The 121,896-nt window shown below is 31.7% G+C and overlaps 2 protein-coding genes across 3 annotated transcripts; both read left to right on the top strand.

Annotated features, from left to right (window-relative positions):
- The first annotated feature begins 18,489 nt into the window (after positions 1-18,489).
- On the top strand, positions 18,490-19,514 carry LOC136985160 (sphingosine 1-phosphate receptor 5-like). The gene has a single exon (XM_067282369.1). It carries the CDS (start codon positions 18,490-18,492, stop codon positions 19,486-19,488), a length of 999 nt encoding a protein of 332 aa, XP_067138470.1. The 3' UTR covers positions 19,489-19,514.
- Positions 19,515-33,251: 13,737 nt separating this feature from the next.
- LOC136985182 (kinesin heavy chain-like) lies at positions 33,252-117,582 on the top strand. 2 transcript variants are annotated; one of them, XM_067282394.1, is made up of 26 exons: positions 33,252-33,622; positions 63,044-63,131; positions 70,390-70,463; positions 72,080-72,184; positions 74,451-74,499; positions 74,855-74,910; positions 76,206-76,293; positions 81,047-81,171; positions 81,729-81,833; positions 86,118-86,266; positions 86,455-86,603; positions 86,713-86,972; positions 88,350-88,556; positions 88,634-88,783; positions 92,540-92,647; positions 92,724-92,819; positions 92,902-93,019; positions 95,270-95,444; positions 96,858-96,959; positions 97,035-97,095; positions 97,183-97,362; positions 109,098-109,234; positions 109,317-109,396; positions 115,246-115,333; positions 116,378-116,397; positions 116,515-117,582. In XM_067282394.1, the coding sequence occupies exons 1-25, from the start codon at positions 33,491-33,493 to the stop codon at positions 116,382-116,384; spliced, it is 2,889 nt and encodes a 962-aa protein (XP_067138495.1). In that variant the 5' UTR covers positions 33,252-33,490; the 3' UTR covers positions 116,385-116,397; positions 116,515-117,582. The 2 variants fall into 2 exon arrangements, with proteins under 2 accessions (XP_067138495.1, XP_067138494.1); XM_067282393.1 differs by having other exon boundaries at positions 116,378-117,582.
- Positions 117,583-121,896: the final 4,314 nt, after the last annotated feature.

Here is a 121,896-nt window from a genome sequence, read left to right on the forward strand (position 1 = left end):
AGAGGATACGGTTCTGGTATTTCTGGTAGGCGATGCATGCAGTGGGGGGCATTTCCTATTAGGTCTACTAGGCCTGGGCCTAATAAAAATGCGTTAGAGACGCAAGAGTTTGGGGGGGTTCAAAAATTCAAAATAACAGTACAGTAAAACTTTGATTTAACGGGCGAAATTTTCGGTCCTTATGTCATACGTGAAAAATAATACCATGCTAATTTTAAAATGCTTTTTATATATAATTAAATTATCAGGAGTCACCGCTCTTAACTATCATCCGAAGACAAATGAATAGGAATTTTCTTTTTCGTGTTTTTGTTAGATTAAAATTTTGTTTTTATTTTAAAAGTATAATTGATTTGTTTAGTTAAGTACAATTAAAGTATATTTTCCAAAAACATATGTTTATTCCAGTGCCGTAACTAGGGCGGTGCCAGCGGTGCCCAGGCGCAGGGCGTAGATCTTACTGGGGCGCAGAAATGGCCTGGACCAAGTTTTGGATCATAATTTTGGGGCTTAGTTACAGATGCTCGCACCGGGCGCATAAAAGGCTAGTTACGGAGCTGGTTTATTCATTTCAATTTAGATCAGCGTTTCTCAAAGTGGGCGATAACGCCTCCTTGTGGGCGGTGAGTAAATCTAGGGGGCGCTGGAGGCAGCGTACTGAACGGTGACCGAAGGCAAAAGTTGGGGTCGCTGACAGCCGTTCCCTTTCCTCTGTTAAACGGATAAGAGAAACCATTGCGTTTAATGGTTTCCAGATGTTGAGAACAACGTGCGGTAAAGGCACAAAGTGTGAGATTCATAGAAAAGTTTTCCTAAGAATATTTCCAATCCTTTCTCTCACAAGAGAAAATGGGCTAGGGGGCGTTGGGTATAACTTTATGGAACAAAGGGGGCGGTGGATCAAAAAAGTTTGGGAATCACTGATTTAGATCGTATACTTGTTTATTATGATCTCAAAGCTACGGTGAGATCATAATAAACAAGTATAAGAAATAATAAACATAAGAAAACTTTTTCTGTGAAATTAAATTTCACATACATACTTAATTACACAAACGCATCTACATAAATAAAAACAAATACACTAAATAATTTGTCAATTTTAACACACACTTTCGGAAACCAACTTTATTAAATAACGGACTTTCGGCTTTAACAGACATTTCCTCTCCCGAATTAGTCTGTTAAATCGAGGTTTTACTATAGGCTAATAATGATGATAATAATAATGAAAAAATAACTTTATATAGCAGGGATGGCGAACCTTTTTGAGTCCACGTGCCATATTGTAAGCATACTTAGCTTTAAAGATGTTAATGCCTGCCAAAGTCTTAGACTTCGAATAATGATATTAAAAGAAATTAAATGAATACGCTTTAATTCAAATAAATGTAAAAAATCTGATTGAAAAAGGGATTATCAGGTGATAAACAGAAAGGATGATTGAAAAAGACAGAAATCATGTGATAGATTACGTACCAGATGATTTCTCTTACGTGCCACTTTAGGCACGCGTGCCATAGGTTCGCAACCCCTGTTAAACAGTAAATTGGTGCAAATTAAAAGCTTAAAACAAAACAAAACACTCAAGTTGAGTAATATTAATGTATTGTGGCTGTACAGAAGCTACTGGAATGGTGCTTTCTGGTACAGTACATGATAACAGTTGTAAATTCTACTGTAGTATAAATACCACGATCCTGGTACCTCTAACATTACTACCGGGTCCCCAGAGCGGCAAAGTTATGACTTTATTACATCAGCTTATATTGAGATTTACTGTACTAACCGTAATATGTGCTATAAGTATAATGGTATGCTTATACCTCATAGTTAGATTTATTTCATATAATTTGCAAATTTGTAATATTAGCGAATATTTTTTCAGCGCATTTTATCTTATATAAGCTGACAATACGTATCATTTTTTCTCTATTCAGGTCGTCGTCGTTTTAGTAAAACTTTCACTTTGGTCCTGATTTTTGAAGATCAAAAAACAGCTTTTTCAGTTTGTATATTACGAGTAATATTATAAAGATTTGTATATTGTATTCTGTGATTTGTTAGAAAATGTTGAAAAGAGTTAGTTATAAATTTGAATGTATACAGCTAACAAAATAATATATTTTTTGTCTTAAAATTTTTAAGTGTTTGTATTTTGATGCTGTGAATGTTTGGCGCAGCTATGTCTATGAAGTATGTAATTTTGTTTTGTTTGCCAATGAACATGATGTCCGGTTTGTAATGATGAATTGTGTCTTAGAAAGTAACACACAAAAATATATCAATATAACTATCTGTTGTATGGTAGCTGCGTCCGTAATAATTGTATTTATATGCAAGTATTTTTCGTGTATTATGCTTGTTATTTGTTTATGTCGATTCAAGTAATCTGTATTTGCTAAAATCTTGCAACCCGATGTTGATATGTTGTATAGTTTCGGGCATGTAATGTTTCCTACAAGTGTCGTCCGTAAATGTGTTTTTTAAATACTCTTCCTGTAGTGTTTGTATTTATGGTTTGGTTTTGTATGGCAATCGTGAATTCTTCTACGTTTCCATGCAGGCATTCCGAGTCAGCCAGCAATCTAATATAGAATTGCCAACATCATTCTGGCTGAGATCGTTACGATGTCTACTGACTACCGTGGATAACTACTTTATGGCGTCTGTATCTTTTATGTACTGTAATATATACAGATCAATGTTGTTTAGGTTTAACGGTGAACTATTTTTGTCTGTAAATTTAAGCCTGTTTGTAATTGTATCTTTTTTATATTTTTATAGGAATGCTCTCGCACTGTGGCATTTGCATGTAGTAAAGATTTATATCTACGAGGTCTCATCCTTCCTCTTTTTGAAGAGAGTCGACCTTTCTATGGAGGTTATACGATGGCGTTTGTCATGTTTTGTTAACGTTGTTCGTATTTCATCTATAGTTTCTCTAGTTATGAGTGTTGTGTTTAATATATAACTCCAAATGACTATGTGAATATTGGGGCGGTGCGTATTTATTGCTTTAAATACATTTTACATTCAGCTTTGTTGTTATTAACCAGTTTAATCGATAGTCGAATTTCTTTGTTATTCTGTTTTAATTAGGTGTTTCGTGATGTACTGGAATAGTAAATATATGATGGTTTCACCCTCACCAAGGATTCGATGATGTCCCATTTCTGAGTGTAAAACCATCCTTCTTCAGAATTTCTTTTTCTATGTGAAGTATTGTATTTTACACTTGTCTAGGATCTAGTCAATATTCTATTTGTATGTCAATAATGTAAGTGTGCGTAATTTTTAATAGGCGTTTTAGCAGTTCTTGGGTGAATGCGTAGAGTTTATGTCGTCAACGATTATGAAGTGAGATATTATGTATAGTGTTGTTTTGTTGTTTAATGCATCGGTATTTTATATTGTTTAACCTATTGAAAATTAAGTTATTTTAACTAGTAGCAGAACCAGAGTGGACTTGCTAAATCTTCTTAGAAAATCCTTGCTATATATGTCGCAGTGGCGTAGCGTGGGTGTCAGCCGCCCGGGGCGGAGGAAAATTTCGCCACCCCTTAAAATTTCGCCCCCTCTTAAATAAAATACAGGGAATTCCTACAAGTCAGTACAGACGGTGTTGTCAGTCGCTACAATGAGCAAGTTGTCATTATTATACATACATTTAAAGAAAGTGGATTCCCCAGTTTCGTCACAGAATAAGTAATGAAAAATTCCGTGCTCATTTCAATCGGTCCGAATCGTAGGTGCGATAAAAATATGAAATGAAATGGTTCAAATTTTTACAAGATATTATTATTATTTATTGTGAAAAAATGCCGTTCCCTAAAAGTGCCGCCCGGGGCGAGCCGCCCCTGCCGCCCCCACTACGCTACGCCACTGCTATAATGTATTAATCTTCGCTATCGTTACCTTTTGCCTGAGCAACGCCGGGCTTATCTGCTAGTTATTTATTAATTTTAATCGCTGTTCAATCGTAATCGTTAGACATGCACATTGTACACTGCGTCGTTAGGTGATATAATTTGATATAAAATAACTGCGTTAGGGTTGTGGATCATGGTTTAAATGATAATATTGATGTTGCGGCTGCATAAAAAAATATCTACTGTACATATTCGATACAAATGGTAAATTCTACCAACATTCTTTTCATAGCTGTTTTTTCGTGAGCCGAATAAAATACGAGGGGTGTTCAAAAAGTATCGGACCTTTCTTTTTTCCGCGTAAACCAATGACGCGCGGGAGGCCTCCTTCAGTGGAGATGTGTAGGAGACAGTTATGCGCAGTCCTGAACTTGTTCTTGTTCTTGTTCTTGTTCGTGGGTTTATGTTGGAAGGTATGGCCGTGGTCGGCTTTTCTTCCGATGCTCCTGAACTTTTTCCCGCCCGCAAGGAAGCGTCAGTCGCTGGCAGTCGGCCTATGAGTGAGGACGTGTAGTGAGCGCTCGTCGGATTCCTTTAAATTGGAAAATGACTGAACAACATGAGCAGCGATATTGCATCAAATTTTGCCAAAAGTTTGGCAATACCCAAGCGGAAATCATTCACAAGATTCAACAGGCTTTCGGGAGACGATGCCATGACCAACACGGGGATAAAGGAATGGTACAACCGCTTCAAAGATGGCCGCACATTAGTGGACAGCAAACCGTGTTCAGGAGGTTCTCTGTCCACTGATGTGCTCCTGTCTCGTTCGCAAGTTCTCTGACTGTGATACGACGTCCACCATGACCAAAGTCCGCACTTACTTAATGACAGTCTAATTTCGGCTTCTTGAGGGTCTGCCTACTCTAGAGACAGACCCTTGGCTTGTCTCTAGAGCAGTGGTGTCCAACCGAAATTGTTTACTGGGCCAAAACCAAAAATAAAAATACACTGTGGGTTACACATATTTATTTACAACAAACCATTTACAATTATACAGTATTTTGTATGTATTTTAATGTTAAACTTGTTTTTCAATTTTTTTCATTTAATTTTTTAATATCAACAGGTATTTTCAACGTTGCACAACGTATTTGGTTTTTTAAATTTTCATCGGTTAATGATCCAGAGATGGGCAACGTTTTTCTATGTAAGGACCACATTTCAAAAGAAAAAAATGCCAGTAAATCATATTTATTCACGTATAATTATAAATTATCATAAATATACTTAATTTAGCTTCTGAAACTAGTGTAAACGTAATATATCGGAAATATTTGGTTAAATGTTAGTCACTGCTAGCTTTAAAAAAGATATTATACATTTCTGTAGATATGTGGATGACATTTTTATTTTATGGGGGAAATAATAACAGGATACAGGAGTTTTTAAATAGAATCAATGATAACAAGGATGGTCTTAAGTTAAAATTGGAACAAAAAAGTTCCTTGAATGTGCACTTCTTAGACATTAATATCAAGTTCATGGGAGATCATTTGTCCACCAGTCTGTATATTAAACTTACTTACACCCCACTATATATACCCGCACAGTCAATGGATCCATATCGGTATAAAATGGCCGCTTTTCAAACTTTGATAAGAAGAGCTTATTTGTATTGTGATAGAATCGATGACAGAAATAAAGAAATTAATAGGATGATGCAAGTAGTCCAGACTTTAGGTTACAAGAAAAGCACTATTGTTGGATTACTCAAGAAGAGAAAAAAGGCTTAAATACCGTTTCCACTAGGCGCTTGAAGTTTACATATAATAGTAATTTGAATAGTATTATGAAAGAATCGTATTGCTAATCGAAAACAAGCAAGAATGATTTTAAAAAGAACCCTCAATTTATATAAGATATTGAGGAACGATAAAGATAGAATAAGAACAGAAGAAAATCCAGGTGTCTATAAAGTACCTTATGAGAACATTCAACTAAATGTTAAGAAAGACTATATAGGCATCACCAACAGAAGCTTGGGAGTAAGACTAAAAGAGCATAGATATAACGTAAAAAAAGGATCCAATGCTACAATTTTGTCGCAAATCCGAGGTTCGGTGGTAAAATGGAATGAGGCAACAATTATAAAACGTATATCTTCCCCCACTTTATCAATGACGGCGGGTAGATGGAAATATAGGCTATAGAAGTAGGCTACATGAAAGATGTTTAAATGAGTGAGATGCTGAGAGCCTGCCGTCTAATCTCCATATCGAACTGTGAAAGAAGAAGAAGAAAAAGAAGAAAAGCCTGCCGTCAGCCAGCGTGGAAGTGCTGTACACGATTAAAAAGTTCACTAAAAACTCGGACTAGAATTAGTTTATTGGAAAATTTATGTTATTTTTTATTTTAATTCGTGTTAATCTTATATGTTCTTCCGTTTATTTTGGATATTTTTGTTCTAAATTTTGATTTAAATACATGGAACGTATCTGTTCCATTTTCGTTTCTTTTTTTAACCTGATGATGGCCTGTTAACCAGGCTGAAAACGTTTGTTTCAAATATATTCTTCTCAGCAACAAATTAAGGTGTTTTATTTCTATGTGTTTATTTGCTGAGCACTTTTAATGTTACACCAAACGATCGCCTAAATATCGGGCTATAATATGGCTAATTAAAGATGTGATAAGTATGAGTTTATTAAACATTAACTAAATATCTGGTCAAAAATATGCTTCTTCCGAAATTCGTTAAAATTTTATTTAAAAAAATTAGTTTATTTTCACTTAAAATTTATTACTTTAAATAAATAAATTATTAGTTCTTGGAAATAAGTCTTATTAATATATAAGTCACTTTAATTAACGTTTACGTAACTAAACTATAACGCGCATATTTCATACAACCAACGTCCGATGACGTCAGGTAACCGCTTTTAAAATGACGTCGGATAAACGAAATATTACGAAATTTAGCAAAAATTGCGCTGTCGGTCAATCGGAGAATACTGGACGAACGAGGGGAACGATTTGTTCTAGTTTCGGGGGTGGCGAGGTAACGATGACGTTCGATTATAGAAAATCTTGCTTCTAACCCCTTGTGGAAAATGGAAACGGAAGGCGGAGGGTGATAGGGAGTCTCTCGATCCCAATCCGTCGTCATTCGGAGGATAGAAACGTAAATAATGCAAATATTTAGCCTTAAAATTCAAAAAGAATCCATTACGTCAATCGCATTCGAATTCGTTAAGCGCTTTCTAATCTCCATAGAAACGGCAACAATTGCCGTTTTTATGTTTCTATGGAAACGCGTATTGTTGCAACACGATTTTGCGTCACTTTGCACGTTTTTCGCTTGCCGGACGGACGTGTGCGCTCTTTGCTCCTGTTTTCGGTGTGTTTTTTGCCTTTTCTCAGTGTTTTTTGCTACCCGAAGTGGTTTTAAGAAGACTTTTGGACTCCGACAGTACACAAAGTAAGATTTTAATTAGAATTTAGCTAGCTGTAAGATTTTATTTTCGTTTCGTTTAATCCAACTTACGGAGACGGCATCGGCCGGCGTATCTGCGTTTAAATCTGCCGTCGCTTGTGAATTAGGACTTTTAAACGAGCCGCCACATTGGAAAGCGACCGAAGCGCCGAAAACGGATTAAGTATTTGCTCATTGGTTTATTTTCGTAATTAATTCATTTATATTTTATAAACACTGTCAAAGAATAAGGATTATTTATAGAAATTCAATTAAAAATTATTTAATACTAACTTTAAATACGAATTCCATCGTAATTTTAACTGAAATATACTCTGGTAACATTGATGGACGGAGACGGCATTCTGAAGCATGGGATGTTCCTTCGACAGGTCAAAAATTTCGCCCTTTGACCTCCGACTTCTCCATGCAATTTATGTATTAGTTATAACGCTTTTCAATGGCTTATTTTGCCAGAATTAAATTGTCTGCAAACACGTCTAATACTAATACACTTGACAGTTATCTATACAGGCTGGACACAAAGAATTCTTTTCCTTAGGCTCTTTGTGTCTTTCCACGAGGTGGTCTTTTCTGAGTGCAGTCGATCTTCCATACTTACGTAACCCTCTGCCAATGCTTTGTGCCACTTAAACGTACGTGTCCCGAATGGCGAGTTGGGCTGTGGGCACGTTTCGCTTCTTCGTACGTTTGTCTTGTGTTTTGGACGACTCGTTGGCAATTTCTTTGCACGAAAATTTTAAATGCCGTCGTTGCGTTTATGCGACATACACGTTAGGGTAAATTGCTCTGTAACGAAACACTTGTTACGACTCGGGCTCGAGTGCCTTTTCCTCATGGCTACGTGCGGCGTGTCTTTAATTTACTGTCGTACAAATACAAATTACACGTAAGAGAGTTTCTTCGTTCCGGGTCGGTCGTCTCTACTGCAATACAGTAGGAACGTTCTAGCAATTTCCGGTAGGATCTAACGCGAGCTATTCGAATTCCGATTCGTCGTGAGTATAATCTTAAACTTTTTCTGCGTTAATCGGTCCCAGAAGACATCTCGTCACGTCGTTCGATGGTCGGATTCGAATCTTATAGATTTAAAAAGGCAGCTGCGGTGAGCATTCTGCTTATTCTCGGAAGAATTTAGACATTAATTTAAGCTTTTGTTTTAATCGACTAATTGCAATTTTTTTTTTTTTTTTTTTTTTTTACAGGATGGCGACGTTGGTGCGGCTTTGGAGGCGGTTCCGGCGGAGGCAGACGGTGGCGCCGGAGGGAGGAGGTTCCTCGGACGTGGAGGAGCGGGGGCTGGACGAGCGAGAGGCAGCGGGTAAAGAAGACCTTCCCGAAGTGCGCGTGGCGTGGCATCCTCCCGGAGTCGGGATGATGCGACGCTACACCCTGGGTCCAGTGCACTTGGCCAAGGTCTTCGGGAGTCATCCGGCCACAGACCTTGCTGTGCAGGATGTCGAAAGTGACAGCTCGTCCGAGGTGACACTTTCTGCTCGGTCGCGTTCTTCTTGTTCGTCCGCCGCGGCGACGCCACTGCCTTGCGGAAGTCGGAACGGGGAGGAATCGGAGGAGAGAGCCGCCGAAGTTGAGGGACCGTGCTGTCCGTGTCCGTTTTGTCGCTGCGGACAGCTGCGGATCCCTTGGCTTAGGCGGCGATCCTCTTCGATTTCCTCTTCTCCACCCGGATGCGACATTTTCACCGGATTCGACACTTTTCACCCGGACTCGACACCTTTTCCCGGACGTGACCCACGGACTTGTCTCCCGAACGTGACACTCGGTCGACGACAACGGATTTGACTCCCGATTGTGACCACCCGGACGTGACACGTTTCTTCACTGGAATCGACATTCGGCTTACCTTTCTTCCCAAACAGCTGTTATGAGGATTGAGCTTCCGGTTAGGTTAGGTTAGGCTAGGTCAGGTCCTTCTCTCTCCTCATGACACTGTTCGGGAAGAAAGACTATCTGATAAAGGTAATAATTTTGACCTTAGATAATAAATGAATCAACTTCTCCTTTTCTCACTGTCTTTGTGTTTTGTAGGAACATTTGGGAGGGAGAAGAATCTCCCTCCTCAACTTTACCAAGAAGAGGACCAATTTGCCATTTATCGTACAAGTGAATATTTGCCGAAATTTCCGATGGTAAGAACTCTTTCGTTTCATTTTCAACACATCTTATTCTCGTATCGTAATTTACTGTTTTTCTATTTACAGGCATGCCGAATACGTTTTTTGATCACACACACACACGGACACAACATCACTGTACACGAAGATATACACCGTTTAACCTTTACTCGAATTCTCGCACTCACGCACTTACACGTCAAGCGCCACGTTCTGTGTAATTCGACACAATGAAACAACCCGAACACTCGCTTCCCACAAATCCAACCCCTGGGTCCTCGTCCCGGGAAGTGGAAACGCCAATTTTAAAGATTAAAACACTTTAAATTGGCGGCCGAAGGGGCTCTGGTATCACACATGGATTAAATAGAATTTCAGACATTAGCATCAATAATCGCTTTGTGATAAATTTTTCTGTTAAATTTAGTGTGGTAAGAAATTATCTGCGCACAAATGTCGCTCGTATTTTAGTATTGCTAACTCTTACCTAAGATCATTAATTAAAGATCTTCGTGCTCATCGTATATTTCATCACACTTGCAACATGGCAGCTGGTGATTCTTTGTTTTATAGAGGGCCTTTTAATCTTACCCATCGTCGGTTTCTGAAGATCCACAATTTAGGCTGCTGGACTGTCTTGACACATCAGGTACAGATAGCCCTGGGTTTTTCAACAGCCCGAAATCGATCTCAGAGCGGTAGACTGAAGTCTTAATCGCTCAAACATCCGGCCGTCACCTTGTTATACTAGGTGTTGAAAGTAGCGAAAGTATGGGACCAGATAGAAATATCGAAGAAAATCAGGGAGGTACTAGAAAAAGGCCCTAACTTTGTCCCAGATGTTGTAAATAGTTGGGAAACCTCCATACAGGAGATTGAAAGATGGGTAGTTGGTATGGATCCCTTGGATAAAGAATTCTTTAGATGGAAGACGGTCATCAGTAGCCGCCCAAAGAAAAAAGCAACTAGTATTAAGAATAGAGACATATGGCTTACGAAAGAGTGGTTAAGAACGAATGACTTAGTGATGACCAAAGCAGACAAAACTGGGCATTTAGTTGTCGTGAAGAGGCATACTTTTGACAAGGAATTACATGCTTACATCAAGAAGACCGAGTGTGACATTGTTGATGACAAGATTACAGGTATACCTCGAGTTACGTCGCTCTCGAGTTACGTCGTTCCCGATTATACGTCGTTTGTCAAAAAAGTATATGGAAAAATAAAAATCAAGTTTAAGTCAGTTTATTCGACTTTAAATCCGTCCGCCATAAACATTGAAGACGTAAAATCACTAGAAAAGCGTTGAAAGTACATAAAATCATATTAAAATATGTACATTTACAGTAAATGTTAATATAATCATCATAAATCCTAAAAAACGAACCATGAAAACATCTGTGTTTCTGTGTTTGTCTTATTTAGCGGTCTTTAAGTGCTCATTATTGGCGTTTCCTCCATTATTGGCGTTTAGTTACGACATAAGTCGAAACTACGACTTACGTCGTAACTACACAAGTAAATTCGACTTACGTCGCCTCTCCTGGAACCAATTACCGACGTAAGACGAGGCATACCTGTATTGGGTCTTTGGACAGAAGGGTCAAGAGGTTAGAACGCTCAAGTCTTGCTGCCGTTTTACCTTTTCTGAAAAAATGTCACAATCCAAACGCAGCAGCTCCAAGATTGTTTGCGTTTGCTAAGACGCACAAAGCCGGAAACGAATTAAGACCAGTGGTAGAGAAATGTAGGGGGCCACCTTTGTCTTAGAAAAAAGATTACATGAATATTTATCCTCACAACTTGAAGATGATAGGCTGGTGGCAAAAGATCCTCTTGTCGTAGTCAATGAAGTACAAAATATTTCTTTAATGGAAGATGAAGTAGCGACTGTTTCGGATTATGAAAGCATGTATCCTTCAGTAATGATTGAATCTTGTGTGGAGACATTATTGAATTTCATGTACAACAACAAACCACAGTTGCTTAATTACACCCAAGACCTAGAAGAGCTAGCTAGCCTTGTATGCCATCAATCTTGTTTTATTTTTTGTGGTCAAATGTACAGGCAGAAAAGAGGGGTTTTGATGGGAAGTCCTCTCTCTGGAATTCTTTGCGAGTTAGTAGTTAGAAGATTAGAAAGAAGAGTCCTGCGTGATTTTAAATTAGTTTTGATGTGTCTGTTAGCCGGTTTCTTGTTTTAATTTTTACTAAATTCATTGAGGAAAAACTATTCGCGTCAGTGGCGTAGCGTGGGTGTCAGCCGCCCGGGGCGGAGGAAAATTTCGCCGTTCCCTTATTTAGGTATTTTTACAAGATATTATTTATTGTGAAATTTTGCCGCCCCCTATAAGTGCCGCCCGGGGCGGGGCGCCCCTGCCGCCCCCACTACGCTACGCCACTGATATGTCGTGAAATTTGACATGTAGTGACATAATTACAGAAATATTACGAGTTTTGGATGTATTTTTGTATATACTATTTGTAGTATGCATAACAAAACATAAAAGTGTCATGCTGTCGAATTCCTTTCTGTCTCTAATAAAGTGTCTTACTTCAAAGTTTTTGTGTTTGTGACAGAATAACTGGATCTATAAATCCCATGTCGTTTCTATTATTGTTGTTCTGTATGCTGGTATATTATATGTGTGTTGCGTAAAATAGATGTTTTTAGAAAGCAGGAGACTGCCTGTATCATTTAGCATCTTTAGAGTAGTGTTGTCCTTTTTGGATTTCATGTACCGTGATACCCTGCAAGATGATTCCCGACTTAGTTCTTCCAATAAATAAAACTGCTTTTTGCTTATCACTTGTATAGACAAACAGCATCAAAATACCATAGATGATGTTTAGACCTTTCAATGATGTTTAGATCCAAACTATTATCTAGCCAGTCTAAAAGTAGTCTTTGCTTCAAATTACATTTCTGATTGCCTTGATCATGAATGGCTTTACCTTGCTGATTATCTGCTGTAAAACTAATTAACTAATATATCCATTTAGTTGATAAATCTGCTGTAATATTATATTAATAATATTTCCAAGTTAACTTCGAGAATCTCTGGATACGTTTGTAAATTCATACGATATGAAAGGAATGCTAAATTAATCTGTCCTTTAGTACTAAATGCACCGAAACCATTTCATCTAAATGCTTTATGAGAGGTATTTAACTTCCTATCTTAGATTATGTCAGTAATATCTAAGTGTAGGCCTAAATGTCGTGCAAATAGCTTTTTCTTTTTGATCTATAAAAATAATTTTTTTTTTCAATTCCGAATCTCAAATTTGCCTTCCCTTGGCCTTTTCTCAACACTTATCAATATGCTATTGTTTAAGTTTGGACTGAATCTTGTATTTTGCATATCTAATATTTTTTCTTGCTAAGGTCTTTAAGTACAGTACAGTCCTTCTACGCTCTAAGAGTTCTTAAGTTTATATTCCTCGAGGACGCTGTTTTCATTTGGAGGTAAAAAATCTTTGGTGTTAAGTGTGGTTTTAATTTCTGTCTTTGTTCCATTCTTTTTCCAATCTCACTCCAAACCCGTTGTATGAACTTTGCAATGTAATCCTATTATGACCTATTCACCTTCTCATAAATTTGATATTTTTTTCTTACGCTAAGTCATAATTTGGTCGTTTTTCAAACTGGTGAAATCTTTTTTTCTTTTCCTATTTCATTAAAATGAATAATATAGCATGAAAGAACATTAAAGTTACAATCACGCACTAACTAGTTAATATACAAATTCAGACACATGATTTACTTTTAACTTTAAACTTACGATTGTAATAAATTGTTTAGCTGAAATTAAACAAAGTATATTTTCAATAAAGGAGCAATTTTTATCTCAAGCTGTATGTGCTCAGCGCGGTGCTTAGAATTTTCTATGAGATTTACGGCAAATCTGTTTATACAGAGTAAGAAATATTTCCTAAGTCTAGAGCAGATATTTATTCTACATAAAAAAAAACAAAGCATTTTTGAGTTCAAGTTGAATACAGCATTTTTGACAAATGATAAACTCCTCTAAAACAGAAACGGCACATCAAAAAGTTCACGTATACTACATTTTTTATTTTTGAAAATTGCAAGTCGTTTAGTTTTAACCAAAGATGAATATATTCTTCTTAACATGTCTTATAAATTTGATCGCGCTCTTCGTGTGCACTCAAATTAATTTTAAAGAACCCAAGTAATGTATTCAAAAGCAGAGAAATAAGGATATAGCAAAGGTTCCTGCGATGGTAGCTTTCCTGTAAGTGTTCAGGACACAACAGTGGAACTGATAATCGTGTGTTAAGGTAAATTATAGTTATCTTAATATGCGATTGGCAGTTTCATTGTTGTGTTTTAATATCTCAGATCGACAGGAAGAGCCTAAAAAATTGTTTACGTCGAAACGTTTTCCGGATACGTCATCGTTTTTTTTGAATGTGTATTTGTTCCGTACACAAAACAGCATAAAATTCAGTTGCTATAGAAACGTATTCAGAATTCAGAGGTTCGACAGTTATATATTAAATATTCGAGATAACAATTAAATTTAAAATTTGTTTTTAAATTAAGTAAACATATTTGATCGTTTTTATTTTCTGGAAAATAATTAGCAGTAATTAAAATTGAATTGGAAAAATATTTTTATTTTCATTATTTATCCTTTAAAAAATTTAATTATTATCACTTTACGCTATTCATTAGGCATTTTACATTAGCTTTTAAAAATATTTTTAGTTATTAAAATATTTTAATTATTATTCTTCAATACATAACAACGTTTCTATAAGAACTTAGTCTTACATCTCAAGATATCTTAATAAGATCTAACGAAATATATAATAATAATAATAATAAATTAATCTTGATTATATTAAAAAATACATAAAAAAGGAATAAACTAAAACTGCATGGAGACATATGGCAGAAGAATATAGCATGAAGAATATGGCAGAAGAAGAAAAATATGGCCGTCACTGATCTATTTCTACCCTAGCCTTGCGATAAAAGGAGTAAAAAGATAAATATGTTTAGTTAATCTAATAAAATATATGTTTACGAATTGCATTTCCGTTTGTCTCTGCCAAATTGTTGTTCGAAACTGAAATTATCTCCGATTCCTGGAACAGCGACGGAATAACAGTGATTGCTATTGGTTACCATCGATCTACTCGGTTCGGAAAAATTATAAAAATCATCGGTTAAAATACGACGAACTATATTTTCCGTATCACATCCGCAGAGATCTTAACTGCTAGAGTGACTCTAGTGTCACCTAACTTCCAGACTGACTCGAACGTTGTGGCGCTAGAACAGACACTAAATTAAGTGTCAATATCATGGTTATTATTTTAGTTATCATGATTAAAACTTGTATAGCTCTGAACTACAATATATATATTTATCTCTCTCTTGTGTGTGTGTGTGTGTGTGTCAAGAAAAACAAGAAAAATGGATATCTTTTCACGGAAAAGCTTCTTATTTCGATTGTCAAGGTCATAAGGTCACGGTTGTCTCCTTACATTGCCGCCCATGTGCCCTGCCTCAATGCTTTATAAATTTCTAGTGTTTAAATAAATCGTGTTACGCTCTATGATTTATTCAATAACCTAAAAGAATTTTGAATATGAATTTGGCAGAATTTTGTTCGTTAATATGGCATGAAGTATTTAAAAAGAAAAAAAAAGGATCAGTTTGAAACTTTGGTGAACATTTTTTTTCGAAAGACAAAATCCCAAAGTTTTTGGGGGAAAAAAAAGACTTGTAGTTCGAAAAAGTATAAAAGTTTTATTTAAAAGTATACTTTTTAATGCTTAAAAAACATACTTAATCCTTTATAAATGTAATTTAGGTTTTATAAATTATATCAGTGTTTATATTTATAGTGTCATTATTAAGATTTAAAAAAAAATCAGATTATTTGAGATAACATTTTTGTAAGGTAATCTTAGACTACTTTTATAAATTAATCATTGGAATTTTATTTTCGCAGATTTCCGTAAGATATATGCATACATAAAGCCTGGGCTAAGACGACAAAACCAGGTGTTTGAATGGATTTCCTTCAGAATATTTGTATCGTTGTTTAAATAATTTTACTCTAAATGATTTTGGAGTTTTTCGAGTGACTAAAAGACTAGGAGATGCTATATCAACAATATTTGATTTTATTAAGTATATAGGCCTAACTTAAGCAATAAAGAAAATTACCAACTAACCGATTTATATTATGAATCATCTGTTGCTGGTCAGACATTTAATATTTCAGAATATTCATATTTTAATAAAGATTAAATTATTTCATTCAAAAGAAAATTATGAGTTTCATAATTGTGTATTTATGTTGATCGAAGTTTGGTACAGTATATTAATTACTTTTTAAATAATATATAGATAATAATCTCGATATAGTTCTCTTCTGACTAGCACCACCCTCGTAAAGCGCCAATAAATACTTGTGAATTACTAAACGTACGATTTTCTAATGTAGAGGTATTGCATTATCATCACTAAATCAAACTGAAACTTGTGTTTAGATATTTATTTATGTAATCTTTATTGTGCGAGGTCCATTGGTTTAGCGGCAACTTCAGAAGCTGACAAATTGTGACAGTAAATCGAAGTTTTTAAATATTTTTAATAATTTATATTGCATATTTTTAATATGTATTTTACACGAAGAAATCACAAGTAATGAGCTATAAAGGATTAAAAAGAATGAAAAGTAAAACATTAATTTAAATTATTTTTTCATAATTTGAGACAAATACTGTATAAAATCAGTTATTTGAGCGAGAGTTTTAAACAGTTCTCAGATATTTTAAAAATAAAACTGCGAATAATAGCAATCTATTACCTTGAATTTAACTACCTAATTTAGTTTAATTAACTAATATAATTATTATATAAATAAATTAATTAATATTAATAATTTGACTAATTTTTTAGGAAAAAACGAAGTTATACATCTACGATTTATTTATTTTATGATCTAATTGCAGAAGCATACTTATTTCCATAGCATGCTAAAAAACTATAAACAAAGTTAGCGATTTATAAAATTCTACATTTATGACTTTCCTGCGCCCGGGATCTTCGAGAGCTAGTGCAGGACCCAGATAAAGGGGTCCATTTTCCATGTTTTTTGAACAAATGAAACATATAGAATCTTAATTAACGAAAAGCAGTCTTAAAAACTCTTAATTTTATAGAGGTAGGAACCACTACAGCCTCTAAGTTTTCTCTGAATCCAGGGAAAAATCCCCACCTTCCTCCTCTCGACGGTCCTGTGTACTATCATTATTTCTTACTTCGTTCTTAGACGTATATAATCTCACTTTTCATTTATAGTTCTCTACAAAACGGCGAAGAGAACTGCAGAAATGTAATGTTGCATTTTTTTTTTTTTTTTTTTTTTTTTCTTATTGGAAGAAATTGACTATAATTTTAAAGTCAAATATGTCGATGGAAGAACAAATAAGACGTCTATAAGTTGAAATCAGCAAAGTGAATATTTTATTTTATTAATAATAGTAATAATAACATTTAATGCTACTGTTCATTATTTACTAAGACGGATAGTGGATGTGTAACTAGTTTTACACATCCAAGAGAACTTACCTCTTGATCTTCCAAAATAACAGTAAACAATATTTATTTTTAGAAAATATTTATTGAAATATTGTTTTATTTATAAATAATAGATTTTATATTCATTTTGTTTCTGGAAATTTTAGTTTTTGTACTCTTAACAATGCTGCAAATACCCATTTACTTCACCCTTAAGTATGCTACTGATGTATCATTTATCATTTTAAAAGCAAACAAAATAATAAACAAGTCGATATAATGCCCTAAACAATTATTCAAAGTTGCAATAAGTAATGTACTACAAAAGGATAGGTCTATTTAAAATTTTAGTAAGAAAATATTAAGAAATTAACAAGAACAAGAAGAATTAATTGCATTCCATTAAATCAACAATTATCCCTAATTTATTTGGATATACAGTGGACGAATTTATTTTAAACGATTTTATTTCCGTTTCCGGATTTAATAGTTACAAATAATTTATTTTCAGTCTATATCTGCATTCAAATAATCTAATCGATAACGAAATTGGTATAATATTTTAAGGCAATCTCATTCTAAAATGTAAAATTGCATTCTGACAGAAACTAGCACAATTCGCAACTAATCAAACAAGAGCACTTCAGGAATTCGGCGTGTACTCGTTTCTGGATTCAACCCTAAATATCCGAGTAAACTAAAAGTTTTCGTTTGTTCTACATCGATTTTATACGAGTTGCACGCAAATATTCTTCCTTATATTCGGTTAAAATTATATATTAAGTTTCGAATTGAAAAAATGCTTTCAAGTTCACGCATTACGATACAACCTTAATTTCGAACGTTCCGTTCGAAATTAAGGTTTGCGCAAAACAAATAGAAGCGTAGTCACAATGGCCCACTGTTGTATTTGCTAATTGAGCTGAAAAATGGATAATTCGAGAACCATCAACTTTCTGACCCAGTTGTCTATTGTTGTTACTTTCAAATTATACAGCTGCCATTGTATTACGGGCAGGTGAGTCGCAGTAACTCTCTTCTAAAAGTAGACGCGAGGTGATTCACCACGTTATCGATTTTACTTTTGTATGCAATACGTGCGGTAGTCCAGTGAACCCTCTCCGTTAGTGAGGGTTTTATGCCTATATTTTCTGTCCACTGCAGTAAGGTAAGTCGTATATCTATCTTTTAAACTGCCACAGTTCTCTTAATATTTATAACAAACCTCTAAATACTAAATTCCGCTCGAAACAACTTTCTATTTTGTTTTCGGGAGTAACCTATTATCGATCTTGGCCAATGACCTTAGGCTACTATATTTTCGTCACTATCAATTTGATAGCATCGATAAAAATGTCAAAATTATGACATTTTCGTTATCCCCGACTTAATAAGATTTTATATATTTCAGACTACACGATGTTCTTATGGAACTGCACCATCGCACTGAATTTGGATCTAGAAAACAGAGATCATCAACGATTATTCGTGTTGATATCCGTTGCGATAGCAACTATGGCATTTCTCTTAAATCTCATCCATTTCCTAGCAATTATACAACAATCTTTACTAAAACAAGCTAAAAATATAATCATTATGAGTTTCTGCATCTGTGGGCAATTATCCTCTGTGGTGGTGGCTTGGTACGTTTACAGAATCACAGCCGCAGAAAACTCCGAAATCCTTTCAGATTACAACATATGCTACTTTGTGCCTTCCGGATTTCTACTGGTCACGCTCTTCACTTCTACTTCGTTGATAACGCTGCAAGTACTTCAACTTCACTTCGAAATATCCTGTAAATCTAAAACGGAACAGAGATGCAGAGCTATTATTTTAGCTATGGTTGTAATGGCATGGTTCGAAGGCGTAGTTGTTTCGGTTATACCTATAGTGGGATGGAACAACTGGCAAGGATATTGCACGATTCCTCACATCTGGTCTAATGCCTATTCCATGACGCTCTGTTTGCTTTATTATTTTCATTTATCGATAATCATCGCCCTCCTGTTTAATGTCATCTGCGCTAACTGCAAGAAACGCAACTCGGTCTTGCCCGAATGCAACGAAATCGCAACCATTACCGATCAACCTTTGGTAATTCCGTTTGTCACTAGCCAGGCAGTTAAGTTGAAAAATGTATTAGCATCTTTCACGCTGTATGTATTTGGTACTCTGCCCATAATAAGTTACATGTCTTACATCGTTCTAGGAGAAAAGACTCATCAATGTCACATGCTAATTCTTTCGACTAATTACGAAGTGGGAAGCATTCTCTTAATAGTACTTTCGGCTGCCATCTCGCCTCTCTTTTACATATTTACCGAAGACGATTTGGCAGCTGCAACTGCCCAATTTATACACATCTTCTTTTGTCCTTGTACCAAAAAGAAAGAAATCTCCAGAGTATGCGGTTAGCTTTTAGGAATTTCAACGATTATAACCAACTGTTAAAAGTCGCAAAGTTTCAACATTACAAAAATGATTTACATATCGACAATCGAGTAATAATCCTGCATCAAATTTCGAAAATGTTAATGGTTCGTTTATATTTTAATTACTCTCTGATAAAATTTATACTGTATGCACCATAACTTTTATAAAAATATTTTACAGAATTTATACATGGTCAATTTAATAAAGTTTTGTATAACGTTAACTAACAGAATCTTAATTATTTATATATTAAAATAAATTACTATATCGTCAATTTTCGTGATTTATTTATTATTTTGGCTCTTTCTTCCCTATGGGCACTAAGACCGAGACTCCGCTAGCGTATTTTTTTTAATCGCGTGACCTATTTGCGTTTACGGTGGAGGTCCGGCTGCACTAGCGAAGATTTTACTTCGACGTTACGGTTGTATAGGCCTACGTGATGTATCGATATAAAGACAAAAAACCATAGAATATAATCATTTTGTACTATAATTACAAATGTAGTAAAAATAATATCTTTGCTTTCATATAGCCCCCTATTAACTTTTATTATCATATTATTATTTTAATCATGTCATAGTATATTATTAAGGTACTATATTGTACTTAAACGCTTAGCGTTTTATATACTCATTTAAATTAAAAGATTTTCTATGGCCGTCCATATCGCTTGTTTTAGGCATGCATTTTTATAATCGGAATGCCTGTTGTCATATATACACGGATACTTTCGGATGTTTTCGATACATCTTTCCGGATTTATACTAAGTAGCCATGAGAGAAAGTAAATAAAAGCTCGTTTCCGCCAATTTTCGCACGTCGTCACAATGACGTAGATTCTACTGGTCGATGTTACCGTTTTACGGACGTATTCGCGTCGAAAGTTGAATCACAGATTAACACCCGTGTTAATCTGTCTTGAACACTGTTCAACTCGGTTTACGCCCTGCTCCGACGTAAAATATGGTCACGCGATTAAAAATAATTGCGGCGAAGCAGTGGCGTAGCTACAGCTTCGCCGCAATTATGCTCCATGGCGCTGAATGTGGCGAAGCTGTAGCTACGCTACAGCTTCGCCACATTCAGCGCCATGGAGCAAGTAGAATCGGTGCGCCCCTTTGTTCCCCAGAAGTCTCGCGAAATTTATTTTGAACGTTTACTTTAAAAACATATATCTAATTATTTCGATTTAAAACCTTACTTAATAACAATTTAAGATTCAAGGCATTTCAACAATGATATAATTGAATAATAATAATAAAACAAAATATAATTCTTTAAGTATGGAGTACCTAATAATATTTACTATAGTATATAAACTATATTGACAAAATGTATGCAAGTTTAATTTTATAACAAATATTATATAATCGAGATGGGTTGATAATGATGATAATAGTAAGCGCATAACCCAAACGGTTAGCAGTTGAAAGTTAAAATTTGGTACACGGTTAGTGTACATTCTCGTGACTTACCCTAAGAAGGGGTTTTTCGAAATTCCTCCGCGGGGAGAGGAGGAGGATTAAGGCTTATCCTAAAAAACTCATCTTCTACTGTACTAGCTTAGTTGTGATTTTTTTATTTTAACTGCGTTTAATAGTGTACTCCATGAGAATGCACTTAAGAAGGGATTTTTTAAAATTCCCCTTACGGGGAGAGGGTTAAGGATTGCCCTGAAGAACTGTACTATTTTAGACACTCTGATAACACAGTGCGATTTAAAATTCGTCCGCACTGGGCATGGAAACGACAGGCGCTTCCAGGAACGAAATAATGACTTGGCGCGTCCAAAGACACAAAGTAAATCATGACATCGGCAAATCAGCCCAGCCACTTAGGGACGAAGACCCTTTATCATCGCACTATATAATCCATACCTAGCTAACGTGGCAGATTGCCTATTCAGAATAAAACTAAAATGCGCGGTTAGTAGAATCGCAATTGCCGAAACACAGTCTAAAACAAGTGGGGGATAGAAGAATCAATATATAAGCTATATTAACATATCGAAAACTTTTATAAACTATAGGAAAGTTTAAAATATCCTAAAACTGTTTGAGAAGCGAAGCAACTGAAGATTTTGCAACCAGGCATTTTGCTTTTCAACTCTTTTCGAATAGCTTTATAGACTTTCCATTTTCTTTAACGGTAGCATGTTAATGAAAAATGCCTTGTAATATTTCGGTGTAAATGATAATTGAATTAGAAATGCCTTGTGTGCTATGCGAAAAATGTATATACGAATTTTGAGTCTACACTGCTATATAAAGGAATTTATATATTAGTACTTAGATGTAACGAATAGAATAAGGTTTGAGAGAATTAAGTGGACGATAATCATTTTTGCATAATTTGGTCACGTAAAATGAAAAAATACACACATTTATGCCGAATGGAAAATTTAATACGGTTTTTTTTTCTATTGTCGTTAAGCAATTGTTATCGTTATTACGAAATACATTGTCGTTTGCATTGTTGAAGGCTAAATGACGAATTTTACATAAAAAATGGTAATTTTAGGGGGGTTAGAAAGGGATTACATAGTTGTGGAGCAGAAAAACTGATTGGGAAGTGCAGGAAGTGTGCGATTGTGTGTGTGTGTGTGTGTGTGTGTGTGTGTGTGCGATTGTGTGTGTGTGTGTGCGATTGTGTGTGTGTGTGTGTGTGTGTGTGTGTGTGTGTGTGTGTGTGTGTGTGTGTGTGTGTAAAAATAAATGAATGGACGCGCGTGACGAACTAGAACACGGTCCGGTGCATCGTTCATATTTATATTATTTCTATTTTTGATTTTTTGGTGATCCAAGGGGGTTCTTCCAACGGACAGTGGGCTCCAGGGCCGCCGATTAAGCGAAAATCCCAAAGGGAGCCCAAAGGGCGGCTCAAGAACGGGATAAGCCCGGAGAGCGGCCCAGCCACAAAAGGGGCCCGCGGGGCGGAATCGAATCTGTATCTTAATCCGGATGTAATCGACCAACTGCGAATTCCTCGCAGGGCGCCGTATCCGCCCAACAAGCAGGCAGTTGTCCCGGGGAACCCCCGCCCAGCAAAGGAGCTGGGATGGCTGTTTATTTATCTCTTTTTTTTGTTTGTTTTCGTTTATAAAGAAAAGGAGCGTCGGTGAATCGTACCCAGCGCCTACAAGCTCAGGACAACACAAATGATGAAGCGTAGCGCACTGAGACAATCGCCAGAGCTCCTTGCTCCTTGTTGCGTTACCGATTGTAAGCAACTGGCAACACTAACTAAATTGCTACACGTATTTATTAGCAATTCTGCGCGTTTATTGCTGGTGTTTCACAAGTCTAAGCCATTTATTTATAACTAGCGGATGGGCCCGGCGTCGCTCAGGCAAAATTAACGATAGTGAAAATTAAGATTATTACATTATAGTCAACCTTACCCGTTTTCACAGAATGCAAGAATTGGGTCTCCCTGTTTCCAAACTAATTAGAGAATTTTTAGATGGGTCTAAAAATATGTTCGATTTCCCGCAAAAACGAAAGAAACTGCATCTGCGTCTTGCACGTCGCTTTCTCTTAACAATTCCATTGTTACGTAACACTTTTATTGTTGACACTTCAATTGTTGATGGAAGTGTTAAGTCTTATTCCTGTCCCTCTCCCCCGTGGGGAAGAATTTCGAAAAATCCCTTCTTAGTGTGCGTTCTTGTGACGTACCCTAACTGTGTACCAAATTTCAACTTTCAACTCCTACCTGTTTGTGCTCTGCGCTGATTATTATTATTATCAACTCGTCTCGATCATATATATAGAAACGGCTTCTCAAATTTTAAAAGTTTTATTTGAATTCCATCTGAAACGCAGTGGCGTGCTGTGACATTTCATAATAGGGAAGCTGTGTTTCTGTAAGAAGCCGACTTCCAGGGGCAATCAGTTAATTGCGCGTCAGTAATGGTCTAGGATCCATTCGTACATGGGTGGTGGCTGTAGAGGCAAAGACGACAAGTAATTGACAAAAACCATTTATTTCAACATAAAATAAACATATACTATGTACAAAATAGTTTGCTTTAGGACAAACAGCCGGACAATCCCTTGGGGTGCATATACTTTTGGAATCAAACTGATCCGAGATCACTTCGATCGTTCAAATCGTGTATACAAAGGAACTACTGCAATCCGATCAATCTCTATTTGCGTATACAAACGCCATCTAGGATCAACTGGATCGCGATCAAACTAATCCTAGCGGAGGGTAGGATCGTTTGGATCGGATAAAATAGATTAAAGATGGCGGCCTCCATGGTAGAAGTTAAGCTTGTGGTAAATAACGAGGAAATACGTGTAATTGTTGACAGAGAAACGTATTTAAAACTTATAAATGGCAAGTAAAAACATTATTATTAAAATATCCGATAAACTTAATACGATTTAAAAATTCGTATGAATGAGCACAAACAATTTTGTCAAATAAACGATAATTCATAACAGCGTATGTCGTTTAGTACCAACTACTGTTTTAATATCGAGGAATAAAATGGATTACTTTAATTTAATTAATTGATCCTTGTTAGTTAATATATACAGAGTTTTAAAGATATTATACGTATAATATTTTTAAAAATCAGCTATTATACGTATAATAATTTTAAAAAAAGCAGAGACTATTATTAACTAACAAATGTTTGTCGCCATCTTCGATCCTACTTGTATATTTTCTGCTATGACAGAAGCTATCTGTATCACGTGACAAGGGCTGATCCGATTTTACAGATCGATCCATACAAAACTAAAAGTATATGCACCCCTGGAGAGTGAGAAAAGTCAAAATCGAAGACGAATTCGATCTTCCACCGATCATAGGACGACTTTCTTCCGCGATTTATGGTTTCTGCTCGGCAGTTTGATATAAACAATGGGTGTCCGACTACAAACGACTTTTACCTATGTTTTTTTAAACTAATGAATTTTTTTCTAAATTAACCGTTTTTTCGCGTCTTTCGTGACGAGTCAGACCTGTCTGGTACATGACATTTCCGTAAAAGTTTTAAACAAATACTGGAAATGACAAAAATAAACAATTTATGTATTTTAGTTCTAAAATACAAATAATGCATACATAATACAAATTGATATGATACAAACAATGATAGAAAAACTTGTTTTTTTAATTTTTTATAAACTAACTCTATTCGCCGATTTTCCCGCAAAGTCGTTAATTACTTTATCATAAAAGTCGCTGGTCGTCGACTCCATCGACGTATTTAAAAGCTCTTTTTCTATCGAAAGCAACGCTGGCGACGACAATTTTTCCACCGACCGGGTGTTCCTGGCCAATGCGTGAATTCGCTCCGTAGTCGAAAAACTGCTCTCAACTGACCCACTGGTAGATGGTACCGTAAAAATTAATGATATTAAATCATATAATTCTTTTAGTACGTCTTTGTTCGGATCGACATTAATTATAATATGTTTTATGTTTAAGAGTTACTCGTCAATATAGTCCGGACACGAATATAAATATTGCGATTCGCTACGTAATTTAGATAAATCAAAAAATTTTCCGTAAAATTTACTTAATTTAAAGAATTAAAACACGCTTGGAAAAATTGTTAATAATTTTAATATTATGAAAAACATCTAAAAGTGATAAAAATTCTAAAGATTTTATGTCTGAAAATCCGCCAATATAATTATAATTTTCTTTTAATTATACTGTAATTAAATATAACTTTGCAAAAAACGTACATAAAAATAACATTGAATACTCTTTACTTTTTAAATCTTAAAGAATTCACTTAGTCAGATAGCTCTGTAAAGCGCATGCGCCAATGCCCTCTGGCTGCTTTACACCATTCAGTTATTCTCACCGTGAAAGCTGTCTCGGAAGCGCTTCCGTTCCCCCACTGACATTCGAATATACAGTAGCAATCTTATTGTTTTTTTCACATATGGTATAGCAGTGGCGTGCCGTCATTGGAAGCGGTGGAAGCGCCGCTTCCACCTTCCAATGACCTTCCCTTGTATTTTCTAAAATATAAATTTTCATATTCTAACGTACTTTGAATTAATTAAAATTAATATTTTATTATAACCGCATTATGTATCTTATTAAAAAATACTATACTATATGTGAAAAAAACGATAAGATTGCTATTGTATATTCGAATGTCAGTGGCGGAATGGAAGCGCTTACGAGACAGCTTTCACGGCCAGAATAACTGAATGGTGTAAAGTAGCCAGAGGGCATTGGCGCATGCGCTTTACAGAGCACCAACTTCGGCCGGTTTAGCTGGTGGAAACTACACACGTGTAACGCTTCCAACGGTTCTATTCCGTAGCCACTGTGTAGGGAGTTATCTGACTAAGTGAATTGTTTAAGATTTAAAAAGTAAAGAGTATTCAATGTTATTTCTATGTACGTTTTTTTGCAAAGTTATATTTAATTACAGTATAGTTAAAAGAAAATTATAATTATATTAACAGGTTTTCAGACATAAAATCTTTAGAATTTTTATTACTTTTAGATGTTTTTCATAATGTTAAAATTATTAACAATGTTTCCAAGCGTGTTTTTAATTCTTTAAATTAAGTAAATTTTACGGAAAATTTTTTGATTTATCTAAATTACGTAGCGAATCGCAATATTTATATTTGTGTCAGGACTATATTGACGAGTAACTCTTAAACATAAAACATATTATAATTAATGTCGATCCGAACAAAGACGTACTAAAAGAACTATATGATTTAATATCGTTAATTTTTGTGGTACCATCTACCAGTGGGTCTTATGAGTGCAGTTTTTCGACTACGGAGCGAATTCATACATTGGCCAGGAACACTCGGTCGGAGGAAAGATTGTCGTCGCTAGCGTTGCTTGATAGAAAAAGTTCTTTTAAATACGTTGATGGAGTCGACGACCAGCGACTTTTATGATAAAGTAATTAACGACTTTGCGGAAAAATCGCCTAATAGAATTAGTTTATAAAAAATTAAAAAAACAAGTTTTTCTATCATTGTTTGTATCGTATCAATTTGTATTATGTATGTATTATTTGTATTTTAGATTTAAAATACATAAATTGTTTATTTTTGTCATTTCCAGTATTTGTTTAAAACTTTTATGGAAATGTCACGTACCGGACGGGTCTGACCCGCCACGAAAGACTCGAAAAAACGGTTAATTTAGAGAAAAATATATTAGTTTAAAAAAACATAGGTAAAAGTCGTTTATAGTCGGACACCCATTGTTTATATCAAACTGCCAGGCAGAAACCATAAATCGTGGAAGGAATCCTAGGATCGGTGGAAGATCGAATTCGTCTTCGATTCTGATTTTTCTCACTCTCCAGGTAAGATTCTCGTTACGTTTAGTAACGAGGGATCAACCACTCGGGAAGCGTGATTGAGGGAAAACGACCAATCAAAATGGATGAAATAAAGAACGGAGATTGATATAATCTCCGACAATCGAGGATACCTGGCACTCGGTTAACGTTCCGAATAACCAAAACGACGCGCAAAAAAACAGTTCCTCGTCTATTGTGCCAACCTGTAACCCGTGCCACTTCGGACTTAGACCGCGTCCCCGACGCCAACGGACGAAGTCTCCCCGTACCTTACGGACTTGTCAACGCCACTGTCCCGGGGCCACCTTCGATCGACCATCGAAGAACCACATCGACTCTCAGGACGTCTGAACGGCTGATTGTTCTAAAGCAAACTATTTTGTACATAGTATATGTTTATTTTATGTTAAAATAAACGGTTTTTGTCAGATACTTGTCGTCTTTGTCTCTACAGCCACCACCCATGTACGAATGGACCCTAGACCATTACTGACGCGCAGTTAACTGATTGCCCCTGGAAGTCGGCTTCTTACAGAAACACAGCTTCCCTATTATCAAATGTCACGGCACGCCACTGTGGTATAGAATTTTTTAATAAGATACATAATGCAGTTATAATAAAATATTAATTTTAATTAATTCAAAGTATACGTTAAAATATGAAAATTTATATTTTAGAAAATACAAGGGAAGGTCATTGGAAGGTGGATGCGGCGCTTCCACCGCTTCCAATGACGGCACGCCACTGCTGAAACGTCTTACTCCTACGAATTTCTTAAAAGTGCATCGTTTCCTCCATAAATCGTCTAAAATTTCCTTTCGAAGTTGCGTTTCGTCGTTATCTGGCCGTTAGGTGCCGTTAGGAACGTAACGAAAGTAAAAGGAACATGGCGACTTTAGGTGTAAGGACGATATTACTTCACGAGCAATTGGAGATAGAGAAAATTAACATTGGACGTCACGGATCTTGGTTATACGTCTTCGAGATAATGCTTTTCGGCTGAACGATACACGCTTTAAGGAATGATAGAATTGTTTACCAATGTACAGTACATATACTCCCTCGGGCTTCATTTAGTCTTGAAAAGGGGTCAAGCGCGTATGGACAGTCTACGAAAGTATATGTGCATTTGTACACAATTCTATCATCCTTTAAAGACGCAAAAATGAAGCAACCCAAGGGCCAACTCTAGTTGCGTCGAATATATGTACGAAGTGGGTTCTTGGTATTTAGTACGATTACAAACGACTAGATGTCGGTATTTTAAATTTCTATTTTATATAGCGTTATATTGTTTTGTAATATTTTGTGCCACGTCGCAGGTTGCCCATCTACAATCAACGCCATCGTGGGTGCATGGCAAACTAAAAATTAGTTAGCCGAACCTAAAAAATAGATTATTTTTAATTAAATCGTTTGGAATATAGAGAAATTATTATTGAATAACATTTTTACTTACCTAAAATAAAGGAAATGATATAATTGTCCATTAAATCTGTTATGACTACATGGAAAACTAATAACTCGTGTTTCCAAAGTTTAGCATTAATTTAAGATTCATAGGAGTGGTGAATAGTTTCTAGCAACGTAAACAAATGACCAATATTGTCTGTTATGATTATTAAATTCCTACTATTAGTTCAAACTCTGCCTATATATATTTATTTATATATCTTGATCAAATTTTCAATCGTTAATAAAATACTTTTTATTCATCCACTCAAGTTTAAATACATTTTTAAAACTTGTAATGGATGACACTTGATGTTAATACAGTTTTTTCAAATATTAATTCATTAATTAAATTTAAATTGTGGCGCCCGTCAGCAATATGCCGATTCCGACCGATAGAGGGCGCGAGGAGAAAAAAGCGAACTTTGAACTACTCATTCACTTTTCGGACGTTAGAACAAGTGGTCAGCACAAGCAACCTCCGACCTTCGATCGATGTCGGGTAGTAAACATATTGTATTGTATATTACTGTATATACTTGTGAAGAACCCTTTATTTATTTATAAAAGTTTTTTGTTTAATTTTATTCCTAAAAGCTCTGAGAGATCCAACACCCAAATCATAACTACTCCGTAAGATTTAATACTACAACACTTCGGATTCATTATTATTATTATTATCATTTCCTTGAGAAACGAAGGAGATGCATAAATCACAGGAAAAAGTAAAAGTAACAAGTAATATATAAAAAAAAATTTCTCTTATATAATATAAGATATTTATGTATATGTTACAGTCAAAACCCGTTTTTAGTTATAACGAGTTTTAACTAGTTGAAACTAGTTTATACTGGACGTCTTTGTTAAAACCCGTTTTAACTCAAATTCATTTTGACTAGCAGTAAATTCTAGTTTTAACTAGACAAAACCCGTTTGTCTAGTTAATTTACTGCTGTACATGTTTTGATTTTAGATAAAACTAGTTTTAACTTTTAACATTAATTAAAACTAATTTTAGCTACATAAATATGTTTGGGGGAAATAAATAAAGTTATGTGTAGTGATTCGGGGGAAGATGCCTAACCTTTTGCTTACGGAGGAAATTATAACGATAATTTGGGTTTTGGAGGCCTCTAACGAAAGTATCATATTCTTAAGCATGTTTTTCAAATAAAACTTTGGAGTATATGAAAAAGAATTATATAGTGTGTTTGCAATGACGACTTTTACTGTCTGGCATTTTAGGCATGTCACCCCAAGTATCCGGGTGAGATGCCAAATGCCATTAGGGTAAGATAACAAATATAATTGCATAAAATTAATTTTCGAATATCTTAAACAAATTTAATTTATTGCATATGTAGTACAAAGTGCTTCATAGTAAGTATAACAGCGCAGTATAAGTATTGTTAAGTTTCCGCCCGTTCTAACGTGCTCTATAGCTAACTGAAAGCTTTTTTCAGTGCAAAAACCTTTTTGAAAAGTCCTTATATAATTTCTATGCATATCCTGCAATAAAACGAGAAAACAAAAATTTATTAAAAATAGGCATATTGGAATTCAATTAACAAAAAATAGGCATGTTACCCCAAGAAAAATGTGGCATCTTTTCCATTTGTCGGGGTAAGATGCCTAGTGGAGTCACGTGTTCTAGCATGTCTGATCGGGATCGGCGGTAGCTCACAATGGAAACTTTAGAACCTTAACTACATCACACATTAATTGTTTTTCGCAATTTTTAATAAATTCCATTTTAACTTTTAGTTTTAAAATGATTCTAGAAACATTTCACAGCAAAAACTTCGTTCTTATCTTGCTTTTATTCTTCTCAGATGTAGAAAATGAGATAACGGTAGCAAACTACAGCTTTCTGCATTCAATATTGGCCCAACGATTCATCGTACAAACACATGACAATATCTGACGTCACAGTTTGAAAATATCAAAAAGTAGGCATCTTCCCTCGCTTACCATCTTACCCCGAATCACTCTATATGTTGCAGTCAAAACCAGCTTTTAGTTAGGATGCGTTTTAACTAGTTTATACTGGATGTCTTTGTTAAAATCCGTTTTGTTTAGTTAAAACAAGAATTTACTACTAGTCAAAAATGAATTGAGTTAAAACTAGTTTTAACTAGACAAAACGGGTTTTAACAAAGACATCCAGTATAAACTAGTTTCAACTAGTTAAAACGCGTTATAACTAAAAACGGGTTTTGACTGTAACATATATACATATTTATATTAATTGTAATCTATATATATAATCGAGACGAGTTGATAATAATAATAATCAGCGGAGAGCCCAAACGGTTAGGAGTTGAAAGTTGAAATTTGGTACACAGTTAGGGTACGTCACGAGAACGCACACTAAGAAGGGATTTTTCGAAATTCCTCCCCATGGGGGACAGGGACAGGATTAAGTCTTAACACTTCCATCAACAGTGGAAGTGTTAAGTGACAATGGAAGTGTCAACAATGGAAGTGTTACGTAACAATAGAAGTGTTAAGAGAAAGCGACGTGCAAGATGCAGATGCAGTTTTTTTCGTTTTTGCGGGAAATCGAACATATTTTTAGACTCATCTAAAAATTCTCTAATTAGTCTGGAAACAGGGGGACCCAATTCTTGCATTCTGTGAAAACGAGTAAGGTTAACTATAACGTAATAATCTTAATCTTCGCTATCGTTACTTTTGCCCGAGCAACGCCGGGCCTAACTGCTAGTCTATATATATAATCGAGACGAGTTTATAATAATAATAATGATAATAATCAGTGCAGAGCCCAAACGGTAAGGAGTTGAAAGTTGAAATTTGGTACATAGTTAGGGTACGTCACGAGGACGCACACTAAAAAGGGATTTTTCGAAATTCCTCCGCACGGGGGACAGGGACAGGGTTAAGTCTTAACACTTCCATCAACAATGGAAGTGTCAAGTAACAATGGAAGTGTCAACAATGGAAGTGTTAAGAGAAAGCGACGTGCAAGACACAGATGCAGTTTTTTTCGTTTTTGCGGAAAATCGAACATATTTTTAGACTCATCTAAAAATTCTCTAATTAGTCTAGAAACATGGGGACCCAATTCTTGCATTCTGTGAAAACGGGTAAGGTTGTCTATAACGTAATAATCTTAATCTTCGCTATCGTTACTTTTGCCCGAGCAACGCCAGGTCTACGTGCTAGTTATGTAATAAAAAGTAACTAAAATAAAATTTTTCTTTGTTGACCGAAGTAGGAATTCACTTTAATTTTTATTATTATTATTATTACTTGTTTTTCTCTTAGGATACTTTGTGTTTGGGTCGAGTCCGGCCAATGTAGTGTTGGACTCGGGTCGGAGGACTAATTTAACTTCGGACTCGGGTAGGGCCGGGTAAAACGATAAAGGCTTACACGTGTATCTATATTATACCTAAAAATTGAAATTTATCCTACTCGACGAAAAAAAAAAATAAATAAATGAAATTTTTCTAAAAGAGGCCCTCTTAGTGCCCACAGGGCGGAAAGAGTTAAAAAAAAAAAGTACATATTTAGAAAAACGGACCAAATTGTATACGGCCCGTGTGGAATTTTCCACATTTTCCACGTGGCCAGTCCGCCCTGCCAGATTCTATTGTAAATTTTAAAAATTTAAGAAGACAAGATATTGTTTGTAATTTTTAGAATTCAGCACCTGTGAAAGACTGAACATTTTTAATACCACTGAACATATGTCGGTTGAATGGTTTATAAGCACTCGCAATGATTATGTTCATAGATCCAGACTTGGATAATGTAATTCAGTGTTTATTTCGACTTTTTGAAATTGTTGTTGTAATGAAAACACGTAATCTGAAATTTAGTGTAATGATAAATACCTTCATATAACTGTGATATTAGAGTGTATAATTATCGCTATAAATTGGTAACATTTGAAGCCGAATTGTATACAAAAAAGTATTAGAAAATTTTTAAAATTTATTAATTGTATAGACATAAAAAAGTTAAAGGTATATCCACTGACCGAGTTGATACAACCATTGATTACTGGTAGTTGGTCACGAGTTTGCGCTTTGCCAACGGGCTGGTCACGTAAAGTTTTTCGGGTTTTTTTTCACTTTAGTAACGCTTAAATAGGAGTCAGTTTTCCATAAAAAGTTTTTTTTGAGAAGCATCCTCCCTCGGTAGATTGTCTGCAAGTCGCGTTGTGAACAACAACAACAAAAAAAGTTAAATGCGATAAAACAACAATAATAATTGGGATAATGTATGAATTTCACAAAAATAAGTATTAATTCATAATAGCTTTATTTTATGATATAAAAACAATTGCCAATAGCGTAATTTAAATAGAATCTTTGTTTAATATATATTATAAACGGCCGGAAGGCCGAAGATGTTAAGACGCTCTGGAGATCCGGGCGAGCAATCCTAGGTTCTTTACATGAAAATTTGTCTGGACATATCGGGTCCGTCCTTCACCACTCGACCGTTCCAATATATATATATATATATATAATACAATATTAAAAATGCATTGATATTTATTTAAATATTTATCTAATAAAATATTGATTTAAGTTTTTTTTGAAAATTTTATTTTCTTTTTACATTTTTAACATTTATAGGAAATCCATTTTTAAAGTTGTGACAATATGATTTATAGATTATGGTATTATTGAGTTCGTGTTCATTTAATAATTATTATAATTATTATTATTTATTAGCGAAACGATTAAATGAAATATTCAATAAAATTTCAAATAAAAAAAAAATCGATTCACAATCCTTTAACCGCATCATTATCGATCGCTAAAATCACAAAACGTCTTCATTATATTAAATTTTTAATCTAATCTTTTGATAATTATTTCATTATATTATCCTATAATTATTAATAGCGGTAAAAGATTATATAATGTTTAACAACCGTAATGAGACAAAAAAAAAATATATACATAATTAGGTTCATTTAGAGTAAGGTAGGATTCGGCTTACAGCAGTACCCAGAATACTCAGCGCGAGGCCGGCATTTAACAGTCGGGAATCACTTTTAGTGCTGTCATGTTATAAATCTTTATATATATAAAAAAATATTACATTTTGAGATTATAGTCGAATAACATAATTGAATTTAAACTTATAAGTCTTATTTTTATGCATTAAGATCTTTAAAACGTTCGATGTGACAACCATTTTCTTGCAGCAATAGTTTTCTCCTCAGAGCAGCAAAGATGTCAGAAAATTCGTCCGAATGCAGCATCAAAGTGGTTTGCCGGTTTCGCCCTCTCAATGACGCAGAAGAGAAAGCAGGCAGCAAATTTATTGTGAAATTTCCAAACTCTGAAGATTGTTTATCAATTTCGGTGAGGATGATTAACATCATTTACTTTAATGTTTCTAATATAATCAATCTATCTTAACTCGTGTGACGTTTCTCCTTAATGTTTAGTCGTTTCCATCATCATAAACATAATTACTACTTTATTACTTTTATTTTATTTCTTTAATTTCTTTTACGAATTTGCCCTTGTATGACTTATATATAACTCATTATTTACAGTTATTTTTAAATTGTAAACACAATTGCTACAGGAATAATGTTTTAAGCTTACATTGAGGAGTTCTTGAGCTTTTTATAATATCTTCTAGTTAATTAATCAGTTTAGTTATTGATTGATTTCTGTGTAAATCTTTAAAATATTCTTGCAATAAAATTTTATGATCAGGAGTGTTAAAAATCTATTTTTATCAATTTTCTAGTACATTGTGTATGTATTATGAGATGTGTCTAGACTCTTTATTCTTTAAAATTACTTGCAGTTTAAAAGGCCAAGAGTTAAACTGTTAGCTGGTTGTATAATTTATTAGCTATTAAATATAATACTATAAATAAATAAAGGGGAAAAAATGTTTCTTGATATTTTATAAAATATAAAAGAAAGTAAAACAAAAATAAGATTCTTTGTAATTAGTAATGATTTTAATTAGTTTGCATTAAAATAGTCAAAAAGTATGTCTAGTAAGAAAATCTATAAATTGATTAACAAATAGTCACTTGAATCATAAAATAATAATGCCAAAAATTTAGAAAAAAGAAATAAATGAAATATAGGCCCTAAATACTGATAGCTTTTTAAAACTATTTTATTAATCAGAAAAATAAATCTGATAAAGATTCGAATTGCTTTAAATATTTTGAGTTTTGTTTAAAGGTTTAGTCAAATTAGTATTATGGATACTACTAATTTATCAATTTAAAAAAAAATTTAATTTAAATATGGTTATAATCATATTATTTATTACATTATCAAACATGCATTGCATACATAAATAATAATTTTTCACATATAAAAAAAGCTTAATGTATTTTATGAATGACATGATTTTAATCTATACTTTCTTAAAATAATTGAATGTTTATCTCTCTCTCAATATTTACTTTTTTTAAAGATTGAAGTATTAATTATATTTATTTCTGATAATATTATAAAAGAATTGTTGAAAATAGATAAGCTACTAATCTCTATATATAGAATCCAGATAAATTTAATATTATCAAATTATAAAATAAAATTTGTATACATGGTGCAAAAATGTCATTATTCTTAATTACTCTTTAATGCCAAATAAATTTTAATACTATTGATTACTGCATGACATCATTTAATTTTTAATTATGAAAGAGTTGTGATATTGCAATAATTTATTTCAGTATGTTTTTGGTATTCTTAGTCTTGATCACACTTTTAACATTAATCAATACTTATTTAAAACGTACTTAATTTATGGCATATAGCCAGCATTCAAATTTTCTAGACACATTTTATAAAAATTTATTTCATTAACAAAGTAATTATTTAATTTACTTGAAATTCCTATTTTGAATATAAAACAACAAAATGAATTGTAAATATTTTAATTATAATAGATATAAAAAAAAGTAAAACATTGTTATGTAATATGATAACAGAATAACAAAGAATTTTCTATATGATTTATAAGTTTTAAATTATAAATTGTTAAAGTTGAAATTTGATATGACTTCTTTCATGTTGAAGCAGACATCAGCATGACCTGAGAACATAAAAAGAATTTTCAATAGGAGTAACATATATTTTTCTGAGAAATATTCAATGTGCCATTTTAAGAATTTAGCAATTTTGATGTAATGAAAAAGTGTAATAAATTTTAAATATAAAATATTTTATTTGAATATATTACCTAGAAATATTTTAATGATACTACATTTGGATGTTCTAAATATAAATCATAGAGTAATGGAAAATTTGACTTAGAAATTTTAAGTTGTCATTGTATTGTATTGTTATTCGAACAAACATCTAAATATTTTACATTTACAAATATTTAATAAAATTTTTAATTGGACTGGAAAAAGTATGAATTTTAGAAATGTACAAAAACTGATTTAAAAAAAAAGCAATTACAATATTTATTTATTTAAACACTTAAATTCTTTATACTTTTATAAAACTGTTTGTTATACAATAACACATATTATTAATAATGGAATTTTTAAATAAAAAAAAAATGGATTTATTGAATTTCCATATAATAAGACTATATATAGGTTATACATGTGTATGAATGTTGATTATTTTTAGGTTAAATATCTTATCATTTTTGGAGTTCATTGGACAGCATCAAATATTCATATCACTAAATTTATGGAAGCACAGAATAGTTTAGAAGAAATAACTAGTAGACTATATTAAGTTCAAATAATTTTTATATCTTAAGCAATTTATCTAATGAGTTATCATAAAAATAGAATAAATTTATAAGATTAAAAAGTATTTAGAAAATACAGTTTGAATATTACAATATTATTTTTTAATTAAATGAACTGAAGCATTTATTTGAGAGATATATTCCATCTATATGTATAATTGAGACGAGTTGATGATGATAATGATAATAATAATAATCAGCGCAGAGCCCAAACGAGTTGAAAGTTGAAATTTGGTACACAGTTAGGGAACGTCACGAGAACGCACACTAAGAAGGGATTTTTCGAATACCTCCCCACGGGGGAGAGGGACAGGATTAAGGCTTAACACTTCCATCAACAATGGAAGTGTCAAGTAACAATGGAATTGTTAAGAGAAAGAGATGTGCAAGACGCAGATGCAGTTTTTTCGTTTTTGTGGGAAATCGAACATATTTTTAGACCCATCTAAAAATTCTCTAATTATTCCGGAAACAGGAGGACCCAATTCTTGCATTCTGTGAAAATGGGTAAGATTGACTATAACGTAATAATTTTAATCTTCGCTATCGTTACTTTTGCCCGAGCAACGCCGGGCCTACCTGCTAGTGTTTTAATAAATAATTATTACTAGTGTGTGTGTAATGTAATACGTTATATATATAATAAATTCAAATCTTTCACTAAGATATTCTACTTCATATAATAATTTTATAGATTTGTGGACTGAGAGTAAGTTAAATTTTTCCTTGCTTTCCTTTGAACTGAAAAGACTATTAACTTCTTTTCATTTTGAATAGCAAAAACTGTCCAGGAGGTATTTTTGTCTCATTGTATGTCTCCCCATTATTACTTTATGAATAAATGCTGGGATGACTGTATGCTGATTGCTCATAATTTATTTGAATAAAATACAGTTTTAAATAAATAATTCAACTTGCATGAATTATGCTATTAAAATGATTATTTTAAAGCATAACCATAGCATTTTAATTTTAATAGCACAGTTTATTTATATTAATGTCTAGTTATACTTTAGGTATTTTCATAATTTTATAAATGCTTATTTGATATAAAATTTATAGATATTGTTGTTATTAGTATTGATAAATTTAATATTATAGTATAATTCTTGAAAGTTTTCTAGCTATTAAATTTTATTTATTAAAAAAATTGATAATTGTAATTAAAAGCTTAAAAATCTACTAAATGCTGACTCTATAATTATCAACAAAACCTAAAATTTGCTAAAACGGGATAAAGAAGCCAGTTTTTTTACCAATCTAATGTTAAAGTATAAAGACTTCAGTGCCGGATTGTAGGTGATTGGTACATATTTAGGTGGGGAACCATTGGAAGGCGAGGTGTTTATTTCAATCTAATGTTTTTAAAGACCAAAATGCCTTATCAAATCAGGCATTTAATGGAAAGGGAATGCTTTTTTGGATAATGAAATGTGTTTGGAAAATTCTTTTTCTTTTTTTTTAGATATATTATTAAATTAATATATAATTGTTACTAGTAATTAGTAATTGAAAAGAAATGTATTAAAGTAATATAGTTTTTGATCATGTATGAGTAATTTAAATCAATTTTAATGTTGTTTAATTCACACATGGTTGCTGAAGTCACAAGGTTAAAGTTGAAGAAAACAAATGTTTTTAGCCTCCTGAGGCTATCTTCAGGTTATCATTCCAAATATGATGAACAAACCATTGTGATTTTTGAATGTCAGTTGAAATCATCTGAATTTAAAGTTGCACAGCCAACATTCAAAATGAGCAGAAAAAACCATTGAAGATATTGGACTTCAAATGAAACATTTAACATTTTAAAATGCAAACTAACATTCAAAAAATGAAAATGTGGGGGAAAAACCACATAAACAAAAACAAACCTAAGATAAAATAAAACAAATACGAACTAAAGCACAAGGATTTCCATGCTGTGATGTTATTTCTACCTTTAAAATTAATGCATTTGCCTTTGCTATGTGAGAAGTAAATTTTTAATTGTTTCAGGGATTTTAAGCAATCACTTTGTCTTGTGGGAGATATTACAAAGACTAGATTCCTAGATTAGTACCTCTACTCTTAGATCTATGATGTAAGTAGACAATGCAGTGGTGCATGACTTCTTTCTAATGTCCATTTTGTGCTCTTAGAGCAATGTGAGTGTGAGAGACATTGTACCTATGTATTCCCTTTGCATGTTAAATTTGTTGTCCACCACCCCCACTCTTGTAGACTCCTGGTATTCTATAACCTTCTTGCTTATCCTTCTTATAGCAGAGGAGCTGTTATACTTTGGTGTTCCTTTTATAGAGTAGCCCAAAATTGTCACTTTACAAGTTGTACAATTAATGTTATGTTGAAAATATTTATTAGTACAGGTCTAAGAAATTAAAACAATTATGCTGTAAACATCCAAATTTATTTTATTTAATTATATTTATTTGTACTAAGTTTTTATGGCTTTTATAAATTTTGTTATTTAATGTAAGTTTTTCTTGTATATACTTTTTTCCAATTTTATAGGTTGGTTCCAGTTTTGTGAGTCTTGTTTGAAAACTTGTTTAGTTTAATTAGTGCAAATAGATAAAAATATATTTTTTAAAACATTGAAAAATAATTTATATAGCCCTAATTATGACAAAAATAATGTAATGATATTTTTGTATATTGAAGAAAGTTGTGTTAAAAGTATATTGAAAATTTACATATGCAGCATCTAAATGATTTATATAAACTATTTTAGTTTTGTTTTTTCTCTAATACTATATTACAGTATATTATATTTGTTACATGTGTTTATAAACTATTATGTGCACAATAATAAACGTATAAATGATATGTATGTTAGCACAGATGCATAATACAAAGAAGACTGAACATAACATCCAGAAAATTTATACTAGATTATGAATTTGTATGTGCAATTCCTTTAAATATTTTATTTGGATTGATTTATAGGAAGAAATGATATTGAATTATTTTAATATCATTCATCCCATAATTGGATACATTCACTGTTTATTATCATAACTGTTTCATTTTGTATTTTATTTTGACTAATTTCTGATATTTTGTTTTCCAACTCATGTATTTTTTTATACTCTTGTTTTTTCCTTCTAACCTATTAGAACTTAAAATGAGAAATTAGTTGAAATTATTATTTATAAACTTTGTACCATAGGTCTAATAGTTTTTAAAATTTATTTGATGTTTAGGTATAAATTTATTTATTACAATAAAAAAAAAACTGAATTTTAAAACTATTGAGCTGTATTTGGTAGGTTTATAAGAATTCTTAGATGAAAATTCCTGTTTAATGATTTATTTTTAAATTGCAGTATTGTGAAGTACAATGACATAATATAATTCATAAGATAGTGCTTTTGAAAATTTTGGTGGTTTCTCTTTTACTTCTTAATATGTATTTTTCTTTGTTTAATGTATATTAAAAATGTAAAATAATAGTAGCATTTTTTGGTATATGTATTTATAAAATGACTTCAAGCAAAGTATATATATATATATATATATATATATATAATATATATATACCTCACCTTACGTCGGTAATTGGTTCCAGGAGAGGCGATGTAAGTTGAAAAACAACATAAGTTGGATTTACTTGTGTAGTTACGACGTAAGTCGAACTACAATGGAAAATGTCAATAATGAGCACTTAAAGACTGCTAAATAAGCACGACAACACAGATGTTTTCATGTTTCGTTCTCTAGGATTTATGATGATTATATTAACATTTACTGTAAATGTACATATTTTAATATGATTTTATGTGCTTTTAATGCTTTTCTAGTGATATTACGACTTCAATATTTGTGGCAGACGGATGTAAAGCTGAATAAAATGACTTAAACTTGATTTTGGTTTTTCCATATACTTTTTTGACAAACAACATATAATTGAGAATGATGTAACTCAAGGTATACCTGTATATATATGTACAAGGTATACAAGGCCATAAGTCTTCAAGAATATACCTTGAACACTGTACAGACAGTCTCATGTTAGTAATTTGATCTTCTCCACATAAATAACCAAACTGGCATTTTTTTTCTCATTTTTTTGCCACTAGGTACATCTGCAAGATCTATCATGGATTTTGCAAAATTCAAACCCATTTGATGAAAGTTGCTGTGGTCATTGATTCTTTCTCAGTCATCTCAACCTCTCTGCCAGGTGGAAGATTATCATTCTGTCAGAAAATGAAGCAAATAAACGAATTGAATGATGCACAGAAATATACAGTTATATGTAACACGAATACTGGACGAGGGGAGACACCGTGCCACGCAGAGACATAGCAGACCAAACAAGACGGTGACCTATGACTAAAAAAATGTGAAGCTCACCAACATAGTGCCGTCTAATACAAAATATGTCTTAGTGACTTAGCACACAGGAATTACACTTTTACTTTCTTTCACACCTTCCATTCAGGATTTAATCTTCTCCCTTTAAAAATAATCATGGCCAGTTTTCCACACAAAACAATAAACATGTTTTTACTGTGTTCAAGTGCTACAAGATGCACACTTTTAACTCCTTTTCAGGCATACATATTTTGCTGTTTATGCAGAATGAGTTTTTCAAGTCTATATTGTATGTTATATGGGGCTTGTCAAAAATATCTAACCAGGCTAATACATCCTTCAATATATCAAAATAGTTGCTAACAACACATCTATTGAGCTTTGCAGCCCTATTCAGGTTCATATTCTGAGCCTTTCTTCCAGCAACTTCTGGATGATGATGATTATTATTATTATTATTATTGTATACATTACTGTACTTACAGAATATGTTTGTGGTTTATAATAACAAAACACATGCAAGAAAATAAGGCCCATGGACCTTATTTGGTTCATCAATGATGAGCCTTATTTAGTGCTCTTGTTAACCTGCCGCTCTCCATCAGTGTTTTAGTAACAGATAAATAAATGTACATTAACTGGACAATATCAATACCTATACTTATTCCACTCATCACATACTTTAATATGACATATAACATGTTCATGTAAGTCAAGTTATCAAAAGATGAAAAACATTTATCAGATTAGCTTGAAATAGTAAGAACAACAGGTTTTGTTGATGTTCACACTTCAATTGTATTAAACATGGTGGAATTGTCTTCTTCAACTGATGTAATTTTTGATATAGTTGCTAAAGGGACAGGTGCTTTCAAAACATTAAAAATCTTGAAGAAATGTCCACATTTTCTTTATAAAAAAAAAAAAAAAAAAAAAAAAAAAAAGGGCCTTATTTGGCAAATGTATCCCTTTTTTTTTTTGTGAAATGAGGTAACCAGTTGGTTTCAGCATTACTGGTCACATTTAGAATCTTAATGTTTAATTTATTTTGTTAATATATGATTAATATTTTATTTATTGATTTTAAAATATTTGTTGTTTAAAACACAAAACAATTAGTAAAAATAACAATGTATATTTTACTTAATACAATATATATTTTACTTAATAAAACAATCATTAGGTGAACATTTTAGTTCAAATTTTAAAAATCACAACTTTAACTTTTAACATTATCACAAAAATTTTGTCAAATTAATGTGGCATTCTGTTTTTAAATTTATCTTTAAGAACTGTTTTGTTCTTTTCATCAGTTTGCTGAATTATCTTTAGCTGGCAAACACACCCAAAGGATATTGATCCATGGAATTAACCATATAGACTACTATCTTATGTATCCAATTATTTAAAAAATGTTATATCATGGAATGGACTGGTCACAAGTTACTCTAATCTGATATATGTTTGTAAAAGGAGGATTTATGTGAAATTTTATAATAATAATTTTTTAATCTAATGCTTTAAAACTAAAAATTATTATTGTTTACAATAAATTTTAATGATTCATTTTATTAATAACTTTTAAATAAGAAAAAAAAGGTCCAAATTTATAGTATCAAAATATTTTTATACTGAATAAATAGTTAGCATAGTTATATATAGAAATGAAAGTGTGATTAAGAAAAAATATGTAAAGAAATCTAATGTTTATTTTTACCAAATATAGATCAATTAAAATATTCATCTTACTAAAAGTAAAATTTTATTTATTATATTATAATTTTCTTTTAAGATTTAAGCAATTGTATTGTGTATTTTAATCTTATAATTAATCAATAAGTCATTATCAATAAATTAATATCATTAAAAATATATGATGACTGTTAAAGTCATCATATATTTTTATCTTTCAGGCAACTAGCAATTACATTATTATTCTTTATAAATTAATTATTAAAGTGTTTAGCCATAGTTCATTTTGGATTAATATACATTTTAAATATTTGAAAAATGAATAATTTTTCTAAATAACTAATTTTATGAAATATAAAATTTGAATTGTAGTTGAATGCAGTTAAAAAAAAATGATAAAAATATCTTGTTTAGTATCTGAAAGAAGCAGTTATTTTAATTTCTAAAATATTTAATATTAAAATTATTCTAGATGTATATTTTTATGTAGCATATTTTGTTTAATAGAAAACTTCACTATTTTTTTCTGAAATAGTTAAGCATAAACTGAAAATACTCATTAGCTTAATAATCAAATTTGAAAATTAAAACTGCAGTTAATGAAATGTATATATAAAAAGATTTTTATAAAAGAAAATTTTTTAAAATGATGATTTACATAGAAAATTATCAGAAAATCATTTTCATATTTTCTATCATTATAAATGATCCTTTTGAAATATAATGCTTAATTATGAATAATTAGTACATCTATTTTTAAATACAGTACATTTTTCTAAAAAATGTAAATTGAAATATTTTTCAAATCACACTAGGATCATGTAAATTCAAAAAATTATGATGATAATGATTAGTGTTAGTTTATTATTACAGAATAAATTTTAAAAAATTACTTTTAATACAAAATCATACTTATATTTTTATCATAATTAGGTTCTGCATTTTATTCTTATTATTATTATGGGTTAAGTGAGATATACTCGGTTAACACCGGTGGCTGTGTACTATGCCGGACCAAAGTCAAGGCATAGTAACCAAAACAGAAATTAAAGAAGTGTATCAGTGTGTGTGTCTGTATTCAGGAATTTTCTCACAATATGACATGTATTCAATATAGTGGCCTTCTGTAGTGTGATGTATATGTTTCTATTCAATTGTAATGTGCCCAGGCTTTTGTGTAGTGTGTGTGGTATGACACCTGTAGAGGAGAGAACAACAGGTACAGTAAGCACCCTATCCATCTTCCACAGATGCCTTATTTCCTGGGTGAGTTCTGTGTACTTGCTAATTTTTTCAGTGCATGCGTTTTGTATATTGTGAGTGTTTGGAATGGATATGTCTATAATGTATGTGATTTTATTGTGTTTGTCAATGAGTGTGATGTCTGGTCTGTTGTGGTAAATTGTTTTATCTGTGACTATGGCTCTGTCGTAGTACATTTTGTGCGTGTTGTTTTCCAATACTGTCTGTGGAATGTATTTGTAGTATGGCTCGTGGATGTCTACTAATTTGTGTTTCTTTACAAGCTCTTGGTGTATTATATTTGCTACTTGATTATGTCTGTGTAGATAATCTGTCTGTGCCAAGAGCTTGCAACCAGAGGTGATGTGTTGTATAGTTTCTGGCATGATGTGACATTTTCTGCATGTGTCATTTGTGAGTGTTGCATCTTTGAGTATGTGTTTTCTGTAGTTTTTAGTATTTATGACCTGATCCTGTATGGCGATCATGAATCCTTCCGTCTCCCCAAAGAGGCATCCCCGAGCTAACCAGCTGTTTGACGCAGTTTTGTCAACAAAATCCTGGGCCAGATCATAAGGATGCCTGCCATGGAGTGCCTTTCGAGCCCACGATTGCTTAATGGTGTCTATGCTTTTTATATGTTGTGTTGTGTCCATATGATGTGAGTGTAAGTTTAATGGTGTGTTATTCGAGTCTGCTAGAGTTACTGCTTTATGTAATTGTGATGTTTCTTGTTTTTTGTAGAAAAACTCTCGCAGTGACTGTATTTGTTTGTAGTGAAGGTTAACTATGTCAATCAGGCCACATCCGCCATCTTTACGTGGAAGGGTTAATCTTTCTGTGGCAGATTTAGGATGATGTTGTTTATGCTTAGTAAGTGTTGTTCTTGTTTTCCTTTGGAGTTGCTCAAGATCTGTGTGAGTCCAATGTATAACTCCAAAAGAATATGTGAGTACTGGGATGACATATGTGTTTATTGCTTTAACTGTGTGTTTTGCATTTAACTGTGTTCTGAGAATAGCATTTAACCTACTTTGGTATTCTTTAATTAATCTTTGCTTTATTTGTGCATGTTCTGTTAGTTTGGCCTGTTGGAATCCTAAATACTTGTAGAACTCGCCCTCTTCCATGGATTCAATAATGTCTCCATTTCCAAGTGCAAAATCTTCTTTCTTCAGGATTCCTTTTTCTATGTGAAGTGTTTTGCATTTATCTAGGCCAAATTCCATTTGTATGTCCTTGGTGTATGAATGTGTGATTTGTAGGAGTTGATGAAGTTGTTTTTGTGTGGATGCATAAAGTTTTATGTCATCCATGTACATGAGATGTGACAGTGTATACTGTGTTGTTTTTTCATGCCTGATATTGTAGCCATATTGTGTGTTGTTTAACATGTTGGATAATGGATTCAAGGCTAGGCAGAACCAGAGAGGACTCAAGGAATCTCCTTGAAAAATTCCTCGCCTAATAAAGATTTGGTTTGTTTGTATGGAAGTGTTATGAACCCTGAGATGTAGTGTTGTTCTCCAGTGCTGCATAGTGTTTTGGAAGAATGTAATGAGTGATGGATGTATTTTGTACATGTGTAGAATATGTAGCAGCCAACTGTGTGGAACACTGTCGAATGCTTTTCTGTAGTCTATATATGCCATGTGTATGTTTCTGTGTTGTTTGTGTGCTTGCCGTAGAATGACTGAATCTATGAGTAACTGTTCTTTGCATCCCCTGTGATTTCTACGGCAACCTTTTTGTTGTTCCGTTAGAATGTCGTGTTCTTCAACATGTTTGTATATTTTGTTTGCGATACAGGATGTCAATAATTTGTAGAGTGTTGGAAGACATGTAATTGGTCTGTATTGTGTGGGGTCTGTGGTATTGTTGTTTTTAGGTTTCATGTAGGTGATGCCCTGAGTAAGAAAATTTGGCATGTCTTGTGGATTGATGATGATGTGTGTTAGGTGTTTAGCTAGTTCCTGGTGCAGTGATGTAAACTTTTTGTACCAGAAATTGTGAATGTTGTCTACACCAGGTGTCTTCCAGTTGTGTGTTCTGTTAACAGTGTATTGGAAATCATGTATGCTTATTTCAACACAGGGCATAGTTGGTATGTTGTGTAAGTTTTTGTTCTCCTCCTCAATCCAGCCTGCTTCAGCATTGTGCGTGACAGCACTGGACCAAAGAGAAGACCAATATGTTGTGAGTTCTTCTTCTGTTGGTGTGCCACTGTGCTGTGTATCAGTGTTTGCTTTGTTATTAATTTGTCTGTAAAAGAGTTTTTCATTGTTTGTAAATAATTTATTTTGTTGTTTTCGTAGTGTACATGTTTTGTATCGTTTGAGTCTACGTGCTTTGGCAGCAAGTTTTTGTTTTAGTGTATCAATGTATTCTGTAATGTGTGTGTTGTGATGTTCATGTTTTGTATGCGTTTTTATTTTCTTGAAAATGTTTTTGAGCTGTTTCCTTAATTTGGGTGTTATGTTGTTTTTAGTGTATTGTGTCAGCCTGCCTAATTGCTGTCTAATGTCATTTATTTGTATTTCTATTCTTCTCTGCCAGGCAGGCTTGTGATAGTATTGTGTTTTCTGTGTATTTGTCTGTGACTGTACTTTCAGTCCATGGTGTGTCACTACTGTGACTGCCCCAGCATAAACTAATGTATGAATGTCTGCGAGTGTAGAAATTGAATTAATGTAGTGTGGTATTAAGTGAGTGTTTACATAATTTAGTGTTTTTCCTACTTCCTTTGACATGTTGATTTTTGGTATTCGTGGTCGTTGTGTGGGATCTGTGCCTGTATATTTAGTGAGTGTTTCCTGAAATATAAGTGAGAGCGTATTAACTAAATCCATGTCTATGTTATCAGTGATGGATGAGGAAGTGTCTGTAGTATCATTAGTGGTAATTGTTGTGTGTGTGTTATTATCAATGCTTGTTGCTAGATTATCCTGACAGGTTACATGATCTTCATTAATGTTAGATGTTTCTGTCTGTTGATGTATTTGATCAGCAACCTGTTGTTTGATAAGTTCAAGTGTTGTTTGTGGAATAAGGTTGTTGTGTATAATTGTTCTTTTTTGATCAACAACCCTTTGTTCGGTGACAGTGAGATGAGGATATTGTTGTGTGAATCTATGGTATAGTTGTTGTCTGTATGCTGTCATGTTTGTTTCGAGTTTTGTGATCGTGTAGTAAGTACGGATGATAAACTCATTCATTTCTACTGTCCATTTCATCCGTTGGCGTGGTTTTCCAGCCTTTGTGGTCTGTGGATGCATTGCCACAGAAACACCAAGGCTGGGTTGGTTCCTCACATCTGTTGAGGGCATTGCAGTAGCCATGCTTGGGCCGGTGCTGCTTTTGCCACCGGTAACCAAGGGAGACTGTGACCTATTTTTCGAACGTGAGCCTCTGCCTAACTCACGAACGCGGACCTTGTTAACCCGGGCGACGTCCGAGCCGGTATCACATTTGGATCTGGTTACTACCATAATACGTATCTCCACAGAATGTGGGTGTGTGGTCACTCTTAGCTTCATTTCTCCCCATAGACCTTACTGGCATGGGTGTCCCTACCAGGAGCTTGTGCTCCAGCCTGCATTGCCCTATGGATCAGTAAAATTACTGGGCTCTCCCACCACGACCAGGTGGTGACCATGGGAGAGTTATTATTATTATTATTTATTATTATTATTATTATTATTATTATTATTGGCTAATTTTATCAAATATGAAATATAAAAAACTTGAATATTTAATAAAAATAAAACATTTAATCTAAATAATTTAAATAAGTATCATTAATAACCAATGACTTGGATAGTAACTTTTGAAAACCATTTTTATATAACTACATATAACTACAACCTGTATATGTGATGAATATGTGATAGTCATTTGTATAGCTGCTACTTGCAGCAAAAACTGAAAAGAAAAGAATGAAATGCAAAGAAATTAAGATCAAAACAGTTTGTGTACTGCTACTTTTACTGTAATTCTTTTCTTGCCAAATTGTATGTTGCATATCTTTTATGCAACAACAATCTTCATAATCCTTATTGTTATAATCCTTATAACAATAATTTTTTTATAAATATCCTCTTATAATATCAAACTCCTCACAAATAGATTTTTTTTTTTTTTTCGTGTCAGACTTTTGATGGCTTGTTTCACTAAAATGTTGATTTGAAATCTGATATTTAGCCATTATTTTTCTTTCTTTGTTGTGTGAGCTATCAGTTTGAAGGAAACATAATAATGTGCAAATTCTCCAGTTGTTGCCTTCATGTTTACAGACTTTTTTGATCACATTTTCTATAGCTCTGCTCAACAGTTTGAACAAATTGTTGAATTTAAGAAAAGTAAACATTTTACAATGTGATCTTCATTTTAATACTCGTAAAGTTTGAATTTGTCATTAAATTTATAATTTATTCCAAAGTGTTACTGTTACATAGACTTGATTTAGGATTACTTTATCCCTATATGCAGATTTTTTTTTTTTAATGACTATATATTCACTAGCAGATGAGCCAGGTGTTGCTTGGGCAAAATGTAATGATAGCAAAAATTAAAATTATTAGAGTATACCCAATCTTACTCAGTTTTACCAGATGCAAGAATTAGGTCTTCAGAGGCTAATTAGAGAATTTATAGATGGGTTTAAAAATATGTTCAATTTTCCACAAAAATGCAAAAAACTGCATAGTAGAACTAGAATCCAAGTTCAGAATAGTCCTTAACCCTCGCCTTCTTCCCATGGGGGTAACTTCAAAAATCCCTTCTTAATGTACAGTATATACGTACAGTACATTCTCATGACATACCCTAATTGTGTACCAAATTTCAGCTTTCAACTCTTAATTGTTTGGGCTCTGCACTTATTATTATTATCAATCTATCTCAATTATACATGTAGATTTCCTGCAAAAATGTAAAATTTCTCATCTAAAATAGTACAATAGTAGCCAAGTTCTTCAGGGTAAGACGTAATCCTCTCCCTCTCCCCTGCGGAAAGGAATTTCAAAAAATCCCTTCTTAGTGTACATTCTCATGATGTACCTTAACTATTTACCAAATTTCAGCTTTCAACTCATAACTGTTTGGGCTCCAAGCTTATTATAATCAACCTATCTCGATTATATTATAAGATGTATATAACCTTTATTAGTATAAATTAAATATTTAACAAAAGTTATTTTAATAATATTTTAATTTAGTGTACATTTCAGTGGTAGCATCTAATTTTATAATTTGCAAATTAGCTAATAAAATTACATTTTATAATCTACAGTTTGTATAAATTTATGTTAGCATTTGTTTGGTCTGTTGGTTTGTATTTAAAATGATGCAATTTGTAAGGACATTTAATAATTAAAAAAATATTCTCAAATTTAGAAAAGAAATTAATCTATCCATTTTAAAGTGCTACAATAAAAGTTTAAAATCTAGAATTATAAAATACAGGGTAATTACAAGTGAATTATTGGGTTCTAAAGTCCTGTAACTTCCAAAGTATTGAGCTGGGTTGTCCACACCAGACATAACAGAGAAATTCTTCATATTTGAAATGCACATGTTAAGATTTCCTTGTGATATACCAGGTAGTAGCCTGACGTCCATTGTCAAAATGACAGCTATGCAGCATAAGGCATTTCCGATGAGTCTCTCTTCTAGCAGGATGGGGCTCCATCTCATTAGCCTATTGAGATGCCTGGATACCTGAATGCAGAACTTCCACATTACTGGATTAAGCATTTAAGTAATGATGGCAGCACTGTACAGATGCCTCCCAGATCTCTGCACCTAACACTTTATTTTGTCAGGGATGTAAAGGACATGGTTTATGTGCTATCATTACCCATATCTTTGGCAGAGCTCCAGGACCCATTATCACTGCAATTATGACCATCTAGGGAAACATGCTACAATGTACAATGCTTGTGGGGTGAACAGGATAATTGTTATTGATTATATAAGCTAATACATTTTGAATAAAAATTGGTTTGGGATTGGCTTATTGGAGGGTCAATGGATGTGTAAAATCACTATTAACAAGTAGAAATGTATGATCTATCAGTTCAAACCTTTGTCTGGCATGTAAACAAATATCCTGTTACATTTTAACATGTCAAGAAGACAAGATTTCTTCATCTAACAAACAATAAAATGATTTTAGTCATTTTTTGATGTGTAAAAACTGTCTCAGATTTTATTCAGTGGCTTCTAATTTGTACCATTGAGGACAACTTCATTAGTGCAAATTATAGACGATTGAGTGCCAGTATTCACAATATTTTGTAATTAGACTATATAAATTATAATAAAATATTTTTTTATTAACACATTTTTGTATTTTCTAATTGAATTTAAATGGAACATATGACACACAGTTTTTAATGTGTAATTGATATCTTTGAAAGCATATATTGTTGCAGGTCAACAATTTTAATCAATTAAAAGCTGATATATCAGTAAAACTATTATTGGTACATTTTTGTAATTTTTTTACAAATATTTTGATGAGATAATTCATATAAGCAGTAATTAAGCAGTAATGCAGATTAAAAGACATATCAAATAGTTCTGCATCCTTCAAAGGTTACTTTTGATTCATCTTTAGTTGCATTTAAGTGTAAAGTATGAAACTGTCGTTAATGATCATTTTATATTCTGTTTGGTTAAAAATATAGTGAGAGATTTTAAAAAATGAGATGAATAAAACATCTGACTTTTGATTTCTATACAAATTTGCTTTTAGTTGTAATATCTAATTTCAAATTATCGGGCTAGAAACAGCTATAGCAAAATAACGCCTAACTCTAGTACCATGTCGGCATTGGTTGGTGTCTTACTTTATGTATAACGGGTTAGTTGTTGTTTATTTAAATATCTAATTTCACTATTGTAATAAAAATAAAATTTTCAAATTTTGAGTGTGTTTCAGGAGAAAATAACATAATCAAATTATTAGATTCTATTTAGACTTGCATCTAATAAAATTAAATTTTAATCAGAAATATAATTCAAAAAATGATTAAACTGAATATAAGAGGAACAGATACTATTAATCTGTTATTCAATCATTAAAATACTTTCAATATAAGGAAAAGTTTAATCAGTTATTAACTGTTTGTTTTTACCAGAATAAAATTTTGTAGATTTTTATTAACCAAAATAAATACCTTTTTACAATTACATATTTATTTCCTAATTAAAAAAATTAGTTTTATCTGCAGCACTGTATTCTGTAACCTGAGTGGATTTTTTTTTTGTGAATAAAATAAAATGAATGTCTGTTCTAAGAGATTTATGATTTTGCATATAAAATGAACAATTGTCTTTATGATTAAATTTAAAAATGTAATTATTTTAGGTTATCAATATCAACCTTGTTGCTATTTAATGGCAAACATTATTCATTGAAATATACCAGATTAATTTTATATTCAAATTGATAATGGTATCTACGTTTACCATAAAATAATTTTAATTTATTAAAAATTTCAATAAATAAATTAGACTTTTTTAATGTTCAAATTAATTAATCTGGAAAACACTGGTTTAGATCAGTATTTAAATTCACAGCATCTAATGTGTGAATAATCTGATGATTTTTCTAAATATTCTACATTTAACACTTTCCTATTTACATTGATTTTGTTTAATATATAATTGTGATAGGAAAATTTATTCAACAACAATAACTTTCTCCACAGATTCTGAACTGATATTTAATTGATAAATAATAATGAATTAACTGTTTAGCCAATTAGTAATCTGATGTATTTTAATGTGTTATTAATATTTAATATTAAATTAATTTATTTAACCAGAGAAATTTTTATAATAAATAAACTTTAACTCTAGACTTTTGTACATAAACTTATAAGGTGTGTTTAACCGCACAACACCAGAATGTAAATAAAACTTACGACCCACGAACCAATTACCTGTATGAATAAGAAGGGGTAACGACAATGTTTGTCACTTAAACGTTATTCACACCGGGTAATTGGTTTGTGAGATGTAAGTTTTAAGTTTTATTATAAGGTGTGTTTAATTAACTTCAGTTTTAGCAAAATAGCTTTCCAACACTATCATTGAAATATTAAAATGAACTTTTGTTAATTTTGTGATGAACAATTCTTTCAATTCATAAATTTATTTTATATCAGTATTAAATATAATAAGATGATGATCTGTTTTCATTTTTAAATGTTATTCAATAAAAATGATTAGGTATAGACAGAATGTAATTTGATCAGATTATATGATGACCTGATGTGAATATGAGTCATCTTGATATTTCTGGCTGTGATCTTGTGCACTCATGAATAATAAACATAGTATTGACAATATAAATGGATGCTTTTCTAATTTTTAAAAAAATAAGTTTTAAAGACAATACCACATAAGGAAATGATAGAAAAAGTAATTGGCATTTCAAAAGTTCCCATTTTTGTCTGAGTATTGGATTGGTATCCTGTAAAGAAGATGAATTTGACAGGATTTTTATTGTTTAATAATTATCTTCGTATATATGTATATATAAAATTATATTTATAATATATTATTAATAAATTATTTTATTCCTAAAATTATTTTTGTCGAAGTTTTTGTTAATATATTGAAACTAAATGTTTCGTTTAAATTTAAAATTTGTTAGAAAATACATGCATAAATATAGCATACAAATTCAAGATTTTGTAGACATTTTTTTGAAATTGTTTGAAAAAAATATTAAATTAAATTTTAAGCTTATAAGGTTTTTTGCACTGAATTTATGTAGCTTATCAAAGATAAATTTTGTATAATGTGTTTTTGGGTTGTAGTTTTTATAGCCTATTCTATTTTGTCCATTGTCTAAATTTAAGAAATGAAAAAGAATGTTACCTATATTTTTCTATTATTTTGAAATATCTCTTGTAAACTAAATATAAAAACTGCTTTATTGGAGCACAGTTTACAGAAAGTAATTTATTTTTATAATTTGTTTTTCCAAAAAGCAATTTTTATTAGTTTCTGTAGGAGAAATTTTTTGTTTATATTCTTCTATCTAAGAAATGTTATTTGGGTACTTTTTTTTTTTAAATAATGTTTATTTAGAAAAATAAATGTGTTTTTAATTTTATTTTGCTTAAAAATTTAATTAAATACTTCTAAATTATGGTAATATGAAAAGTTGTTAAAATATCTATATTAAAATTATTTATTTATTTAATAATGTATTAAGATTGCTGTGTATATGTTTAGTAATTTATACAATCTTTCTTATAAAATGAATGATTTATTATGTATAATAATATAAAAATGTTTAGAAAAGCAGTTTTTTGTAAAAATAGAATAAAAATGCACATTTGGAAACAGAGTAACACTGCACGTATATTTTCATGTGTTTAAGGAAATATTGAGAAATACCAGTAATTGAAATTTAACATTCAAATTGATGTAACTAAAACCACGTGTATCAATTAATTTCTTGTATCTATTTACATTTACCTTGTATCTATTATTATCCCAAATATATTTAAAAAATAATAACAACAACTTATAATAATGTATACTAGAGTTCTTATTTGAATTAGAAATAAGTGGAAAGTTAGCATTTTGCTGACCTATTTAAAAACAGAATAATAATTATATTCTATTTATCATATTTTTCATGTTTATAAATATTTAATCAAATAGTAATAAAACTCATTAGAAAAGATTATTTACTGATAGTTTTAAAAAGGTAATAAATTTAATTAAAACAAAAAAAAAAAATTACGAAGATTATAAATATCAGTTATCAGGACGTAGTTGACATTTAAGCTTGAGATTAGTTGAATATATTTCAGCAGAAAAGTGTGTTTTTATTTTCAGTTTCAGTTTTCACTTATTATACAATCAATTTATGTAGCAGCTTTAAAATATATTTTAACATTTTATTTTTGATTTTTTTTTTCCCTTTGTTTTTAATCATGTTTGTAAAAACTCAAATTTTTATTAGTAGTAATAAATTATTAGGCTGTGAAAAAATCATACCGAATTTTTCTTATTCATTTACGTTCATAATTATTTTAAATTCTGTTGATATTTTAAGTTAAAGAATATCTGAATGAAATAATCTCAAACAAAAAGTTCAAGCTTTTTTACATTTACTGATGAATTCCTGAAGTAAGATTTAAAGTAAAATACTATCATAATCAGCATTATCAATAGAAATTGTACTTAATCTTTTTTGATAAATTTTTTAAATCAAAATTATTGATAATTGCCTTTCCTTACAAAACAAATTTACCATCAAAATATTAAAATTTATATTTGATTCTCAGGAAATAGTGTGTTGAATTTAAATGAGAACAGGTAACTGTACGATGTATAAATAAACAATATTATTGATTATGATGCATGGTGTAGAATTTGGATAAACATAAAACGTTTAATGTTACTTTATATACTGATTCTAACATTATTGTAATACATGTACTCATAATTTTTTTAATTTACCAAAAAAACACTCATTTTGATCTTTGACTACGATGATAAAATTTTTAATATTGAATATTGAGATTTATTGTTATATATCAAATCTAATGTTAATATATTTACTAATATTATTCATTGTTATGAGAATTGTAATTAAAATTTTCTTATTTTTTAGAAATTATAATAATACATAAAGATTTTTTTTAATGAATACGATTTCAACTGTAAAATCCACTTCATTACATTATTTTAAAACTATTAATTATAATTATTGAATGAAACTATATTGATTTTTTCCCCCCCTTCTTCTTCTTCTTCTTCTAGGAAGAAAAACACTTACCTTATATTGCAGTGTTTATAGTGTAATGATATCATACATCTATTATGTTTATTTTTAATATAAAAATCATTTTTTAAAATATTTAATTATAATTTTATTATTAATTATGTAGTAGTTTAATTAAATTTTGAAGTTTTTTTGGAATATTTTGTTCATATTGACTGATGGTTTACAAAAAGCTAAATTTTCTATTGGTTATTTTTTCTGTTTGTTTTTTTTAAATTTATTATCTTAGCTTTCTCTACTTATCAAATTATTTTATTTTTTTAGTAAGATTATCTACTTTCTTGCATTCCTGATTAGTCATTGTATAAAAAACTAATAAAATGTGTAAAGACAGGAATTTTATCATTATTTCATAAATAATTATTATATCTTAACAAACCATTCATTTTTTTTATAGTACATTTAAATAATCTATAAAAAGTATGCTATATTTATTTTGTCCCATTTAATTAAAATGTACTTTATTTAATCAATATTCATTTTAGATGGATAAGGAAAAAATTAACTTATTTTAAAATTACAGAGTAATTATCTTTGTAGATCTTTGTAATTCTCTTTGAAGATTTACCAGTTTATGATTTATTTTTGTTACTTTGAAAATGTGTGTTCTAATGATAAAGCTCTGATGTAATTATTTCTTAATACAATACTTTCATTTGTACATTAACTTCATTTAGTTATATTTTATTAAATTTAACATTAGAATCAGATGGTGATAATATTTAATATCTAGTTGTAAAAACTACATATGAAATTAAATTTATATATAAAAGTACACTTTGAATGTATTTATGTTCTTATTTGATGATGATGATATATGAGATGTGCTCATTTGCTACTATATGAACTTAATTATCATTGCTAAAATTCAAGAACAGTTTCAAAATAAAATTTTTATTTGCAAAGAAACCTGCATTTGATACATTTTTGGTTTGAAACTCTATTTTCAATTTTAATCATTAATTAATAAAAATCAAAGTTCCATAGGTATAAATTTTTTAAAAATACTATAATTTTATATTAAAATATTGACATCATACTAAAATTTTCATATTTTATGGCATTTACTTTCTTTTTTGGATTAGAGTATTTGAAACAATTACTTGGACGATTGCTTTAAAACATATCGGGTTTGATGATGATGATTATTTATATATTTATGCCTTGCCGGGTTTGCGATGGCCAGTTGAGTGCCTTGGGAGATGTTTACAGGATGTGGGTGCTGGATGTGCCCCCAGCTGGCATTGTAATAATCGTCGATGGTCATAACGTAAGCTTATATATACTGGAAGAGGAGATCAGACCAGAGATCTGGGTAGCGTAATTGACAACGCATCTGCACGGTAAGCAAGAGTTGTGGGTTCGAGTCCCGGTCCGGGCCAATTCTTTTCTTCCAGTACTTCTAAATGATTTAAATTAAATTATTAAAATTATAATTATTAAATTTATTAAGAGATGGTGCCTAATGTTTAACTCTAGTGCCAAATTTTCTTATAAATTATTAATATTATAGCCATTTCTAGCCTAATTAATATTCGCCTTTAGTTGGATGATTGCTTCGAAACAATTACAATAAATGTCTGCTAACTTGGACTAATAGGGTGAAGGTTGTCAGAGTTAGCATGGTGTTTTCTCTTATAACATGGAAAACAAGAAGGTGAATATACAATACAGTAATTTATTATGATAAGTGCTACACAGAAGTTTCATTGAGCTTTAGTAGGTTATACTGCTGAATTTATTATTACAGGAAATGAACTCAAAAAAAATTTATTGCAGTACAGCAGTGTATTACAGTATACAGCAATGTACTGTACAGTCTTTGGTAGTCTTTACTGACTATAGTAATATAATGCATGGTATTGCAAAGACTTTTGGATATTGAAAACACTTATTAATTATAATTTCTCTATTGTCAAGAAATTTTAAATTATTAATATTATACAATTTTTCTAAAAACTTTGTCCAAATTGGCAAGATTCAAGGTAACAGAAGTTTACTGTATTAAAATGGCTAATGCTTGTTTGCACTCAGCAAATAAGTGTTTTTTTAAAATATTTTTTCTATCCTCCATTCAATTGGAATGTATTTGATGCATTTGTATATCATACTTAATTAGCATACTAGATGTGAAGATTTTGTGTTTGGATGTTTCTTTTGATGTAAAAATTATGAAATTATAAATTCTAATTTATAAAAATTAAAATTCCATAATCTAAAAAGAAAGTCAACACCATGAAAGTTTTAATGTGTTCCTATTAACATTTTATGTAAATTGTCTTTTTTTAAGTTTAAGGTTTTATAAGTTATTAATATTTTGATTAATGCAGGTTTTCTTTAATTCTCTCTCTAATCAAATAACATAATAAGCATTGTTAATATAAATTTACAAATAAAAAATTAGATTGACTTTTTAAATGTTTCAATATAAAAGATCTAAAACATTGTTTGTTGAATAATTTTGAATTAAAAAATAAACTTATATGCACATACACACACACCTGCATGCACAAAAAAAAATGAAAATTATTATTTACATTAAGCAAATTTTATTGTACAATCACTTTGGGACTTGCCGATGATGACTGGCTGATATTGGTTCAATTAGAATCAATAAACCATAATTTTTACTGACATCAAAAGGACAAGTTGAAGCAATTATAATTAAGTTTATTTTGGCTTACACATTTTTTTAATTATACTAATTAAAAAATCTTTAACTTTCATATTTTGGGACATGCTAATTCTTATTAAATGACTAATAACAATATTCATTAACTTCAATTTTTATCCATAATTTAAAGTTCAACAAATTATTTTTCACAACTTGATTAACAAAACACAACAGTACCAAATCTATGCTTAAATTTTCAGGAAATAATATTTTATTTTTGTGATTTTGTTTGTTCAGATCAATTCTCTATTAAGATGGATTTTGAGAAATGGATACTTATTGATTTTATTGGACTATTTTGATGTGATGGGGCTTTCGTGACACAATGTGCCATAAACATTTATCTGTGGCAAATTTTCTAAAAATATCAAATATGCACTTAAGTATAAAAATATATAATTCACTAAAACTCAATAATTTACTATGCTGCTTCAGTTTGGGGATTAGATTATCTGTTTAGCGTAGAGATTTCCACACCTATTTTCTTTGTAGATTACTCCAATTAGAGAGAACTACACCTGGATACACCTGGATATTTGGATCTTCCTTTTCTTTCTAAAATGAATAATAAAATTTTACTATTTTAAGAGTGACAAAAACAATCTTTTTAAACCAAGAAATAATAAAGGAAAGCAGGAGATTAAAAGCTAATCAATTATTGCAAACTAAATTCAATAAAATACTGAAATCATTTGGCATAACAGATCTTTTATTTGTAAATAATATACATGTTTGAAACATGGTTATATGTTATGTGACTCAGCAATATCACAATCTATAAAAATCAAGATAGTCTATGTCAATCCACTTACCTTTGATATTTAAAAATAATGAACATACCTTCATCTCAACCATATATAAAGAAATCAATAGGAATCAATGTAAAAATTAATAGCTCAATAGGAATCAATGTTAATAGCTCAATTATGATTGAACAAGAGCTCATTACTTATCAAAAATGTTTTGTATTAACTTCTTAAATAAAAATTGCTATTGATATAATTCTAAAGATTTCTCAATATTACACATTCTACAGGATTGTAAGAAACTCACTTAAATACAAGAATCATTTAAAATATCACACATAATTCAGCAAAGTACAATCCGTGTTTTAGAGAAAACCTAAACAAGCTTTCAAAGAAGGAACTATATAATCTGTATAATTATATTATTGAAATTATTAAGGAAAATTGTAATTGAGAAATAACCAACTAAATTTGAGAACTTATAATGAAATTAATGGACTAATGTTCATAAAATATATATATTTTTTAAATATTTGTAACTGCTCTGTCCCTGGGCAACAGTGTGTTTTCCCTTTATGCTAATAAAGATTATTATCTATGGCTAATTATGTTTGATTTCAAAGGAGATGTTGATTACATAATTGTAGTTTTTAAATTTGTAGTTCATTTATGTAGGTTTGTCTACTTTATTAGTATAGTTTTGTTACTGAGTTTTAACAAAAATCTAAAGAGCTGCTTCTATTTTTGTGATAAAATAGAATCTACTAATACTAGTAAATTTATTCAAATTTTAATCCTGCCTGTTACCAAGTAAAATGCTATTATCTCTTTCCAGCATTATGGATTATTGAAGAAGATATGTATTAAATTGACATGGCATGAAACTGTGAACTTTCTAAAACCTGTTAGTCATGAAGAAAAGCTGAGTTTTGCATTAAAATTAGTTTATTGTAAAAAATAGTTTAAATTCATCTTTGACAATGCTTTAGTTTAGGGTCAGGAGAATTAATTTCCTTTTGTTTTGTAAGTTATTAATAAGACATGATACTGTAGAAGATTAAAACAATTACTTATGACGTACATGTTAGTTTTTACAAAAAATAAGTGGCTTTGGAAAAATTGTCTCAATATTCAATATTTGCATAATCGTAAAATATCATTGGTAGACATATTTTTAATGCTTGTTGTATGTATTATTATGGTAAATAAGTACTTACATCATAGTGAAATAGGTGTAAATTTTCCTTCAATTTTTTTTCATTTGTGCATTATAACAAATACTAACTTTCTTTTTCTGTTTAAAAATATTTTAAAACAAAATTTAAATAATAAATTCTGTACTAATATGATTTAAGTGATTAAGATGCTAAGTGTTAAATGCAGTTTTATGCAACACAGTCCTGGAATTATTTCCTTACTACCAATACTAAAAACTTTATCTGGCACTTATTCAAACATTCAGATGCTTCATCCTGATGGAAATGTGTGTTGTATTGTATGAGTGCAACACAACAGTAATATAATGAAACTGCTAAGTACTAAGAAATTGAACATTTACTAACAAAAATAAAACTTGCTCAGAAAAGATTTATTGTTCACAACAGTTTTTTTTATCATATTATTAGTTTTTAATTTCTAAATATTATTTACATTCTTATATGATTGATTATGTTTTTAAATTTATTACAAATTATGTATGTGTACAATGTATTCTTGTATACATGTGTATGTGTTGTTGTTAGTCTGACAGTGCCTGTTAACCAACCAGATGCAGTAAATGTCATAAATTTGGGGTTTTTTAAGATTTTCTGATATTTTGCTGAATGCATAGCAAATGTTGATATTCTTACATGCATGATGAGAATATTAGACCTATTAGAAAACTCAAATTTTTTGACATTCATCATGTCTACTTAGCAGTTTTTGACAGTTGTTTGTTGTTGGTATTTGCAGCATTACTGACTTTCATAGCAGCAGTATATATATATATATATATATATATATATATATATATATAAGTACTGTTTTAAGTTAAGTTAGTGAAATAATGGTCATTTTGGTCTTTTAAATGTTCGGTTTGAATTATTGATATAAGTCAGTTTTAAATACTGGTAATTATATCATTAGTTATTCAGTCCAAAAATTGAATTTGAATTCAATTATTATGAATATAATGAAGGAATTCAAACATCAATAAATAAAGTTTAAAAAATAAAATGTAAGAGATTGTATTTTAACCATCCATTTGAATTTCCATTTTCAGATAATAGAAATATATAAATATAAGTGAGAAATTTATTACCTAGATAAAGATTTTTAAAGAATGCTTTTTTTTCCATTCCTTTTTTTATTCTTAATTACATTTTAGAAATCAAATAATTGTGTTTGCATTCATTTTTGATTTAATAGTTAAATACTTTGATTAAAATCAGAATAAAGTGAAATTTCTAAATCACTAATTTAATTGAATTTATTTATATCAATTGCAAACATCTGTGAATGAAAGAAATAAAATTAACTATAACTCTGTTTTAAAACATTTTATCATTTTTTAATAATTAAATGTTATAATTAATGTTTTTGTTATCTTTGAATAAAACAATTGAATTATATAGAGAGAATATTTTCATCAAGCTATTTAACTTTGTATGTCACTTTATTCTCATACTTAATTTTAAATAAATTTTATTTTTTGTTTTATCAATTATCATCATTTGTTAAAATAACTTGATAAATCATACAAAGTAATGTTTACAGATAGAGAATAGTTTCTCTGTTACAGGGAGATACAACTGGATAAAGGTGATTGCAGTTATGCAATTTTAATATACCTAAGTATAAGTATTAAATAAAACTTAGTCGCTATGGTTAACAATAACATATATGGATGCATAGTAATACATCGATTTTAGCAAGAACAGTGTATACAAGAATAGCCAAAATTATCCGAACAAAAGCAACGTTTATATATATTAATTAATTGTAATTAAATTTTTCAAAAATTTTGACAAAGTAATTATATATTTTGTAAAGGTTCTTCTTATTAAGATTATTTAGACTTCTTTTGAAATCATGCGATGAGTTATAGATACATATTTGAAGTATTTTATGGTGGTCTCGCACACTATTAAGTTTTTAACAGTTATAAATTAAATGATATGGTGAGAAGTCTGCAGAATGACAAAGGAAGCAATGAGAGCTTGTAAAGTCGATGTAGATATTATTGATGAAAAGAGTATATTTATTTAAACAAAGTTGTATTATTAGACGTTTTACATTTAAACTAATTGGTTGCAACATATAGGATTGAACGGACGGAAATTTTAACAAGTTGGTATACCATGGATGATAGGTGCTTTGATTTAATAAATTTTGATCTTTATTTATTGCTTGAGAAATTGCATAATTTATTAAAAGTGTATCCAAATTTTCAATCTTGAATATTATCTTGAAATAATAACTCTGATACTCCAAATGTATTTAAGATTTTAGTTAACTTATACTATAGTTGTTTAAATTTTTGATTTTTACTCTGATTAATATTTTCATGGTGTAGATAGGTTATTATATTATTGTTTTTAAATTTAAGTTTATAGTAGAATTTAATCAGACGTTTCAGTAAGAAAGGGAAGAGGCAGATATGATTCACTTTGTGCCATATAGCATAGCCTGGAATAGTTCTTTCTAGCTGAAATAATTTGCATAAATAATAAATATGAAAATACTCCAATTTATAAATGTAGTCTGGCCTTAGGATCAACAGCAAACCTAAATTAGGAGTAAAGGTGAGACCTATAACATATTGCTTGATGCAGACAGTAAAGTTTCTGGTGAGTCAAATGATGTGGGATGCATATTCATTAAAGGTGTATATACAGTATTTAGTTTTAAGCACTCTGCATTAAAACATTGAAATGCACAAAAGAAACTAGAAGCTTCCTGAAAACAGAATAGCATTTTGGTACAAAATTTAATATAGATATTGTGGATCAGATTTTAGTAAGTACTTTGAGGGTTACATCTTGAAGATGGCCAGTACATGTATTTTATGAAATACTTGAATTTGCAGTAACCAGTTCTCTGGTCATTATACTGAAGTTACTATGTAGATAATTCCTTGATATTTAGTCATCTCCAAGTATTGGAACAGCAGTGTGTTGACTATTGTACTATACATGTAATTAAAGGGGAGGGGGAGTCAAAAATGACTCAAAAATTGTACACGTAATTAATAGATGGCCCTTCCCTGATAATTTTTTCTAAAAAAATATGGGCTGTTATATAGATTACTCCTGGTGGAATTTTGGGACTTTGAGTATATATCTGAACTGAGAGGATTGAGACAAGTTCAACGGTACTCTACTTTTGGATCAGAGATGAAAAATAACAAAGTTATCATATTTAGGATTTCTTGCCTTTCACAAGTATTATACCTACTGCTCTACATAACTTGTGCGAAAAAGCAAAGAATTAACTTTTTTCTCAAAATTCATCAGATATTAAAGTCAAATGATTGCCAAATTATATCAGGCTATATTACAGTAGAGCATCGATTATCCGACTTAACTGGGAACTGGGGTTGGTCGGATAACTGAAAAGTCGGATAACCGAAAAGTATGAAAAAATACATTATTAGTATAGTGTATTAGGCCTGGTTTAAATACTAGCCTCTCTTTCATGGTCGAGCCAGTGCTGCCAGCTAAAACATGCAAAAATTTAACAAAAATAATATTAAAGTAGCCGAGACATAGCCAAATATTGTAGCGCCACATCACTAGCGGACATTTGAATTTGCCGACTAGAATGCGGTCGGATAATCGATGCTCTACTGTACTACTACTATTATTATTAATTAAATGCTAAGTAATCACATAAGTAGAGTAAGCAAGGATCAGAGTCCTGTTTCAGGCTGATTTTTTTCTTTCAGAACCTTATAAATTAATTATTAAAATATTAATTTAATTACCATATTTTCCGTTGTATAAGACAACCCCCAACTTTTACAGTTAAAATATAGAGTTTGGGATATACTCAACCTATAAGACGACCTCTGACTTTTGAGAAGATTTTTCTGAGTTAAAAAGTTGTCTTATATGCTGGAAAATACGGTATAATTATTAAATTTAGCAAGAGATTGACCTAATGCCTGCTTCTAGTGCCAAATTACTTAGCATTTAATAATAATAGTAATATAGCCTGATATAATTTAGCAATCATTTGGCTTTAATATATAACTATTGGATTTAGATGTTTATATTCATCAAATGAATGTTTTTTATGCATTTTAAACAATTTCTAACTTGAAATTTTAAACTCAAAGATAAGCTATGCTGAAATTTAACATTCTTAATTTATTTGAATGAAAAAAAAAATTGCTTTTTCTTATTTTTGCATCTGTTGAAGGTAGTTATTTATATTTGTAGTTTGTATATTTTTTAGTAGGAATGTTTTATTTCATAAAAGTTATATAATTCTCTGAAAAAGTTATAAGTATTAAATAATAAGTAATATAATTTAAAGTAAAGTAAATGATTGTTATTTGCAGGGTAAAGTGTATATGTTTGATAAGGTTTTCAAACCAAATGCTTATCAAGAAAAAGTTTACAATGAAGCTGCAAAGCCAATTGTCAAAGGTATGTATTTTCCTAAATAAATTAGAAATAAGAACATATAAATTATTTATATTTAATAAATATAAGTAATAATAATAATTATAATAATAAACATTTTTACAATATATATAGTGATATAATTTTACATTTGGAATTAGTAATACATTGACATTATTATTCTTCACTTACAATTTATCTGGTATCTATTGTATCACTATAATAAATTTAGACAATTTATTTCTGAATAATTAAACATTATTGCATTAATTTTATTTATAATTGAAATATTTTTTGGTCTTTCTGACCTTCTCTTGATGGATTTTTAATAATCAAGCAAATAACAGGTTTTTTACAGTAACTCCTTTTGAAAATCAAGAAGAATAGAATAATTTTTGTTAGACTTAGTTTAAGTTTTTAAAATCTTACACTCAGAATAATCTTATTTTTATTAGAATAGCATTACAATAATATTTTTATTTACATTTTTATATAATTTATAATTACTATTAAACAATATAAGCTTTGTCAATACTATGAATTTTTCATATTTTTAACATATGTATATTTTTAGTAAGGTAGATATAAAATAGGAAAAATCAAAAATCTTTTTAAGCTAAAATTAAAATGTTATTTGTTAGAATAATTGAAGAATTGATTACTGAAAGATAAAAGAGAGATTATGAGGTTTTAATTAATTGTAGAAGTGAAAGTAAAAGTATGGTTTTATTAAGTATTTGGAGAAAAGAAAATTATATTGGAATCTAAAAGAAAACAAGAATAAAGAGATGCTTAATGAGTTGAACCAAAAAATTATCAAAATATAAAGTACTAATATAGTTAAGAATGAGGTACAAATTTAATTATAAACAAAATAAATTTTTTAATTATGAAAATTATTTATTTCTTTGAAATAATAAAATGGAGAAAACACTGAGATTGGTGTTAAATGTATGTTTTCTTATCGCAAGCACTTTCGACATACCTATAGTCGTCGTCGTCGTCAGGCGAATACAGAAATTTGCTAAAAATTAAACAGAAATAATCCGATGAAGAACAGAATGCTTAAAATTTAAATTAAAAGTTTTGTCAAAACCATTAAGAACACGTAATAAATATTCAAATGTGTTCGAAATTGAACGAGCAGTAAGCTCTGTGATATGTGAAGCGGTGCATGCGTGTATCCAAAGTGGTAATAAGAAGAGATTCCCATATAAAAATGAGTTTCCGATTTTTACAGCTCTTGAGCATAATTGATTGTGACCATAGTGGGTTATAACCCTGCTCAAGTACCTTTTTCATAAATTCTGTGGTGTGCCTACCCCTCACAACATCCTCTTGGTGCTCCACAAGGTGGCTGGCAAGCATTCTAATAGTGGCCCTGATATACCTTGTGTTTACTCCCATTGCAAGATTCTCCAGTGGAACAACATAGACCTCAACTTCTCGAGAGTAGAAATGAGCTTGCGTAGGTTTGGAAGTGGGGATAGTGGTAGAACAAGGTTACACTGCTTAAAAATACAGCAAATGCATATAGAAAGGGGTCCAAGGTATGGCAACGATGTTTGGTCCACATTTTTTGAAATAATATAAAGTCTTATAAGTTTTTGAAATTAAATCAAATTTACTTTCATCTATTAAAAATGTTGTTGAAAATGGATCAAGGGATAAAAGTATTGCATTTAAATTATAAATAAAGTTAACTTCTTTACTAACTTGATTAGATTTTTAAATAATAATAAATATAAGAATTTATCAAAATAAGAAAAAATTTTAATATTTATACAGATATAGACCTAAATAATAATAATATATTTATAGAGGTCCTCAATATACATTCTAGTTGCATTTCTGAAAAGCACAAATTATAATGAAATAATGTATTTATTTCATTTATTAACATTTATTATCAAACCAACTCTGTTTATATTTTAATATCCTGTTCCTTGTACACCTCTTAAACCAGTAAGATTCTAGCAACACCAATAGATTATTGTAATTTTTTATTGGTTTATTATTCTTTTTTAGTACTAGTATCTCATTAACCTTAGTGTCAATTTGGTTTTTAAATCTCAGCTTGTTAAATTTTTGTCCTTTGTCATTATTTATTTTTTGATTTTGTATACGATTCTGCAAATTCCTTGCTCCTTCTATGTTTCCTCTTAATTCCAGTTGTATCGGAAAATGGTCAGACTCATCAATATTTTTAATACCTTCATCTTTTTACACTGATCTAAAATAAAATCTGAACAGATAATATATAGTCAATTGTAGATTTGCTCATATGAGCTACAAAAGTGTATTCAGCGGAAAGATTGCCGTTCAACCTACCAGTACATATAGTTTATTTTCTTGTACAAAGTCTAGTAAGATTTTTCTGTCTGTATTGGTTATTTTATCTTTGGATACTCTCTCATTATTAATATTAACATTTCTTCTTTTATATTTTGTATCTAGCTTTTTCGCCTATTCGAGCATTGAAGTCTCCTCCTGTAATCCACAGATTAATAAAATTAGACCATAGCAGTAATATTTTAATATTATTCTTGTAAGCTCGACTTTTTATCTACTAACGGTGGAAGATATACTAGTATAACTCCTACTCGCAATTCTCCCCAGATTGCCTTAAATCTCTGTCCAAATTCACTCAAAGCAAATATAATTTTTTCAGTTATATAGCATTGTAATAATTCACCAAGATGTCTTTTGATTAGTAATAAAAGGCCTCCAGAAGGTTGACCAAATCTTCTAGTTCTCTGTGCTTTACTAAATAATGCTATATATTTTTGTCAAAATACTCCTTATCTTTTCCATTCGTGTTGTCCATATTTCTGTAAAGCCAATAATTGAGTGAACTTTCATATATTCTTTTAAGGTATTTTTGTATAGTTTCCTTGCAATCCTTGAATATTCCAAAAACCTATAAAAAATTTATTTTCATCACTACAATTTATTATTTCTAAGACAGAATGCTCAATTGAATTACTATCTATTATCAATCTGGTTTTCCATATTCCAAACACGATTGTTGTCTCATTCTAACTTTTCTGTTTTTTTTTGTTATTAGCGTTTCTTGAGCTTATTGTTTCTTTCAGTCCATTTACTGACAATTCCGTAGCCTTAATCAACTTATTCCTAAAAAAGCCACTTAGCTGAATCATTTTCTCTAGATTAACATCATACGTATATATTTTATTATCTTTTATATAATAATCGTCTCTTACTATTATTTTATTTCTTTTAACTTTTTTCTGTTTGAGACTATGAAGAAAAAAACTACAGGTAATAATCAATCTTTTGCATAAATCTGCTGTGAACACTATTTTTTCCTCTCCTTGTTATTAGATTTAGCTTTCATTTTCCAGAATTCTTTAAGTATCAAGTTTCTTACATATAAGGAATCTAATGTGATTTTTACAATAGGGTATGTAAAGGTCCGCTTTTAGTGTCGTAGGTCGAAAAGCCACACGACCGAGATAATTAGCCCCACCTGGGGTTTGGAGCTATAAACGGTCGGGAACAACAAAGGGAGTAGCGTCTCCGTTTATGGTACATGTCAATGTGTTTGCCACATGTTGGTCGACTTGTAAAACGTAAACAAGGGACGGACGCGTTTGTAAGCTACGTCGTTCGAAGGAGGGCGGACGTCTTTGGAAGCTCCCAGGGGAAAAGAAGAACCTGATTGGGCGCAAGTTGTCGCCGTAGAATCCCTTAAATTGGAAGGGTGGCGGGAGAAACGGAGAGAAGGGCGAGAGACCGAGTACGTGGTAGTCTCTGACACTAGGTAAGCCTTTGAGGTGTATAGAGAGAGTGTTCTCCTCTTAGAAAGTCCTCTGAGAAGGGTTAGTGTAGAGACAGGACGGCCACGCGGTTGAGCCAGCTCCAAAAAGCGACCTGAGTTCCCCGAAGTCTAACAGTCCCCAATAGACAAGCCGACGTGAGATACCACATCCTTGTTGCATAGTGTATGCATTGTTGTCGAACTTGTACATCCTGTAAATATTTGTTGTGTAAATAAACTGTATATATTCACTTGCTGAGTGTGGAGGTGTAGCTTTCCTCGAACCATTGTACGGACGTTCTCGAGTCGTAGAGACCAACTCGAGACGGATCATCGTAAAGATCGTGACGGATTACGTAAGGATCTTCACTGGGTAACTTCACTATTTGTTAATCTAATTAAGCTTTTTATAGAGTTGTTTACTATTCCCAACTCCACATTAATGAAATGGTTAATTTCCTCTAGATAGTCAGTTGATTTGAACGGACAATTTATAATTATGATATTTTTATTAGTTCTCTCATTTACCAGTTTATCTATTTCAAATTCTAACATGCTTTTTGTCTGACTGTTATTCTTGGATATTATGTCCATTTCTTCAATATTTTAGTATTTCTCCTTGAAAACCTTTATTTTCCTCTTTCAGTAAGTTGACTTCTGTCTTAATTGCTTGCAATTCTATATTCAGCTGTAAAAATTTTTCCTGTATTAACCCATATATTGCTTTTAATGTGTATTGAGGCTCTTCTAATACCTGTGTTTCTGTTTCTCTTACTGATTTGAAATAATAGCGAGGTTGAGGCCGAAGTTTTAAACGCGAAAACGTGTATGTCAGACGTTGAGCCTGATTCCACTGACTTTCCAAACACCATTGTCAAACTTCTAGGCTTACAGGAAAGTGGCGCTGAACGTCCGACGTACACGTTTTCGCATTTGAAACTTTGGCCTGAACCTTGCTAATCCTGTATTTCCATATTCCTGATAGCCTCTGGACTGCCTTTACGGTACTCTTCTTCAAATTGATAATATTCCTTGCCTAGTACATCCACCAATTGATTATTCTTTTCCACTTCTTTGGGATTATTCTTATGTCGTCTACCTCGTCTCCTTTTTTGCATATCCACCTGGTTCATTTGTTGCAGAGAGCGAGGCAACGGGCCTGGGTTTAATTCAATCCCAGCAATTATTAGTAAATACATAATTAAAACCAGGGATAATCTAGTAACAAATATCCACTTTCTCAATTGACTCATATTTTGACTTCTTGCAATTTTCCATTTCACTAATACAATACTATTGCACTCCACCAAAAAGTTCACCAACACTTCTGATGACCAGCTCACATTCCCACACACCGATCACACTGATATTGCAAAGAAAGAGTTTGCAATCATTTAACTAGCATTAGAACAATTTAAAATAACTTTTCTGTTCAGAATGTCTTTTTTCACTGATGAGTTTCTTTACTGGTTGTAATTGACAGTGATAACTGCTTTTTACGTCTGTCCATAACATAGTATTGAACGTTATCAATAGACTTAGTGTGAGGTGCCTACCAGTGTCCAAGTGGATAAAACTACCAAACACTAGATAGTTTGTCACAGTTAGTTTGTACCTTACCAACAGGCTAGCCACATGGAGTTTTCTGGGTTTTATTCATGTTTTTAGTATTTAAATAGGGCCAATTTCCCATAGAAAGTCTTTCTGGCAGGCATCCCCTCAGCAGATCATTCATGTTGTATTACTGTAAACAAATAAACCAGCCAACCTTACAGTTTTGAATGGGGTTGTCAAGGAGGCCTATCTTGTCACTACAAGATAGGCCCAAGCGTTCACATGTCGGAATACATGGTCTGGAAGGAAACTGTTGGCATTATCCTGGACAAGTCAAGACCTGTATGCCAACTGAGGCAGACCTGATAGAAAGCTCATCTCAGCTCAGGATTTGTCAGCCAGCAGATTCAGAACTTATACCGTATTTTACGGACTATAAGACACACCTTAATTTTGGAGGCAATTTTTCGAAGAAAAAAATGCGTCTTATAGTCCGTAAAATACGGTATATAAGGCAATGTTGGATTGAGGAAAGGGGAGCCTAGCCTGAGACTATGAGGAGAAAGGAATTTGGATTAAGACCTTGTAGTTAGAAGCAATCAAGATGTATTGCTGTGTATCTCTGTAAATAGTGTTTAATAAACAGACATAATTTGAGTTCAAGGAGTTGTAAGGTGTGTTTTTGATGGACTGGAAATCTGAGGTCACGATTTGAACTTTACTGGGATCATCATGAAATTTTCAGAAGTGCAGGCATGCTAATGCTGGGTGATCTAAATTTGTATTATAAAATTACAATTAAAATTTAATATGTGAATTGAACTTACAATATACATTGATATGTACAGTACATCAGTGGCATGCCCAGAAATTTTTTTTGGAGGGCTTACCTCATATTGCCTCTTTATCTAGAATGTTTATTATTTACATTTGTATACAAATACAATATTTATCAGGAAACTTACCCCATACTTGCTCTTGCATATCAATATTCTTTTTAACTTTGCCAATTTCTCAAGTAGCCTGCAAATGAAATTAAATATATAAAGAGTAGATTAAAAATCAATCTTGTTTGAATCTTGACTGAAGCATTCATGCTAATAAACTGTGAGAAAGAAATTTTCAGCAGATGTTGAAAATGAAGAAATTATAATGACTCTAACCAAATCAAATCCTCCATTATCAAATAAATTAATGCAAGAAACATAATTATTATTTTTGTATCCATTTTATACAGGAAAATAAGAAAAACACTTGTTTTACTAGTCTTAAACATTGTTTTAGTGATATTTTGTTATGAATTCAAAAAAGAATCAAAATCTTTTTTTTCCAATATGTTAGCTTTAAAAGTATTGTTGTATTCTTCTGTTGTAGCAGGCTGTGAAATACTTTTCCATCGTCTGTTGAGGATTGGATGTCTTTACAGAAAATATGCATAGCAATATTTGTCACTTTGAATACCCATACAAACACTATCAAACAATATTACAATCAGTGTGAGTATTTAATTCATAGTGCATACAATTTATTGTCAGTTTGTTTGGCCAGTTTCTGGTTTATTTTTCCAGTGATGAATTATCACTAAATGGTGAAATTTGCACTATGTAGCAGAAATTTTGGGTATTTCTTGGGAAACTTTGGGTAGCAGAAATTTTGGGTATGTGATCTTTTTATATAAAACTTTTATTATTAAAATTGCCATGATAAACAGTAGGATAAAAGCAAAAAATTTTTTGTTTCTTTTTTCACAAACACTGCATGACTCAAGATTATTGTATTGAAAAGATTATTAAAAAGATTCGTGCATATTTGTATTTCTATTTTAAAAGTTATTTAAAAATATCAAATAAACTTATTATTGCAAAAAAAAATTAGACTTAATGTAATTATATTTTAAATCATAACAAATAAAAGATTAATATAATCTGTGAATAATTTATTTTTTAGATGTTCTCATGGGTTACAATGGCACTATTTTTGCTTATGGACAAACTTCTAGTGGAAAAACACATACCATGGAAGTAAGTAAAAATCATTTAAAATATAACATTTAGATTGTGTAATATATATATTAATTTTATTGTAAAATATAAAAATTTACATCATTTTGTAAAAAAGAAAATTGTTATTGTTTTTGAAGAAAACTGTTGTTTTTTTTTTTTTTTAAAGATTTTTAATGACAGTTCTTTCCAAAACATTGACCAAAACTAATTTAGTTTGTAAAAATGAAACATTAAAATAAAATATATTTATCTATTGCATTTTTTACAAGCTATAATGGGTGTTTTATTATCAATAATAATCTTTATATTTTTGTGCACAGTATATTAATAACTAAAAATTTTCCTTTATTTTGTATATATTTTTTAATCCTCATTTATGAAGATGGCTGCTTTTACAAATAAGTGTTTTTTTTATTTTTACTATTGAAATTGAACTTGGGTTTGATTAATTTTCAATGAATTTTATAGTGCTTTGCATCATTTGAGATGATTTTGATTTGTTTTTAAATAGTACAACCAAATTAAAGTAATTTTTTCCAGCCTTTATTTACCGCTCTGGGGGACCCGGGATCGAATCTGAACGGGTCGAATAATCCCCAGGAATTTTTCGGGGGGTGGTCTGTTCGGATATGTCGGGCCCCGTCCCTCACCACCCGGTTGCCCCATTGTGGGCCTGGCCGAACCCATAATGGGCCTACTAAAAAAGGCCCTCTTAGTGCCCACAGGGCGGAAAAAGTTTTTAAAAAAAAAAAAAAGCCTTTATTTCATGTACAATAGTTGAGCAATTTTAATCTTGTGCCTTTGTATAATGATAAATACGCAGTGGCATGTGATTACAGACTAGATGTTTCTAGATTGTAAATATTGCATAATAACTTTTTGGATATAGTGTTTTCAATCAAATATGAAATGTAAGCATCAGATAAGACAGTCTTCATCAAGAAGCTTTTATTTTCAAGCAGAGATTTTCATTTTTAGCTAAGTCACAACATCTGTTCCAAATTCTGAAGATTCTGAAAAATAAGTTTTGGTTTTTGATGGTTTAGTGTTAATATAAAATCATTGTTTACTTGTATTATTTTAATAGAAAATTTTATTAAATTATCTAATTATTATATACAGATGAAAAATGGATGATATTAAATGTTTTGTTTAGAAACTTGCAGACATGTATAACATAAAGTATGCACTTATAATAAACATACAGTAGTGTGATGACATTGCTGCTTCTCTCATGTGAGAGAAGAAAGGAGTGTGCTTGGAATTATTGTTTTTGGAAATTAGTACATATAAATAGATTTATAATATTTAAATAAATCCCTTCTCATATAATTCTCTCTTCAACAGTCTTGAAGAGATTCAAATTCGTTTAAATAAATTATTGAAGGCATTATATTGATATTTTCATCTGTAGTATATATTATATATTTCGTATTAAATGCATTATGAATGGAGTAATTTTAGGTACAAAATAATTTTTATTAAGAATTTAGAACAGTTTTTTATTATTTGTATGATGGTGGTTGTTATTATTTTTATTTAATTAATCAATTAATTTTTTTAGTATAATAAAATGTATTTAATTAACATTACTTTATGAACTGATTTTAATTTTAAAATCTTTTAATTTTTAGGGTGTTCTTGGAGACCCTACTCAACAAGGAATCATTCCTAGGATCGTGAATGATATTTTCAATTATATTTATACAATGGATGAAAATGTAGAATTCCATATTAAGGTATTTTTATTTTATGATTTTATATTTTATTTGGAATTATTTGCCACTTTAAGTGTAATTTTCTCATTTAAGTATTTAAAATTAGTGATATGAAGTAAAAAATTACTTTAATAAATTTTAAATACACTAAATGGTCATTGTTTTAGGAATACCATTCCAGCACCTTCTTAGAGGTGGTAAAAGGATTCATATAATTGTCACATTATCCTTTGCTGCAGTTATGATGTGTTGACTGTCATTTCTATAGTAGAAGGCAATAATTGCCACTTGGGGCAACTCGGGTGACTTTAAGTACAGACAGTCTTGGGGCCTGGATGGTGGGTGCCAGTATTTCCAAAACAACTGTATTCAGACTGTTCTTATACCACAGTGTCCAGGGTATACCACAGGTGGATGGATGATGTGTAAACATCTACCAGAAGATCATACAATGGTTAGCCATGTGTGATTGATCTCAGAGTGATCATCTCTTGTCAAGACTGCTATCTGAACAAAGACAGTGAACAGCTTACTCTGCCAATAAAACAGTGGATAAGGCAGATGTGTTTCAACAATGACTATGTGACATACCTTGCATTAGCTGGAGTTCAATAGTGGTTGATTTGCATGGGTGCCTCTATTGACCATGTGTTATTGCAAACAATATATCTCATGGGCAAAGAGAAAGGTGTCATTAGACCTTGGACATGCAGAAAACATGGTCGTATGAAGTGATGAGTTCTGTTTTAAGCTGAACCATACCAATGGCCTGGTCCAAATATAGTGTAAATAGCATAAACCCACTCTGCAACCAGGGGATGTGGATCCCCTGGTTGCAGAGTTGGGGTTCCACAAGCTGCTGACACTAGATTGTGGAACCCCATCTCTCTTGGCAAGGTGTAGGGCCATTGATTATCATTCCACAATCCTTGAATAGTGAACGATACAGGAACCTGTTAGATGATTATCTGCACCAGTATCTCCAGGCTATATTTCCTGACAATGGTTTGTCAGGAAATAAGCCTGGAGATACTGGTTTTAACATGTTAATCCACTGTGTCATCATGCAAAACTTGCTTGGAAATGATTGAAGGAACATGATAATGAATTCCACACACTACCTTGGCCCCCTAAACTCACCAGATTGCAACCCTTGTTGAACATGTGGTGAGGTTGTCACCCACTCCCATGTGAAATGTGCACCAACTGACAAAACTGCTCAAGCAGGCATAGTTCCAGTTAAGAATAGAGAATGTTTGGCATCTGGTAGAGTCCATACCCTGGTGTTTGCAGGCCATGATTATCCAGAAAAATGGACCAACCTGTTTCTAATGTAGTGATTGTCAAGTGTATGATAATATTTGACAGTAGTAATAAAAATTTACAGAAAAATATATTTATGGGCCACATGCATATATGGAGATTGTTCTTGTCTGCAAAATTTCAGAGTGTACTGTACCTCACACACACACACACACACACACACACACACACACACACACACACACACACACACTGAAAATTAAAAAAATACTTTTGCCTCAACATGGTAAACTTTTTGGTAAACATAAAATTCATTAGAAATAAGACATATATTGTGAAACTAGTTTTTATTTTACAGTTTACATTCTTTTTTTATATTTTGAAATATTTTTATTGCTTTTTCATATGAAAATAGGTAGTATCATTTATACTTGTAGATATAGAACGATTAACAAGACACTTAAGTACTAAAATGTAGCAAAAAAAAAAGAAACTTATAGTAGCAAAGGCTTTCTCCCATGTCAAATGGTCATCTTCAGGCTAGAGACCTTCAAAAGAGGAACTGACCATGATGGAATTCTAGATTCAAAGAAAATTCATGCTCTGTTCCTGTTTTGAAGGTCTGTAGTCTAAAGATGACTATTTTAACATGTCTTGTTAATTGACATATATCCATTTTTATTGTTGTTGAACTTATATAACAACTATTTCTATAATGACAAAATATACTCTGTACATTTTTTGGGATTAAGACTATTCTGAAGGGAATATTTGAAGTTTAATGGCTGCAAGGCTTGCTTACAATCAAATGTCTTACTGTTGTTGTAAATTAACTTCCTATAATATTAACTAAGAGTTAAAATTATATGAAATAAAATAATTCTATATTCTTGCCATTTCAACTTTATAAATATTTATTCACAGTTTTATTTCATTTTGTGTTTTATTATTATATTAATTATTGATTTAAATAATTTTGGTATCATATGAAATATCATAATTAATTTTGAAAATTTAATTTTAGGTTTCTTATTTTGAAATTTATTTGGATAAAATTAGAGATTTATTAGATGGTAAGTTCAGTAATTTTATTATTTTTTTCTGATTACTATATAATTCATAATTATAGTTAAAGTTTTTATATTATAATAAATATTTGTAAGTAAAGTCTTTGCTTATTTAATTAACTATTATTTGACTATTTGAATTGTTTTTGATTTTTTTTCATTTTCAGCTTTATTATGTTTTGATACTTATCTAAATAAAGAAAATTTTAAATCATATTTCTATGCTTGTAGCATAGAAATATTTAAGACTTCTATTACTTTTTAAATACTTGATTTATAAAAGTTGATTTTCATTATTTAATTTTATTAATTAGGATTTAATGTATAAATAACAATAATGCATTTTAAATTTTATTTATAGTATCCAAAACAAACTTATCAGTTCATGAAGATAAGAACAGAGTTCCATTTGTAAAGGTAAATTATTTAAGATTACAGTTAGCATTTTGTTTATAAATAATTATTCTAACATATGGTGTGATTTACATTTTAAATCATAATATAAAATGATGTTTCAGACAGAAGCTATAAAATATGAGATTTTATTAATAATTTAATATAATCTGATACATTTACACTTTATTAATTGCAAATCCAGTTCATTCCAAAAAATTGTTTATAAATATATTTAGCTTTCCTATAATGATCATTGGTCAGATGCATTAAGCAAGTAATAGTAAATCATTATTGATGGATATAGTAGTTACTGATATAACATTATTCCTATACTAACAAGAATAGATAAGTATATCAAAGAAATCAAAAAGTTATGAATAAAAAAATTTTTTGACAATACAAGGTTAAGTATTCCTAATTCAATATGTTTGGGACTGAAAATGTTTTGGATTTTGAAATATATGATATGGTGGAATTGAAGAGAATTATAACTATCAGTCCTTTTTTACAATTTTAATGATAATAAGCCAACAGAAAGTAATTAGTTACAGATACTTTGCACTGACAATGTTTGATAGATTATTGAATTACTTTTGGGAAACATGAGTCATTATCCTATAAAAGCAAAGTTACTGATTTTGGAATTTTGGATTGACAATGCATAAATAAAGAAATAAATGTATTTATTTATAGAAAGAAAGTTTTACATTACACAAGTTAAATTTTCCATTTATACCTGAGAGAGCATTTACATAATACCTGATAAAATAAATATGACCAAAATTATCTGTGATCATTTTGCCAGTTTTGCCATCTTTATAATAAGTTGATCTTGCAACCCATTGAGATTGGACGAAGGTTGGCAGTTTGGCAGACAACAATGTTCCAAGTGACCAAATTTTTGGTCTCACTGATATGATGATATATTAAGATACGATGATATTATCATTATATATAATAATAATCATCATATCTTATATATATATATATATATATAATAATCATCATATCTTATATATATATATATAAATCATTTTACTCATGTTTTCAATAGTGCAGCAAGCTTCAGGATAATATTTAAGTTTAATCCATTCCTAAGTACTTTATTCAATATTTTAAGTTTTTTAGTGTTATATCTGTAATGATATATTACTACTAATGACATGTACTAATATAGGCCTGTATATTTAGCATTGTATTTATATTTATAAAATTTAAGATTATAAGATTATTATATCTACAAATACTGCTAAAAATATTTAATAATAATAAATTTTTAATAGACATTTTTAAATAGTGTTTTTTGCGCGTTACAGGGAGCAACTGAACGATTTGTAACAAGTCCAGATGAAGTAATGGAGGTTATTGATGAAGGAAAATCAAATAGACATATTGCAGTGACAAGTATGAAAGACACATTTATTTTCATTATTAATTTTCATTTATTTATGTACTAAAAATATTTATCTTACAAAATACCTGTGATCAAAAAGTATTGGAATGATTTAATAAAACACAAAATTTGAATTTATTTATCAAAATTCATTTCATTCCTTTCAAAGTAATCCCTTCCCACTGCAATGCACTTATGCCAATGTTTTTTCCAATCCTCAAAACATGCTTTAAAGTCAATTTCGTGAAACCCCTTTAGGACTCTCAGCAAATTTTGTTTTGTAGCATCAATCAACTCAAAATGGTCACCATGAAATAGTTTAGTCAACGAATTAGGAAAATGTTACACAGTGCCATATCAGGTGAATACAGATCTTTCAGAACCGTATTTGTTGAATTTTTAGCCAAAAATTTATGAACGAGCATTTGAGAAGGTGCATTATTGTGGTGCAAAATCCACGAGTTTTCTCACCACAAATTAGATTATTTTTTTATGAATTGCTTCATGCAAATGACACAAAACACTCAAATAATAAACTTTTTTGACAGTTTGGCCAGTTGAAAGGAATTCAAGATGCACAACATCGTAGCACTTGAAGAAAATAGTTAACAAGAAAGGTCATGTTGACTGACTTTGATGTGTTCTTTTTTGTTTTTCTTTACCTTTCAAGTGCCATTCACTTTATTGTCGAGCTGCTTTGGTGTCAAAGCATAGATCCATGTTTCATCACCCATGATGATGCATTTTAAGAACAATTTACCTTGGGAAAGTATTTCCTTTGTCACTTGAACATGTATATGAAAAAATTTCAATGTTTTTGAGATGACTAGAGAAATGACACTGCAAGCCCAAATGATCCTTTAAAGTTTCTTGACAAAATCCAACTGATATTGGAACATGTTCAGTAATGTCCCTAATTGTTAAATGATGATCATTGAGCACCAAATCTTTGACTTGAGTGATGTGTTGTTCATCAGTTGAAGTGGATGGTCTACCAGAGCATAGTTCATTTTCAGGATATTCTTTGCTTTCCTTGAAAACTTTTGTTTTTGATAGACTATCACTACCAAAGGTTTTTTGCAACATTTACATTTTTGTAGTGGTAATTTTGTTATGAAAACAAAATTCAATGCACATTCTTTGCTTAATTACACTCAACATTTTGAAAAATTGCCACTGCAAGAATTTTTAACACACAAAACAAGCATTTATTTGCAAACAAAAACAGATGATGACGTATGGATTGATAATAGATGTCAATGGAAGTCGTACCAAATAACAAAAAAATGATAGCATCCTCTTGCATGCACACAGTTTAAACGAACCATTTCTAATACTTTTTGATCACAATAGTATTTTTTAATACTAAAACACATATTTTCTTCAGTAAGTTAGTTTCATGTGATTAATTTTACTTTCAAAATTAAAATAAAAAACAGATAATCTTAAAATAGTTTTTAAAAAACTTTCATTATCAAATTCTTTTGAAATCATATTATATATGTAATGAACCTCAAAAAAAGTCATTCCAGTAATCCAATTTAACAAATTAGATTAACTTATCATCACTCTATAGCATGGCTTCTTAACCTTTTTTCCATTCTTGATCCCTTTTTGTCCAAGAACATTTTACATGACCCAGGTGTGTATGTATACATATATATATATATATATATATTTTATGCACCTATATATATAGGTGCATAAAATAAATATACAAATAAAACATTAAATGAAAATAAAGAAATTTAATTCTAACTGTTTGTTGTTATACTTAATTTTACCACTTATTGCCATTTATTAGGACAAAATCAAATTAGCATACTAATGAAATGTATGTGCTTATTTATTTTTGCATAAAGAGTTAAATCTTGGCTGAAAATTTGAAAAATACTGAAAATGTGTTGCATTCTACCATATCAAAGTTGATTGATATTTTGATTTTATAATCATCAATGATGAAAACACAAAAGGATATAAGAAATATAGCAACAGGCATAATGAATAGATTATATAATAATGAGAATTTAATTAACACTGTTCTGCCCACTTCAACATACAATCTTAAGTACAAATTCTGTCTCAGGAATTGGAAGAATCAATTCTACAAAGCATAGTGCCAATCAAAAGAATGGAAAGCGAGCTCGTTATTTCAGGAAATAAATATTTATGAAACCTCTTGTAAAAATGCTAAAAACTGCTATATTTTGCATTAAACCAACATCAACACAAAATGAAGAAAGTTTCATTTCTGGAATTTGTGTCAGAACAAAGGACTTGTTTATCAGATAAATATTAGCTTGTTCGTGTGTATTGAAAAATTATTTTAATGAAAATTTTTATTAAATGTATAAGCAAATACAATTAATTTTTAATATATTTGTCTCATATTTACCTTTACTTTGTAGTGTCTGAGATGGACGAAACGATCTAGACAAAGATCGGTAAGAATGACGAGGACTTAACAATATAACTTCACACAATAACAAAATTTATTAATTTAATAAAATATGAGAGGGAAAAACGTGGACTTAACCTAATAAGATACAAAAAAATTCACAGACGATAATTACACACGTTCAGGTCACACGATAGTTTCAGTCGACTGGGAATGGGGTGTCCACATGTGTTGGGAAAAAGTTCTTACCAACAAAATAAATATGGTGATTGAATGAACATTTCCTCTGCTACGTAATACTCTTGTTACGAAAGGCAGATACCGATTCCTCATGCCGATGGATCTGGATTGTTCTTCTCAGTCTTATCTCTCCGATTCTTGCCTTCCAATCTATTAGCAAACAACTTCCTCACTCGATCGCCCCTGATGAGGTTCCTCCAAGCCAATGTCCATGAAAAAATAAAAGTGTCTCCACATGCATGGTACGCACATTTTATAAGCTCCCACCATCCGGGAACCTCTACCATGTGACCTGCCAATTCACTAATGACCACTTACAAGCTTCACCCGTAAAGGGTTGGTACGAGACAACATAAACAGAACGGAATTTATTTCCATTTCTCTAACTACAACACAATCAATTAAATAATTGACACTAATACAAAAAAAAAATACATTTAGTGACCAAGCACTACAACTTAAATTTTTAATCTTATATCTTCTAGTCCTACTTTGTGTGGTTTTCTTCTGCATTGTTTTTTCTAATTAATCCAAGTCCTTTATACATAATGAATTTCTTTTTTCAAATCTCAAGATTCTTGAGATTTCATTCAAATTCCCAATACTTGAGAATCCAAAAAGTTCAGGAAAACACAATCCTTAGTCACAATATACAACTTAGGGATGTATAGATTTTATAATTTTGTGCTGAGGAATGATAACAAGAAGATTTTATTAAAATTTCTATTTTTGGTAATTAAACTGCTATATAAAAAAAAAAAACTTTGGTGGCACTTTGCATTGCACATGGCATCATGTGAAGTAAAGTTGAAAAAATTCAGCAACAAGTTGCATAACTTTCTCGGCAACAACATTTAACACTTCATTGACACCATCTGTTATGATATTTTATTTAAAAACTTTTTATATAATTAATTGTTATAAAATGGCAAAAAGCTTAATTGGTAAGGGTGAGTTTTATAAAAAATTGTAAATGCTAATCAAAAGTAAAATTTTTGTTAAGTTCACTTTACTCAGGATATAACACAAAACCCCTTTTATTTCTCCATCCCCTTGACTTTTAACCATAAAAATTTAATAGCATAAATTCTTTAATACACAAATCTCCCTACAATATTTCAGAAATTTTCAACAGAAGACACAGGTGTTATTAAGCTTCAAGGTGGGTGAACAAAAAAATTCCTCCTCCACACACAAACACAACAATATACAGAAAAAATTTGGGCCGTTTTTTTCTGTGTTACTTGATGATTCAAGGTCCTGAGTCCAAAAATAAAAAATCTTGAGGGCTCATTTTTTGACTGATTGTCATACTTTCCTTCTGTTATATATAACAGCTTGGAAAGTGAAAAGTAAATGGTAGTAGAATAAGACTGAATATTGGAATAGGTTTAATTGGTAAGTAATAGCAGATCACAGCAAGAAAAGATATATGAATGTTTTATTACTCTGTTATGCATTCATAATGTAATTTTAATTAAATATTTTAAATTAAAATGGTTTTCATAATTATTTTTGCTAACCAATATTGGAGAATCTGACAGGGGAACATTTCAGGTTGATGAACAGTTGCCAAAGTTTTTTTGACCCCCAAATTCTGATACATGACCCCATATGGGGTCACAACCCATAGTTTAAAAAGTCCTGCTCTAAAGCATGCTAGTGATTCTACATCATTTATACTTTGTATATAAATCATTGTTTATGATTAATTTCTGATTTCTAATTATTTCACAAGTTGAAATTATTAGAAAATTAGTGAGAAAGGAGGAGAAATATTATTCTATATATTTTATATTTATCGTTATAAATTACATTAAAAGGATAAGTAAGTTTTTACAAAGTTGACAGTATTGAATAAGCATTAATTAAAACAAGTTAATGTTATATTATCAAGTAATGAAACTGGATGTATTTAAAGAATGAATAACACAGCCTTTTTAAATATTCAGCACAAGATTTCTACTAAACTAACATTTTTAAGCTAATCCCTTCATTGGGTTTATTAAAATTCCTGTTTGTGTTTTTATTTAATTATTAACAAAAATAATAAAAAAATTTTTAACATTATTATATTTTAATATGTAATAATATTTATTGATATATTGATTTTGTTTTAACTGTAGATATGAATGAACATAGCTCTCGAAGTCATAGTGTATTTTTAATTAATGTTAAACAAGAACATTTAGAAAATGAAAAGAAATTAAGTGGAAAGTTGTATTTAGTTGATTTAGCAGGAAGTGAAAAAGTAAGTTTTTAAAAAATTTTGTATAAAAAATATAAATTTATTTTATCATTAAGTTTATTTACTCATTCATTATATACTTTTTACTTTTCTTTATCTTCATATTTTTTTCTTTATGTTGCTGATTGCATGAATGCAATCAGCAACATAAAGAAAAAAATATGAACTACTTATAGAGGAACTTTTAAATGGTGAATTTTCTTTTGTGAGTTTTCATAGAATATTTTGTTAATAAAATTGTTATTAAATGCAACATCATTTTGTTATTGTATGCCTTGTACATGTCTTAATATGCACACAAATCTTCAGCAGTTGTCAAATAAAATAAATTATATTTAAAACTTAAAATGTTCCTAATATGTATATTTTAATTATTGTAAATAATTATGTGAAAATACAAGTTATAAGATTTTTATTTTGATAGATTTTTAATTAATTCATTAATTAAATAGTTTCCTGTTTTTTATTTTAATTAAATGAAAGATGAGATAAAATTTTCTATTATTCTTTAGTTATCGTGTGAATTGGAAATAAATAATAAAATTTTAATTTTATTATAGGTAAGTAAGACAGGAGCAGAAGGAATGGTTCTGGATGAAGCAAAGAATATCAATAAATCATTATCTGCATTAGGAAATGTGATCTCAGCTCTTGCAGATGGAAATGTAAATTTTTATATATACTCAATAATTTTTTTGTGACAGATGAATATATATGCAGGATGTCAAAAAATGGTGCTTCCTTTGTTTTTACAAAAAATGCAACTTAAACTGTGTTGGTTTTATCTCCACATTGATTTGTATCTGGTTTAGATTTTAATATCAAAAAGGTACATACATAGAAAAACATTCTCTGTGAACCGATAACCAGTGTGTGATGAAAAAAATAAAAAAGAAAGTTCCCACTGACATTTTCGAAGTCCCCTGAGTTGTTGTTCTTCAAGTATTAAACGAAATTTCTGATAAAACATTAAGATTACGAAAATTTGAAGAATCGTTTGAATCCGATGCTCAAGAAATATTTGTCATGTTGTGCATCCGCATTCTTATGGCTGGTAGATCTTGACAATTAAAGATCAGTGGCAATCAGGGCCTGCCAGGCTACCGACAAAACCAACTCCTCTTTATAATTGATGCATGTGGCAAACAGGCTAGATTTATATGTGAACGGCTTCCAACCATCTTAGGTGCAGGGTGAAGCGAGGATGAGCTTCGCCTGGTTAAAGGATCCGTCTGCATCAATGTCTGGATCCGTGGCATATGTGGTGAGGGCAGTTGTATTTCTTGCATGTTGTATGTCTGTGAGGTGCTCCTGTAATCTAACTCCCAAGGAGCATTTAGTCGAACTGATGTAAACAAGGTCCCTATCAAATCTGTTGTCCTTAATGGGGATACTGTACATGCCAGGGAGTCTGTTCTGGTGGGAGGAGGTCCTTCCCATTGCGGAGGATGTCAAAAATGGTCAGACACCTCCTGAACATGATCTGAAACAGTGTTTCTTGGCGATTTTGGTACATAATGATTTTACATATGGATTAAATGTGATAGGGACCCGTTCTTCATCATCGGGTTGGTTGTCCCTTCACACATCAACCACAGTGGTGCGATCTGAGCGTGAGCAGTGATAACATTCAATTAATTTATGGGTAAGCTTGGGGTGCCCATGCATGGAGGCTACACACTGTATAAGCATTAATTCAGTGGCAAGAGCTTGTGGAGTAGACGAATGTGTAAACATTCTCCTAATTAAAGCGTTGTATGCTGCAATCTTATAAGGAAAAGGGTCACATGACTCCACTGGTATGTGCATGGACATACCATAGGGACTTAAAGTCAAAGACAGTGATATATTGGGGAGATGACATCCTTCAAAAGGGTTATAAGCTCCACAGGGTTAGTCACGATATAAGGATACCCCTCAAGTTGAGGAGTGAGCAGGATGTGTGTGGCCTTTTTGAGCTTACATGTAGGTGCTCTAGCTTTGTCGACAACAGGACGGAGTTGCTTCCCCTGTTTATGGGTCTTTGCAAAACCTAGGAATATCAAGGGAGTCAACAACAATGTTACCAAGAGCGAGGCGATCAGCTAATTTGGTATGGGCGAAATGCTTAACCCTGGACTGCAGCAACAATATTCAGCAATAAGCAATAACAATATAGCCTGGTTATCAACAATACTCTTGTCTACTCTATCACATTGGGTGAGTCTAATGTAAACCAGTAATCGGCATTCATACATGTTGCATTTCATAAGGACCAGAGATTTGGTTTTGTCGGCCCTGACAAGGGTGACCCTGTTCTGTTGCATCCAATGGCTAGTGCGATGTAGTTTTCTCCTCAATTCCGATACTTCAGAAGGCTCCTTAGTTTTAAGGTACATATAGAAAGTGGAGTAAAAAAATGAGAACTGTACTTTTCATGAAAGTTTTAGTCTACAACATACAGAAATGTTTACATTACACCTATCTTTAAAATAAAGTCCTCCCAGAACTATACTTATACCAATATCCATATCACTTGTAAAAGTCCTAGAAATCATTTTTGTGATGTCTTAAAGGGCTTTTGTCATAGTAACTTTTACATGTGATGCTGATTATAGTTTGTGACCCTTCAATTTTTCCATTTTAGAGAAAAGATGAGAATACTATTTTGAAAAATTCTAAACTCTTACTAGTAAAAATGGGAAGTAGCATGTGAATTTATTCTCACTCTATTTCTGTTTGTTTCAATGGAATTATTTGTATTTTATTGTGATTTGCAGTTCAGTGATTTTTATCACAAAATTCCAATGCAATCTTACAAGCTTATTTTTAAGTTTATTATAGTAGGTTCATTTTCTTGTTTATTTTCGTTGTTATATGCGATTTATAGTTCACACAAGTTTTATAGTATTGTTATACAAATGCATTTTGTTGTGTTGCTATTACAAATGTATTTTTTAATAATCTCATTAAATATTTTAGAGTTTATAGTGTTTAACATCATGCTAAAATCGTGGTTTATAGGTAAAAAAGTTTTTTGCTTTGTTTTAATGTCTTTAGGAAAATTGTTTGGTGTTACTTTAATTGACTGGGAACAAATTACAAAACTTTTCATAAGAAATAATAGAAAACATTTCCTGATATATGAATTGTTTTCAGGACACATGACATTTGGATAACAGGGTGTGCCTGTATATAATTTTATTTATTTTACTATGAAATCATTTTGATATTCTATTAGTTAAAATTTATAAAAACTATTATCACAGTATTTGTTAAATAAGACTTGAATTTATGATTGACAAGTAGATTGGGAATGTGAAATAAGAATATTTTTATGTTTGGAAACTAATTGGTAAATAAGATAACTAAAGTTTCTCTTTAACTAATCTATATCTTTAAAAAGTCACAAAAATATAATGATAATAATCTGTATTATAAAAATTAATGAAAATAATTATTAATAATCTGCAGTATGTTTTCTTTTAATTTAAAGCAAGAACATTTGTTTGTTTGCTGGAGATAATCTTGGAATCTACTGAACCAATTTTTAAGTGTCTTTTGTTATTGATAAACTTATTTCTTACAGATAAACATAGGTTATACACTATTTTCATATTAAAGAAGGAAAATGTACAAGAAAGATGTTTTTACCATCATTTGTCTGGCATTATCATATTGTCATTTGTCTGCTCCATTCAAGATTGATTCCCTTTGCCACTTTGTGGACTTTTTTAAACTTATTATCTTATCTATTCAGTTTTGGTTTGATTTGTGCAGTTTATAATAAAGACAAATATATACATTGTTATTATCTTTTACATAATTCAACAAAGTACTATACAAAAATTAATTCTGAATATATTTGAGATTTAGAAAGTCAAGTTTTACAACCAGGTTTGGCCTATGGCCCAGATACTGGTAAATTTTATTATTTTCAAAATGTAGTATAATAATAATATGGAACTCACAGAATTCTAACAATATATGTTTAATCCTTAGAGCACAATCACAGATTTTATGTACCAGTTGATTCTCACACTTCAAAGGGTATTGATGAGTCAGACAGCATAACCAATTCGTAATCACTTCAGATATCCTATCATAAATTTCATTAGTGTAATTTTTTATTAGTAATTTAATCTCATAGTTTATTGTAGATTTTGTCATTCCACATACTTTGTCATTTATCTTTTAGTCTTTTCTTGATTTACCAGGTTCAAGGAAAAACTTTTAATGGGCATTGCATACCCAGAAAGGAAAATAATAGAAAATTTTTTAAAACATTCAGTTAAACGTTGAAACATTTTCTAGTTTATTTAAAATTTTAACAGTAAAAAATATTACATTATAAAATTTGAAGTTTCAATTTTTTTAATTTTTATAATATGAAAACAAAAGAAAATCAAAAGTTTATAAAATTTGTATATGAATATTATTACTTTTTTAACATTACTGAACAGTTTAAAATTACTACAATCGAAAGTTATACAAATATTCAATTGTTGTAAACAAATATATAGCATCTTTGATAAATTACTTTTTTTTAATAATTTTTATCTCAGATAATTAATTTACTATATTATTTTTTGGATACAATAATGATGGAAATATTAATTATTATAGTTTTTATAATTCCAATTAGTGATATATTTCATCAAATACTGATAAATTATTAATATATTATTGGACTGCAATTTGAAAAAGTTGTAGACCTATAAATTCCTATTGTCTGTTCTTCCTTAATTTTATTAAATTATTACTTGATGTATTGTTTATCATCTTTTATTACTACATTCTTCTTAAATTAGAAATATTTAAAAACTGAAGCAAAAACAAAAACTTTTGGGTAGTGTGCCTTTTATTTTAATACATGGAATTCCATTTTTATATTGACATCTTGTATGTTTTTGTCACAGAATTATTAATTTGATACATTATTATTTATATTGTCTTTAAAATCTTGTTAGAAGTCACACATTCCTTATCGAGACAGCAAACTCACTCGTATTCTACAAGAAAGTTTAGGTGGAAATTCTCGTACAACAATTATTATCTGTTGTTCACCAGCTTCTTACAATGAATGTGAAACAAAATCAACATTAGAATTTGGCAGAAGGTAATTTTCCTATATTTTTGTAATGATCTGTATTGCAGTAGATTGGAATTGAAATAAGAATTAATTTTATATGTACAATAAATAGTTGGAAATACAATAATCTATTAAATTATATCTTATTAACAGTTTTAATTTAAAATAAATTTTAACAAATTTAATTTGGAATGAAATTAATTTTTATATTTTAGAGCTAAAACAATTAAGAATACTGTGATTGTTAATGAAGAACTTACAGCTGAAGAATGGAAGAGAAGATATGAGAGAGAGAAAGAAAAAGTTTCTAAATTGAAAGGACAGCTTAATAGTGCTGAACTTGAACTTAACAGATGGAGAAATGGTATACAAAAATTTTTATTTAATGAACAACTAAATTATTGCATGTTTATTATTGCTTGAATATCAAATAATATTAGCAAACATTAAAAATACAACTAATCTATTAATAGGTGAGACAGTACCACAGGATGAACAGTTAGCTTCAGCAGATTTAACAACTAGCACTTTAAGCTTGTCTGATGTTCCTCCCCCTACTGTTCCTGTTCCTACCATTCCAATTTCATCAGATCCTTTAAGCAATGATGAAAGAGTAAAATTTGAAGAAGAAAGATTATCTTTATATGCTCAATTGGACGAAAAAGATGATGAAATTGATCGGCAGAGTCAATTAATAGAAAAACTTAAAGAACAAATGCTTGAACAGGAAGAAGTAAATTATTATTATTATTGTTATTCCATATTGTCTAACAGTTTTTATACACAGAATTATAATTGTTTTCTAAATGATTGTCTGTGCTTAGAAACTAACTTTTGTATACATAATAACTTTTTAATTTAAATTTTAAGGGATTTTGAAAAAAATTAGTATTATTCAAAATGAATAAACTTCAATTTGGGATTCCTTGACATATCACCATTATTGAAAGTTGTGGTGATCATTCATAAACTATTTATAGTAGACATATTGGCAAACACAAGGCACATATAGTTGAAACAAAACAAAGTAACTATGCTGAGAGTCATACAACTTCATATTCTCTATAATAAACTTCATAATAGTTATAAAAACAGTACATAAATTTTGTTTTTGTCAGTTCAGACATTGATTATTGTTTAGTCACGTTAGAATAAAAAAACACTGATGCTGTGATGGTTTTGAATTTTGGTAACTTCATCCATATGTTGGTATCATATTAAGATTGAAGACAAAGTCTGTTGAAATAGTCACTTTTTATCCACTTCTGTGTTACAAAATACATTCATGACAACCTGACTTGTCTTTTTATCCTACTTGGTTGCCAAAAATTCTTAAATTTTTTTAAAATATGAAAAAATATATATCCAGTTAAAAAAATAAAAAAAACTTTTTAAAAAATCTGAGCAGAGACAAATATCTTCTTGCTTTATAAAGTTTATTAAAGCAAGGAAAGTGTTGTAAAGTGGTATTAGAGATCTGAGACAATGATAGTTAACATTTTAGGAAGGTTCTATTATAGAAAAACAAGGAAGATGTGTGATGTGAAGATGTGACCAGTAAGATCAACTTCGTCATTTGGTCAAGACATTTTTATCATATTTTTGTAATACATATTATTTATAATGCACAGAGAAATTTATTTTTGTTTGAATTAAATATAATGGGTCTTGCAGTTTCAAATTAATGCATTTAATGTAATATTAATGTGTGTGGTGGATGCAATACAATCTTCTAATTTGAAATTTGGATAATTTTATTAAAAGCTCTAAATTCTCCAAAAGTAGATCATTTTCACTTATCAAAAAATTAGTAAAATTTAACAGAAAAGATTAATAATCTTTAGTTATTATTTTTTATATATAGAAATCAATTGGAATTTTTTAGTGTTTGTTTAATTTTATGAATCTGATTATAAAATAATAAATAAACTAAGCGTGAACTTGTGTAGTTCTAATATTGCTTCAGAACCATAATTTCAATGTGTAGGGTTTTGTTAGAGCAAACTCTGTATTTATTTGTCAAAATTATTAATTTGAAAAATTATCTTTTAAAAATTGTACACAATTTCGGTAAGTGACTTGCTATAAATTTTATTCTTTTTACTATTAGTTGATTGGTTCAATGAGAAAAGATTATGAGAATGTTCAGCAAGAGATGAGTCGTATCCAACAAGAATATGAATCTGCAAAAGAAGAAGTAAAAGAAGTTTTACAAGCACTTGAAGAATTAGCAGTCAATTATGATCAAAAGTCTCAAGAGGCAGAAAATAAAAGCAAGGAGTATGAATGCCTAAGTGAAGAATTAAGTCAAAGACTGGTATATAAGATATCATTAAGGTTGTTAATTTTCTTAAATAAATTTTTCTAATATCAACATTATTTAAATATTTACAGAGTCAATTGAATTCTACTCAGAATGAACTTCAACAAATAAAAGATACTAGTTTCCATCAGCGTAAACGTATGACAGAAATGTTGACAAACTTATTAAAAGATTTAGGTGAAGTTGGTATGGTTCTTGGAGGAAATACTACTGATATGAAAGTAAATATTAATTTACAGCATATTTGATGTAAATTATTTGAAAATAGTTTAATAAGTTGAAATGCTGATAATTTTTATATATATAAAATTATATATAAATAAACTTAATTAGTACACACACACACACTGAAAATTTCTGCATTAGTCACTAATAATATAAACTTTTATCCCTGGTAAATGAATTTTCTTCAGTTTTTGGAATTGAAAGTAATTTTGTGAAAGAGAGAGATTTAACTTCTTTTTGAAGAGAAGTGCCACTTTAAGTTAAGCAAGGATGTGCTGTGCTGATTATTCAGAAAAGATGTTAATTTCAAAGCAGCTGAGAATTTTTCTTTATTGTTTTGTCATTTATATTATTATTTTATCCATTTTAAATAATTATAATTAATTATACATATTGTTAAGATATCTTTAAAAATTAGATTATGATAAAATTTATTTGCAACTTTCAAAATACAGTTTTGATTTACTTTTCTTTAAGTATATCCAGTATTATTACAGAAAGGACCAAATAATTTTAACTCTTTTGCCAGTCACAACCTTGCTGTGGTGAAAGAGCTCGGTAATTCTGATGAACCAAAGAGCTATGCCAGCTGGAGAATCTATTCTTGGTAGCATCATCCATGCCAGTTAGGTCTGTGGAGAGAAATGAAGCCAAGAATGACTGAACCCACATCTGTGGAGATCTAACCATAGTGATAATGCAATCCAAGTGTAATAGTGGCTTGAACATTGCCCGGGTTAACAAGGTCAACACTTGTGAGTTAGGCAGAGGCTCATATTCAAAAAATTTGTCACAGTCTTCCTTGGACACCAGTGGTGAAAGTAGGGTTTTTTACTTGGGAAAAGTTGGGTTTTAAAAACTTTTCCCAAGTAAAAAAACTGGTTTTGATACACTTAAAACATAAAAATTAATTAATTATTTGATTAAAAACATCGACATTTTGACACAAAATCATCTCTTGCATAAAACAGGAATATTGTTAAATACTAAGTTTCATAAAACTTACTACAAAACAAAAATCCCCTATGCCTAAAAAGTGTCCAATTCGGCTCAATTCAAGCTCTGAATGAGATGGTTGGGACCTTATCAGAGCTGTAGAGCATATCCATAGGAGCAAAAACATCAAAGGAACTTAATGCCTCTAGAAGCAACTCTTCGTGAGTACAGCCCCAAAATCAGGTTGCGCAAGATCGATTACATGAACATCTTCAAAGCTGCCCTTAGGCGTATATCACGTGACTATCTGTTAATCAGTGATACAAGTTTGCCCTTAGGCATAAATAAAGAAGTAATAAAAAATATTTGATTAATTTGAGTTTTCCAGCAATCTTAGCTTTGATTCACTTTTCTGTATGTTGATTGACTTTGTTTAAGCCAATAAGGTTCTGTTATCACCCCTGGGCCATAAATATTTCAGTAAATACATTCCCCTACCATTCTACAGTAAATCTTTGCAGTTAACTACACAGTTGGCTGAAAACAATCAAAGGGAAACTCTTTCTAAAGTTTTATTGGGTATCTTTTGTCTTTGTTGACATTACTTTAACTAATCATAGACTTGTGAAAGAAAAAAATTGCTGCGAAAATCCCCATCTCCAATCTTCGAAGTAAAATGTAAAAAATTGCAATAAATTTGCTTTTTAAATTGTTTTTTAGCTCTAATTAACTAATTTAATGCACTTAGACATTAAATTAGCTAATTCAACAATATTTAGGTGAGTAAATATGTTTTTAAAACTATCTGGCAATAAATATTTCCGGGAAACTCCACCTCTCTATAATAATTTTATGGAAGATGTTTTTGCTGTTAATTGGCTTTAAAAGTTTTGTTTCTATGCCTATTACACTCTAATTGGTAACTTATATTATGACTGAATCAATTTCAACAAATGAGAGTTTTTCAGAATGGTTGGGATTTTCCCGCGAAGAATTCACATGATTAAAGTCAGAATGCAACAAACGTTAAAAAATAGCTATATTTTTCATTTTAGAGCCGTAATTCTATTAGTTTTCATGTTATTTGACTTTACTTAAACAAGAAAATTTCACCGGGAAACTCATTAGTTCCAGATATTGTGTAAATGCAGGAAAAAATTAACTAAGTGCTTATTTTAATGTATTATTGTATAAAGCATTGAAAAAATATAAAAAAAGTGTCAAATATTCACTATTTCAAGCAGAAATATATGTTGATAAACCTTATGATCTATACATTTTTGGAAAAGTTATAAGTCAAGGCTTTTTTTTGAGGCCCATGCCTGAGATATCTCAGGTTATGGACTGCGCAGCTGCACGCACAGCCTGAGATAACTCAGGTTATGATGCGGAAGGGGTTAATACATATGCTGTCCCTGTACTCACTTATTCTTTTGGAGTTATACACTGGACAAGCACAAATCTCAAGCAGCTCCAAAGGAAAACAAGAATAACACTTACTAAGCATAAACAATATCGTCTGAAATCATCCGTAGAAAGACTAACTCTTCCTTATAAAGGTGGCCGTGGTCTGTCTAATAAAGTTAACCTGCACTACAAACAATTCCGGCTCTGTAGGAGTTCTTCCACAAAACTACATAAAGCTATAACTCTAGCAGACAGTAATCACACACTTTTAATAAAACTTACACTCTGAGCAGCTGGACATAGTTCTACATATAAATAATATAGACACCACTAAGCAGTAATGCCTATGACCTAACTCAGGACTGTGTTGAAAAAACTGCATCAAACTATTGGAAAACAATTTATCACAATAGACCTGACATCACTCTCATTGACAAATGCAGTAAGATTACTTATATAATAGACATCTCTGTTCTAAACACTTGTAACATTAAAATTGCTCACACTGAAAAAATCAAGAAGTACACTACTCGAGAAATAAGGTAGCTATGGAGGATGGATAAGGTTCCTGTTGTCCTATCTTCTACTGGTGTTATACCACATACACTACACAAATGTCTGGAAACATTAAACCTTAATAAAAACATATACATGGCACTACAGAGAGCTGCAATATTGAACACATGTCACATTGCTAGGAAGTCTCTAGATGTTGATATGTACTGCTAACACAGCTTAATGTTACACTTGTTGGGTAGCTATGCTTTGACTTTAGTCTGGCATAGCACTGACACCAGTATCAGCTGAGCATGACATTCACAACATAATAATGTAATATAATAATGAAATAATATAATAATAATAATTATTATTATATATATTGATATAATTAAATATGATAGTCTCTCAACTTTAAAAAATTAAAGGATTATAAAAGAAACTAGAAAAAGTTATTAAAAACAAAATGAAAAAGAAAACTTCTCAGCTGTTATTGATTATAAACGGTATTGATATCATTAACATATTCCTATATGAATAAGATATCTGTTGCTAAAGAAGTAACCGTTTTAGTTCTTCGGTAATAGTAGAGCTAAGAATGAAAATATTTAATAATTTTAAGAACTTTTATTTTTTCACTTTTATTCTGGATATTCTACAGAATTTATATTTTCATGTAAAACAATAATTTTAGCAAAGTTTAACTTCTATTATGCTATTTATTTTTTCTTCTTGAATTTTTAATCTTCTAAAATCGAGAAGAAAAAAATTTCCTGTATATTCAGTTTTGAAATAATAAATTTAAGTCTTTTTGCAAAATAATTTTTTATTTATTTAAGTGAAATTTAGATAAGTTCTTTAGTAATTTTGCTAATTATTTTTAAAACAAATTAAAATAATAAATTTTTCAGAATATGAATCAGGGATCAGGTGATGTAAGTGGTAAAATTGAAGAAGAATTTACAATGGCTCGAATTTTTATTAGCAAAATGAAATCTGAAGTTAAAGGTCTTGCTCAAGTAAGTCAATAATATAATATGAAAATTAAATTTATAACTATTTTCTCTAACATACTTTAATTTGAATTGTTTTTAGAGGTGCCATCAATTGGAATCATTCCAAACTGACTGTAATAAGAAAATTGAATCAAATGAAAAGGAATTAGCTGAATGTAGATTATTAATTAGTCAGGTAAATTTTTCTTAAGTTTTACGTTTGAAATGTAGACTCTTTTTCATATCAAGTAATACAATAAACCATATTAAAATTTTAGTATGATGCCAAAATGAAATCTCTACAAGAATATATGAAAGACGTTGAGAATAAAAAGCGTACTTTAGAAGAAGCTGTTGATAGTCTTAATGAAGAATGTGCAAAATTGAAAGCAGCTGGTAACTATTTTACTTTTCTATAATTAATTTTTTTTTATTAATCAGTTTTGAATAGATTTATAAAAATTTTATTTTAAATGTGCTTAAAGCTTTTCTAGTAAATAAGTTTTAATTCTTTATTTTATTGTCTTAAAAAAGTCAATAACAGCATAAAGTTTTTTCCAAGATGTTTTTCAATGTACTGTACTGTACATACTTTTCAATTTTGATGATGTGATATATAATTTTCCTTAAAATCTTACCAAAGGTTTCTAAAAACTTTCCATAAATTTTCTATGGAAATATTCTTTCAATGTGTAATTAAAAAGTTACTGGACTAGATACCTGAAGTTATAATTAATAAAGAAATTGATGTCCACTTCAAAGTAATTCATGGATGCTGTTTTTTTTCTATTTCACAAAACATTTTTCATATTTATTTTTTCATATGGACTTTGTTTCCTTTGTTCTTTAAATTGTTCTACCAACTGAAAACTGGAATTTTTCTGAAGTGTTTCAGGGCTGGTTGCATGAGCTTTAATCTCAAGATTACAATCACCTTAATCTACAGAATTATTATTGGCACCTTGTACAAATATAAATCTTTGGGATAAACTGCTTGCTGTTTAAGTTAACTGTAGATTATCAGAGAAACAAGATGGCTGACATCAGTTCTGACTCTGGTGTATATGACGTTTTGTTTAGATTTTAGTCTAGTTAAATGAAGTTATCCTTATACAAACAGACTTGATCCTATGATTTTATATTTATTGTTTATGCATAAAAGAATCATAATAATATTTGACATGATAGTTGGGCATAATTGAACTGTATTTTAAATAGTTTTTTTTTTACCATAAAATTTACCATAAAGTATGGATTTTTAATTACTATAGACATTTGCTAAATCTATGTTTTTCCTTGACACACTAATTTACTCAATGCTTTGGTTGCTCTTTTTATTTTTCTATTTTGTTTATAATTGCTCTTGGTAATATAGTTGTGCAGTAAGAATTTTTCAGCTAATTGGCTATTAACTATCTGTTGAATTAAAGTAGTTTGGACAAGAGCATAACCTTGTTTCCAAGCAAAAGAATAAGCTTATTCTATAAATAGCTATTCTGGAGTTTAAATGGTAACTAATGTAGATGTATGGAGAAAAATCTGGAATAGATTTCTCAAACTGATGAGTAATGGATGAAGAGGATGATAATTTCAGCCATAATTTGTTCCATGAATGTCTTAATAACTTCTGCACAAAAATATGATCATTGCTGGTACTGTGGGAACAAGTTCAAAATGCAGTTTCCCTTTTTTTTTTCTTTCAGAGAGACATCAGCATCACCTTACATAGTTTAAAATTCTCTCTCCCTTTCTGATTTTTCTGTGGTTATTGTTTTTATATTATATCCTTTTCATATGTTTCATCATCAGTAATTAAAGTTTTGAAGAAGTTTATCTTCATCTGCTCACTGCATCTAATCTTGAAAAATGAATATTCAAACAATAATCCACATCTAAATCTTTAACTTTATGCAGAGTAATTTTTGAGCACTTTAGTGTTAGATTCTTTCAAACAAAATTCAAGAAATAAAGTTGATGAGTAACTTGAAAAATCATTATCATCAGTGAATATTCATCCTCCTTTAAGTGTTTGTGTCTCAAAAGCTGTTGTTTCCTGATGCTTTCCATATCATGTACACATTTCTGTAGTAGTCTTTCCAAGTTCGTCAAACAACCTTTTGTATATTTTTACATAAGTTGTATTATATTATGAAAATTCTGGCAAAGATGTAGCTTAGTAATGATTGTAGACTCCAAATTCTGACAATAACATAAAGGTCTGTAAAGAGGTTAGAACTATTATCATTCTAAGGAACTTATTTATCAAAATGTGACTTTCTGTAAATATAGAACTTAAATATATAACTTTACAAAATTTTATGCATGTGTGCTGCTAATACTTATAAACCCATGATTCAAAATGCAATTCAGCACTTGCAAGAGAAAACAAAACTAAGCTTTCTATTTGAACAAAGTGTTGTATTGAATTACAGCTTTGTATCTGTACAATGTAAATGTGCTTTCTGGTACAGATGGCTTAATTTTTGATTTTAGTAGTTAGTTGCTTGTCATTGAATCAGTTCAGGTACTTTTTGATGACATATTGTAATTATAAAATTTTAAGTACAAAATAAGATTCATAATAAATAAATAATTGTGAGAGTTTTATTTATAAAAAATATATTTTATTGAGTTTTAATTTTTCAGAGGAAATGCATATTGTATCAACCAGAGAAAAAGAAAAGGAAAAAAATACTGCAGAAAAAATGAAAGAGGCCTTGGAACAACAAATAGAAAAACACAGAGAATCACATCAAAAACATCTTAATCTGTTGAGGGATGAAATATCAGAAAAACAAGCTTTAATTGATCAGTTAAAAGAGTAAGTTTATATTTTCAAAAAAATTTAAGCTTGAATTATTATAACAGTTCACAAAAAATTTAAAGATAATTTTGTGACAGTTACCAGCTTAGGTATCCATAAATAATTTATTAGTCATATTAATTCATATCAACAGATATTAGTTGTATGTAGTATTTATTGTTTTAAGTTAATCTTTGTGGTAATCATATGTATAATAATTTAATGTTCTATCCATTATATGATCTTTCTATAAATAAAAAGTAAAGTAAATTCTTATTTTAAAACTTCTTTATGTTAATTGCTAAGGAATAAACACCATCATAAATATTATATATAGTAGAATCTACTTATTGCAATCACAGATATTGTTATATATTTTTGGATGTGCTAATGCTAAGTTAAAGGTTCATTTTCCTGTAGCTAACCAAATATTTGTTCTTTGGCTATATTTTAAGTCATTTTTCCTCATCTAAACTTTTATGACTTGTTACTTTGGTCCTTGGAATCAAACATTCTTAGTTCATTACCTGATCTGGGTGGCATACCAACAGGCTTGGTCATTGGTTGACCTAATGAGTGTCTTTGCACCTGAGTTGCAAAAATTTGACGTTATCTCATCTTTCTGCCTTTTTGGCATTCATGCATCATTTTTCCATTATAGTTTCTATCAATTATGGGGACCCAAATCTCCATATTACAAATGGCATTGTTGATAACCTCTAGTTTTTTTGAACTGAGATGCTAAACTGTTGAATTATTTCTGTTAAAAATGACAAAACTGGAAAACGAGATGAAACAAAAACACTAACAGAAAATGTTTTTGGTTAAATGAAAATGTGTCTTAATATATACTTATAAAACTTTGCTTATTTAATCAGATTTGGTTATAACTAGCTTAAAAATGTATTTCCTGAAGCTGCCTGTTTGAACTATTGATCTCAGCATGTAGTTGATAATGCACAATTGTTATCAATCCCACCAGTGCTTTAAACATTAACAGTTTTAAAGTATTGTATTGCAAGCAAATAATTGCTTGTAATATGCTCTTAATACAATAATTTAAATTGTGCTGGCATTTTATTTTAAGAGCTAGCATAAGATTGAAGTAAAAAAGATATACTGTAAAAAAATAATAATAATTCATATAGTTTTGTTTACCTGTTAAATTATATCTTCTTAATTGTTCTAACATCCTTTTAGTGTCAGAGTCAATAAAACTAGAATTACTACATCATATGTATTTATTTTGTTTAATGTTATCAGTTAGTTATTGTCTATATTTCAAAGTGATTACAATAAGTGGAATATATTTTATGAAGAAAAAGATTTTGGCATGATATTAGCAAGAGAAAGCACAATTACAAAACTTGATGCTAATTTTAAAAAACACGTCCATAAAATGCATTTAACATAATGTTCTTATTTCTCCAGTACAAATCAAAAGTTATCATTAGCTCAAGAAAAGATGAAACAAGATTATGAAAAATTGAAACAAGAAGAGGTAGAAAAGAGTCATAAACTTAAACAATTAATGTAAGTAAAACTTTTTAAGGTACCTAAAAAAATTCAAATAAGTAGTTCCTACAATTTAATCTGACCATGTTTTAGGCTGTTAAGTGATCGTAGGGAACAGGCACGTCAAGATTTAAAGGGTTTGGAAGAAACAGTGGTAAGTAGTTTTAAGAGAAAGTGTAATAAATTAGATTATCTTATAGTCTGTTAGGAAAAACTTAATGGCTATTCTTTATATTCTTAGGCTAAAGAATTACAGACTCTACACAACCTAAGAAAATTGTTTGTTCAAGATTTGCAAGGCAGAGTAAAGAAGTCAATATTATCAGATGATAATGAAGATTCTGTTGAAAGTCCTGCACAAAAACAGAAAATTACATTCCTAGAAAATAATTTGGACCAACTTACCAAAGTGCATAAACAGGTAAAAAACTTTTATTTACTAATCTGTAGCTTAATTCCTAAATTTGTAACACAATTATCAGATTTATGGAATATTATTTTTTTAAAAACATGAAAGCTTGTTTGATCATCATTATATGAAGATGCTTTTTAAGTTGAAAATTTTATCTTGGCTCATTATAAAATATTTATAATACACTCATTCAGTACAATCATCACAATCTTTAACACTACTTTTAATAATATAGATACAGAATAGTAACTTGGAGAAACTAGTTCACATGATAGAGTTGTCTTCTTTAAGTTTATCTGTTTCCAAATACTAGTGTGACGATCGGGATATTATGAACTTTATCATTTATATGTACCTTTATAATCTTTTAACTATATTTTATACAAACTCTACATTTTATACAAAAACGGAACGAAATAGACCAAAAAGGGTTAGTTAAACGGGAAATCAACTGATAAATTCTGTTGATAAGAACAGTTTAAACTCGATTCCCACGAGTTGAGTTCCTTGTTAAGATGAGTCAAATTTCGGTGACACGACTACGTCACCAATAATTTTATTGGTCCAAGAAGATCATCTCTTCTGACGAAATCAAAGAAGGGCCTGCAAACTCCCTCCCCATATAAAAAGGGAGTACGATGAGTAAGAAAAAGAAGTTGTTACTGACCGTGTGTTTGTGCGCTCAAAAGGATAGTTACCTGTCGCCGCCGATCCTCCCTCATCATCTATATTCAAGCCGAACTGTCATCGTTACACTTCCTATCTGAACAACTATTACCTGTTAGTGGACAGAGTCATTACCGACGATCTACTACAAGATCATTTATTCTTAGCCCGAACACCTACAACGGTCTACAAGGATATCATCGATTATTACATCGACATCCGACTACATATCTTGAGGTATTTATCCTACACGCGAATATTTGTAAGCTCTCTCTCTCTCTCTAATCCGCGTAGAATTTATGTTCGCGGATCGTGAGCCATGTACCTTATCACGTGTTTCTCTGTAAAGTAATCGCTTGTATCTAATTAGTCCTATGGAAAAAATAAACGGGTATATTTTTATATATAAATCTCTGGGTGCGTTCTTTCCGTCATCCTCTCCACTCGCTTCATTCCGGGTCTAACCCATACGTAACCGCTCGCGCAATTGATTTTCTGTATCAATCTAAGGATACAGTGGTGTCATCCTGACGTGGTATCAAAGAGATACCGGCCCTATGGTCACAGTGGTGTCCCGGAAGTGGGATTTTGTTTTGAAGAAAATAATCTAACAAAGAATGGAGGCTCAAGGTGGAGAGAATCCGGGAGGAAGTGCACCTTCGGGATTATCCGGAATGATTCCCTTAACCCCCTCATTTTCGGGCGACACATCAGGATTGCGCATCAGGGACTTCTTTGACTCGCTAGACGAAATAGCAAAACTAACTGGATGGACTAAGGCACAAAGTCTCGGCGTCGCGAAGTTAAAATTAACGGGCATAGCGAGGGATTTCGCATGGAAGGATGCGCGAATGCGAGCAATTGATACATACGAGGAGTTCAAACGACAAATGATCTTACGCTTTGAGAAAGAACCATACTCGCTTAGACTTCAGAAATTCCATGCATGCATTCAGAAACGCGACGAGGACGTACAGACGTACGCAGTTCGGTTGCAAGGCCTAGTATCGGAGACCATAATCGAACAGACAGGGGCCGATGCTCGCGAAACAGAAATAATCAAGCGATGCCAAAATAAAGAGCGAGACGAGCGGCTACTCGCCCAATTTTTAAGCGGTCTCAACGATAGAATTAAAAGACGGGTGATGTCTAGAGAACCAGATTCCTTTGATAAAGCAGTTAAAGTGGCAATCAGCGAGGAAACTATAGAGCAGTTGACCGGGAAATCACAAGGGATAGTCGGGGCAATAACCAGTCCCGAGGACGAACGCACAAGTAACCTCGAAGCGACGTTAGCTAACATACTAAGCCAATTAAACGAACTAAAATTAAAGGAGGATCATCAGCGGCGTGGATTCACACATCCAGTAAGCAGGGGAAGACACTATTATTCCTCGAGAGGAGGACATGGGTATTCTCGATTTGATTCATCTGTCAGGGGAGCGCGCGGCAGAAGCCGACCGTATCGATCAAACAATCTACCAGGCAGACGAAGAGGCAACTTCCAACCTAATCTAATTCAAGCGCCATCTCAAAACCCACCACAGGGGAGAATAAACAAAATGAATTGGCGACAGAATAATAGGCGATGGAGGAACGATAATACACACACACGTCGACCTCAAAAAAATATCCGATCTGAGACCATGACTTTAGATGTACAAGAAAAAGGAGATGAATTGGGAGCGCGAAATCGAATAGGAGCTAGAAGGATAGGCGATAATCTAGAACCTAGTCTGTGTTGTTCAATCAACGATTATCCAGCTCGACTGGCGATAGATACTGGTTCCACGGTAACACTTATATCTCGAACCTTCGCTAAGAAAACAACTACAATCAATTTTAATGAAAGGGGAAGAAGAATACTCTTTCAAAGTGTCACGGGACATGGCATCAGAACGTATGGAACTATAAGGTTCCGGTTTCAAATAGGACCTTTACAATTCGACTACTCCTGTTATGTAGTAGACGATCAAATACCTCATCCTTTTGACGGTCTATTAGGACGAGATATAATTAAGGGCCAAGAACTTCTCATAAATTTAGCAAGAGAGAAAATAATACTTCCAGGAGGAGAGGAAATAGATTTTCGGAAGCCAGAAGTGGAGACAACACGATCAATCCGAGGAAATGGGAAACGAACTCGTAAGGGTACGTTTATACGACCTCCTACTAACTCTATAATTTCGAAAAACGACAAATCTAATATTTCACAACAACCTATTCCTAAAGAACAGGCAAGAGAGGTAATCTTGATAACAGACTGCAATCTTCCTCCAAGAACAGAGATTATTACTACCGCGAGAATATCCGGAGTAAAACGGAGAGGAGAAATAGGAGTTATAGAATCTGGAATATCTAATCCAGAGGGTGTCCTAGGTGTCGATTCCTTAGTAAAGACGAGAAAAGGAGGCCAAGTCCCCATCCGAATCATGAATCTATCTACTCAACCAAGGAAATTATCCAAAGGCGAGTGTGTAGGAACCTTCCACAAGGCAGTAGAGGAAGAAGATAACCCGAACACAATCAAATCTACTGACGCTCAGAATTCGAGTGCAACTGCAACTCTAACGAAAGAGGAATTCGGTCAACTATTCGATTGGACCCGCATTGGAAAGGACAAGAAGCGTCCCTTATTAGATCTATTGTACCAATATAGGCATGTGTTTGCCGCGAATGACTATGATTTGGGATATTGTCCAGTAGTAGAACATGAGATAAACACCGGAGATGCCTCTCCTGTGTATCAACCACCTTACAGGATACCTTATGCTCAAAGAGAACAGATGAATAAAATCATTGACGGACTATTGGAACAGGGTATAATAGAACATTCGAAATCTCCCTGGTCAGCCCCCGCTTTGTTAGTGAAGAAAAAGGATCAAACATGGCGTCTTGTGGTAGATTATAGGAGGCTGAATAAAGTGACAAGGGCAGATCCTTATCCTTTACCTTTGGTGCAAGAAGCGCTTAGTCTTATAGGTCGGGCGAAATACTTCTCGACAATGGATACCTTATCAGGATTCTGGCAATTAGGATTGCGCGACAAGGAGAAGTCAGCGTTCTCAACCCCTGATGGTCATTACCAGTGGAATCGCATGGCAATGGGCCTTTGCGGAGCCCCAGCGTCTTGGCAAAGGGCCGCAGACTTTATCTTACATGGCTTAAAGGGGAAAACCTGTCTAGTTTACATGGACGACATACTAACTTTTAGCTCCGATTTCCAAACGCATCTAATTCGTTTAGAACAAATCTTTCAGAGACTGGCTACAGCGGGTCTAAAATTAAAACCCAAGAAGTGTCATTTCCTTCAACAACAAATAAAATTCTTAGGACATGATGTCTCGGCTGAAGGAATACGACCCGATCCAGATAAAATAAAATGTGTTCTGAACTTCCCTCGTCCTACAAACGAACACGATGTCAAATCTTTCCTTGGATTAACGGGTTACTACCGAAGACACATTGATTCTTATGCAAAGATAGCAAAACCTCTAACCGATTTGTTGAAAAAGGATAACAAATTCCAATGGGAAGAAGAACACGAACGCAGTTTCGAGAGACTCAAAGAAATAATCACCTCAGCTCCTCTTTTGAAATCTCCAGACTTTTCCAAACCCTTTATTCTATCCACAGACGCATCAAACGAAGCAATTGGAGCGGTCTTGTCTCAAGAAGAAATAGACGGAGAAAAACCTATCGCATATGCTAGCAGAATATTAAGAAAACCAGAGAAGAACTATAGTACTACGGAGAAGGAGTGTTTGGCGGTAGTTTGGGCCACCAAATACTTCCGACCATACCTGTATGGGAGAAAATTCACTATAATAACGGATCATCGACCATTAAGATGGCTTATCAGTAATAAAGACTCTACTTCAAATTCTCGAGTTGCACGATGGGTCATTTTCTTACAGGAATTTGACTTTGATATCAAACATCGAGCCGGAAGTTGTCATAAAAATGCAGATGCATTAAGTAGAATTCCTATTCGACAAATTTCGACTGCCAACAACTTCGACCCAATCTATTCAAAGTCTCAAATTGGCGAATTTCAGAGAAAGGAAGAGAAATGGAATACCATTATTCATTATCTAGAAAGCGATACGTCTCCAGATCAGACACAACATTATTTCCTAGATGAAGAAGGAGTGTTGTATCATCAACAATCTACCCCTCAAGGGGAAATCATAGAACAACTAGTCATTCCGTCCATCTTAATTCCCTACATCTTACGAATTCATCATGACACACCTATTGGAGGCCATTTGGGATCACAGAAAATGCAACAAAAACTTCAATCGCTGTTCTACTGGCCAACAATGAAACAGGATATAAAAACCTATTGTCAGAGCTGTCAACGTTGTGCTTTAATGAAAAGAAAGGACAAACGACAAGAAGCGGAATTGCAGCTATTTCCTCCTCTAACACGATTGTTCGAACGTACCGCTATGGATGTAGTAGGACCTTTACCTGTCACGTCAAATGGCAACAAATATATACTTGTTTTCATCGATCATTTCAGTCGTTATGCCGAGGCCATACCTTTACCGAATATTCAGAGCAAAACTATTGCGAAAGCATTTGTCACACATATCGTCCTACGACATTCCACACCTGTTCAATTACTTACTGACCGCGCACCGAATCTAATATCTAAGATGTTTAAGGAAGTATGCGAATTATTACAAATAAAACGACTTCTTACTACCGCATATCATCCTGCATGTAACGGAATAGTGGAGAGATTTAACAAGACCCTTATCGATATCATTGCACATTATGTAGCTAAGGACCAACGAGATTGGGACGAATGGATTCCTTATGCGTTGTTTGCTTATAATACAACTATACATGCTTCTACAGACGACAGCCCTTTCTTTCTATTATACGGGAGAGATCCAACCTTTCCTTTTGATCTAATAACTAGTCCCACGAAAACTAAATACGATGTTGAAGACAATTATGCATCAGAACTTAGATACCGAATGACGGAAGCTCATCAGGTAGCACAAAAACATGCAGAACAAGCTGCCCGAAAAAGACAGACACGACATCGTCAAACTCACAAAATACCTACGTATCATATTGACGATCGAGTATTTTTGAACGAAGTAATTGTACCTCAAGGACTTAAACGAAAGTTGGCACCGAGGTGGTCAGGGCCATTCCGAATCGTGGCTGAACTAAGCCCTGTTACCTTTATCATTGAAAACCTAACTACCAAGAAAAGACTGCAAGTACATGCTAATCGCCTCAAGCACGCAATTGCGCGGCAAGAGTTTGAGCTGAACACTCTACATCAACCTGTCCCTACCACATCGATCAATCAATCTCTTTCAGAGGAATGTTCCTATTTAGACCCCTGGGACGAATTTATCTTCTCCGAGATGTCACGACAACAATCTGAACCCACATCTGAATCGGAATCAGAATCGGAAGCTGAAGATGAAAGGGAACCTGAAATAGAATCCACTATCGAAGAGGAACAACCGACTTCATCTCATTCTTATGCTTTAAGAAGTCAAGGACCTGTGGAAGATCGACCTTGGATCCTTCCAACTCCACGACGAAGTCGAATCCCTAAAAGGAAAGCTAGCTCACCAAGGGAAAGCAGAAACAATATACAACCCCCAAAGGTAACGAAACGCGGAACCTAAATCGCAAAATTCTCTAAATCGTAAACTTAATCCCTTTTAAGAAACGAAATAGCTACGAAATCAAAATTTTATTAATATAAATTATAATATGTCCTGTTACCTTCTTCATCTAACGACTTTTCCCCTTTATCCAGAATACTCCGACCAACGAGACTCCAGGCATTATGCATATACAGCTCTTGCTACGATTTATCCTTATAATTTTGCTATGCATGTAGCATTTATATATCAATAAATCATATTTACTCCAGATAACCTATTCCATGACTTCCTTATTATTATTTTTTTTTTTACTATTCTACTAGAAAGAGAGAGAGCAAATATCGTGAGGAAATTGCCAATTTCCGTACTTTATTAATAACCTCCGCGAACGAAAAGACGACTGATAGGACATCATGACGCGATCGCGATATAATGCAAAAGAGAGAGAGCCGGAACGAATCTGTAAAACCAATTCCTTAGGTGAAAATCCAGCTTGCTCGATAAAACCAAGCTTGATTTTAGAAAACCCAGGGTGATGTGACGATCGGGATATTGTGAACTTTATCATTTATATGTACCTTTATAATCTTTTAACTATATTTTATACAAACTCTACATTTTATACAAAAACGGAACGAAATAGACCAAAAAGGGTTAGTTAAACGGGAAATCAACTGATAAATTCTGTTGATAAGAACAGTTTAAACTCGATTCCCACGAGTTGAGTTCCTTGTTAAGATGAGTCAAATTTCGGTGACACGACTACGTCACCAATAATTTTATTGGTCCAAGAAGATCATCTCTTCTGACGAAATCAAAGAAGGGCCTGCAAACTCCCTCCCCATATAAAAAGGGAGTACGATGAGTAAGAAAAAGAAGTTGTTACTGACCGTGTGTTTGTGCGCTCAAAAGGATAGTTACCTGTCGCCGCCGATCCTCCCTCATCATCTATATTCAAGCCGAACTGTCATCGTTACACTTCCTATCTGAACAACTATTACCTGTTAGTGGACAGAGTCATTACCGACGATCTACTACAAGATCATTTATTCTTAGCCCGAACACCTACAACGGTCTATCAAGGATATCATCGATTATTACATCGACATCCGACTACATATCTTGAGGTATTTATCCTACACGCGAATATTTGTAAGCTCTCTCTCTCTCTCTCTAATCCGCGTAGAATTTATGTTCGCGGATCGTGAGCCATGTACCTTATCACGTGTCTCTCTGTAAAGTAATCGTTTGTACCTAATTAGTCCTATGGAAAAAATAAACGGGTATATTTTTATATATAAATCTCTGGGTGCGTTCTTTCCGTCATCCTCTCCACTCGCTTCATTCCGGGTCTAACCCATACGTAACCGCTCGCGCAATTGATTTTCTGTATCAATCTAAGGATACAGTGGTGTCATCCTGACGTGGTATCAAAGAGATACCGGCCCTATGGTCACACTAGTATAGTTATTAATTTTTAAGAGTCAGATGGAATTTTAATAAATTAATAGTTTTTTTTAATTTAAAAAAAAAGTGAGAAATACTATTTGACAGCTAAATTATAACTTGATATATTATATTTATTTATATTTCACTAAAACATAATATAATCATTTATATATACATAACCACATTGGACAGAAAATTAGTTACCCCTGTCAGAACATACCTAATAACAATTATGGTGCTTCATGCCTGGATAACAGCATGAATCCATTGTTGTGGAGACTCCACAAAGTTTTGGATGTATTGAACATCAATTTGTAGCCATTCGTGTATCAATTAGTTCTGAAGTTCCACCAGAATATGTGGGTGTCCATTCCAGCACAGAAGGTGAATTCACTGTGGGATTTATTTGGAACAGAAAGAACTTTACCTTCTGTTCCAAATAATCCCATAGATTTTTGATTGAATTTAAATCTGGAGATTTGGTGGGCCAGTTAAGGTGAGACAGTTGCTGAGTATTTGTACCACTCAGTTTTAGCACTGTCTGTGTACATGGTAGTTGTTATATTGGAAGACAGAAGTGGCAATGTGATGCTGCTCCCAGAGATTTAGGACAAAAGTGTGAGATCCGGAAATCCCTCTGAACGAAAAATTTTAAAAATTGTTCCCTTTATTAAATTGAAAAATTTGCCTCTTATAAACATCCTGCCTAAAAACTGTCCTGGACTAGGAAATATGCGTCTCCGGCCATATAACTGTCAACAATCCTTTGTTCTTAAACTGTATCCAGATCGTCTTGCAACCTAAGTTTATAGTTAATGTCCGAATTTGTCATATATTTTGAATCCCGGGAACACCTATGACCCAAATCGCCAGCAACCATCGATCATGTGACCCATTTTCCCAGCCTAAAGCGATAAAAGTCACTCCTTTCCCCCCCTCAGGGGAGTCTCTTATCATCTGCCGGACGAACGCCATCACAGGTTATCACCGCTCTGGACCTACCGTCCCAACGTCTCCGTGCTCAGTCGCGACTTTATAAAACTGTGCCAATTTCGGATATTTATCTCCACCGCTTGGATATCAAAGAGCTAACTCTATAAGGAAACTATGGTGAGGTATGAACTGAAACTGTAAGCTCTCTCTCTGAACCCTACGCGAATTAGGGAATTAGTCAGATTTTGTATTTGTGTCCTTTGTTAATTCTAATAAACCTTGTTTTAATTGTTAAATGGTGTCCTCTTTGACTCGAATATCGCTTTTGCCTTATCGTCGACCCCATCTCACCTCCTATCCACTCGCCCGACAAAAAGAGTCCCTACTAGCGGGACGGAATTCGAAACTTTAGCCATCTTGACAAGTGAAAGGTCAACGACCTGTTACCGAAAGGGGGAGATACGACTTCCTCCTACCTTCCTCAATCTCACAAAAGGCAACACTTTATCATTCAGAATATGGAAATATGCATGGTGGTTGAAATTCATCATCACCACAACAAGAGCCATTCTGTGATATGAAAAACATCCCAAAACATTATCAAACCATCTCCAGCTTGAATAACACCTTCAACACAATCAGGATTGAAGGCCTGCATTATGCATTTGTTGCCTCCCATCATAAATGAATAGTACAGGTATACCTCATCTTACATCGGTAATTGGTTCCAGGAGAGCTGACGTAAGTTGAATTTACTTGTGTAGTTACCGACGTAAGTCGTAGTTTCAACTTACGTCGTAACTAAACGCCAATAATGAGCACTTAAAGACCGCTAAATAAGATGACAGCACAGAAACACAGATGTTTTCATGTTTCGTTCTCTAGGATTTATATGATTATATTAACATTTACTGTAAATATACATATTTTAATATGATTTTATGTGCTTTTAATGCTTTTCTAGTGATATTACGACTTCAATGTTTGTGGCAGACAGATTTAAAGTCGAATAAACTGACTTAAACTTGATTTTTATTTTTTCATATACTTTTTGAGAAACGACGTAACTCGAGGTATACCTATATAAGCAAAAATGAGACTCATCCAACCAAATCACTTGTTTCCAATCCTCCACAGTAAAGTTTTGGTTCATCTTAGCCCATTCATAACCTGCAACCTTGTGACTTGCTCTTAAAAGAGGCCTCTTCTGAGATATTCCAAATGTCCTTTGCATGCAGTTCTCATAGCATTGTCCTTTCAGAAATTGGTTGGAGTTGACTGTCATTGGTTGTTTTGAGTAACTGTTGCCTTGTTTGAAAGCAATTTGCTGTTACTAGGTGTGAAATGTGGCAATGGGCCCTGTTGTTGACTGTTGTTTTCTGGCCACATTTATGTTGCCAATTTTCAGTTGATTGCAAATTACACCACTGTTTATAGACCTAATTGGACAGTACACTTCAACACACCAACAGATTGAGTGACTTCATTCATTTTGTGTCCTTTGGCTCCTTTTATCACTCAGTGACATTTTTCTTATGACCCATATTTCAAGCTCAATTCAACACTCATCACTTCATAAGAGAGAAACCCTGTAGACCATATCAGTACTGTAAAGTACTTAATTTTAGTATCTTAGGAAACCGACTATAATTACGGTCGGTGAAACTTCCATTAACCTAACGGGTACTTTACGCGGATTTGAGATTAGTTTGCCAGGCCTGGGCTTTTAAGCGTGCACCGAAAAATTAGTAATAATAACGATAAATATCAAGTCAGATCAAAAGTTCAAATATATTTAATTAGCAACTAGAATGTACTACGTACAAGTATCAATAATCCAAACCAAATTTATTAACGAAAATCAACAAGTCAACCCGACAATAAACTCAGCTACTTAGCTTAACTTAATAGTAATTCCCCTTGAAATTCGACAATCAAATACTTAGAAACTATGAACAATATCTCTTACTAATTAAACGTCTATCCGTCACCTCACTATACGAAGAAACTATTTCCTCAATCCTTTCGATATCGTCAAATCGTCAATCGAACTCCTCTTTAACACCTTGGATCGTCCAATTATCAATCTGGACTTCTATCAGAAAATACTTCGCTTTCGAATCTACGTCGCTCTCACAGTCGCCTCGATTTGGAATTCACCTCGGTTTGGAAATCACCTCTCCTTCTTCGGTTAACGTACGGGTTTTATACTGTGAGGTGACGTCACACTTGAGCTGGTTACTTCCCTTATTTACATACTTAGTTGCTAACATTTTTCTTTTCTGGCAGCTTTAAGTTTCCGACAAAGCTTATTAACCGTTTACAAAATATTTATCATAATTTTCTGGGATGTTTAAGACGGTTTATCAAGTATTTCTCTACTAGTGATTGTGGGGACTTTCCCCTCCATTTTTTTTTCTCTGCGGACTGTTACTTCCACCAGGCAGCGCAAGTGCGCAAGATTTTTCCTACGGCGCTTATTTCTCCGTGAGTTGTTTTATCTTCATTTTTCATTACTAACAAGAGAGTGGTGGGGAACCTTCGTCCTAAATAAACATAAACCCCAAACAAAAGATAATAAAACGGAAAAATAATAATAAAATAAAAATAACGTTCGGACTCAGTTCCTTACAGTACTATTTATCACCCAACAATTCTTTCATAGTGCCCTCTGTGAAATCAGTAACTACTACTGTCATTTTTGTAGGGGTGACTAATTTTTTGTCTGATGTACATATATTTATTTATATTTTCACTAAAACAATGCTCTTAATGCACTCTTTAATAAGTAAATATACTTAAAGAGCATTGTTTTTCAAATATATTTTAATCTTAAGAAAGAACAAAAGATATTAATAGAATATTATGTTAAGAAAATTTCAATTCTTCTATAGGCTGCATTATAGATATGGATTTTATGATGATATAATACAGAGATATTTTGTATTTTATGAAAGTGAACAATATAAAATCTACAGAAAGATAAATAAGATATTTTTATACATTTTTATTGAGAAATTTGTTTATTTTATTTAATTTTATTTTCACAATTAGCTTGTCAGAGACAATGCTGATCTTCGATGTGAACTTCCAAAATTGGAAAAACGCTTGCGTGCAACTATGGAAAGAGTTAAGACCTTAGAAACAGCCCTGAAGGAAGCAAAAGAATGTGCCATGCGAGATCGTAAACGGTAAGTCATTTCAATACAATACTAACTTTCATTAATTGATTAATGCAGTTGACTTCATTTATTTATTTTTTAAAATTTTCAGTTATCAATATGAAGTAGATAGAATTAAAGAAGCAGTCAGACAAAAGAGTCTCAGCAGAAGAGGTCATATGGCACAGATAGGTTAATACTTTTTTTTGGTATTTATATATAAATAAAACCAGTGCTAATTTATATGCCAGTATCTAGTCCGTTAAATTTTTTGTTAATCTAAGATCCTTTGAAAGAAGCATTGCTCAATTCATGCAATGTTGTTTTATGAAATTCATTTTTTTAAACTTGTCATGATATGTTGGCAATTATGGTTTCTCAAATGGGATCCTGGTTATTTCTTTTCCCCAGGAAATCCCGCAATTTTTGCTCATTATGACATGTCACAAATGATCAATAATCAATACATAGCTTATTTGTGGCAGGACTCTGAAAATTCTTTACTTATCAGAATCTGTAATATCTGGAATAATTGTGCTTATGCTGTCTTAATACCATGCCCAGTAACTTCAATAACTGCATAGCTATAATGCCAGGTTGTGCAAATTGGGCAAGGATACAAATGAGTGCTAATTTATATGCCAGTATCTAGTCCATTAAATTTTTTGTTAATCTAAGATCCATCTTATCATATTCAATTTGTACAAGTCTGCAAGTATGAAGTTTTTCTTCATAAACCTAATTATTAAAGACAAACGAATTGCTGAATTATTGGGCTATAAGCTTGATGCTGCTATAAAGCAGCCAAGGCAGACAAATCAAGAATACTAGAGAGCAAAAGAAGTACTACAATCTCAAAAACGAACTGGAAATCTTCCAGGCTACAGGTGATAAAACACATAACATCTGTCTTCTCTTAAATGCATTAAAGATGATTCCATCCATATGAATTGAATTGGAAAGGGCATTCTCAGTAGCAGGAGATTTAATTAGTTAAATAAGAACCAGATCAAGTGATTGGAGTATTGACTCTTGAGTCTTTGAGTCTTTGCTTTTTTTAAATCTTAATATAAAATATTATTTAAATAAAACATATTATAAAAGTGTACAATAACGAAAATTACCTTTTAAGTTAAAAAAAATGAACTCAGATCAAACTTCTGAAATTTTTAACTCAATTCGAAGCATTTTGTTGTTGTTATATGCAGTTTCCAGTAAATTTTAATCAATTTTTTTATTTGTGAAAATTTCTATGTAATTCAAAGGTAATTTTTAATATATATCTTACACACATTATTGATATGATTTTGGAGGTTGCAGAACATATTATAATTATCTTTCATTTTTTAAAGTAATTTATCATTTGATTTCAAGATATTTTGTATATCTTAAAAATAATTAATTCTATCCAGGGATTTCCCAGGATTCTGGGAAACAGTTCAATTTTATCCTGGAATCCTGGGACAAGCAAAAGACCAGGAAATGAAGAAACCCTATTGGCAATGTATTGTGGCACAATAGCTTGATTATATATTAATATTTGATGATGTCATTTCCAATCATATTATCAATGATAGCAAATATTAGAGTATGAATTGATACAAAGGACAACAAAAGTAAATTGTTAAGGCATCAAGTCTGATGCAATCAACAGTCTAGACAATATCATTTAAATAAGGAGTGAATATAATATGAGTAATAAAGCATATTTTTTTTGAGTTAATTAAATTACAGAAATACTTTGTCTTTCTGAACTAATTTGTTTCTAACAGTAATTAATAAAGTAAGGTATATGGAAAACAATGTAATAAATGGAGTTATACTGATTTTCCTTACATCAGAACATAGTCTTTCAAAACAGAGGAAGAATAATAAAACAATGCTTGAAAAAATCATTTTAATAATTAAAAGAAAAAACTAGTAGTACAGTGTATAAAATAAAAACAGAATGTATAGAGAGCTTCATTCTTTCAATGATGATGGTGTGTTCTTTTTTATTGTCTTATCATATTCAATTTGTACAATTTATTTAGGTTCTTCAAAACTTTGCCTTTAACTTATTGATGATTTTCAAAGTTTTTCCAAATGTCTTTCATGTTCTTTTGACTGGTCTTTTCTCAGGCTTTTATTATTATTGCCACACTTGTAATGGATGTTGAAGCATACAATTTCCAAATGTAATTGTTTTTGGTGCTGTGCATTTGCTGTAGGTGTTCTTTATATTCTGTAGATGTCTCTGTTGATTACAAATTCATACTCCCTTGCAAAGTCTAGATTTTGAAACTTGTTCTGGTTAAGATTATTCTTGTAAGAGATAAGTCTATGGACTGAACTTGTTTTCAAACAGATTATCCACTTTGGGATGAAATATGTAGTCATTATTCATAACAGAGGAACATAATGTAATAGTTGACCAATGTATAAACTAAACAAACACCAAACAAAAACTGGAGGAATATATAATTCATCCAACACAACCTTAATTACTCCAGTTAATCACGTTCATAAATCTTCAAACATTTTCGACCTGAGGAAGACCCAGTATGGGTCGAAAACGTTTGAAGATTTATGAACGTGATTAACTGGAGTAATTAAGGTTGTGTTGGATGAAATGTATAAACTGTAAACTCTGTAGAAACTGAACTTAATATTGTAATTATTTAAAGTATTCTTCCATAATAGTTAGATATTTGAGTAATTGCAATGTTATGTGACTTTGTTGTTGAAACACACAATAGATTTGAAAGTGGGGTTACTCATTGCTTACGCTTCTGTCAGAATGATGCAAGAAGATGGAGCTGTAGGGAGGTAATGGTGGCAGACACAGACATACACAAATGCACAGAAACAATGTATTTATTTTAAAAGAAAAACTCTTACAATTATTTGTAGCTACACTCAATATGAGTGGGAGTTGACGATTTTGGTGTTTCAATGGCAAATCATTCAGTGGATGAAGACTGGAAAGAAGAGAAGGTGAATCCCCAAACATTGGATGAGTGAGAAGGGTGTGGTTGATCTCTCAATGATGGCAAACTGATCCAGGAAGTGTTGGATTGTTCAGAGGAGATGAAGGGTCTCTTAGGGTTGGATTGGCAGCATGGCAGCCAACACACAGACTCAGCAATGGATCAACGGCTCGAACATCAACTTCAGTGATGTCTATGACTTACTTTGTCTTTACCCTATGGCAACTTCTTTGACACTAGTGATGACTCTCATCTGTCCTTGGGGTCAGTCCCCTTTATACGATTTGGACCCGAAATCCATGATTTGGATTGGTCAAGATCCAACTCTTCCTGTTGAACTCATTGGCTCCCAGTGTTGTTAGGGACCAAGTTTAGGTAAGAGGGGATGGACGTCTCCCTCATTCCCATGCTGGGGCTATCACTTCCTCCAATGTTCCCTTACAAACCCCTGGGGTGATAGCCTGTAATTAGTGAACTCCCTTGAGTGAGGAGGTAATCAGTAAAGGGCGGTGTTTTATCTCTTGAAAGTCAGGACATCTGGACTGATTACCTAATTGTCGTGTAAAGTGCTTTCCTCATCTTTCTTTTGTATATTTCATTTTTGAGATTCCTTCGAGAAAAGTCGAGATTCATAAAACTGGAAATTTCCAGTTTTAAAAGTGAGATTCATAAAACTGGAAATTTCCAGTTTTATGAATCTCACTTTTTTGTCCATCACTTTCCCAGCTTAATATCTCACTATGTAAAACTTGAAGTGGGAGAGAGATGTCAAATACATGTTTTTGAAGATCATGAAAAAGGAAAGACAAAAATGTAAACAAGTGAGGGGAGGGTTTTGGACTTCACATCTACAAAAAAGACCTTGCATTTTCAGGGACTAAGAAGAATTCCGTTAGTTATTGGATGTCTTTTGCTTTCTCAAATGACACTTCATTCCCTGGTGGTAAAACTGTGACACAACCAATGAACTTCTTCGGGACACTGTATCATCCCAGTTATAGTCAAAACTTATCGCAATGGTGATTTTTCTGGTTGTACTGTTTCCTAATTTAATAAATTCCATTAATTTGTAAAAGAACTTATTAAATTAGGAAACTTGTCTATGAAAGGATTAGATCACCAAATAGAAATTTTCTTGGGCTATTTATTGCAAAATGGGCAAGTTGACAACTGTCATTATTGGACATGAGTGAAATAGTAATGTAACATGCTCAGCAGACTTAACCTGTTTTGTAACAGATTAGAGCCACCATACTCAACCTTTTTTTATCTTGGGCCACATACACATGATAGCTGTTACATGCAGGCTGCAACATAATGATTGTAATAAAAAACTACATAATTTCTCACTCACCCTAGAAAATTAGCATAACTGTTGATATTGTGAACATTTTTTCACAAATTCATTTAAATCAGGCTTGTAACTGCGTTAAATGGCATCCAGGTGTGAATCAGTAAGCCCATTTTTATGTATGTTCTTTCATTTCTGCATATTTCATTTTTGAGTATGACGTTTCACATAGATACATTGATGCAAACAACATAAGTAAAATTTGAGCACATGTTTTTACTGTCTTATATTGTTTGAGCACTATTTTCCAGAAGTCAATGTAATTATTTTCTGCTCTCTTTTGTTTAAAAATAGCTTCTGGGTGTGTATTGTTCTTCATCTCAATAAATTTATCAAATAGCTCTGCTTAATTACATGCCAATATATCAGCCAGTTCTGATATTATTGCCAGTTCCAAGAGCCAGGGATTTTCAATGAGCACAGCATATTTTTTAGATTACATAATCTAAGAAAAATATGTTTAAATTCCTCAGATAGTGCAGTTAGCTAAATTTGAAAAAATTGTATAGTTTTCTGGAGAAATATTAATATCATCTTGTTTAGCTTTTGTCATTTCTCCCATTTAATAGAATAGCCTACAAGTGAAGCATCTGTAGATGGAATTTATTTTCAGCCCTTTTGGAATAAGCTTTTCAATTACAATTGCCAAAGGTGCAAATCTGAAAGGAGTTCATAAATTGATTTGTAAACCTTTATTCCTTTTTTTATTAAACATTTAAATTTAGATATGAAGTGAATATTCTCTAAGCTTTCAGGCTTGCATTTATTGCTAACACCTGTAGAAGTAAGTATCAGAACATTTGGAAAATTATCATCTCACATGTATGGGAGCATTCAAAAACCATGTAGCCCAATATTTTGCAAATATTGATTCTCTCCCCATTCCAGTGATTATTTGTGGCCAGATATACTACACTTATCACTAAAACCATATAGTGTAAGGAAGCCTGACCCTCAAATACTTTTTTAAATTTATTCACCAAATAGGAATAGTAAGTTTTCTTGCAATTCCCTGAACAAACATAACATTGAACTGTTACAAATAACAATAAGTTCAGTGACAATGGCTCTATGACAATGACTAAGAAATTTAGACTACAGATATGTGAACAAACCCAGACTCCTATCCTTTCAACTGGGATATGTAGTTTGTGAGCATTCCCTATTTTTGTATATGTGTGCACACAGTGTTGTACATTGATAATCCAATTCTTTAACATAATAAAGCTGTATAAGCTCTAGCAAAGTAATTGCTTGTGTGTGTAGTTACTCAAATCATAATCAACTGTAAAGTTAAAAAATGTTTTTATTGATCACATTTCAATATTTGTAATGATGTATATGGTGGGGCACCATACACATTGTTACAGTGCATTCAAACATATGTACATAAAGATTAAATTCTCATTAAAATATGGTCATTAGACTTAAAGGCTGAAACTTTGAGGACATGATATAAAGCAAGTTAACAGCTGACTATTTGTAACCATTTTAATGCTTTTATTTAACTTAACAAAGCCAACAAAATAGTCTGAGATAAATTCAACAACAATGATGTTGGTTAATAAGACATAAAATGTTAGTTTTATTTAATATGAATGTCTCAGAAAAATCATAAATTTTAATTGTCTAAAATTGTTTGTCTTTAAAAAAAACTTAAAAATACTGAAAGATTAAAAGCAATTTTCATTTTATTAATGAAAAGTCTTATTTCTCTTTAGCTAAACCAATTCGTGCTGGTCAGCATGTAGGAGGAATGACTGCAATTAGATCTGGTGTGCCAGTTTTTCGACCACCAATAGCAGAAAAGTAAGTTGAATTTTATAAAATCATTCCTCTTACAAGGGGAAGTTATGACATGGTCCTTTGATTTTAATAATAATGTTTGTGTGGATAAGGCTTAGTATGAACCTTTATTGATTTAAAGTGTGTGTCCTTTCCAAACATTTTCAAAAAAAAATCTAACTTGAGTAATTTGCTCAGGATTTTTCAAGTTCTGCAGCATTTTTTGTCAGACTGCATGGTTCAGAAGTAGTGTATCTTACTCTTATTTGCAAGATCACTGGTTTGCATCTCAATGAGGAAATTTTCTTCAAATCAATGCAATTTATACATAAAATAATTGCAAATTATAGAAGTTTATATATTTTTTTCTTTGGGCATTTTTAATAGAAAATAAATGGACAAAATTTATAAGCCCATGTAATTTTTAATTATTTTATGTAAAATTTGTATCAATTTGGAAAAAGTTCCTTTGGGATACAAACCAGCAATCCTCACAAATAGGAGTAAGGCACACTGTCAATAAAAGATTCTACACAAGTTGCTCAAGACTTTTTAACTTTGTTTCTCAAATATTTGCAAGAAAATCACACTTTCTCTTTGTTCAATAAAGGGCTGTCCATAAATGATGTCCGCACTGGAGGGGAGGGATTACGACAAGTTTGAGAATCTTTGAGCTTAGGTGGACATCCATTTTTCATTAAATTTTGTACAGTTTACGTATATTATATTTTTTCGAAATTTCTCATGTTTCGTTTCTACTTAAGGTATCTATCATTCATGAAGTGATAAAGATTTCAAGGGAGGCTGAGTTTTGTTGGACATTCAAAGGGGAGATGAGGTTACTGAAACTTGGACAAGAGGGGGAGAGTAAAAATTTCAAGAAAAATGCAGATGTAATTTATTGACAGCTCTGAAAGGTTCCATACCAAGGCTGATCCCCCACACACAGTGTTATTGAAATATCCCTTGGATCATATTGTAACCTTCATTTTTATTAGATTGAATGATGTTTTAAAAATAATTTTGAATATATAATATAATAATAATAAATTATTACTCTATTTTAAGGCTATAGGAAAAATGACATGGTATGAAGAAATGAGATTTTGTGTGAATATTGTTATTTCTTCTCCTTTTCACAATTTAGAAATGACATTTGTGAAGAAATTTTCTTGTTCTTAATTTTTTGTGCATAAAATTTTTAGCATTTGTTTTAGGACGAAAAGAACATTCAAAGCCTATAAATATTAACAAACATTATATCTGTCTGTCGACGCTTTCTACCCGTCGAAGAAATTTCCAGAAGAAACGAAGTGACATCTAATAGTATTAATTTATATTGCTTTCGTACGAAAATAGAACATTCTAAATGGCTGGACCAAATAATATAATTGTCTTATTGCTATTTAATATTTTAGTATTATTTTTCGTGTTTGCTACCTACTATAAGTATATTAAATATATGGTGTGTGTCTATCTCAGAATTGTATTTACAGTTTTTTTTGTTTTAAAATCTTGTATTTATATTAATTATATAATGGGACATTGTACAGTGTCTTCGTCTTCTTAAACCTTGCATACGCAATCCCTATTGTGATTGAGAAAATATCTACTAAAGTAGATGCTTCACAATAGGTATCTTAAAATGAATATGCAGCCAATCAATCTCATTATATATATAAAATATAATCTCGTAAATTACTTTTCATAGCTTTTAATCAAAATTACTTGTCTGCCAGTCACAGATACATTAATATATATAACTTTTGTAAAAAAAGAAAATTAAAAATATCATAAAGAATATAAAGCTTTCACGAGCATGTCTTATTTGTAATGTGTAAATATATATATAAGTTATGTACTACTTAGTTTTAATCTGGTCACAAATAATTAATGCATGCTTGCAATCGACATGCTCGTTCGAAGTCGATCAAAGAGTACATTTGCACCACACTTTGTTATTGCTAATATGCAGAAGCAAATACTCCGATGGTTGCTCTTCTTTCCATAAATTAGCATCGGAGATATGCAATATCACCTAAACTTTCCAAATCAATTGTTTTTTTAATTATTTGATCAAAATGTAATTGCTGTATATATAATATATACATTTCACTATCTGAAAAGAAGGTGAAATTCACCGTGCTTGGCATTGCTGCTTTGTATCGAGAGGCTTTCAGTTGTTTTACAAATACTTAACATTTCATCCATGGCCTCTTCCAAATATCTGTATTGCTTTGTAAATGAATAAAAAGTCATGGGTTCTGTACTAAGTTTAGAGATTTGTATTTTTTATACAATTTTCCAAAAAAACACAAACGATTCAAATCGTTTGCCTCGGGTTTGGCTGTGTCTCGATCCGCAGCTGCGTTTAATTTAAGAAATCCGGAATGGATTCAAAGTTTATTTTTCGGGTTTAATTAAAAATTACACTAAATTGCCGTATTATCGTCACAAACCAAACAACTCGTTGAAATGGCGGAATCGAAAAACGTAGCGTCAAAAATACGTACTTTTTGCTCTCCCGATTATCTCATTTTAATAAAATTTTCACTTCACTTTTGTCCCGTTTTTCAAAATTTATATACAAAATGGATAGCTATTTCTTAAACGCATTTGTGTATTGCATTCCGAGCTTCTGATTTGTTAGAAAATGTTTATTGATAAGGGTCATAAATTTGAATAGATGCTGTGGAAGATGCTTGGATTGCAGGAAATATAAAATAATTTCAACGAAGAACAGAAACAGATAAAATAACGAGTGCTAATGAAGAATAACCAAAACTTGGAAAAATGGAATGAAGAAAAATCAATGTAGCTGACAAAATATTTAATGAAAGCACGAAAAGGATCTTGAATTCAAAGATTCGAATAATTTGATAGAATTAGTCTCTTGTTTTGATTGTTGGAAAGTTGGAATTTTCGCTTATGAATTTTCTATGGTCAAAATAGAAGCAGAAGTTAATTATTGAAGCCACGAAATTAATGCTAATTATAAAGCAAGACTACGACTTGCAATGGCCAAAACAAGTTTATCCGAAAAATATGCTTGGTGTGAGTAGGATGCCTTCTATACAAAACTATTAAACTTGATGCCATGTAATAAAAATATGATTTTTTCGTTACTAGACTTTCGAAAATAAAATATTTTAGAGAAATTTACATATCGATTTGGCGACATAAAAAAGAATAACAACTTGTTAGTACATTATTACTGATAATGTGCTGTATTTATCAGCTGTGGCTCCCCCACTTCCGTTTTTGTCACAATTATGGTCAATCTACTTTTGGTATAGTAAAATGTACAGACCTGAACGTACTGTACAGTACACACAACAACAACACTGCAGATTTTACAGAGAACAGCGATGATTTTAATTTTCTTCTGAATTCTTGAATTTTTACGCCCGTTTTTACTATATTTAAACACTGTATGCTTTGATTTTTATCAGTTGGGTAATCGATGCCACTTTTAATATTTTGCCGGACGGCCTGAAGATCGAGCGGTTAAGGTGTCGGCCTAAAGTTCCGGGAAACGAGGAACGAATTCGGACGGGTCGAAAACTACTAGGAATTTTTCGGGGAATGGTCCCGTCCCGGACAGTGGCACACTCAAGATTTAATCTTTGGGAAACGAGTACGGTTTGGTGATGGGGTACGGCAACGCAACACGTGAACGATCTTTTGAGGACTTATATTTGAAAAAGAAGAGAGACGACCTTTCTGGGAGTGTTATTTACAAAATTATGAGAAAAAACAAGGGGAAAAAAACCAAATAAAATTTGCTAATATATTTGGTTTATCATCATTCACAAATCGATCAAGGTTTCCAGAAATAAGGATAACAAATAAAACTTGTTTGAGCATGCCGTGTAATCCCGACTACTTTTTCATGGATAAACTATAAAGTAAAAAAGGATAAAGGTTGAAATTTTTTTTACTGTTTCTTTACCGCTTTATTATTTCCAAATCAATGCAGGTTGTCTCTCCAGCGACACTATGTAATAAATGTATAACGCATCATCCTTGTAGAATATTCCCGTTTTATCCTCGCAAAATGTGCAGTTCTTTCAGTTTTAGAACATTTATTTAATGTGGAATGAATTTAGTTTCTCACGGTAGCTGTTGTGGAAGCAATTTCTGATAATGGAAAATACTACAGTATGTGGGAGGCGGATGTTGATCTTTACTTGTCGACGCCACCAGGACATGTTTTGGAGTGTTAGCCGCCTGCGTGCTACACATATTTGACCGCCCCTATCAATGCTGATCGCGAGTAAATTCAAAACCCACGAGAGCGTACTATCGATAGTTTCATGTAGTTGTCAAGGGTTAAAAAAAATCCATTAAAATATTTGGTATATATTAATTTTAATTTTATTCAAATCAAACCTCTCCGTTGATAATAGGCGCTTTTCTGCGCCGCCATGAAATAGAAGCTGTAAATTAAAATGAAATTTTTCTTATTTAGTATATGAATATGTGTTGTATATAAAAATTTATTTTAATAAACAACGCATCTTTGTTTATTTAAATTGGGCTGCAATTTAAAAAAATTGTAAACCTATAAATTCCCACTGTCGTCCTTATGCCTGTCCTTTTTTAATCTCGAGAACGGAGTTCGATACATGAAACTCAAGACCAAATATAGAAAGCTTAGGGGCGGCATGTCCCGATTAACTGTACATCATTGAAAAAGTTTTCCCCCCGAAAGGAGTTAGATAATGACTGGCAGGAGCCAGTTGATTATTATATTTACAGTATGAAAAATTACATTTTTTAGTGCACTATCGGTCGCCAGCGTGCATGCACGCACTGCACACCTACCAAAACCGGCCCTGAGTCGTTCCAAGCGAGGCTTTGTCGGCCTCCCATCCATCTTTCCTATGTGTTATATGTATAACCTTTGGCCCAAGTTTGGTTAGATTTGTTGAAATCTGGTCGTCTTAGAAATAATTGGTATTAAGATCCTAAAACGCGTCGTGAACAAAACGGTGTCAATTTCTCACCGAAATAATATATTGTGTAAGAGACATGGTACATTGCAGACCAATTAAAACAATTTACGTGCAGTGTCCTGCGTACAATAAGAAACTGTTTATATGGAAGTGTCGCTACTTGTTATACTTTCAACACCTGGTTTAACAAGGTGACGGCCGGATGTTTGAGCTGTTAAGACTTCAGTCTACGGCTCTGAGATCGATTTCGGGCTGTTGAAGAACCCGGGGCGGGCGGTCTGTACCTGATGTGTCAAGTACCGTTCCATACAGTCCGGCAGCCCACATTGTGGATCTTAAGAAACCAGAAATGAATAAGATTAAGACAGTTCTCGATAATATCTCAGCTGCCATATTGCAAGTGTGATGAAATATACGATGAGCACGAAGATCTTTAGGTAATGATGTTAGGTAAGAGTTAGCAATATTGAAATACGAGCAATATTGAAATTATCTGCGCACAAATCTCTTGTGCGCAGATAATTTCTTACTATAATAAATTTAACAGAAAAATTCATCACAAAGCGATTATTGATGCGAATGTGTGAAATTCCATTTAATCCATGCAAGTTGTGATTACCAGAGCCCCTTCGGCCGCCAATTTAAAGTGTTTTAATCTTTAAAATTGGCGTTTCCACTTCCCGGGACGAGGACCCAGGGGTTGGATTTGTGGGAAGCGAGTGTTCGGGTTGTTTCATTGATGTGGAATTACGCAAAACGAGGCGCTTGACGTGTAAGTGCGTGAGTGCGAGGATTCGAGTAAAGGTTAAACGGTGTATATCTTCGTGTACAGTGATGTTATGTCCGTGCGTGCGTGTGTGTGTGTCTGTGTGTTCGGAGAACATCTTCGGCACGTCTGAAAACAGAAAATCCAGTAAATTTCGATACGAGAATAAGATGTGTTGAAAATGAAATGAAAGAGTTCTTACCATCGGAGATTTCGGCAAATATTCACTTGTACGATAAATGGCAAATTGGTCCTCTTCCTGGTAAAGTTGAGGAGGGAGATTCTTCTCCCTCCCAAATGTTCCTACAAAACACAAAAACAGTGAGAAAACGAGAAGTTGATTCATTTATTATCTAAAATCAAAATTATTACCTTTATCAGATAGACTTTCTTCCCGAACAGTGTCATGAGGAGAGCGAAGGACCTGACCAAGCCTATCTTAGCCTAACCTAACCTAACCGGAAGCTCAATCCTCGTAACAGCTGTTTGGGAAGAAAGGTCGGCCGAATGTCGCGTCCGGTGAAGAAACGTGTCACGTCCGGGTGGTCACAATCGGGAGTCAAATCCGTTGTCGTCGACCGAGTGTCACGTTCGGGAGACAAGTCCGTGGTCACATCCGGGTAAGAGAAGGTCACGTCCGAGTAAAGGTGTCATGTCCGGGTGAAAAGTGTCGAATCCGGTCAGAATGTCGCATCCGGGTGCAAAAGACGAGTTGGGTAAAACCGAAGAAGATCACCGCCTAGGCCAAGGGAACCGCAGCCACCCGCAGCAACAAAACCGCGGTTCCTCGACTTCGGCGGCGCTCTCCTCCGATTCTTCCCCGTTCCGACTTCGGAAAGACGATGGCGACGCCGTCGCGAACT

The sequence above is a fragment of the Centruroides vittatus genome, unplaced genomic scaffold, assembly GCF_030686945.1.
Source record: "Centruroides vittatus isolate TY-2023 unplaced genomic scaffold, ASM3068694v2 contig_955, whole genome shotgun sequence".
Lineage (NCBI taxonomy): Eukaryota > Metazoa > Arthropoda > Arachnida > Scorpiones > Buthidae > Centruroides > Centruroides vittatus.

What these genes read in the sequence shown, in the direction of transcription:
- LOC136985160 (XM_067282369.1), top strand. Translation starts at nt 18,490, where the DNA reads ATGTTCTTATGGAACTGCACCATCGCACTGAATTTGGATCTAGAAAAC.
- LOC136985182 (XM_067282393.1), top strand. Translation starts at nt 33,491, where the DNA reads ATGTCAGAAAATTCGTCCGAATGCAGCATCAAAGTGGTTTGCCGGTTT. An exon ending in AATTAGAGATTTATTAGATG is followed by an intron (nt 74,500 to 74,854) that starts GTAAGTTCAGTA and finishes TTTTATTTATAG; the next exon opens with TATCCAAAACAAACTTATCA. An exon ending in ATTTAGCAGGAAGTGAAAAA is followed by an intron (nt 81,172 to 81,728) that starts GTAAGTTTTTAA and finishes ATTTTATTATAG; the next exon opens with GTAAGTAAGACAGGAGCAGA.